Below are 129,945 nucleotides of genomic sequence, written 5' to 3'. Positions count from 1 at the left end.
TTTACAATTTTATTTTCCTTCTATTTATTGATTTTTTAAAATTATTTTGATAGATTTATCTCAAATCCTTTTCATATGTATCTTTATAAAATAAATTATTATATAAATTTACTTTGCGCATATATCAATTTTAATGACTTTTATTTAAATAGATTTAACTACAAAATTATTTTTAGATAATTTTTGTTTAATTAATAATTAGACTTATAAAACTATATAAAAATATTTTAAAAAATAAAATTTATTATAAAATTAATTTTATATCCGCAGCATCCCGCGGGTATTTCACTAGTATATATATATATATATAGGATGGATTAAAATAAATATGTTTTTGTTACAATACATTTATATTTTAACAAAATATTAGTTTAAAATTTTTCAACAAAGTCGTTGTAGTATAGTGGTGAGTATTTCCGCCTGTCACGCGGACGACCCGGGTTCGATCCCCGGCAACGGCGTTTTACAAATTTTTTTCTTAAAAAAACTCCACTTTTTTTAAAAGTTTTTAGACAAAATTTGAATTTAATTAGAATGTTTTCTCTTCTTTTTTGATTTTTTTTCTCCATTAATCAGAATGTGTTTTCTTTTTCTTTTTTTGAGCTTACTCTGTGAAATTTGAATGAATTACTTCAATTTTTTTTAAAACAAAATTTGTGTTTTTTTTATAGAATTTCTTTGTATGAAATTTGAACTTAATCTGAATATGTTTTTTCTTTTCTTCTTTTGAGGTTCGTCTATGAAATTTGAATGATGTTGGATTCAAATACGGAATCGCAATACGAATGAAACTTAGAACCGACCGGAATCGAAAACAAAATAATAAAACAACCTATTTTGATTGATTGATAAGAGGAATTGTAACCGAAATCATGCTCAAATTAAACTTTTACTATCCAAATTCGTAATCAAAATTTGACTCCAAATTTGAACTCACAATTTGAACATAAATTTATGTTTATAATTCGAATTCAAGTTCAAAGTAATTTAGAACAAAATTTTAATATCTAACTTATATTATTAGAATTTAAATTAAATTTAAAAATTAAAAATTGATTTGAATTCAAATTCAAATTTAAAATTCTGATTAATCCTAAAATTAAATATAGACTAATATTTGAATTTAAATAATTGTTAGCGAAAAAATATGTTCTTTTTTAGAATCCCCTCCCCAAGGATTCGATTCTTTCCGGAATAAAAATCGGAATTACCAGCCATTTAAGCCAAACGCAAACGACTGAAAAAGATTATTCCGACTCTCATTCCAAGCTTCAAATCTTTTTAAACTATAAGGTAGCGTTTGGTTCGGGAATAAGTAAAAATTAGCTATTACAGGGATAGGTACAAGTATGAGAATAAGAAAAATAGCGTTTGGATGAAAATTGGATTGTTCCCGAAAATAAGAAAAATAAAATTTGAATAGATAATATGGAATAAGAAAAATAGTAGTTAGTTATATATAGAAAATGGAGGTGTTGATGGGAATAGTTATACCGTACCCGAGAATTACTATTTTCGGATAAAAAATTTGCGTTTGGGTATAAAGGGGGGATAAGGGTTATCCCTCCCCTCATCCCCAATCCAAACACTGCCACCGTTTGGTTCGGGTATAAGGAAGAACTAGCTATTACAGGAATAGGTATAAGTATGGGGATAAGAAAAATAGCGTTTGGAGGAAAATTGGGTTGTTTCCGGGGATAAGAAAAATATTAGGTAGTTTTATATAGAAAATGGAGGTATTGGTAGGGATAACCGAGAACTACTATTTTCGGATAAAAAATTAGCGTTTGGGTATAAAGGGGGAATAAGGGCCTATCCCTATCCCTATCCCCTAACCAAACGCTAAATGCTCTGATTACTTTAAGAAGCGTGTTTAGTAGTCAAAAAAGCTGGAGATTTTGTTCTTCTAAGAAATTCGAACGAAAATCTGTAACCTATGCCATATTATAAGACCTATAAGCAAAAGATTTTAGTGCGAGTTTCTTATTCTACTACAAAATTTTTCTTTTTTTGATCATATTATTACTCAAATAATTTCGTGTTCGATTATTCTCGTACGAATATGAATTCGAGAAATAACATGCGATCATCAAAGTTCTTTATTCATGTAGTAGGATTCGAACGATGTGCGTGTTCTTTTGGAAGATAAGAAGCAGGAGAGATTCGAAAAGAGAACTCGAGAAGTCGATGTTGGTGAATGATTTTTTTTTTTTTTTTTTTTCATTTCTTAACTTGTAGTTATTTTATAAAGCACATGATGGACCAAAATAAATTTACTTTTAAATATAACGTTATTTTATAATTGTTCAATCAAGTCGTTGTAGTATAGTGGTAAGTATTTCCGCCTGTCACGCGGACGACCCGGGTTCGATCCCCGGCAACGGCGGCAAATTTTTTTTTAATAAAAAATTTGTCTTTTTTTTTGATAAACTTGATGGATTTTTTTTTTTTCATTTTATTCTATAAAATTTGAATGAATCTTATAGTTTGTTGGATGGATTAGTTTAATATGTGTGTTTTAAAATTTGTCTTTTTTTTTGGATAAATTTCATGGCTTTTTTTTTTCTTCTATAAAATTTGAATGAATCTTATAGTTTGGATTAGTTTAATATCTGTGTTTATTAGTATTTAGAAAATTTGTAGCTTTTGTTCCTCTATGAAATTTGAATGTAAATCTATAACATTTTTATTTCATAGTTTTTTTTTTAGTTCTTCTATGAAATTTGTACCAATTTTACAATTGGGATTGTCTTAATCAGCGATGTTTGGTTATCAGAAAATTTATATTTCTATTCTTCTATGAGATTTGAATAAAACTATGTAATTTATGTCATATGCGAAGCAAAATAATTCTGAAACCTATAAAAAAAGTTTTAAGTTAGAGTTTCTGTTTCTGTTATAAAGTGTTTTTACTTTTACTTTTATTTTGAAATTCTTTTATAAAATTTGAACCCAGAATATTTGTGAGACGCAAAAGCAAAAGTTTTGAATTGAAATTTCTGATTCTACTGCAAAAGGAATCTTCGCGCTGAGTATAATCTTTCTATTATCAAATTGTACTTTGATCATACAGCATGACACTCTAAAATATTTTAAAATTTTTACGCATTAGGCTTCGTTGGCTCATGTTTATAATTAAATTTATTTATCTAATGAATAAAACAGATAACAAGTTATCTGTTTCTCAAGAAAAAAAAAATAAACATGTCTTAGAATTCGTATAAATGATTACATATCTTAATTAATCTCATGGTGGCTTTGACTTAAATTTGCCCTAAAAATTAGCATTGTTGGTACTTTTCTACAATCTTAAAAACTCACCTAATTATTTTTAGGGAAAAGTCAAACTCACCCTTTGAAAATCGGTAACAGCGTACGAAATCAAATAGGTGAACTGCTCACAAATTCATAAAATATTTTTTTTTCTCCTTTTAATTTCCAAGAAAAATAATTTTTCTGATTTTCTTTTTATTTTTCAATATTTTATTCAAAAAAGCAAATATATGAAAAAATAAAATATTTTCAATGGAAAACTTTTTATCCGAAAATAATTTTTTATGAAAAATTATTATATTACATGTACATGAAACTCACCTTAATACCTTATCCTCCTTTCAGATTAAAAAAAATAAAAAAACCAACAAACAAATTAAAATTTGATGGAATCTTGAATGTTTATTTTTTTTGTATGAAAAATTAAAATACAGCTGATGAATTTTTGGGAACAGACCCTCTCAGTTAACAAGCATTAGTTTTTTTTTTTTTTTAGTTTTTTGCCCTTGTCGAGGCTTCTTCTGTTGTCTTATTTTTATAGCATAGTTTATTTTTTCAATGAGTGAAGCGAGTAGTGTTTTTTATTTTTAATTTAAAATAATTGCAAAAAATTTTGGTCAAAAATGTAGAATTTTTGGACTTTGCATCCTCACTAATTAATAACAAAATTTGATAAGTACACCCCCAAACCAGTCCCTTTTTTGCTTCCCCTTCAATGGCCTCCTCCTCACATCTCCTCCCCTTCCACCTCCACCCATGTCATTACAACACCAAAACCCCTAAAAACCCCACCTTTAGAGGTGTTTCCTCACCAAATCTGGGCCATGGATCATGTTATTTCCATCAAAAGAGCTCTTTTCAGAAGAACTCATCTCCCAGAATCATGGCTTCTGGGTCAGGAAGGAGACAGGTGCAGGTATGAGGCTGCACATGTTATTGTAGAACTGTGTTTCAGTTCCAAAGTTGTCTCCTTTTTTTTTTTTGTGCTTAATTTTGTTGTTGAGGTGTTTTTTTTGGGATTTTAGATAGTGTATGATCCAGATGAGAGGATAAACAGATTAGCAGATGAGGTGGATAAGAACACTGGGCTCTCCAGGCTCTCCCTCTTTTCACCTTGTAAGGTACATCATCTCAGGTGGAAGAGGAAACCAAAAAGTTCAATTTTTGGTGTATTTGTTGTGAATTTGAGATGGATTTTGCTGTTGGAATGATGCAGATTAATGTTTTCTTGAGAATAACTGGTAAAAGAGAAGATGGGTTTCATGATTTGGCTTCCTTATTCCATGTATGTTGTTTTCCTACCTTTGCTTGATCATCATCCATTCTTAGTATATAACTTGTATCAGCAATTTCAGTTTTTTATGTTTCTTTTCACCTTTTAGTGCTCAGATAATTGTGTAGAATCATCACCATATCCATTTAAATTCTCTTAATTTGCTTGATGAACCCTTCAGGTAGTTAGTTTAGGAGATACCATCAAATTCTCCTTGTCGCCCACGAAGACGAAGGATCAGTTGTCGACAAACGTGCCCGGCGTCCCACTCGATGAAAGGAATTTGGTATACAATCACGTTTTCCTACTCGTCATCTTCTTCCAAATTATAACTTTATTTCGTGGACCTGCAGATCGTCAAAGCGCTTAACCTCTACCGGAAGAAAACCGGAACAGATAACTTTTTCTGGGTACGATTTGTCGATAATGTAACTCACAAGCTATTAGAATCTTGGTTGAATCGTCGTTATCGTATTTCTTATTTCAATTTTTGTTTCTGTAGATTCATCTTGATAAAAAAGTCCCTACGGGTGCGGGTCTCGGTGGTGGAAGTAGTAACGCCGCGACTGCCCTATGGGCCGCTAACCAGTTTAGCGGCTGCCTTGCTTCGGAGAAGGAGCTTCAAGAATGGTCGGGCGAAATTGGTTCGGATATTCCCTTCTTCTTCTCGCACGGAGCGGCGTATTGTACCGGTAGGGGAGAGGTATACACACATATAAATGATCTTTATTTTCTATTTTGAAGCTCACTAATGCTAGTAAAGAATCTTATGTGACCTTTATGTAAATGATATCTTGTGTTCAGTAGGGTTCTCGTCGCTACTAGGTTAGGCTCCCTTGTCTTGGGATTACGGCGCTTCATCCTTGTTTAGAAATTGAACTGAAACTGAGTATGGCAAATTATTAGATTGCCACCAACGCCATACACAGATACGGCGGGGAATTTCGTGATACTAGTTCTTAAATTTATGCTGAAAATTTGCAATGCGGAAACAAGGAACAAGGTTTTTATTGAATTGTTTCCATTAAGCAACATTATAAACTCAATGAAAACTCTTCTCTCTCTACTCTGGTTCTGCTTGTTTATACATCTACGACTAAGAATAATGTCTCGACGATTAATTGACATTACATGCTACATTTTTAATGTGTTTTTTTTTTTGGTTGCTGAACTGCATATTACTGTTGCATGCGCGCTTGCATACCGCATATGTGTTTTCTGGTGGCTTGACTGACTGAAAACTATGGGCATCTACTTTGCCATTGGTATTGACAGATAAAGTTAATTGAAGAATGTTTTTTTTTTTAACAATAAAAGTGTGGATATTTTCCATCAAAATGTAGAGTTGCAATGTTCGACTAAAAGCTTGCATTCGTTGCTAGATTGTTGAAGATATTCCGCATGCCTTGCCTGTGGACTTACCTATGGTGCTCGTAAAGCCGCAAGAAGCATGCTCGACTGCGGAAGTTTACAAAGTAATGAAATGCTCATCCCATTGATTGCTCAATGATACACAGGTTAATATGCATTAGCTTATGATATCAGTTCCTGTTTTGCAGCGCTTTCGGCTAGACCAGGCTAGTTCAGTCGACCCGTTGAACTTGCTTAGGGAGATCACGCAAAACGGGATATCTCAGGATGTTTGTGTAAACGATCTTGGTATGCGGGAACATCTGTTAATATGCCAATTATTTCCTCCTCTCATAATAGTTTCATTTATTTACTTCTTTCGCTGTTTTTATATGATGGGGTATTGGCGTGTGTGTGTGTTTGTGTATTTCTCAGAGCCTCCTGCTTTTGAAGTCTTGCCATCTTTGAAGAAGTTGAAGAAGCGTATAATTGCTGCTGGCCGGGGAGATTATAACGCTGTTTTTATGTCGGGAAGGTAAATTTTCGCGCTTGATTTGACTGCACTGAGTGGTATTGAACCATTTTCATTTATGGCCATAACTTGTTGATCATTTCAAGTTCGTCACAGACCGCAAATTTTTTGAACATCGCATGCTATATTTCTGCTAATAAAACGGAAAACGATCATAAGATTTAGCTTTTCTAGTGCTTATCTGATTGTTTGCCTTTGTACTGACGCATCAGACCGCAAAGTTCTTTGCATTTTTAATTGCTTCAAATTAAAGAACTGGAGCTCTTGAAATTCATTTGTTGGAGTAGTTTGGGAAAAGGAAGTGATACTGCTGCTAGTATGATTGTGTCCTTTTTCTTGATGCCTCGCGATAAAAGCTTATATCTATGTAATGTTTATCTGAAATATACTTAAAGTGATGATTGGAAATTCTTTTGAACAGTGGAAGCACGATTGTCGGCGTCGGTTCGCCGGATCCCCCTTCATTCATCTACGACGACGATGAGTACAAGGATGTATTTGTATCAGGTAAATTACCCATTTAGTGCACTCACCAAGTATTGTTCCCAAAGGATTTATAGCTTTAAATTCCGCCAAAAAAGAAAAAAAGCATGAAGACCCTTAAATTTTGTTCATTTTCATATTTTAATAGCTTCCATCGTTTTAACTAGCGATTCCTAAGTTTAATGGCTTCTTTAGTGTAACGACCTAGCCTACTAGCACAAATCGAACGTTGGGTCCTAAATCACCAGTCCAAAATGTTTAAGTGTAATTTTTAGTATTAGAGTCACTGAACCTTACATTTTCAATTATAACCTTTTTCTCATCCGATGTTAGACTGTTGGAGCTTTTCCCGTTTAGACCCATAAAGTCCTCGTCAGGCCCAATTCAATCATAATCTTTTTCTCATTCGATATGGGATTTTTGGGGTCTGGCCTAATTCAATCATAGTTCTTTTCTTATTCGATATGGTACTATTGGGACGCTACGGACTCTCATGTTTAGACTCTGACATTCTCGTCATGCCCAAGCCCAATACACATAAAGACCAGAATGACTAAACAATAGGGAATTCTAGAGGTGGCTCTCCGTTTAGACCTTGACGTTCTTGTCAAGTTCAAGCCCATAGCACTTAGCTTTTACACTTTCGGTTAGTGTTCGGCTCTGATACCAATTGTAATGACCCAACCTACTAGCATATTGGGACCAAACCGCTGACCCAAATTTATCAACCCCAAATTCCTAATCCTTATACCGTCGATCACTAGGCGTTACAGTTAGCGAAAACAACTCGAATCGAAACGAGCAGAAGTTGAGTGGAGTATCAGTGCGGACGCATAAAATCTAAGCGGTATATTTTAAATCGGCCGATACTTAGGGACTCTCCATACATTTTTCTTTACCTTAACTTTTAAAGCTTTATATAAAAATTGGACTAACATATTTCATATGATTTTTTCTTTTCTTTTTTTTTTCCTGTTAATTTTGATGCAGAGGCTTGCTTTGTCACACGCCAAGAGAATGAATGGTACAAGGAGCCTGTTTCATCAAAAGCTTCTTTAATCAACGATACACCACCCGAATTAGCATCACCTGTTGAATAAATGTTCTAAGGATTCTTCTTTTTCTTTTTTTTTTTAATTTTCTTTTCCTCCTATAATTTTCATTTATAGGTCAAGTGGAAAAGAAATGTTATGAATCATTGTGTTGATGACTCAAATGAAATTGAAAGATTATCATAGAATTTTTCTAATGGTGACGACTATATAAGAGTAGGTGTTCGATGCCGTGGATAGTTTGTTAATTCTTCTTCTTCTAATATATATATTATTTTAGGCGTTCGGGTATAACACTAAATATTTAGTGTTATCAAGTTTTCTGTCGTTAAATTTATCTCTCTAATTATTTTTATTCGTTAGATCATATTATTCAGCAACCCACCCAGTTAATGCTAAAGGATTAGTATCGTTCTAACCGCACATTTTTTTATTTAGGAGCTAAAAACTTAATAACACTAATGATTTGGTGCTATTAATAGTATTCTAATATAATTCTTATTTTAGAGAGTAATTTATATTTTCTATCCATAATTTAATTAAATTCTGTATGTTTTCACCGATAATAATTGCCCTTTGCGAGCACATTTAAATTTATGAAATTAAATTAAATTTAGTTCAAAAGTAATTATTAAATTTGATAAATTTATCTGGTAATAATAAAATCAACTTTGTTAATATTAATAACATAGCTTCATTCAAAATTAAACATTACATTGCGTGTGGTGAGAAAATGCCTGCATTGCGTGTGGTGAGAAAATGCCGATGGAATATTTATAAGCCGAGAAATTTCACATTCCACTATTTTATTCCCCATAAATTAATTTCCACTATTAGTCATACATTAAAAAAAAAAAAAGGGGCCAAAAAAAAGTAAAAAAAAAAAAAAAGGGGGAAAAAGAGGGGAAATAATTAGAGATAATAATAACAACAACAACAACAATAAAAGTGGACTAAATTTGAAATTTCAGCTCAAAGTCAATTAGGTGCTCACGAGCATTTAGTATTATTATTCCTCTTTTCCTTGCGAATTTCCGATTTTGCCCTCGGCGCCGCCCCTTTCCTCTTTCCCCTCCACTCCGACCCCATCCACCGCCTCCTCCTCCTCCTCCTCCCGCGGCGGCGGCGGCGGCGGCGGCGGCGGCGGAGGCGCGGTTTCGAGGATCGGCGCGGCGGCGGAGGAGGAGTTGAAGGATCCGAACTTGGGGGTGGTCTCGATCGGGGCGAAGCTCCGCGCCTCGAAGGAGAACGAGATCGCCTCGCCCTCGTACCCTCCGCCGCCGCCGGAGACGGAGCCGTCGCCGCCGCACGCTGCGGCGGAGGGGAGGAGGGTCTCGAGCGCGGCCGGGCACGTGCGCCGCCGCTTCGGCTCGCGCGTCTCCTCCTCCGCATCATCCTCCTCCTCCTCCTCGGCCTCCGCCGCCGAGGCGCGGATCTCGGGGTCGCAGAGGGGATCGGAGGGTTCTGCGGCGCCGGCGGCGGCGACGACGGAGGGAAGCGGCGGCGGGGCTTCGTCGGCCTTCGTCGCCATCGAAGTGGACGCGACGGCGAGAGAGCGAGAGAGAGAGAGAGAGAGAGAGAGTGTTTGTTTTTGAAAGGGTTTTTTGTTTTTTGATTTTTAGCGTGCGTGGATGGGGATTTCTCTTTCTGAAAATGTGTAAGAAACCCCCTCACCTGTAAGCCTATTTTGAAATCAGTCCTCTAATAATTTTATTCGTTGCAAATCCTCTCCAAGGTTACTACTTTTTTCGCAACAAGTAAGTAATTCCGGTAGCCTAATTATTATCGTTGTTGTTATCTGAAGACCCATATTTTGGTGGCGGCCTTGTGATGGACCATTTCGCGTAATAGAAATAACACTATTTTTCGAAACCTTCAATCTAACGTTATTTCTGCTGCTCAACTCATTGGCGATTATTTCTGCTGCTCAACTCATTGGCGAGCTAGCGTAGGAGTGGGCCGCCTTTTGTAAGGCTATGAGCCGTCATCGTCTGTAATTTTCTTTTGTGTCTTATTTTTTGCAACCACTCTACCTTATTTAACCGTGTACTTTTCGACTTCCTTACTTTTTCGAGTTTCTTACCGTCTCACATTATCCGTCTCACATTATGTAGTTAAGTTTATATACCTAATGAATGAAATAGGTAGCGTGTTATTTTTCTCTAAAAAATATATATATATATTATCGTTGTTGTTATCTGAATTGCTACTTCTAAAAATTTAATTCTTACTTCTGTGTTTTCAAAACGTCTGACTCGAGTCCTCAACCTCTTAGGTGATAAGAAAATTTAAATTTTTTTTTAAAAAAGAAAAGTTGCATGGTGCCTGTTTCATTCATTATTAGATTGATAAATCTAAATACAAAAAGGCAGATAATTGGGTCTCTGCGAGAGTAAAATTTACACTTAAATGACCATAAGAAAGTATAATTACTTGTGGCTCCTTTTGGGACCAGTTTCAGGTTCTCTGTTGTAAGTATTTCTTTATGCAGAAACCCAAAAAATGCATTGGATAATAGCTGGCATGTCTGGATCACAACTTACTTTAATTTGAGACAGTAAAAAGTTAATTACATTTCTCTAATTCTAATATTAGGGTTAATTTCATACATGTCTTTGCAAATACAGTAAATAACAAATATATTTCTACAAACTTCAACTTTCATATATTGTTGCTATAAAAATTCTAATGTTTTCAAATATGTCCTTACCGTTAGAATCCGTTAGAAAATTTTAATTAACCATAGGTTAAATACTTGAAATCTAGTTAGTTTTTGACATTTTTATCACTTTATATTATACTGTTATGGTTTTTGAAAGAATATATTTATGATAGCAAAATTGAAAAAATATAAACAGTTCTCTAACGATTCTTTAAAGGTAATAAACCAGAGGGACATATTTAAAAATATCAGGATTTTTATAGAAATAATATATGAAAGTAAGACGTTTTGGAATATATTTGTCATTCACTATATTTGTAGGGATCTATATAAAATGAACCTATGATATTATGTGAAAGAATGCAAAATATTTATTTTTCTTAAAAAACTAAGCATTCAAAGAACTACGCTTCTACTATATATATTTTGTACTTAATAATATAATATAATATATTGAGAGTTGATTTTGTGTGTTCTCTATTGAGAACAACAATCATATTTGATCAATTATAATTTATTTTAACAGCAATCATAGGAGAGTAAATATTGGATCCACTTATGCTTTCTCTATCATTTTTCCACTGTAGAATAGTAAAGATAGAAGCAAGCAAATCTTACAATTTTTTTTTTTTCTCTTTTACTTTTTTATTCTTATTTATTTATTTATTTATTTATTTATTTTTTTGTTTTTCCCTCCAATGAACCTGTTTGTTTAGTGCACCAACTACTTAGCCAGTAGATCCGTTTACTTTTCCAAAAAACCGTTAAAAGGACAAGACTATGCATATATATATATATATATATATAATCAGGCTGGAATACTATTAATAGTAAAATGATCTTTTTGCTATCAAGTTTTTAACCCTTGGATGAAAAATTGTAGGGTCAGGATGATATTAGTCGGTTAGAGTTGATGGTCCCTAGGGTTAGTCGGTCCCTACTGGGTTATAGTATTTAATCCAATGGTTAGAAATAATGAAAAGTGATCCAAAGGCTAAAAACTGGTAGCAACAATGGGATTTTGCTCATAATAGTAGCCCAGTCCAACTCATATATATATATATATATATTATATATATATATATATATATATATACACACACACCCACACACACATTGAAACATATTCTCCCCTTTTATGTTTGCTAATAAAAAGATTCAAAGGAGAAGGAAAAGAAGAAGAGAATACAATCATCATGGATGCGGCTCGATGGAGGCGCTGGTCGTGTGGGCCGCCGTCATGGGGCGGAAGGCGAGGGAGCCCACAGAGGAAAAATTTTAGAACGCATTGGGTATGTTGGTGACACGTGGTGTCTCCAACCAATCAAAAAACTCTTTTTGAATTAATCCATCACAACATCATGATTATAGATAAATATTTTTATTATGCTTTTTTTTTAAAAGGAGAGATGTGATTAGCTTATTATTGCTGATGTTGTGCAAGTGTGACATAGTGACGGAGAGGGCGGTGTCCGTGACGCGTCCGAGGGGGGCCGAGAACAGCTTCGAGATGGAGGAGGTCCCGCGGTTCGCCAACGCGGCGTGCAACAAGAAGGATGTTGATCACGACCACGACCACCACCACCACCACCCTTGTAAACTCTTTTTTCTAAGATTAATTTTTATTATTTTTATTAGTTTTGAACTTTAGTTTATTAATTGTGTTCATGTGTTTCTTGTTGATCATGATTTGTTCTTAATTGCTTGTTTTGTGAATTTCTAGGGGTTATGTTTGTGTCTCCCCTGCTGCTTTAATTTCATTTACTAGCTTCATTTTTTTTCTCCAGAAATTTTCTTAATTTGTTGGTAAATTTTGCTCTTTTTTTAAAAGAGTTCTTCAAATTAAGATATTTTATCATTTTGATGTGCACATTAATTGCCTTGTAGGGTCAAATTAACTTTTTTTTCCCTTTTTTTGCTTGATTTCTTTTAAATTTTAGCTTGATACAAAGTATATATTTGAAGGAAAATAGATACATATATATATATATATAGAAGAAAAGAATTAACTTTTTCACTACATAAACTACCTTATTAAGTAAAGGTCCTTATCAGAGAGAAACTTGCAAAGAATTGGCTAATTTTCAACTTTAGAGGGCTTAATTAAAATCAAATTATAAACCATTAGACATAATAATCTATGCTCTTTAAATGGTCTACATAAAACTACATATATATATAAACTATTATCTAGGCATTTAATTACGAAAATAAAAGTTGTTATAAGGGTTTTCGTTCCGCAATACGAGAAATAAATTTCTTCAGCATTTAATTTCCCAATTTTTCCTTGTTCTTTGCTTCATCTATCTTAAGATGAATATTATAAGCATCCACATATCCTTAGCAATATACATGTTTATCCTCTATATGAGAATCAAATAAAAAACATCCTCAAATTAACTTTTGTAAAAGATCATATAAAACTCACAATATGGTGCTCTTATTCCATGTTTGGTATTATGCTTTAGCACACTCCCTAACAAGGATTTTGATTTGGAACATCAATTTTGATCACAATTGCTCTCTCGATAATTATCCTTCGAATTGTTTGATTTCGTCGATGCAGAGCACTCTTCTGGAGTTCTCACGCGTGGTGAAGGTGAGAGAACAAGTCGTCGCGGGAATGGTTTACTATCTGACAATTGAGGCTGCCGACAGCGGGCACGAACAGGCTTTCTGAGGCCGAGGTCTGGCTCATGCCCTGGATGAATTTCAAGCAGCTCACAGATTTCAAAGTAACAGCAAACTCAGGAACAGTAATTTCGCAAGGTAGTGTTAGCGATCTTCGATCTTCACTTTGCGTTTACTGCAAAGGGTGAAAATGTGTAAACTCGAATGTACGTTCAGACATCGCAGTAATTGAAACTTGAAAGATTAAGCAGTAAATCACATCTTTTTTAGTTTCAAAACGCGGAACAGTTCAGAATCAGGCAATGGTTGCCTACTTACCGTCTTCTGTGTTTAGGTGCATGAAACTTTCGAAATGTATGATCTGCTGTTAACAACATAGAAGGAACGCGAAGAGGAGAAGTTCGAAGGCAAAGGTGGTTGTAAAATATGAAATGCTGCTTCTGTATAAATCAGAAGTTATGTAGCAGCTAAAAAATCTGGAAGATGAGGAATGTTGTGAACAACCTTAGTTGGTTGGTTGTATATCTCTGATTGAAAATGTACCAACCTGTGCTTAGTTTGTATAAAATCGTAAAAGTTCTTTTCATAATTCATAAAAGTTGTCTTGTTTCATTAACATTGCAAGGATGTTCATAAACACCGTAATTTTGTACACACTGCATGCTGAAACAAGTGAAACAGAAGCTTTCGTTTAACAAAGCAAGCAAAACAATTAATAACTAATGAAGCTGTTAACTTAAATCATAAGTTTTGCGAGATCGGTAAATGTTTTCCACATTAACCTTGGTTCTTATTCAATTTCTTTGATCATTGACGAAGATACATTTACAGATCTTATAATAAGAAACCCAAAATTGATCTGGAACTGATACATTTACAGGCAAAAAGAAACTCACCAGTCGTTTCTCATATTTTTTTAACTTTTAGGTTTACAAATAATAACAACACTCAACATCACTATTGAACTAACAAGCTTGATGATAAAACAGGAAGTTTTTAAAAGATGCATTAAATTATTAAGTACCTAATGAGTACTAATTAAGGGCCACAATATTAACAGAACTAATATTATTATCTGTAACAAAATGCATTGAATCTGATCATAATATGCTGATGTGCGTATAATAAAAGCAGCCCTGTTATCATCATTGCCCATTAATTGAAGGAACAGGCGATGCCCTCCCTCACATCTCCACCGGCACGCGGCTATACAAGTGCGCCGCAGGGAGCCGCGGCTCGGCCACGGCCTGGAGCGGTGTCCGCATGAAGGTGACCATCCCGGGCGTCTCGGCCATGTCGACGTCCTCAGGCTTCACTCCCTCGGGCAGGGTCCACCGGAAGTGGTGCAGGAGGTGTCCGAGCATTGACGCAACCAGGTTGATCCCCAGCTGGGCGCCTGGGCACACCCGGCGCCCGGCCCCGAACGGCAGGACGCGGAAGTCGTGGCCCTTGATGTCGATGTCCTCCTCCTCGAACCGCTCAGGACGGAACTCGAGCGGGTTCTTCCACACATTCGGGTCGCGAGCGATGGCCCACACGTTGACCATGACGTTGGAGCCCTTGGGGATGTCGTAGCCGCCAATGCGGACATGGGTGTTGGCCTTGTGGGGGAGCATGAGCGGGGTTGGCGGGTGGAGTCGGAGTGACTCTTTGACGACACACTGCAGGTAGGGCAGGTTAGCGAAGTCGGTCTCTGCCATGATGCGGTCGCGACCCACCACACGGTCCAGCTCGGCCTGGACCTTCTCCTGTACCCTCGGGTGCCGGACAATCTCCGACATAGCCCACTCCACTGAGATCACCGTCGTGTCCATTCCGGCCGTGATCATGTCCTGCACCGAGAATAATCAGTCGCTGATCAAGAAGCATTTCATTGCACAACAAACCGTAGGAATTGAGCTACTTCTATGGCCCAAAGTGGACAAAATTTGCAATAGTCCTGTACAAGTCATGTTAATTTAGGACTTCTCCTATTTTCAAGGCTTAGAAGTACATTTCAGCCTCCCATTATAATAAAGCACTCTAACATTTTGCTTGATAAAGGATTCAGTAGGTGCTTCTCGGTATTAAGAAGCTAATCCACAAGTTAAAACATAGAAGAACTTAGCTTAAGCAAAATGCGAAAAGCCAAAATAGCTTTTTGAGTCCTAACAGTGCTTTTGCCGCTTTAAAAGGATTTTGATGGAAAAATAAAAGGTATTATAGAAACATGCTTTGTTAGGTCAAACAAGCTTTGTTAGGTCACATATTCTATTATAGGAAATTCAGTTCCAACACAGAGCAAAAAAGACGTTTTCCAACCCCGCCAACCCTAAAGATAGCAACATATAACCAAACACAATTGAAACTACCACACAATCTACACACCATTACAGATTACTTAGCAGCAACTTAATCTTATAAAAACAGCCAAGAAATGAAATAGTAGAGCAAAATAAGAGTATGTATGACTCACCCAAAGAAGACCAATTACAGTGTCGTCGCTAAGATCATACTGATCCTTGAGAGTTAGCAGCGCATCGACGAAATGTTGCTTGGCGCCGCTCGTCTTCCGGGCCTGCGTATGCTCCTCCATGATCTTCTTGGTCAGCTTATCCCTCCGCGCGTTGTGACTCTCGTAGAGCTCTTCGTCGAGGGGGAACATCCACCTCAACCACCACACGAACTCCGCGAGAGATAGAGACGCCCCGATCTTGAGCCCGTTGGCCACGATCGTCTTGAACTCGCGTCCTTGCTCGTCAATCACCCCCTCAGAGTTCATGAAGCGCTTCCCGAACGCGAGCCTCGTTATGTTGTTGAAGGCCACGCTGGAGAGGTGTTCTTTCACCACCAGGCTTTTGCCGACCTTGTCTACGAACCACAAATTGGAGCTTGGTTTAACAGAGTTTCCAATTAAAACTACATGTGAATAACAATTCAAAAAATATAATATAAAGTGGTAAATATAAGTGCATGATCAACAAGAATTTATGAAAACCGATTTCGCTACCAACACAGAGCACATACATGAAATTTTCTATTTTCTACACACCGAAACATGTTTCGATGTACAACCAAATCATATCGTATGGATGAAAAGATTTCAACTTGACGAATTAGCGAAGTTGCTTTTACAGAAACATATAAAGAGTACCACCCAGTGTTAGCATCAACACCTACTTACATCAGTTCTGTTGTTTCGTATATTTACAAGTAAACGGGAGTGCACGTAACATTACATGACATTACTCTGTCTGGGCCTGTATATTTACTATTACTACGGATTCGAATTAAATGTGTCGAATTTTAACATTAAATGTATAGAATTCAAATCCAATATATATATATACATATATATATATTCATCCATTTGTGTACATACATAATACATAACAAGGCCAAATCAAACGGGGGTGATAAGTTAAAATAAGGAAATTAAGTGTAACAAAAACCCCACCAACCCCACTATGCACAACTACAGCTTATTGTGTAGGCCAACAACCTGAACCAACTATGTACCTTTTTAATTATTTATTTAATAAACTTAACCATTAAATAATAATATTAATCTAGGCTAAATAGAAAAATAATGATGGGGTTATTATCGGGTGATCACAGATACAAGCTCAATTTATTTACATTTTTTTCTTAAATTAATTTCCCAACACATAAAATTTGGCACATTAATTGATCTGCACCATGCACCAACCAAAAATTTCTTTTTAACTTATTTAATATACTGAGTGCGGTGCATGAAATATAAAATGTACACCAGGCGCACGCAATATTATAAATTTTAATTTCTCCGCGAGATATTGTTATTGTTATGAAGGGTCAAAAGTCAACACCGCCGTGGGGCCCACCACCCACGTCACCGTGTTCATTTTATTAGTCATTATTAATCATTTAAAAAAAAAAGAAAAAAAAAAGAAAAGAAAAGAAAAGAAGAGGAGGGGAGAGAGGGGTAAGCGTACCGGGGTGGGTGCAGGCGCGGTGGATGGATTGGACCATGGCGGTGACCTCATCCTCGCGGATGGGGCGGAGGGCCTCGAGGCGCTTGGGGGAGAAGAGCTCCAAGTTGCAGACCTTGCGCACCTTCACGTAGTGGGGGCCGTAGTCGGCCCAGATGAGGTCCTTGCCGCCGCGGCTGAACCGGGCGGTGGACCGGTTCCTGGGCCGGTCCGCGAGGGCCTGGTCGTGGTCCTTGAGCACCGCCCGGGCCAGCTCCGGGGTCGACACCACCACCGTCAGCGTCGTCCCGAACCACACCGACATGATCGGCCCGTACGCGCGCGCCCACTCCGCGAAGCACCTGAACCGGACCGGCTCGATCGCCAGCAGGTTCCCCACCACCGGCCACGGCCGCGGCCCCGGCGGGAGCCGCCGCCGGAGCCGGAGGAGGAAGAGGAGCGCCGCTGCGCTGAGGACGATGACGCAAATGCCCACGCCGACGGGGCCCGGGTCCATGGCTGCGGGAGGGGCGAGCGTTTTCGGAAAAAAAAAAAAATGAATTTGATTGAGGATGATGATGATGATGATGAGGGTGTTGGTTGGGTCGGGTTTAGGGTTTCTTATATGGTGTGGTGGGTGGGGAGTGGGGTTAGGTAGGCAGGTGGGTTGGTACGGATGCAAATGGATCCGGATTGGCGGAGCTCCTGCTGCCCGGATCCGCTCTCTAAACATATAGTTCATTCTGAATTCGTCTTGATCGGCTAAAAAAATGAAGCAAATATGAGAGACTTTTTGTTTTTTTTTGTTTTTTTTTAAACTCATTTCAATCTGCTTCTGTTCCAATTCGTCCTTGAACGAAGTAATAGTGAAAATCAAAAATAAAATAAAAATTAATTCGTTCAGACTCAGTCTTGATCTGATAGAAAGTGATATCACCAGGGGAGATGGATGTGAATCTGTAGATTTTCTAAAAAAAATTATTAAATAGTGTGTGTGTTATTATGAATTAAGAGGTCAATTTTTTTTTTATATAGGATTAAATACAGTATATAAAATTAAATGCACTAGTATTGAATCCTAATATTTTCCTAATATTTTTTTTTTTCTTTTGATTTCAATTTTTTTTTTTTTTTAAATTTTTGCGCCTATGCTTTACTTTCTACCCACTTTCAATCAGTATTTTTTTATATAATTTTTATTTAAAATTATATATTTATTACTCATAGTGTAGAATTTGGGGAAAAAAGATGATAGTTGAGTGGTGTATTTGAAAGAAAAAAAAATAATTAGCATAGTATAGTACATGAAAAGATCTGTAAAATACACTCCTAATTATAGTGTAATTAAATCTATATTATTCCATAAGGAGCTGTTAGGTAAGATTATTGACTATGAGAACATAAAGATGTGGAGTTGTAATAACTAGACTTCTGCTTAAAAATGCAAATGGATCCGGTTTGGTGGAGGCCCCGCTCCGATCGGCCCCGAATAGGGCACTAATTGTGAACTAAAAATGTAGAAATAACCTATTTCGAAACCGGCTCGATCGGTCAAGTAAATGAAATGAGAGGTGAGAGACCCTTTTCTTTCTTTTATCAACACTGATCCGTCAAAAATCTATCAAAAATTTATTTCCGTCCTGATAAATCCGAAATAGAGCGATAAAGACAAAGAATAAGATAAAAATTAATCTGCTCCAAACGGTAAATGAAGCAAAAGGTGATGGACTCCACCCTGTCTAAGATCTGCCCGGTTTGCATCCCCAGTTTTGATATAACTTAGACAAAGTCTCAGCTCAAAGTGCTACCATAATTTCACCAACATCTTCTACATCATCCTTGCGAATTATGTGTCACAATTTCATTTTCTTGGACTCACCAACTCCCTGTACTTTTTTTTTTTAAGGACAAATTTGTTGGTCAAATTCTTAAATCATACTTCACTTGTAAAATATCTAGCTTTATAAAGCCCTGCAGAAAAAATATATCCCCTAAATATAGCTTTTGAATAGACAGTCCATACTGATAAATATAATTTAGAATATTTAAAGTGCTTAAAAATCGAATTTTATGATTTTCGTTTTTAATGTTATTTACTGTGTGATCACAAGGCTTCAATATTAATAATTTTCATTACCGGCGGGTGGCAAAGAGTGTTTTTTCGTTTAACAATACAAAATAACCGAATCAATTAAATTTTTTTTATTGATTATCTAGATAAAGATTAATAGTTCTAATCTTGAATCACAAACCCGATTCTCTCTTTCCAGAACGCGGTTCGATTTTAGCCGTTAATTTTATACCCGCTTCTAATTATAAGTAAACTTATGAATTGGAAACTCTCAGAAACTCTGAGCGCGCTCCGCTCCTGCTTAGCGTCTCCCGTTAGTTGTGGACCTGTTATTCTGTTTCCTATCAAGGACGTTGTTTGGCTTCTGAAAAAGTGATTTTGCTTTGAAGCAAGTGATTTTTAGTATAAAAACTGCTAGAGCGTGTTGGCGGAGTTTGACGATAAAAACCTGCATTTTATCTAAGAGTGATTTTGAAATCTATTTAGCAAATTTTTTTGATGTTTTGCATTAAATTAATATTTTTATTAATTTTTATTTAAAAATAATGTAAAATCTTAAATTTAATTTGAATTAAAATTAATATTTAAATTTAAAATTGGTACAAAATTTAAAATTGGTATTTTTATTTAAAATATTTTAAATTTCTTAAAATTTATTTTAAATTTTTAAAAATATAAATATAAAATTTAAGAATATTAATTATGAATTTTAATTTCAATATATAAATATAAATTAAAATTAAATTTCAAAACTTTAATTTAGAATTTTAAAAATTAAAATTTAAAATCTGAATTTTAAAATTTGAAATTTAAAAATTAAAAATTAAATTTAAATGGTAAAAATAAATATTAATTATGAAATTTAAAATATAAAAAATATTAATATTTAAAATATATTTAAATTTTAAATTTCAAATTTTAATTTAATTTTCAAAATTTTAAAATTTAAATAATTATAAATTTAAATATTAATTTAAATTTGAATATTAAATTTAAAATGTTAATTTTAAATTTTCAAGAAATTGTCAATTTATAATTTGAAGATTAAAAATTATAATTTAAATTTTAAATTTTAAATTTTCATTTAAATTTTAAAATCTAAAAGTCAAAATTTAAATTTTATCTTAAATTTTAATTTGTAGATTTAAATTTTAAATTTTAAAATTAAAATCTAAAATTTGATTTGAAAATTAAAAATTTAAAATTTAAAATTTAAAAACCTTTTATTAGTTTGAAATCTATTTTTAAAATTTAAATTTAAAAAAATCTGAAAATAAATTTCTGCTCTGTTCAGAATTAGATTTCAAGAGCGACTTTTTTCTTCTTCTGCTTCTGCTTCTGGGGCCTTCAAATCAAGTTTTACTGGATTCTAAAAACAGAATCAGATTTTAAAAATGAGTTGCCCAAATAGCTCTATTGAGCCGAAAAAATCACTTTCAGCCAAATGCTACTTTTTAAAAGTATAGGCCAAACACCTCCTAAGTAGTTTGTGCTAAGGTCGCCTAATTTATTTCTTTTGATTAAAATGGGTATGGTTTTGTAGCATCTTTCGGCGTCTGTTTATACGGATTGACGTCGTTTATTTTAGCTGAAACTATCAAATCATGTCCGTCAACTTAGGAATTGGTAGGGGTATTGGAGAATCAATTAATATTATCAAAATTTGTAGATATTATTAGAAGTTGAAACTTTTTGTTGGGGAAAAAAAAAAGAGGGGTTGGTTGGCCAAAACAAGTAAAGTGAGTGGTTGGTTTGGTCTAGAGGTGTTGCATTCGATCCTGTATATACACTGCAGCAATTATTCGGTAACTGAGTATTTGAAACTTTTATGACTTTTATTTAAATTTTTACCATAGCATGAGCAAGGCATTTGAAATTTAAAGGATTCTAGGTTTTGAGACAAAAGAATAATTTTATTTTTTTTATTTTTTTTCATAGCTGTTATAAGGACGACCAAATTACATAGTGCACAAAAAAAAATTTTTTGGCCAGGTAGCTTCAAGTCAATATTGACTATATATTTTTATTTTAAATTCATAGTATAGAATAACTGATGTCGAAAAAATTTTCACTGTAGGGAGGATTGGTTAGTGGGGGGAAAAAAAAAAAGAAAACTTCAGTGCGGATGCCTTGTTGGGAGGGAGTCCCGCCAAATCTACTGTCATGTATCAGATTTTTTTCATCGAAAAATCTACAATTCTTCTTTCTAAAATTTTTTTTAAAAATATTTTATATTTAATTTCAGAACTTAACGGCCACTGGAAGTTCTATCCTGGTCCAACAAGAAACTGGACTTCTCAAGTGAGGTTGGATGACAAGCAAGAAAGTTTCTGTCCAATGTTTGGTGCTACCAAACCCTATTCAAAAAAAAAAAAAAAAAAAAAAAAAAAAAAAAAAAAAAAAAAAAGGTGTGGAAGAGAAATGATACCTATAGTGACATAGAGAAAATTAGAAGCCAATGGTTTTGGGTGGACTCTGTGGGCTATTTTATAATTAATCACCTTATTAGTTTTATTATTATTTTCATTATTTCTGTGATTAAATATGTATAGACACCCGTCGACCAAACTATACGGCACCATTTTGAAATAATGCCATCAACTTTGGACTTTTTTTGATTGAGACTTCTTAACTTTTAATATTTTAAAGTTAATTTATTTTAGTCCAAAAATAAAAGAAATTTTATGAAATTTGTTGATACCTAATAAAATAATAATAATTAATGGTGAATGGCTAATAAAATCATAAATTTTTTTAAAAAAACTTCAAATACCACTCCATGTGATTTCGTACTTTTTTTTACTTTAGTATCCTGTGGTTTAAAGTGTATCAATTTAGTACTTCGTTGTTTCATTTTTTTTTTTTTGTTATTCTCTCCACTATTTTTTTTTTTTCATTAAATAAATGGTAAAGTTAAAACTAAAAAGTACTAAAGTGAATATTCTATCAAACTAGATAAAGTATCTGAAGTTTTTTATATATAATTTAACGAAATATTAACGGAGAAGCTGACGAAAAGAAAAAAAAATAAAACTACAGAATACTAAATTGATGCACTTTAAATCACATAGTATTAAAGTGAGAACATGTGAAATCACAGGAATAATATTTAAAATTTGCCCTAAATTTTACCTATTAATTTGACATGACTGGCCAAGTATAATAGCTTATAGAGTGATGTGATTATTTTTGAAAACAACATAAATTAGACAAATTCTAAGATTTGACTCTAACTTAGGAGGTGTTTGAAGTTTTCAAAACTTTCACCTTTCCATTTTCATGTACTTACATTAATTAATGAGTTATGTTTGATAAAGAACTTTTCAATTAGTAATTTTCAAAAGCAACGGTCAATATTCGGTTCAAGCTGTTTAAAGAAGCACAAATAACTTCTCGGTACATTTTAAAAACATAAAAGCTGTATGAAAAATTAAGCACAAATAATTTTTATTTTAAATAATTATACTTGCCTTTGCTTAATCCTAATTTAAAATTTCGATCATTGAATGCATCAAGTTGCCTGTGTATACATATAGGAGCTTATTAAAATTGATTAGAGGAGATTATATATTATTTAGTTAGTGAACTTACTCTTCAATTTAAATAGAAGGTTAAAGCTTGGAGAATAAAATACAATGTTGTTAACCAAAGGTAATGGTCTAATTTTGTTCCATCAATCATTGTTGATGCTCCATGGATTTGTGCTTTTTTTTTTCCTTGCACTTTTGATCCTGAAATTATGAGACATATAATATTTTTTTTCTTAAATTTTAATTTATAATTTTTTTTCAATTATTATAATTAAATTTTGCAATTTAATTTCATTAGCTGAATGCTAACTATTGGTGATACGAAAATGATGCTATATTTTAAGCATTGCTGTGATCATTAATAATAACTCCGTCGCATCACTTCTTGTTTGGCCAACAAAATTAGGTTGCGGAACTTGATTGTAATAATTTAAAAAAGCTCGAGTCAAAAATTATTACAAACTAGAATTTAAGGATTAATGCATCTGTTGAATATTGGTGCTAATTATTAATCCCAAAAGTCCGAACTATTAGAAATACGCAATTAATTTATTTAGAGCGTGCAGGCACAATATCTACAAGTCCCAATTGTGACTTGGCTTGACTAACCTCATACTACTTCGAACATAACTCAGTCTAATCCGATTTTTTATCACAGAATAAGATACTGGCCCTTCTAAGCCAATAGTATTACGCGCCTCGTAGTTTGAAGACCAAAAGCATAATTTCCCTTTTTTTTTTTTTTTAATCTTTCTTATCATAGTTTATTTTTGTATAATTCTTTGGACACCTCAGGGTGAATGGACCCCACTGGTTAAAATGGAGTTGGTAAGGGGACACAGTACTTTGACCCGCAACAAAAATTTCTTTTTTTTTTTTTTTTTTTTTTTTGTGGGTTTGGGAAAATGGAATAATGTCGAAAACAATATGGAATTATTGAAAAAAATTTAAAATCATCACGACATGAATATGTCTAATTTTAAAATAAGAGATTTGATATGATTCTCATAATAAATTTATTCTTTTCATGTATAAAATAAAATTGAAAGTGTTTAAAGTAGCATGCTACGCGCTTCGTTTATTTATTTTATAAATAAATTTAGCTGAAAATGTGAATTAATTAGAATTTAAACTTACGATCTCGGGTATCAATTACTAAACTCTTTATCACTTGCGCTAGAAACGGTCAGTTTTTGTACGCAAATTCATCGATTGTTTTTCCGGAGGACGTAAGAATGACCTCCAATCGCTTAGTTGGGCCGGGTTTGGGCCGGCCTGTTCGGTTGATCCGATGTGGCCCATTTGGCCAATTATTTGTTTTCCGAAAAAGAGGAATTTACTAAATAATTATTTGTTTGTACTTAAATAATATTTTGATAAATTAGGATAAATCTTAGGACCATATTATCGAAAATATTGAAAAATGATTCGAAAATAATATTTTTCATATACTGGAGTAAGAATTGAGTGATGTTGTGCGCATTCTCAAAAATAGTTTGAACGTTGATGAAGACATTACGGTCGCTAATATTAGTTAAAGTATGTTTATAATTAACTCCAATTCTAGAAGATAGCTGAGGATCTAATTTGGATTTTGCTTGGAATTACTGTGTCTAAAATCACCTGCTCTTAAAATTTTCTCGAAACCAGCGATATAAAATGGTAGTGCGAACCGCCAACAAAAAGATAAGCATGAAAGCAAATACTTTTAGACACCGCAACCCGAAACCGGGCTATGGTGCCTAAAGAACCAGGTTCGAACTCGGATATGCGTGTTTGTAGGAGGAGGATTTAGGGTTTAGAGGAAATAGCCCCATATTACTGGGCCGACGAAATTGGGATACTATTTTGAAATTGTAGCAGCCCGCACCCGGCCCATTTGTTGCAGAGGCAAACTCAGAAATATTTTTTTGAGAGATAGGTAGCACGCTATCCGTTTCGTTTATTTCATTTAAAAATAAACTTAGCTGGAAATGTGAATCAACTAGGATTCGAATTCTAGTTGATTCACATTTCCAGCTAAGTTTATTTTTAAATGAAATAAACGAAGCGGGTAGCATACTACCTTTCTCTCTCTCTCTCTCTCTCTCTCTCAAAAAAAAAAAAAAAAAAAAAAAAAACTAGTCTTCGTTGAGTAATGCTATCTACATACTAAATGGGTATAAATTTTACACTATTTTCATTCAGAAATCTAATTTTTTACACTAGTTTTATCATACTTTTATTTTTCTAATACTAAAAATCTAAAAGGTTACTGGCCGTTCCTAACACAAGTGGTAAAGGATTTGATGGTTGGTATCCAAATTCGAAGCTTAATAATTGCTTCATATTTTCAACTAAGCTCATTTCAAAAAAAGAAAAAAACCGCTTGCTTTTAGACATATAATAGCATTTCTCTTATTCATTTGAGCCAACACTTTTAAGTATTATTAGGTGTCGAGAGATTTGGTTATCCCATAACTCAGTTTCTTTAAGCCAGTTGTTTCTTTGTTTTTTAGAGAAAAAAATACCAAGCTATCCATTTTATTCATTAAGAAAAAATAACAAAAAAGATAGCAACAGAGCTCCTCCGACGGTCCAACGGTCCAACGGTCTCAGCGAAGCGCCTCCCAAGAGCTCAAGAGGTGGCTAATACTCTACCACAGAATTGTCGGGTTTGAGCACCTACCCCGAAAGATCACATTGTTTTGCTCGTTTCCGATCGTCCGCCATGCGGTCGAGAGGAGAACCAAATGGCACAAAAAAAGCAGGAAAAAGAAAAGGAAGTGAGATCATGGATCTCGCAATCACGCATGAAGTGTAACAATCGATCCTGGAAAACCAGCAGTGCGAAAGCAACTGATCGCAGGTGTAAGGTGCTGCACCACAAAATAGCATAACATTGACATGTCATAAACGAGAGTTCGATGAGTTTAATTAAAGAAAAAATGGAGGAAACACTGTTTGGCTAAACAGTACTAGTCTAAATTACTTTGTCTAAGTAGCGAGAGGTATAGAAAGTTGCGTGTGAATGTTTCGATTCGCCTCATCCACCTATCTCTCCACTTTTATTATCTTCTTTGCGTGGATCTTTACGTCATCTTCGGATCGAAAAAGAACCTGAAAGCGAAAACATTCGTACCATTTGTGACACTCATGACTAACTGTTGGGTACGCCCATAAGCGGATTCGATCCGACGGATATTATGTTATCTAATTGGATTAGAATTAATCTCGCTTTCAAATTGGAAAGCTCGTTAGAGATAAATTCTAGTCGTATTAGGATAACAATTAATAACCGATTTGGCCTTATCTCTAACGCTATTAGGATTTTGGAATCCCTCATAAATATGCGGGCGATCCCACATAACAAAAAGGAACAAGAAAGAACGGAAAAAGAAAAGAGAATAAGAAAACGAAAGAGAAAAATCACATCCTCCATCAACCTATTATTCTAAGAGGGACGTGAAACGGTGGATTTGTGATCGTGCTCGTTTGTAGTTCGATCCATCGCGAGTTTGGAACGTGAGAAGATTTAATTAAGAACGATCAAAGGACACGTGAATCAACCTCAACGATCCGGGCTCATCGAGTTGTTACGCGAATCGCTCCGCAAAAAGTACGAACTAATACTTCCGCTGCGTTCTACACTAACCCTTTTAACCTCTTGACTCTAATCATCGCCCAAAATATTATAGTCGGATTAAGAGGTTTAGTTGTACTATACTTTATATATAGGACTATTTCAATTTTTTCACACTCTAGCTCAAGCACACTCACAATTTCTAAACAATGTGAGACTATCTCACTAGCCTTAGTTGATCTTGTGGAAAGCCACGCACCACCCATAACGATTGTCAACTAAGGAGTCGCATTCTGCCTGCTGTATGATCTTAGCGCACCTAAAATTCATATCATTATTCCAGCTAGTGATTGGTTCTGATATCAACTGCAATGCACCACTTTTCAGGAAAAGGTCATCCTCTCTTAACCTCTTGGATCAGTCTAGCCAATGCTCAAAATATTATAATCCGATTAAGAGGCCACTATACCTTATTTATATTTATAGCATTATTCTAAATTCTAGAAGTATTATATTATTATTCTCCAAAATCTTAATATACTAGAGGACAGAATTTTTAATATTTATACTCAATATTTTTATGTTACCTAAAAAAATCAATTCGATAGAGCTACACATTTAACACTAGATACAAAAGCAACAAAATAGAAATAAAGCTTTAATCCAATAAATGAGTTGTGCTAGGGGATTATGCCTAACTTGCGTGTGTAGAAAAATTTTATAGAAAGTGCTATTACAAATTTTAAATGGAAAAAACAAATCTCTCAAAGCTCAATTGGCCAAATTGAAAATTCTACTTTTGGATGCTCTACAGAATGCTTTTTTTAGGTAAATGCCTACTGTCTTTTGCTTCTTAAATAAAGAATCTGGCCTAAAAGTTGTTCCAAATTCGATGATTTTGGATGAACTGCTCCTCTCTGAAACTGAAAAGTCTCTATGCTACTTAGTTTCGTCGCGTCCTCGACCATAAAACAACATAACTTAAACATTTCCAGCTAAGTTTATTTCTAAATGAAATAAATGAAACGGGTAGCGTGCTATCTATCTCTCTCAAAAAAAAAAAACAAAAAACAAAAAACAAAAGCCTCTCTGGCTTGCGAAAAAAATGAAGGTCTTTGCTATTAAAATAATATGATATATATATATATATATATATATAATATAAAATAAATTCTCTTATTTTTATACAATGCCCAAATGGACACTGCCACTTCATCTTGTGAATTGTCACCAAAGATGATCTCAATTGTTGCTGCTTTAACTGGAATTGTGTGTGCTTGGTCACACCCATGATTCNTTTCTTAAAAAAAAAAAAAGATCTGAGTAGGTTTTTTTTTTTCCTTTTGGTTGTTGCCAATCCAACACACTTTGCATTTAACACAAATGAATCTTGTGTTGCTTAAATTAAACATCTCTAAAAAGCTAGTGACGTTAGGTGTTGGGATCTCATTCTAAGCACCCTTCTATTTTAGTTTTGGGTTAATTTCATATGAGTCCCTACAAAAGTATCAAACATCTAATATATCCCTACAAAACTTAAGTTATCAGATTTATCCCTTCAAAAATTCTCTGGTTTGCAAATATATCCTTCCAAAAATTCTAGTTCGTTCATATACGTCCTTATTTGTCCTTACAAATTTGTTTTTGTAAAAAATTATTTTTCTTTTTTTCTCCCCTCACCTTCGCTGTGCCATTGCAGGTCTCGTCATTGCCACGGAGAACGAAGAGAGAGTGAGGAAGATGACGCGACTCAACATTGAAATACAAATTATATAAATATAAGGAGGAAAAGTTATTTTACGTTGGTTAGCTTTTTTTAACATCATGGTTATCTAACTTTTGGTAACAGAAGGATATATATACAGACTGAAGAATTTCTGGAGGGATAAATCTGATAACTTAAATTTTATAGGAATATATTTATTATTTGATATCTTTTTACGTAATGAATTATTCTTTCATTTTTTAGGCGCGCAAAAAGTTAATCTTTTATTCACTCAGTGCTCTCTGAGTAAGTAGCCCAAGAGGATACAACTTGTTATGGTGGATGTGAAAAGGCCTCTCTTATTGTGCCTTGTGTGTTGCATTATATATGGGCTGCATATATAAAAGCATCTCTTTTCTTTTATTTTATATTTTTATTTTTCTCTAGAATCATGTAATGGAGTCACTTGAGTACTCAATGTTGTCACACTTCATATGAAAGTGAAAGTGATCTCTCTCTTTCTCCTACTAAGATAAAGTTTCTGCAACTGGTAGGGGCATGTCCCATGCATTGTGCATGAACTTTGTACATGAACTTGCAGTTTATAGATGGATCGAATGCCGAATCCGATTTAAGATATGTCGAAAAGAAGCACTCGAGTTTGGCGTAAAGGCTATATGCTGCATTCATGTGAATCTGCAAAAGGAGAGATCCGAGCGAGAAAAAGATAGCAAAACAGTTTTGTTAGGAGGAACAAAAATATGCGGAGAATCGTTGTCGCATGGATCGCGCATGGCGCGCCTTTTTCGCCTTATCGGTGTGATCCATGAAAGGTTTAATAATATATGTCCTTAAGTGGCTCTGTTGCTAAGTGCTTTAGATATTCCTTTTTTTTTATGTTAAAGTACTACTCCACGTATAATGGTGTTTATAAAACTATTGAGAGTGACATGCATCATGATCAGAATTTTGGCAATTGTTTTTTGAACAAAGTATCTGAATATGCTGCTTCGGTTTTGCAGATAATCACATTGCAGAGAAAAATGGAAAAAAAAAAAAAAAAAGTCTGTGATGCGAGTATACGATCATATTAAAATGAGATACAGCAAACATTATTGTTGAGTTCCCTAATTGTTTTTTTTTTTTTTTTTTTTTTGGTGGAATTTCTCTTCTGAATTTATGAGTTCACTAACCAGAGATGATGCATGAAACAACATTTTTGCCTTACAATGTGTTTCATCAGTTTTGGTGTGCATCAATGTGACTTATGAAGTACAATACAAGGAATTAACCATAACATCTCTGAAAAATAATTCTAATAAGATGATTTTGAAGAGATCTTTTCTTTTTTAAATTTTGAAAGTCGTAAAATTTGATCTGGATTTGCCAATTTTAATAAACCAAATACTTGCAGCAGGTATATATCATGTAATTAGAATCTTGTTTTCAGATCCATAAACACCTGCTTATGAAGTGAAATTTGACAGTATATATACTGACAATGAAGATTATCAAACTCAGGGCACACATTATCTAGTTTGTGGCTCAGGAGTGTGTTTTCTTTTATTTTATCTGAAAATTATCATCATGATAAATATGCTACTTATCATTGTTGGCTAATTTATTTGAGAATTGATTTATGAAGGATACAGCAATCACCATCACCTTAATTCTCTCCAAGTCAAAACCCCCACCTTAGCTCTCAATGAAAATAATTGACCAATTGATGGAACAAATTAGCTGTGGTGAATTTTAAACATAGAGAATCACTCTCAGAAAATCAATGTGATCCCACTGGATGGACATTATAATTTGTTTAACAGTGTTTTGATATGGTATCAGGGCCGGAGGTTATGATTTCGAGTTTCGCTGGGCTCCTAATTTCAGTTAATTTAATTTTCTAACTTTTAATCAATTCTGCGTCTTGCACATACTCAGATATCTCGAGTCCAGATGCGAAGGAAGATACAAAAAAAGTGATATTATTTTCATCCAAATTGTTATCCATGGACTCCAATTGAGAAGTGGTAGCATTAATGTTCAAGAGGGATACATAACCCTGAAAATTACTTCAATTCAAACTCCCATTGCTTACATGAACACACACACACCCACAATCTCTTTCACTTCAAGCCCCAAAAAGAAAGGAGGAAAAGTAAAATTAAAAACACCTTTTCTCTTTTTCATTCTCTTTTTTCCTCATACAAAGTAAGTAGATAAATTAGTAGTCTAATACAACAACAAAAAAAATACTCTTCATTGCTCTTTAATTATCACTTGCTTCTTCATTTGTTCTCCCCTTCCTCTTACTTTGTCAGCATACATAAATCTCCTTATTAGAAAAAGCAGTGGATAAAAATACCAAAATGAGTTAGCTTTTTGGTGCAGCTTCTTGATTGAGTGGAACTTGGCCAATTTGGGCACTAGCTCCATTAATTGCTTTTCCATTGCAAGTGGAGTTCATGTCACTGGGTTTTTTGCTCTCCAACTCAGCTCCATTAATCACCTCTGTGGTAAACATTTCCAACCCACACCCCACATTACCTCCCTTTGAGGCCATGGGTAAAGCCATAGATTCATTCTCCTTTTGCTCCTTGTTCTCTCTGTATTTACCCCAGAGCACTGAGTACAGTCCCATCACAATCAACACAGCTCCAAGAACACTGCATCAAAATTTTTTAAAAAAAGAAGAAAATGTTAATCAAAGTTTTGGAAAATAAAAGTGGTTCAATTTGGGTTGTAAAAATGGTGATAGTATTTACCCTCCAAGATATATTTTCTCTGCAAGGATAAAAGATCCCATAATAGCAACTATGATCATCATCAGTGGGCTAAATGCTGAGGCAAACACTGGCCCTCTTTTCTCTATCACTAGCCCTTGGACATAGTAAGCAATGCTAGATGTCACAATGCCCTGCAAAAATATAGCAACAAATCACCATAAGTTTTCGGAGAAAAACGATTGTTTAGTGTGTCATCTCCACCCTACGCCTTACCAGTGGGATTCTAGTGGACTGGCGTGTCCTGTTTTGTAAAAAGCCATGGCCATCGGCCCAAAATACTTAAACTCGGTTATTATTACTAAGACGGTGACCTCTTATATACCAAATGACAACTCCATTCCCATTCGATGTAGGGCTATTGGGGTGTCACAAGTTTACTGTCAAAATCCACTCACGGGGAGAGGGAGTTTTGAGTAATGATTAAAACACCGTTCTCTGGTAGTTTTAAGTTTTTAGAGAGAGAGAGATATAGAGAGAGAGAGACTAACAGCATAAGCAGCAGCAAGGAGGTTCATGTCGAATCCTATGGTCCAAACGGAGGGCTTGTGCTCCACCACAAAGGTGACAACAATAGCTTGGAGAGTGCCCACAAAACATATCAATGTAGTGAGAGAGAGTTGAGCTGAGTATTGCTTCAATGTCACAGCCTACACATACACACACACACATGCACAAAACACAATTTGATCATAAAACATGATGCATTAATGGTGACTAAAACACATCACTCATTTTCAACATATACACACACATGAAGCTTACTTGAAGGATGAAGAGAGAAGCCCAAGCCAAGGTAGCTATGATGAGGAACATGGAGCCCAAAAACCAATCCCTGCTCGAGGGATCCGCGGCGGAGCTCCCGGGCGCCTCCGCCGCGCCGTGCGAATGGCCGTGCCGGGTCCAAACCATCTCCATTATTGGTCCCTTGTAAAGCGTCATCAGCATCGCGCCCACGACCGTCACCAGCGTCCCCGCCACCTTCGCCTGGCACGTCATCTTCTTCATGTCCAATTTCTCCATCCTATATGTATACGCGCATGCAATTTGTTAGGTTCAAATTAGCTCGCGACGAAAATATATATATGTACATAAATATAAATTTGCTGGGACCATTCGACCTGAATATGACGGCCATCACGAAGGTCATTGCAGGCAGGATGTTGCTCATCGCGCAGGAGAAAGTCGGGGACGTGAACTTCAATCCGGCGTAGTAAAAGTTTTGGTCTATAACAGGCCTGAAAATATATATACACAACATAATTTAGTAACAAAATTTTTCATGACGTATAATATATATGATCAGTAGTAAAATTGTATGAACATGAAGTTTATATATGTATACTAACCCAAGTAGAGCCAACACAAATATTTGCAAAAATATTTTGAGCGTCATCTTAGGCCTCACCTTCCTGCAAAATAAAGAGTGACACACTTAGTTAAGCGCAAACTTGTTGGCTTAAAAAGATCAGCGGAGGTTAGGATAGGTCGAGAAATAGAGGGAGGTTAGATTGGACTACTGATAATCGAGACTCGTGGACACTGTGTCTATATGTTTTTAAGTAAATTGGTTGGATTTTTCTAACAGTTGAGATTTTGAGATTAATGGTTACCGCACATGATCCAACAATTAAGTAGTATCATGATGTCATGGATTCGATTATCGTATGCTGCAAATTTGTTCATGTGCTATGTGACGGAAGGCCGAATTTGGTACCATCGAGATTCGTGAACGCTATGTACAAAAATGTAGTAAGTTTAGGTCCCTAATCAATACCGCTCGAGGATGAGAGCTAAGGGGGCAATGGAGAGGGTGGCGAAGGCGTGCCGGTACACGACCAGCACGTAGTGGCTCATGCCGTGGTTGAGCGAGACCTTCGTGATCACGTTCATCCCCGCATAGCCGAACTGGAGCGATACCATCGCGATGTAGGGCTTCATCTTCCGGAAGAGATCGCCGCAGCGCCTGCCGATCGCCATGATCAACTAGTATAAAAGAAATTGTACCAAAGGAGAGAGAGAAAGAGAGAGAGAGATGAAGAGCTCAAGCTACTTAAGCTTGTTGTGATCACCTGTGTAGGAAATGTGTGAGCCTGTGGAACATATTTATAGTAGGATGGTGGAGGGCATTTGTGGAAATTTACATTGTTGTATTATGAGTAAGGTGGGGCCCGATTGGTGGGTTCTGAATATTCCATTTGGGAAATATGCACGCTGAACCCTCAAACTTTTTTAAATTAATTGTACTCAAATAAATTAAGTATTTTATTAAATTTATTAATATTTCATAATAATTTTTGGTAAATAAAACTGAAAATAAATTTTAAAAACAAGAAATTAACCATATGTAATTTTTTCTAAAAAAAAAAAATAGAGGAGACAATTTCTCAATACCCATAATTTAGGGGGTCTCTATACACTTTTTACCTATCCACCTCATTCGCATATTCTTGTGGGCCCACCCGCAGAGCCATAGTGGGCGGCGATCCGAGAAGCACCGACGCTGCCCGGTCCGGTCCAGTCCTGTTCGGTTCGGTTCTGGTCTAGAACCGGTCCGAACCGGTCGGTGCGCGCTGACGCGGCGTGTGGGTGCGCGAGTTGTTGGGGCGTGGTTGGGTGCGGCCGCGTTGGGACGCGGCGACCCGTTTCCGGAAAAAGAAATCTAGAATGCACGAGCATATTACTGACGTGTCATTTTCAATTAATAAAATTATTTTTTTGAGTTGATATATCTAATCAATATAATTAATAAAAAAATATTTTTATTATACTTTTCTCTCAAATAAAAAAATATAATTAATTTATTACTGATGATGCGGTGCAAGTGTGTTGGTGCAGGCTTTTTCCCTTCCTGGGGATGCTTTTGTGTGAACCGCATGATGGGAGAGATGGACGGATGAGATTGCTCGATCAAAGGCTGGTGGAACATTTGGATAAGGATGCTCCCATTCTGAAGAATATAATATTTTATTAGATATAAAAATGTAAAAATATAAAAAGATCAAAAGTAATGATTATTTCAAATTATTTTATTGTTAGTTTTCAACCTTTAATTTTTTTAGCTAAAATTTTCTGAATTGCTACACTCAAAACCCATAATTTAGTTTAGTTGACTAGATATTGACATATCGCTGATATAAAATTAATATGATATTTTAATTATTGACGTATTATTAAACATAACACTGCTGTATTACTTTGACGTTAGTGATATATGAATATTTACTCAACTAAATTAAGTTATACAACAATCGTGGCGCTTCTTTTAACCCACAACAAATAATATTTAAGAAATAACAAATCCACGCAATCGGCCTTTCTCAAAGACCGGCTGTTGGCCGACTTGTTCGTCACCGCAAGCGAACTAATAAACTGGTGTTCTAAAATTGGGATGGAATGTGCAAGCATTAAAGTCGACTTCGAGAAAACTTTTGACAATGTCAGATGGTCTTTCCTAAAGAGTGTTCTGCATTAGCTAGGTTTTTCTGACAAATGGTGCGGCTGGATCGAACAATGTATCTGTAACGCTAAAATGGCCGTCCTAGTTAATGATACCCCGCCTAATTGGTTAAAAGCTAGGAAGGGGCTAAGACAAGGGGACCCTCTCTCTCCTTATCTATTTATACTAGTAGCAAACAGCCTGGCCAGGATAACGGAGGCTGCGAGAGGAAACAACCTCTTACGTGGAATTGGACCATCCGACGACTGCCAGACTGTACTCATTCAATACGCTGACGACACAATATTTTTCTGTGAGCCAAGGAAAAGCTGTATGCGGAATCTGCAGTTCGTTTGAAAAATCTTTGCTTGGGCCTCTGGCCTTAAAATCAACCTGGACAAATCATAATTCTACTACATCGGGTCCAACCCGCGCAAAGCCGAGAGACTAGCCAACATCATAGGCTGCAAAGTTGGAAAGCTACCCTTCCGCTACCTGGGGATGCCACTACACAACAAGCAACTCCGCAGGGAGGACTGGGCTTGGGTCATTAACCGCATAGAGGCAAGAATAGAAGGATGGAAAGCCAAATTACTCTCCCTTGGGGGACAGCTTACGCTCGTCAACTCGGTCCTCTCTAACATACCACTATTCTTCTTTTTAATCTTCAAAGCGCCACAGTGGGTCCTACATCGAATCGAAACCTTAAGACGAGTATTCTTCTAGAAAGGGTGCTCCAAAATCGCCAGTGGTGCTTGTCTTGTCAACTGGAAAGCCATCTGCAAAAGCAAGAGAGAGGGCGGATTAGGCATCAAGGACATGGAATCCATGAACACGGCCCTCTTGACTAAATGGTGGTGGCGATCCTTCAACGAGCCAAACCTGCACTGGTGCAAACTAATCAGATCTCTGTACTACGCTAGACGAAGGCCCCTACATGAGGGTAGAGCTTACTCCCCTTACTCGCAGTGGTGGAAAGGAGTGGTACGATGCCGCAAAATTTTCAAGTGCGGCGTAACCTACGACCTAGGTGATGGCCAGAATATAAGGATGTGGTCCGATATCTGGATCGGAGAAACCCCCCTTCGGACCCATTTCCCAGATATCTATACGGCTATCATAAACAAGGATGTCAGAATATCTCAGTGCTGGAAAGCAAATGGATGGAGATGGCGATGGCGATTCATCTGCGGCGGTTTCTCAACAAGCAATTCCGCTGATCGACGCACACGGCTAACGATGCTTAAAGACTTGCTACTTCACCGCTCTCCTTGTGCCGGACCAGACTTATTAAAATGGAGGTGGACAGCCAACCAAATTTTTTCCGTCAAATTCCTCTACCAGTTCCTTACTTATGCGGGACTACAAACCCCGCTGAGCAGATATATTTGGCATTTAAAAACTCCACTTAAAATCAGAGTCTTCATTTGGATACTACTTCGGAAGAGACTTCTCACTGCTGACCGACTGCTCCAAAGAGGCATACCTGTGGACCAACAATGCGTCTTCTGCGTAGTAGGAACGGAGAGCTGCGACCACCTCTTCTGTAACTGTGTATATGTCCGATACATATTTCTCAGCGTGGATGGACTGGACATACCTAACGAAGCCCTTGGCGATGTCCGTTCACTTTGGACCTATTTAGCTGCCTGCCTAGTCGATTCGTCGCGAATGCGAGGGCTAACCCTTCTTGCTGCGATCTGGTGGGTGGTATGGAGGGATAGGAACAACTCCGTTTTTCGGGCTACTCCGCCCGATGTGGAACGAGTTAACCTTCTTACGACCGACTAGACCGTGCTGACCTGAAACGACAATAAATTCACTCTTCTCCCCTCTCCTCTTCCTTCTCTCCTTCTTTGCCCCTTTTGCCTTTGCCATTTATTTTTTGCACTTCTCGGAGGCCCAAGCTGCTTCCATCTCTATACGCTCAGTTCATTTTACTTAATGAATGAAGCAGGTAGCTTGCTACCTATTTCTCAAAAAAAAAAAAGAAATAACAAATAATAATCATCATGGTGGGGATTCCTCTTGATCATTAATTAATTAAGGCAATGTACATTGCATTCCTAGCTAGGAAGCACAATATATATGCCACCAAATTAACCATGAACATGCCCACGTTATCATTGTGATTCATGTTGCATTACAGCTTAAATATTTTTAATTTTTAAATATTCCCAAAGATCCAAAAATAGTTCTAAAACTCTTCTCTCCACTCACCTCGGGGACCATTTCAATTCCCTTTTTTTTTTTTTTAATGTTTCTTCTTTATAAGGAAATATTCATTATAATATATATATTTGATAAAATATATTTTTGTTTTTTTATATAACATAAGGGCTAAATTACAATTACTAATATTATCAAAATTGATATTTTATTATGCAATTTTAAAGCAAGTTTAGTTAATTTATATTATTATAAATTAACTAACTTGTTTTTACAAACTTTTATAACTAAATTTAGCAATCATCGAAATATTTGGACTTATTTGAAATAAAGGCCAAATGTAGGAGAGTAATTGATGCGATTTTTAAAGTAGGATAAAATTAAGACAAGTGTTAAAATACAAGGGATCTTTTCTGTAAAATAAAAAGAATACTTGGTCAAGTCCTATTATTACAATATAAAATATCTGTTATAAAAAATACTTTTATTTTATCAAATAAGACTGAAGTAATGATCAACAATATATATATATATATTTTTTAGAATAAGGTAGCATGCTACCCGCTTCATTCATTGAACGGATGAATTAGGCTACAGAAGTGAGGCAACTGGGTCTTAAAAAAAAATAAAAATAAAAATAAAAAAATCTATTAACCTATTATCCTTACATTCTACAGATATTGTGCCCAATCCCCCGACAAACTTTTAACCTTACGGACAGCTCTTAGAGTTGATTCGGTCTAAAGATCGCATCGTTCCTGCTCTCCCAAATGATCCACCAACAAGCCGCTAATTCCTGAAGTCTAGTAGACGTAGAATGCGAGCTCTTCATACTCGCCCATCTCTCCCAAACCCCATGAACACCGTCTCCCGAATCCCAAACCTGACCACCCTCCACTGCCATCACAACAATGAATTTAGCAAAGACACAAGCTGAGAACAAATGGTCCACAGTCTCCTCTTCAGATCCGCATAGAACACAAGCCGTGTCACCACTCCACCCTCTTTTTAGTAGATTGTCAATTGTAAGTAGTCTCTTTTTAAGGGCGAGCCAGCAGAACACCTTAACTTTTAAGGATACTCGAAGCCTCCATAGCTTGTTTGCGCGGGCATCCCTCGTGCCTCCATCCATCAGCGTAGAGTATATCGACTTAACTGAGAAACGCCCCCCAGGGTCCCACCTCCAAAGTATCGTACATATCAGGGTTCTGATCACCTGTGCAGGTAGAGATATGATCCTTAAACTCTGACCACGAAGAGCACAAGCCCTAACTACCACCGCCATCGCCTCCTAGTATCGCATTCCAGTTCCAGCCATCACTTCCCAAACAATCCTTGACTTTAGCGGTCTTGCATTCCGCCAAATCGTATACCTCCGGGTAGGCCATCTGCAAGGCCTTCTCCCCACACCATTTATCAGACCAGAAATCAATAGTATATCCATTCCCTAATTTATATTCTAGTCCCCATTTGAAGATATCGGTATGACAAAGGGCTCCTTTCCACCATTTGAAGATGTCGGTATCGATAGTATGATCAACAATATTGATCAGCAACTAAGTAGCATCTAAGAACAGCGTCTAATAAAAAGAAAAATATAAAATCAGAGAAAGAGCTTGGCAATAAGATATTGAGCTTCGAAAGTAAGAAATTCTAGTTGATGCTTCTAATTTTGTAGCAGAATTAAAAAAGCTATTAAAAATATAATGTATAGTGACATTTCGACAGTAATCCATTCGATAACATTATATTTTGTAGCAGAGCCAAACAGATAGCAACTTAAAAACACCACGCCTTGACACCTCGTAAAGCAACTTCTTTAGAGAAAAATTTAATGGTGGCTCAAAAGCAAACACATTATTCATCTCAAAACACTAAACCCATATATAAAAGAAATTAAGGACATGGCCCACTGTGAATTAGTTTACATTACAGTGCTCACATGGCTTCTTTGAGGGGTTAAGTTAAGCGCTTTTTCCGGTAGCCGCGCACTTAAGCGTTCATGTAATAAAGCTTCAATTATGAAAGCTTTTAATGCAACAGCTGTTGCAAGTTACATGTAATGAAAAGAATAATCTAAAGCTTTTATTTCTTGTGTGATAGAAGCTTGTTGTAGCAATAAGTACAGAATATATGAGGTAGAAAGACGAAAAAGACTTTATAATACATGTGACAAAGTCATTCTACTTCAGACTTAAATCCGTTGTTACTGTTCGAATAAGATAATGTGCATTGGGTGAACGAATATACTCTCAGGATCTAATGAAGTATTAACCCTAAGTGCATTTACATACACGAAGTCAGGCGTTTGAGCGCTCACTCGATTAAGTTGTCGAAAAACACAGAATAAAATTTTTTTAAAAACAAATTATGAATAAAAACTTAAACTTATCAACAATCAACGTTATGGACTTATATAAACCACAAACGCGTGCTTCATTAAGACAATTTATGAATGAGCGTCTTGTGAAGTGACTTTTTAATTTATGACTTTTCATTTGATAATAACTTTCAATTTATTAACAGTGTCTTTTTTACTGCCTGATCAATGCATATAGGTCAAATTTAATATATGTAAAAGTTAATTTCAACAGACATATGTATGAAGGGACACACCATAAAGTCGTATTTTTTTTGTGTCCAAGCTAAAAATTACATCCTTTCACATTCACTCAATAAGAGTTACCCTTTGATTAAGATCATATCCGTTCACTACGAGTTAAATTAAGGACTAATTAAATAAATATACTACTTTAAAAAAAAAATTACAAAGCTGAAATGAACTTTCCAAAGCCAATAATAATTAGTGAGAAACTCTTTGGGAAAGGATGGTTTTGATTCAAGATAGTATTACTTTCTCTTTTTTTTTCCGAATAACTTTAGTAGTGTAACCTCGTTTTTATGAAAGATCATAATAAGGATTATATCATACATATAATTCTAAAGCATGTTTGGTTTTATACTGTATTTTATAGTATTGTTGATTGCGTACTATTTGAGTGGTATTTTGAAATAAACAAATATTAATTAACAATTTAATTATGTTGTATGTTGTAGTTTAGTGCACCTACACTTATTTTGGCTGTTGCATTTAACTACATATCGATCCATATTTATTGTTTTGTTATACTTAAAAGGCCTGTTGCTAATAATAGATTAGAAATGAAATGTAGAATTATACACTAATTAACTCATAATATGTAATGATAATTATTCAGCATAACAAAACAATAACCCNATAGAATTATGCTACTATACTATCAATAGTACCAAGCCCTTGGTACTATTGAGTTTTCAGCTGTTGGACGAAAAGATGTGCGGTTAGAATGATAGTGGTCCTCTAGGGTTGAGTGGGTGGTTGGTTTAATAGTATAATCTAACGGGTGGAAATGATCAAAGGGTAGATCTAACGGTAGAAAACTCAATAGTATCAAGGGCTTGATACTATCGATAGTATAGTAGTCGGACTAATATATATATATATATAGAGAGAGAGAGAGAGAGAGAGAGAGAGAGAGAGAGAGCAGGGTTGATATGCTCTTAAGAACACAGAGGCCTTCGCGCTCCAAAACCATTTCGATGATGGAATTTTCGAATCGACGATTGACTTCGTTAGATTGATCTAGCGTATTTAAAGTTTTTAGAAAAATATTTTTTGTGACTTTTCGATATAATTTATCTAGCAATCGAAAAGATTTAACATCAACAGCTAAAAATAAAGATTCTATAAAAAACGGTGATATAGCACTAAAATTTTCGATCAGAGATATTGATCCTATTATAGATAGTGTATAAAAAATTCTATATCAAATTTTTTTGAATAAATAAATTGTGTATGTTAAAAAAATATTTAAAAAAATCTATGAAATATGCAATTCGTATTACGTGCCAGTACATGCGACGTTTAGAACGTTAAGCAACAAAAAAAAAAAGGGTTATTTGCATACACGTCCCTACAAACATAGTGAATTGCAGAAATAAAACCTTTGAAAGGGTGAGACAAACATGAATGTATCAACAAGAAAAACATATTCCCTCTCTCTCTCTCTCTCTCTCTCTCTCTCTGTAAATGAGATAAACATGAACGTAGTAGTGGTGAATGACAAGCAAAATATGATTCGGATTCACAAAAAAGAAAAGATTAAAAAAAACCCTAAAAGAAAATCACTTTTAGTTCAACTTTTCCAAAAAAATTCTAATTACCAATAAAGAGGAATTAGTTATCTACATGTTGGTACTTTTTCTCTCATGTTGTTAGGTTTGTGTAAGATCTAATGGTCCTATATAGTTTTTTCTTAAGATACAATATCCTATAATTGCTTAGGATGAGATACACAAGAGTTAGCCCTATCAACAATGATTATCTAATTAATAGGGTTGGTGACTAGAATTTGTTCTCCTCTTTCAAATTCCTGGAAGTTTTGAGAATAATTGAAAGTAAGAATCTTTAAAAAGAGAACTTATATATAGTTAAGTAACTACAGATACTTAAAAATAAAGCGTCGAACATAAAATATTAAAATATTGATCTTAGCTCTATATGACGTAGGTTGTTTAATATGATATCAGAGCAGAAAGTTCTCTTCTTTCATATAAAGGTTCATGTTCGATTCCACCGAAAGAGCCATTTGAAACCAAATCGAGCAAATATTTGATACAAATCAAATTGGAAAAATTCTTCGAATTCATGTAGATGTGTATGTCCATTCTACTTTGTTAAGTTTTGTAATAAAAAAATAAAAGGTGAAAATTATTCGAATTTTAATTTTTTTTTTTTTATTTTTTTCTGGTGCAGTCGTAGCGAGCACAGCAGAAGAAGTAGCATGATAGTATTTCATATATAATAGAAACCGTTCGGCCCATCAGATCTTAGTTACTAACAGGCCTGGCCTAACAATGGAATCGTGAGGCCCATAAGAATATGATGGGCCGTAAAATGAGTCGAATAATAAGACAATAATTTTTTCACTTCCATTTGTTGTTGTTGTTGTTGTTGTTGTTTTGATTTAGAGTTGTTTAGCTACATATATTGGATTGAGGATTTGCTAAAATTTACTGTTTTCTGGGCATCAACTGTTAATAATAATTATCAAAATCTACAGTTCTACTAGCTGAAAATATGTAAATTTGAATGAATAATTGCTCAATTTAGCAAAATTTCTAACCCAGCTTTCGAAGTAACCTGAATTTTTTTTAAAAAAAAAGCATCAAAAGTTCATGAATGTAAATCAAAATAAAAATAGTTAACAGGTGTATTTCAAATTTCAAAACAGCATATAGTTGGGGGATCTCTCCGAATATTTTAACTCTTGGTATATACTGGTTTCTGCTAGTAGTCCAATTGTAGGTTCTTGGTAAAATCATACAAATATTTAGCCAAACATAAAATTTAATTTTACATAAAAACAACTCAAAACATTTCATCCAAAGCAAAATTGCATTAATTGCTCACATTCTCCTCCTAAGCACTGAGCGCATTCTGCTTTTAGATTCGTATCGTTTACGTGATGAACATGGATGAAATAATCTCACGTACTTTTACTCGTCCCTCTTTTGAAATCGAACCGGCAAGCCCCCCTTCATTCTGAGAGTGAAAGAAAGAATGCTCTCCGGCGAGCCGTCCTTCCCCACGACTTGGAATTGGTACCTTTCGAGCACCGAAGCGACGATCGACTTCATCTGTATGTAGGCCATCTCCTTCCCCAAGCACATTCGCGGCCCGGCGTGAAACACCGGATACTTGAACGGGCTCTCCGGCCGGAAAACCCCGTCCTCGAGCCACCGCTCCGGCCGGTACTCCTCGCAATCCGGCCCCCAGATATCCGGCAGTCTTCCCATTGCGTAAGCACTGTAACTCACCTGCCATCCTTTCCCCACGAACGTTCCGTCGGGCATGACGTCGTCCTCCCTGCACGACTGCGTGTCCATCGGCACCGGAGGGTACAGCCTCATCGACTCCGTTATCGCCGCGTGCAGGTAGTGCATCTCCCGCAGCTCGTCAAAACCGAGCATTCGGTCGACGGCAGCAGCTCGGACCGATCGCAGCTCGTCGACTATCTTCCGCTGCACGTCGGGCCGCGCCGACACGAGCCAGAAGAACCACGTGAGCGCCGACGATGTGGTCTCGCGGCCGGCGAGGAGGAAGTTGGTCACGACGTCGCGGAGGAACTCCTCTGAGCACAAGTGTGGTGGTTCAGGTGAGGAATCAAAATCGAAATAGAAATGAAAACAGGCCGGAATCGAAAACAGAATGATAGAACTATCGATTCATTTGATTCGTAAAAAAAAATCGAAATCAGAATCGAAATCATGTTCAAATTAATATTCAAAAAAATTAATTTTTGTTAAAATCTAAATTCGTTATTCAAAATTCGAATCCAAATTTAAACTTACAATGCGAACGTAAAAATTTTTAATTCAAATTTAAACTCAAAGTCAAAAATTCAAAATTTAAATTTATTAAAATTATGATTTAACCTAGTAAATTTAGATAATTCATATTTAAATTCAAATATTATTCGCAAAAAAAAAAAAAAATTCTCCGATTGAATTTCTCCAGAGTAAGAATTCAAATATCAGTCTCTCCATTCAAATACTAACAATGAAAATGATTTATTCCGAAGAACAAACCCGAGTGTGTTTCGTCGGAGGCGAACCGCGAGAGGAGGTCGCGCTTCTGCTCTGAAGAAGCGCCGGTCCCCTCCCGCCTCGCCCGGACGGCGATCTCCGCTGTGTAGCCGTGCACCGTCGCCATCAATTTTCGCAGCCTTCTCTCCGACCCGACGTCGAACAGCTTCTTGACCCTCCATGCGACTCGCAACTGCTTATTTAAAAATAATACGAAACAGCCGTTATTCTCTATAAAAAGTTCGAGCAGATAGATAGAGAACGATGTTTAAATATTTTTTATATATGTAACATCACCGGCGACATGAAGCGGCCGATCACGATGTTCTGCGCCTCCTCGAAAGCCTGCATGAATTCAAAATTTCTGCCGGCGAAGCCTTCGGCGGACAGACAGCCGGGGTCTTCGCCGAACGCGACCTTGCATATATTATCAAACGAGAACCTTTCGAGCACTTTCTGAAGGTCGACGACGTCGCCGTCCTCTTCGGCCTTCTCCAGCAGCGGCAGCAGGCGCTCCGCCAGCTCGGACTGCACGGCGTCGACGACGAACGCGCGGAGCGAGCGCCTGCTGAACTCGAAGCTGGCGGCCTTGCGCTGGCGCCGCCAGGGGTCGCCGTCGGAGTTGAAGATGCCGCCGCCGAGGAGGTCGTGCAGCATGGAGGCGGAGTGCGCGCCCTTCGGGTAGTTGTCGAAGCGGGCGCGCAGCATGTGCTCGACGTTGCGGGGGTCGGCGGTGACCACGGCGGCGGCGGAGCCGCCGAGGATGCGGAGGGAGATGGTGTGGGTGGGGCTGCGGAGGAGGGTCTCGGTGAACCAGTCCAGGATGCGGTGGCGGTTGCTGAGGAAGTGGGGGAGGTGGCCGAGGAGGGGGTGGGGTTTGAGGCCATGGATGGTGGAGGGGGTTTTGGAGGGGTTTTGGCGGAGGAGGAAGAGGGCGAGGAGGAAGAGGGCGAGAAGGAGGAGGAGGAAGAAGATGGATTGGAGAAGGGAGAGCTCCATTGGATTGGATTGGGGCTTGATTGTGTTCATCTTAGGCTTTTATTTATTGTTTGGATGTGGGTAGATATTTTTTTATTTGGCCTCGTGGATCCATTCGATTGAAGGTTTAGGAAGTCAACAACTTGGCTTTGAAATTATAGTGTGCATGAACCTTTCTTTTTCTTTTTTTCCTTTTTTTTTTTTTTTTTTTTTNGTTGATAACTTTTGTTAGTTTAGATGAGTAGTTTGAGATCTATTCTCATATTTTTCTCTTCTCCTGCATTATTAAATTTGGAGAGAGTCTCTTATTATTTCTCTATTGTTAGGTTTACTTGGAGTTTTACTTAATTTCTTTACAACTATCATTAGGGCCTACATGAAATCTCCTCCACTCTCTCCAAATTTAATAATGCAGGAGAAGAGAAAAATATGAGAATAGATCTCAAACTACTCATCTAAACTAACAAAGTTATCAACCTCACGAACATCAACACAAAAAAAAATAAAAAATGAATAAAAATATACTGTTCTTGTTAGAATAATAATTCAAACTTAATTTAAAATTTAGTTAGAGATAAAGTATATCTAAATTACACATTGATTATATTTAAAAATTCATATAATTAAACTATACCTAATTATATACAGCTATCAAATCATAACAGATGTTAAATCCAACTTTTACTTTGAATAACTACAAATTCTACTCTAATTATATAAATTTTTAAATATAATCAATGTGTAATTTAGATATACTTTATCTCTAGCTAAATTTCAGATTAAATTTGAATTACTAGTCCAACACTTATCCATAAAATTAGTTTAAAGTTTTGAGTCGGACTATAGTAATTTTAATAGCACTAAGTGCTCGTGCTATCAACTTTTTCACCATTAAATTTATCTTCTTAATTAGTTTCGCCCTTTAAATTATATTATTATGCGGTCAGCCGGCCAGAAAACCCTAGAAAATGTACATTGTGAGCTAAACCCAAGAATGTACATGGTGAGCTGCTCTTGTCATGCATTACTCTAATAATTAAATTTGAGCTTTCAGCTGACAATGTTGCAGGAATAAAAAATGGACAATAATTTTCTGAGACAAGGAGCCACATGCCATCAGATTCTTGTTGGCCAAGAAATCTCCCATTTTCTTTTTATTTTATTTGATGTGCCCAATTGCAGCAAAGTCTTCAGCTTGTTTTCATCGTCCATCAATTTGTCGTACCGTTTGGTTTGGATATAAGCATGAACTAGCTATTACAGGGATAGGTACAAGTATGAGGATAATAAAAATAGCGTTTGGATGAAAATTGGGTTGTTCCCGAGGATAAGAAAAATATTAGAAAATTTTATATAGAAAATGGAGGTGTTGGTGGGGATAACCGAGAACTACTATTCTCGGATAAAAAATTAGCGTTTGGATATAAAGGGAGGGATAAGGGCCTATCTCTATCCCTATTCCCAAACCAAACGATGCCCGTTAAAGGTATCGTTTGGTTCGAAAATAAATTTTTTTTGGTTATTTCTGGGATAGGTACAACTTCAGGATAAACAGGAATAAAATCAATTTTAGGTTTGGATGAAAAGTGGGTTATTTTTGAGAATAAGAAAAATAGTGTTTCGGTAGTTAGATAGGAATAATAGGAATAAAAGTAATTATAGTAGTTAAATAATAATATTGTATATAATTAATTAACATCAAAATATTAAGTAAATGATATTTAATAAATTAATTAACTAATTTATCATGAATATTATTAGATAATCATAAATGTTAATTTATAAATTAATTAGGAGATTAATTAATCATTAATCAATTATCCATGAGTACTGTTAATTAATAAATTATCTAACTACAAATAATTTGATAAGTTAACGAATTAAGCTAAAAAATTAATATATTAGTAAATTACTTATTTATTTATTTATTTAGTTATATTGGTCAAAATATTAATTTATTAATCAATATAGATATTAGTTATTACATAAAAACACTAATAAATAATTATTATTTTAGCTAATATTATTAAATTAGTTAATTATTAATTTAGCTAATTAATTAATAAAATAATATATAATATATTAATTAATAATATTTTATTATTAAATTAGTAGAGGTATAAAGAGGTGAAATTATTATTCCACCAAAAGGGTGGAACAACAATTCCCCTCTCTTAACGGGTTATTCAAATAACCCGTTAAGAGGGGAATTAAATAAACACATTCTCTCAAAAAGTGTTTGGATGAATTAGAGGGATAAAGTGGTCTATTCCCACTTTATCCCTTAACCAAACACTGCCTAAAAATTTTATTCACTGTAATATCTGAACTTTAATTCTTTCTTAAATTAAATCTTATTTCTTTTATAAATCTCTATTTATTGAACTTTTTAAAACCTTGTATGGTGATAATAATGCATCCTTTATGTACTTTTGTGTTCCAAATTAACGTGAGATTATTCTATTCATTTCTACGATCTTCGAAGTAAGGCTATTCTATTCATTATCAAGATTTGTGTCATTCACGTGATGAATAATAATTGATGAATAAATGATTTTACGTTAACGACCGTTCCCAGCATATTTACGTTAAAGATTTTATTCTGATCATGCATTCCACTTTTTTTATTTTGTTACTATTAGTATAATTTATCTCAAATTATGATGTAGTTAGCTTGCGGTGAGATGTGTGGTCTAAATGAAACCCAGGTTAGATTCCAAATGGGGAGATCAAACAATTCCCATCTCATCTTCGAAAAGAAACAGGATGAGCCAGATTATTCTAATTCTCAATTTCTCATTCAAAATCAAAGAAAATTTCCGAGCAAACATGCCAATTCCTAATTCGATTATATATATCCAAGAACTCGACTCCGATAAACATACAGAAATTTGCCAAAATTTGTTCTGAATGGACAAAATTGCGCCAATCTAGTGCTCTAAGAGAGGCATGGGCCCGTGAACTGGACGCCTGAGAAATTGCCATTCACATTAGAGCATGACCAACCGCGCCGACCTGCGCAAGTTAACTTTACGTCGTCGAGCTCTACGTTCTTGCACGGCACGTCTTCGCTGCACTGCAAATTGATTGCTGTTTCGGTTCTTGAAGTTCCTCTTATTCTTCTGAATCTGATGTCGCCAATCTGTATTTGCGAAGGCTGCAGGAGAGTTCAAATTCTGCGTCAGTCACTGACAACTATGCTGAAAATGTTCAGATTTCAATGCTTGTTAACAAACTTTTCGTGCCTTTTTGGTGCAGCCATGGCCCGGACAATAAAGTTGATTTATTATGATAGGATTCGATATATTGATCATGGTTATGTCCTCGAATGTGATATTAAGAACTCGAATTGCCTGCAAGCCAGGCGATCCTGGCCACGTCTTGATTCGGACTCCGTTCGTAGTGTTCTTCACCGTACAATTCCTTACGAGCAAACCGATCACGTCAGTCTCATTTCTGTACTTCCCTAAACTCCCAACACTAAAAAGAGAGAAACAAACCGAGTAAATTTCTCAATTTTCGTCAAATTTTTACGAAATAGTAGAACAAACATGGTTCGAAATCTGAGCGCGCATGTGTTTGTAGAAGTTGCACCTTATTCCATGGCCTGGTCCGCAAGTGATGTTGGACACAGTCACATTTCTCGATCCTGGACCGATGGAGATGCAGTCGTCGCCGGTGCTGATGATCGAGTTTCGAATGCTAATATGACTTGTTTGCCCGACGTGGATGCCGTCGGTGTTGAGGCTATTTCCTGGCGCGGTTATTTTAAGATCGTGGACGTCGATGTGATTGCATTGGTGAAAGTTCATGTGGAAGGCCTTGCTATTGACGAGATTAAGCCGGTGTATCGACGAATTGCTAACATCTTTAAACTTGAGTGTCTACACAAAACAATTCATTCATCATAACTTCACTGACCAAAAATGAACAAGGATGAGAAAAGTACGCAGGATATGGACTCGACACGATACAAATAAGGTGATACAACAAATCTTTGCCAACACGGATACTATATTCAGATTTGATACTATAACGAGTCTTCAGCTACTATATGTTTCAAATAACGAAATACCAAGATCGTACTGTTGGAGGTAGCTTGCTGGAACGACCGTGACCGCACTTTTTCCTCAGCCACGAGAGAGCACCCTGGCCGTCGAGTACACCGCCACCGGTGACCGTCAATTCGTTGAGGTCATTGAACTTGATCCAAAACCTATCAGGGGAGCGAATAAACCGGGGAGGAGCCCTCAAATGTCCCCTGATCTCAACAAAAGGAGACTTGTGATTCTTGCAGGGCCCTCGTAAATTGACCGGCCCGAGTGCGAAGGTTCCGGGGGGGATCAGAAGGCTCGCGGCGCCGCCGAAGTTGCATGCAGCTTTCCAAGCAGCCAAAAAAGCCTGGAAAGAGAAGATCCAGTTGAAGACTACTGAAGTTAAAAATAGTTGGCACATTGAAAGAAGTTTTACATGATGATGATATCATGCTCTGATCTTACCAAACACCAAAGAAACTTAATAAACCCATACAAATTTCTATACCTTCCATGCAACTCTTAGATCCATATTCAAAATAGAAGCTATGTAAGAGATGTCTAAATAACGCCCAACTTACACTAAGAGCTGGTTTGACCCGGTTTCTGCTTTCAGCAATACCGATAACAAAGAGAAAAATACAAATCTTTTGTCACGGCAAAATGCAAAAATGAGATTTGAGCCTCAAAGGCAGAAAGTCTAAGCTAGTGCAAAAAATTGTTGTGGGTTTTCAACATAATGCTTCTACTAACAGCACTGCGCACTTCATAAAAAAACACTATAGCAAAATCAAACATGCTCTATGACTATGTGACATTAGCTCTAGGCGGAAACAATTGAAACGAAATAACATTATACATATATTTTGTATAAGGATGAAGTATCACTTACTGCTTGGTTATCCTTTTTACCTGCACTTGCTCCATACTTGGTAACATCATAGACCTTAATGCAATTACATGAATTGGCAATGTACACAACCAAAAATATGGAGGAAAAGACCACTCCAAGCATTGTTCTTATTTTTGAAGAGAGAAAATTTTGGCAAATCCTGTAGTAGTAGAAACCAAAGAAAGAAATGTTTACGTTTTGTACAAACAACTCCTCATTCTTCAATTTAACAGCAGTTATACTTTTCATCAATAAGCATGTTCTTAACGCATTGCTTCTAAGAAATGACTCCATTAATGTCCATTGTTTGCTATAAAGACAATGAGTTTTGTCATTAATTTCAGGCTAAACTTCAAAAAGATCCTTGTGCTTTGTGTTATCTTTACATGGATGTGTTATACAATTAATACTTTCTCTCACGTTTAGGCTTGAGACCTTCTAGGGTCCAGACCTTCTGAGCCTGACTAACGATACTCAAACTTGGAATCTCATGCTTTAATATTATGTTTAACTTATTTATACCAATCATTTTTCTCTAAAAATTTAAGCTATCAGAAAATAATATTTTAATATTTTATATTGAATTATAAAGATATTCCTTTCAGCTCTTTTAATCAACTTACAGTTATTTCTCTTTCAATTTTATAGACATTGGATTGAGGAAAACAATAATCCTAAAATTAGAGCATAAATCGACGACAACGCAAAGAGTTAATGTTTAAAATTACACTATGAAGTTTGTAGATGTTTTATGAAATACAGAAATATGAAAGGAGGATAAGCAGTAACAGAATAAACACAGCTTATTGGTAACCCAAATTAATAAATCTTTCATAAGCCCATGTCTTAGGAATTTTTGGCTCCCAACATAAACTATACCCCAAAAAGAAAAACTGACAACCAATAGTTCAAACAATATACAGTTCAGCACAGACCATCCCCTGATAAAACTATGAAGTAGAATTTCCTAGCAGGAATAAAATTTAGCCATAGTAAGTTTAGACACTCTGAGAAAATAAGATTACATTGCGTCTCTCCTATGATTCGGAATGAACACTGTGACCATAAGGGTTTTGCAGCTGTCCTTGAGCTGCAACAACTAATGGGTTGTTTATACATGGCTGTTTGAATTGACCCATACTGTTCGTTCCTTTGACAAGAACCGGAAAAGTGTTGATCCAAACTCAGGAGTTCCTGTTGCACATAAAATAAAAAATTACAGCTTAAAATTTTCTTCTGAAACAGGCTATATACCTCATAAACAAATTGAATTATATCACAAAGAAGAAACAATATTATGATTTTGAAAATTTCCAATTAGAAGACTCTGATTCTCGTAAGACTATGCTCGTGAATATAGGAGAAATACACGTAAATTTCCATATTTGAGAGATACCTATATTCATGTGTACAGAAAACTGAACAGGACACCATTTCTTATTATCGTAATACGGAGTAGGACGCCGTTTCTTATTATCGTATGATGGAGCCATCCACCGTTGGAAATTGAAGAAAGATGAAGAGGAAAAAGAAGAGCAAGTTTGATATTAATGCGGCCTTAAAACGATTTACCTCTTTATTGTTTTGTTATATATTTTCTAGAAAGGGTGTCCACAGCAGCTTCCGCCATCTTATGAAATTATTAGAGAAGACATATAGAAATAAGAATGAAAAAAGGGTATCGAAAGGAGAGAAACAATTACCTCATCTCATACCAAAGATCTCTTCAGGAGGATCATAAATATGCCGCTCGGGAAACAACTCCTCGAAATCCTGCTTCACTCTATGCGGCAGAAGCCCCTTCAGTAGTATCCTGAAGGGCAGTTCTTCAGGAGGTTCGGGCGATTTTATCATGTCCTCGTAGATATTCATCGCATCTGATGGCGACCCGTATCTCAAGAATCCCCTGATAACCTCCGCATACGTCTGCGAATCAGGAAATAGCTCATCTCTTCTCATGCTCTCCCACACTTGGATCGCCTTTTCCATCTTTCTACTCCTGGCTAAAGCAACGATTAAATCCTTGTAGAGATACACGTCCGGCTTATACCAGTCTTCCTTTTGTATAATACTAAACATCTGTAAGAAATTTACGTCCATGAAATTAGACAGGTTGATAGATTCGACCCCACTCGAAACCAAAAAAAAGAAAAGAAAAAAAAAGCTACCCATGATCTTATATCAGTGGCTAGGGACCAACAACTGCCTAATTTCATAGGTTATAGTAGCTAAAGATGTCTCTCATATACCCTGCGAGTCCTCCATTCAGCGCTAATGGTTTTTCCTCATTAGAAAACACGAGAAATAACAAAAATTGAACTATTTTGAGAGCCATAAAGAGCCGAATCTACCATTCTCTAGCACAATGTCGAGAACCACAGTAAATGTAATAGGATGAAAAGGTTAAACTGAAGATACTGCAAGAGCAAACAACTGAAGATACTGCAATAACTTATTTAATCGAAAATTGAACATTTTTACTACCATGATTTCTTGCTTATAAAATGCTTCTGTTTTGTTGAGAAAGATCAAAGATAACTTAGAAAAAAAATGTAGTCCATTCACAGTATATTTCTCCACTCCAAAACTAAAAGCAATGATTTTTAAGCTTTTCTCGGTAACCAATCAAATTACAAGCAAAAATATGAAAAGGAAAAGGTGATATTTTAACCTAACTATCACTATATGCAGAGTTTTACTACCTAAATAAACCAATCAAAAATACTTTCCACAAAGTCCGCATCTCCCTCAAAACCCTAAAACCCTCAAATCCATCGAAACCCCAAGTTACCCGCATCAAAAACCCACTAGAAACACGCATTAACGCAGCGAAAATCGAACCTTGAGCGCCAAATCCACTTCCTCCTGTCGCTGGAGCTCGTTGAGCACGGCGATCTTATCCATCTTGAGCAGCCGCAGCACGTGCGACTTGACGAACTTCTCCAACCTCTCCTCGTCGCCCTTGAACCTCTTGAGCCCTTGGATCACGAAAAGCGCCTCCTTTCCGATCATCTTCTTCCCCCTCCACAGGGGGCCTCTCGGCCTCCCATCGTGGTAGAGGCGCCTCAGCTCGAAATTGAGCTCGGTTCGATGGGGCTCCGCGCTAGGGTTTCGGAGATTGGGGGGAGGAGAGGGGTGGTGTAAGGTTGATGTGAGGATTCGAAGGATTGAGGGGGCCAAATTAGGGTTTTTGGATCGTCGGAGAAGGGCTCGGGTCGCCATGGATGGGGAAGCGTAGAGAGGGTTAAAACCTCCACGAAGGGGTTAAACCCTTTTAAAGTGTTAAGTGTTAATATTGACCGTTGGATTGCGTGATTGGTCTTTGCGTACGGTAAGTATACGATCCGGGCTTTTTTTGCAAATAGCCCCCTTACAAATTTTTTTTTTAAAATTGGCCCTGTCAAAAATTTATTTGCGAAAATGACCCTGGCCCCGCCACGCAAGCGCCACGTCAGCGCCACGCGGGCGGGGCTGGGCGAGATGGTTAAGTTGAACACGGTGAACCATTCACCGTGTTCAATACAAAATTTCATGATTCACCGTGTCCAATACAAAATAGCTAAGAGCGAAATATTTGTATTGGACACGGTGAACCATTCACCGTGTCCAATTATTTTGTATTGGACACGGTGAATGGTTCACCGTATCTAATATAAATACCTCCAACTTAGCCATTGTTGGGGTATTTGTATTGGACACGGTGAACCATTCACCGTGTCCAATATAAAAATTTTGTATTGAACACGGTGAATGATTCACCGTGTTCAACTTAAACATCTGGGCCCGCCCTGCCCGCTTGGCGCTGACGTGGCGCTGGCGTGGCAGAGGCAGGGCTATTTTTGCAAATAATTTTTGGACGGGGCTATTTTTGCAAATAAAATTTGTCAGGGGGCCATTTGCAAAAAAAGCCCATACGATCCATAATTTGTACTGTAGAAATGTGCATTTTCTATATTTCTTTTGATAAGCACTTTTAAAGGTTAGAGTGTTTCTTTTTTTTTTTATTTTTTTTTTTTGGGCCGTTTATTAAAATTTAGCTCCCCAGACCCGATTTTCAATTTTGATTCTTCTGAGTTTCAATTATAGTCATTTAACTCTGAAGTTTAATTTCAATTTATAGATTTTATCCTTACTTCAGAAAGATTATTCATGAACAAATCATTTTCAACTTTCCCGGGCTCCATTTGAAATTTTAAAAAAATTATATTACGCGTGATGAAAAAAATATATACTCTATTTATTTCTGTATACATGTGATATTATATTGTGCATATTATATTATGAGTTTCAAGGATTTAAGTGTCATGGCACGGGATCGTACTGAAAACTTACTGACACGGTACAGCACGGTACATGCCGAGCCGTGCTGATGCATGCCGGTAAAAAAAATTCTTATATGCCGGCACATTATAACATGAAATATTTATTTTCTTTAACAACAAAATATTTTAATTATTTATTATATCTTTTTATCACATCTTTTAAATTTTATTGAAAAAATTACTTACTAATTTAAATAATATAGAATTTTAAGCTGTGCTATCGGTAGGGGATATGTATCATGCCAGTATTTTGTTGGCACGGTACAGCAAGATGGATACAGTCCGTGCCAACGGGTACTTAAAACCTTGATGAGTTTAAAGTCGCGAATTTATTTCGAATTTTCAAAAGAAGAAACAGTGATGTATCCCAGTTAAAAGCACCATGTCTCACTTCCATTTCCCAGTGTTCCAAGTTAGTGACCATGATCAACTCAGCAGAACAGCACTTCATCATATATCATTGGGGAACTTAAACCATTTTGTCATGGAACTTCAATTTGCAGCAATTGATTGGTGAAAAATTTGTTTTCGCAAGTGAAGATTTAACCATCAATCGAGATTCCTACTCAAACTGGAGACTTGCTCGAAGAGATGCGAATATATTAACAGGCAAACGAAACCGCAAAAAGAGTAACATCAATCTCTCCAGATTGTTCTGGTTTCGAGAACAACAGATTCAAAATGCCCTAAAACATGGATGGGCCGAACACGCTGAGCATTAACCCGGCTTGAGATCAGGCGCGTTTACCACTGCTCGGATTCGATTTTGTGCAGAGGACTTTCCTTCCCTTGGCGCGCCTCCGCTTCAGCAGGGCTCTTCCACTGGTGGTCCGCATGCGTCTTCGGAATCCATGTGTGCGAGCGAGTGATTTCCGAGATCGTGACCTTTTAGTCATGCAAAGAGCAGCCTTACCTGCCCTAACCTGGAGACCTCGGTATCGCTCTCTCACCACTTTGTTAGAGCCTAAGTCAATCCCCAGAGACAAACCTGTGATCCGAGAGCAAGACACATTAGTCATTTAAAGTTAACCTGATATGAAATGGTTTAAATTTTAGTAGAAGTTGCTGAAGAAAGAAATTAACCCTCCAAATTACACCACTAACATATGCGAGGAGGAAAAGTCAATGCAGTTAAACTTTGAGAATCTCGGAGCACAAGAATATAACAATTATTTCATGTGATATACAAGGATTGTTGTTGAGAGCTACAAAAGGAGAAATAAGATATGAGTGAGGCTACTATGCTATGGGAAGCACGGAGCCTTCCGTGCTTTCAGTTTATTTTCGATGTTGCGACTTTCGAATTGTCGATCGGCTCCGTTAAACTTGATCTAGAGTATTTGAAGTACCTAGAAAATAAATTTTATGATTTTACGATATCATTTGCCTAGTGAACGAAGGGGCTTAAAATCAACGGCTGAAAATAAAAATCTTACAAAATGTGATAATATGACATTAAAATTTTAAATCAAAAATATTGATCTTGTTTTATATAGTATAAAGAATTTTCTATCAAAATTTCACGTGATTTGGATATTTCTACACCGTTAAACTTGCAAACGGCTCACTACGGCCATTGAAATTTGTTGATTTTGAGCCCATTCGATCACTAGGCAAATGATATCGAAAAATAATAAAATTTATTTTCTAGGTACTCCAAATACTCTAGATCAAGTTTAACGGAGCCGATCGACGATTCGAAAGTCGCAACATCGAAAATGAGCTGGAAGCACGGAAGGTTCCGTGCTTCCGATAGCATAGTAGCCTCACTCATAAGATATTCAAAATTCGGGACATATTTGAAACATCAATTAAAGGTTTTCGGTGTATCATTTTTGTTTTCTTGCTTCTTTCTCCACAATCCTTCTTCACTCCTCTTCCTTCTTTCTTCACAGTTTCTCCTTTTTCTTTTTGCTGAAATAAGCCCAGTAATCAGGTTTTTTTTTTTCAAAAAAAAAATTTAGTATACTTTTCCATATCCAGATCCATATTTCTGCTAATAGAAATTTTTACGATACTAGCTCAGATCTAAAACATAGGCCATAAGAGCATAATAACATATATCCATATCTACGAAACAATAGATCAGTGTGCTCAATTTCACTTGCGTGGAAAGTGAGAAAACCAAAAAAGAAAATGACAAAAGATGCCTTGAACAAATCCAAGACAAGAGTGACAAAAATCGCGCAAAATTACTTCACCAAATTAGAACACACAAAGATACTTCGTAAACAGGAAGAACAACATAACTCTCGCAGGCTCTCAATTATTTAAGAGTGTAATAATCAATGACAGCGATCTACATTCTTGTTTAGGTTCTGTTTTTAACCTTAAAGCAATTATCCGAGCGTTTAGTTATTATTGGATATTACACTAGAACAACAAAGGTCATTTGTGAACCATCTCTCGCAGTGGAGCATTAATGCAAAAATTTTAACTAGTTATGTACGAATTCAACGACAAATTTGGAGAAATAGATGAGTAATAAGGGTTCAGAGATCCAAAAGGAAACTGTTTATAATGATTATCTGCATGAAAGCATGAAAGATACCTAAGCACGACAACAAGTTCATTATTGGTAACTATATGAGAGAAAAACACAGTTTTTGTCAAAAAAAAGTGAAATAAACTACTAAAAGCTCTGCAACTTTTGGAACATAAAGCTCCAATTTAGATTTGGTTCCTCAAATTCCAACTAACTAAAAAGAAATTACAACTCACAATTTCATATGAAAGGAAACGTTCATTTACAAACGAAAAAAAAGGTAAAAAGGCCCGATTTTTCCTGCTTGGTTCTCCCACAAAACCCACAAGAACATCAAACCACCATCAAATGCTCTTCAAATCGCCAAAAAAGGATCAACCATAACATAAAATGAGAAAAAAAAAAAAGAGGAGGGTGGAATAAGCTGAAGCCAAATTTCATCATTTGTAACAATTTGATAAAAACCAATACAAACTCTCATTTTTGGTTCTTCGAATTCCATCCAAAAGCAACTGGAACACAGTACTTTATACGGAACGAAACGTTCATAAATACCCCTACGAAAGGCGAAAACAACCCCATTTTTCCTACTAGTTTCTCGCAGAAACCTCACAACAACATCAAAACCACTACAAAACACTCAAAAAATCACCAAAGAACATTACTACAACATTAAATTAAGAAAAAATAAGGAGAAAGCTTACCGGAGAAGGAAGAGGGGAAGGAGAGGGAGGCCGAGGGGAAGGAGAGGAAGGAGGAGTGAAGCAACGAAGAAGACGAAGAAGAGGAACGCGCCATTGGAGCCCTAGAGAGGGAAAGGGGGCTCCGATTGAAGCTGCACCCGAAGCTTCTCCTCCCCGATTGGAGCGAGAGAGAGGCAACGGGGGACGAGGTGAGCATCGTCGCCATTGTTGTCATCTCCTTCCTCCTCGACCCTCCGCTCAACAGCTACGAAAAAGAGAAAAGAGAGGGTCGGGTTGGGTCGGGTCGATTGCATACCTTATCCGGTCGGGGATACGGTCGTTTATACGAGTATACGATGGTCTATACGTATTTCAATGGGTATTTACGCTGACACGTGGGCCCCACGTGTCAGTTTGTACTTGAAGTCCTTAGTTCGAAGTTTTGTTTCAAATTTTTTAAGTAAGTTTATTCGTGAAAAAAATATGAACAGAACAAATTCGAAAGCGAAAAAAGTGGAGTACAGCAAAAATTCAGGTACTAAATTGTGATTGAAGAATAGTATAGGGACTACCCGTACATTCTACCCTATTTGTTTGGATAGGAGCGGGAGCGGGAGCGGGAGCGCGCAACCGTAAACTCCCCACTCTGAACACGCTTCTCAGTTCTCTTCTCCCTCCATCAATGGCGACCTCGTCCCCTTCCCCAATTCCCACCCTCCTCTTATCCACCACAGTCCCCACCACCACCTCCTCCTCCTCCTCCTCCTCTTCGCGCTCCCCTTCTCTCCCCTCCTCAACCCCCGAACCCTTCTCCATCTCCTCAAACCCTAGAAGGCCCTTCGCCGAACCCTCTCCGCCGCCGCCGCCGCTCCTCGAGCCGATCGCCACCGCCCGGCGAAGGGATTTTGCGTGGGGGCTCGCGGTGTCCGCGTTGGTTGCGATGGAGCCCTCGGTTTCGGAGGCTCGCGAGGTCGAGGTCGGGGCGTATTTGCCCCCCTCCCCCTCGGACCCCGGCTTCGTCGTGTTCCGCGCCTCGCCGAGGGATACTCCCGCGCTTCGCGCCGGTAAATTGGTTCTGAGTCGATCGTCTTTTGCTGTTTCGTTTGATCCATTGATCAAAAGCTTGTCTTGCTGGAGAATTTTGGGCTTTGTCGGGAATGGGACTGTTTTGGATTAGGCCCGCTTTGGTTGGTGCCAAGAGCACTATTTTTATATTGGGGAGTTCAAAATTTTCAAAGGCGCATTCAATCTTCTCTTTGCTGTTACATGCATCTCTAGTGGCGGTTGCAACCGTAATTCTAAAACATTCGAAAATGAAAAATTGTAAGCGCTTTTGAATTTTTTTGGGGCTGTTTATAGTATAAAAATGGTGATTTTAGCCACCACGGTACCAAACTAGACCTTAGTGACTGTCTGGTCCTGCCGCTGCTTCTGCTTTCAGCAGTAGTGTCCTCACTAGAGCACATAGCATCTGACAAACATACAAATGTGGAGCTTCTGCTTTCACAGAAAGTAGAAATGAGATCCTAATTTGGGCCTGTTTGGTCCTGTACTTACATTAAACAAACTGTTTGGCAATTAGAAAAGTCCGGATATTCTGCTGTAACCGAAAGCGAAAAGTGTGATTTTGAAACCAGCAGAGAGAGAGCTCTTGTCAAATAGCAATTCATCGAACAGCACTACGCCTTAATCCTATAACTGGGCCAGGCCGGCCGTTAAATGAGGAGCCAACTATCTAAGTGCCCAATTCTAATGCATATGGTGTCAGCGTCGTGTTTAATGCTGTAGAGCTGATTCAAACTTATCTTAGCTACCTTAAGATTGATCTTCTACTCTCCTCATGGTGAAAACCTTTGATCAGAGTACCGTGTTCTTATAGTTTTTATATATACTTTTGGTATACATCAGAAAATTCAGTTATCTTTGTCTACTAGGGAATGTGGAACCTTATGAATTCGTACTCCCGCCTACTTGGAAGCAAACAAGAGTTGCCAACATACTATCTGGCAATTATTGTCAGCCGAAGTGCGCTGAGCCGTGGGTTGAGGTGAAATTTGAAGACGAAAATCAAGGCAAGGTTCAGGTGGTCGCTTCTCCGTTAATACGTTTAACTAACAAACCCAACGCAAAAATCGAAGACATTGGAAGCCCTGAGAAGGTTATTGCTTCGCTTGGACCGTTTGTCACTGGTAATACTCTCGACTCTGAGGAGCTTCTTGAGACTTCCATCGAGAAACGTGGTGATCAAACGGTAATTGTTCTTTCCGACTATGCTGATCTCTTTCTCTTATGATCATGCTGTTCAAACCGTTAATTTGCAAGTTTTGCTCCAGTTATTTCTATATTTTCTTCTCTTTTGGTCGTGTCCAATATATCAACTGTATGACATAACAGGCCAACTTAGAACTTACTTTAATAAAGCAAAAGATAACTAAATTTGTTATTTATGTTGGGGATTTTGTTCCTACATCTGTATTACGCTGGCTCATTATTGAACCAAACTATATGTGGACCAAAAAGCAATAAATGAGTAAATGAGTTAATGAGAACATTAGTCTATTTTAGGCAGTAGACTTCAAGTATGTCCTTTTTTCGACATACATTTTCTTGTTAACTTTAGTAATATGCAGGATTTGATTCTGAAATGTACGATATTCTTAGCATTACTGAGTACTGACTTGTCCCTTTTAATTTTGGGAAAAGAGATATGATAAAACATACCATTAGAATGAAAATGACAAAACATGTTGGATTGATTGCATATCTGCCAAAGTGGGTTGTTGAACAAGTCAGCTGATTATTATGTCTTAAAGAGTGTATTCGGCTTCTAATGTAATCCCATCGGCATTTACAGTATTACACCTATGTGCTCGAGACTCCATTTGCCTCGACGGGCTCTCATAACTTGGCAAAGGCTACTGCTAAGGGAAACACAGTTATTCTATTCGTTGCGAGTGCCAACGACAAGCAGTGGGCGTCTTCTCAGAAGACTTTGAAAGCCATTCTAGATTCATTCCAAGTGTAACTGCTTGCTTACACCTTCCAACAGCACTATAAAGGTAACAAGAGCTCATGTTTTTATATGTATAGTTTTGTATGAAGGTCGCTCGAAAATTCACCTGCTCGACTTCGAAATGTTACCATCTAGTTCATTGATTTTCTATTCACTTTCTGTGTGAAGAGCCATCTCATTTTGCTTCATTCATGATCAACCTGCTTCCGAGGACCCTGTCAATTTAGCCTCTAGATTTACTAATGGAGTAAATCGAAGTGTGAATTTTTGATACATTCAGAGTTTATTGTACACCATATGATATATTCTTAGAGTAAGGTAAACATGTTTGTAATATGAATGACATGGTATATGCGTGTGCTAAATGGCTTGCGCTTTATCTTCTCTCATGTCTTGTTTATAACTAGACCCAAGCAAAGATTGCAAGGGCCAGGTTTCGCCGAGTCCAATTGGCATTTACCAAACTTCCAGATATGCCGAATTGTAAAACCCAGGCTTGAAGAAATCAGGGTCAGAGTCTAGGCTTTCGATTCCTTGGTTGATTTGCGCTAATCTAGTCATTTTTTAACCATGCTTAGGTTTACAATAACTTTGCAAGTTCCGGGGTCTATCGTCTCCGAGCTAACCAGAGCTAACCAAATTTTACTGTGGCCAAAAACATGGCTCTGAGCTTTGCTCGGGTCCGTCTGTCGCAAGTCAAAATTGTTCTTTCTGTCTCATTTCTGGATCTCAAATCTGGTGGTCCATCATTCATAATTTCTTCTACATTCACTTACTTTTCTTATCACTGCTTGTAATTTTTCTCCTCATAAAGCCTCCTATTACCTCTTGTTAAGGTTGATAAACAATACCTACAAAAATCTTAGACAAAATTTGGTTCTTCTCAAAACAACTCAAGTGCCAAATTTGTGGGAAGCAATCCTTTAATAGAAGATTGTATAATGCTGTGTGCTTTTTTCCCTACTCAATGTAGGTTCCTATTCCCTTTTTCCTTCTCTTTTGGTTTTTCTTGGTTTCTCTGAGGCCCAGTTGCCTCGTAGCTAAGTTTATATTCCGAATGAATGAAATGTACAGCATATTATTTTTTTCTAATATATATATATATATATATAGTAGAATGACTAGACTAATCTATTTAGAAACTAAAGATAATTTACTATACACCATGTGATTTTGCCATTAATAAAAGGTGGAACTGATTGCGTGTGCCCATAATCCAACGGTCGCGATTAAGCACACCTATTTTATATGGTTAGATCATCTGATGTGTAAGAATTTTTTACCCCCAAAAATAAAAGAAAACGAATGAGGAACGTCTTATTCTCACTTCTTAGGCCTAAGATTCTTCTCACTTTTTGGGCCTTAAAAACCTTAGGGGTCGTTTAGTTAGTTATAATTACAAATGCAGTATAGTTGGAAATATAGCAGTTGCAGCTACATGCATCTTATTTAGTTGGATATAGTAGAAAATATTGTAACTATAAATAATTTGTTTTGTTGCATCTAGTTAAGAAATAGTTTTTAAAATTTTATTATTTTATATATATGAAAATTTATTTTTTGTTTAAAAAATAATTAAGGAGGTAAGCGTATCTTTTATCTTTTGTTAAAGATTACTCTTTGTGACTCTGCAGCTGAAATTACGGATAATTTGAGCGTAGTTTCAACTGCTACAGTTGAATCTCCTTCTGTAGCCGTTAGAGTTAAAAATATCAAATTAAATATTAAATTTGTATTTATATATAGTTATAATTATTGTGCAGTTACAACTACAAGAAACCAAACGGTCCCTAGTTATCCAATGTAGTCTAGGGACAGAGATTTGACTAGGATAAAATTTTAAGATTTAAGCACGGAGGAATGTAAATAATTTACCAAACTATTTAAACTAGATCTTATATTATTATTATTAATATTAATTGTCGAATTCTTCTCGAGTTGTAATTCTCTTACTTTGGTAAACTATTCTTTGACTAGAACACCACAATTAAGTCTTATTATTGCTAATAATAATAATAGTCCTCTGTAACAATTAATTCAGCACTCATCGCATCATTTAGAATTTTCTATATCAGGTATTATTAGAAGAGTAAGGCTACTATGCTATCGGAAGCACGGAGCCTTCTGTGCTTCCAACTCGTTTTCGATGTTGCGACTTTCGAATCGTCGATCGGCTCTGTTAAACTTGATCTAGAGTATTTGAAGTATCTAGAAAATAAATTATGCAATTTTTTGATATTATTTGCCTAGTGAACGAAGGGGCTCAAAATCAACGGCTGAAAATAAAAATCTTACAAAACGTGATAATATGACATTAAAATTTTAGATCAAAGATATTAATCTTGTTTTATATAGCATAAAGAATTTTCTATCAAAATTTCACGTGATTTGGATTTTTCTACACCGTTAAACTTGCAAACGGCTCACTGCGATCATTAAAATTATTGATTTTGAACCCCTTCGATCACTAAACAAATGATATCAAAAAATCATAAAATTTATTTTCTAGATACTTTAAATACTCTAGATCAAGTTTTACGGAGCCGATCGACGATTCGAAAGTCGCAACATCAAAAACGAACTAGAAGCATGGAAGACTCCATCCTTTCGATGGCAGAGTAGCCTCACACTTGTTAGAACCCCCTGATTATCGTTTATTTACCGCGTGCGCATAAACCCCGACACATCAGTTAATTAATGTTAGAAAAAAAAGGGGCTAAAAAAAAAAATTCGTCAGATGCAACTTTTCGCCCCATCCAGATGTTTCTAAATTGGGCAACTCAAAAAAGAAACTATTGCATGCACTTGGTGCACGGTGCACTCTTAGAACGGCTAAAAACCAACCAAAATTCAATAATTCATAGTTGGATAAATTGGACGTTTGGTCCTTACACTACAACGCGTGTGATAATTTGGTCCTGAAATTTTAATTTATGATAATTTTTTATTCCAACTTCAGAATTATTACAATTAAATTTTATAACTCAATTTAGTTTATTAAATATTGATATATCGATAATGTAAAAGTGATATAGTTGTGTTGTAATTAATAATGCACAAATAATTAAAATATTATATTATTTTTATATTAATGATGCATTAAAATTTAATAAACTAAATTGAATTATAGGAGTTACTTATAATAATTTTAAAAAGTTCAAATTAAAAATTATAATAAATTAAAATTTGGAAAAAAAAAAAAAAGGTGGGCCAAACATGCAATTTACCCTTCACAATAGAGGAATGCTAGGCATGCAATACATATGACCTTTCATATGGCTNCCGCTGAGCATGATCTATACCACTTGAAGTGTTTAGAAATCAAATTTCATATATTTTCAATATTGTTCTCTTATCCATCGAGTGGACACAAAAATAAATGGCTGAAAATGAATACTCTTTAAAAAATGATGATAGGAGTCTTGTAATTAAGATGAAGAGTATATTTATATATATATATATATATATATATACACACACACACACTACATCGACGCGATATTTTAATTATTGTATAATACACTATGATAATAATCCAATATTATCAGTGTCATATTAGTGTCGGTTTATATTTAAGAGGAAAAATATAGAAACCAACAATAAAACCAACAATAAAAAGCCCCTTGAATAAGCTTCTCAAAAAAGGGAGAAAAAATCGTCATAATAATATTGGGAAAAATATTCTAAACATTCAAGACAAAAAAAAATCATCTTTCTGAAACAAAAGGGAACTTTTCGAGAAATTAGAACGAATTAAAAAAAACATAAAATATGCCAAAAATAAAAAAAAAAACACCCAAAAATGCTTTCCTAAGCTCCAAGCGAACAACAAATTAAATGTGAAAAATGAAAAAAGAAACTACTGCTAGAAGTAGAGCTATAAGGAATCGAACCTTCTATTCTATTGCGCTCTCAATTCAACAGGTGGAAGGTCAATAACTCTACAAAATTTTGTTGAAGTACATGCATTCAATTGTGGTTTTATTAGAAGATGAGGAGGAAACGGTTTTGGAAGATGAGGAGTTTTGGAGTTTGGGAGATGAGAGGGAATAGTTTTGGTGCAATTATATGCATTTAATTGTGGTTTTATTGGGAGATGAGGAGGGAACGGTTTTGGAAGATGAGAGGTTTTGGAGGTTGGGAGATGAAAGGAAGGAGTTTTGAAAGAAGGAGGTAATGCCATGTCAGCAAGATATTGGGGATTCATAGATTAGTATAGATGAAAATTTATTTTTTGTTTAAAAAATAATTAAGGAGGTAAGCTTATCTTTTACCTTTTGTTAAAGATTACTTTTTCTGACTCTGCAGTTGAAATTACGGACAATTTGAGCGTAGTTTCAACTGCTGCAGTTGAATCTTCTTCTGCAGCCGTTAGAGTTAAATACATCAAATTAAATATTAAATTTGTATTTATATATAGTTATAATTATTGTGCAGTTACAACTGCAAGGAACCAAACGGTCCCTAGTTGTCCCATGTATTCTAGGGACAGAGATTTGACTAGGATAAAATTTTAAGATTTAAGCACGGGGGAATGTAGATAATTTACCAAACTATTTAAACTAGATCTTATATTATTATCATTAATATTAATTGTCAAATTCTTCTCGAGTTGTAATTCTCTTACTTTGGTAAACTATTCTTTGACTAGAACACCACAATTAAGTCTTATTATTGCTAATAATAATAGTAGTCCTCTGTAACAGTTAATTTAGCATTCATCGCATCATTTAGAATTTTCTATATCAGGTATTATTAGACCCCCTGATTATCGTTTATTTACCGCGTGCGCATAAACCCCGACACATCAGTTAATTAATGTTAGGAAAAAAGGGGCAAAAAAAAAAAAATCGTCAGATGCAACTTTTCGCCCCATCCAGATGTTTCTAAATTGGGCAACTCAAAAAAGAAATTATTGCATGCACTTGGTGCACGGTGCACTCTTAGAACGGCTAAAAACCAACCAAAATTCAATAATTCATAGTTGGATAAATTGGACGTTTGGTCCCTACACTACAACGTGTGTGATAATTTGGTCCCGAAATTTTAATTTGTGAAATTTTTTATTCGAACTTCAGAATTATTACAATTAAATTTTATAACTTAATTTAGTTTATTAAATATTGATATATCGATAATATAGAAGTGATGTAGTTGTGTTGTAATTAATAATGCACAAATAATTAAAAATATCATATTATTTTATATTAATAATGCATTAAAATTTAATAAACTAAATTGAATTATAGGAGTTACTTACAATAATTTTAAAAGTTCAAATTAGAAATTATAATAAATTAAAATTTGGAAAAAAAAAAGTGGGCCAAGCATGCAATTTACCCTTTAGAATAGAGGAATGCTAGGCATGCAATACATATGACCTTTCATATGGCTTCTCTAAATTAAGTTGTNCCAAACATGCAATTTACCCTTCACAATAGAGGAATGCTAGGCATGCAATACATATGACCTTTCATATGGCTTCTCTAAATTAAGTTGTATTTTTTATCCAACTAACTTTTTAACATTGTTGAATTTTATACTGAGATAGTAAATTTTTTGACTTTATAAATTTTTGAAAAAAAATATAGTTATTACATGTTCTAATCATTTTTATTATGCTATTTACAAAAAAAAATGTCATCGTTATTTCTTCTGGATTTATACTTATTTTACAGTATAAGTATGAAACTTACTTGCTAACAAATTATAGTTAGAAAGTAATTTAATTGACAAACAAACTTATATCATCAATAATTATTTAAATTTAATTTAATTAAATATGACATATATGGTTCGTACATTATATTCTATATTATATTATATATATGTTTGTAGAATTTTGGCCTTTAGATGAAGGATGTACGGTTAGGAGGAGCAAATGTCGATGCCGGTCCATAAACGTGTACGACGTACACGCGGTCCACGAACTGATTTCGTAGCCGGAAAACGCTTTCCCACTCAGATCCAGATCCAAATCGCAATTTAGTGCGAACTCCACTGATTTCCATCGGACGGTCGAGATCATCCCACCGAATCCTAATGAAAACAGAAAAATATTTTTTTATTATGGTTTTTTTTTATTTTTTAATCTCGATGCGTCGTCGTGTTCCTCCGCTTTAAAGATAAGGGGGACGAGTCGACTTGCTTTCTCTTCTTTTATTCGCCTCACAAAGAGATTAGAGAGAGAGGGACGACGAAGAGGAAGAGGGTCGGAGTCTTCGTCTCCCTCCTCCTCCTCCTACTACTCCTCGGCATCTTCTCTGTCGCACTCTAATGGCGGAGGGGAAGGAGATGGAGTCCCCCGCGAGTTGCTCCGCAGCGGCGGCGGCGGCGGAGGAGGAAAAGGGGAGGGAGGGGATGCCCGTCCCCGTGGATCCGTTCCTCGTCGAGGCGCTTGGAAACCCTAGGCATCGGGTCACTGGTGCGTGTGCTTTCGATTCTTTATCGTATTCGCTTGTGTGAGTTTTGTGGGGATTTCGTGGGGATTTGTGGGATCTTTTGTTTATGGTTGTGAGAATTGTGCGATTTTTGGGGGAATTCGTGTTGGTGGGCTCTCATATGGCAGTTTGGGTGGTTAATTGTAGGATTAGGGTTTCAAATTGACTCCTTTATTGCTTAACTTGGTTGTTACGCGCTTGGTTTCTAGGGTTTGTTGTATTATTACTAATTATTGGGAAATTTAGGGTATATTTGATTCTTGATTTGGTTGTTTTTAATTTTTCAACTCTACCTTCTTACGGGAATTAACACGCAGCATTCTAAAGTTGGAAAAGGGAAATAATTGCCACTTCTAGAAATGTGATATCTGCATCTGCATGGAAATCTATTTGTCTTGTATATGGTAATGAATAGTTTCAGCTATTTATTTGAGAATTGTGTTTTCTTTTGGAAAGTTGTTTACTGAATAATCATATGAATTGTGCTTGATTGGTGCTAGTTTATTTCCTTATCTCTGATTCATAGGGAATTTTGTGTGACTAGATTATAATAATTTCTTTGAATATGCATCAGTAATCAGCTATTCTTTGAAATCATCACACTTGAGATATATTTTTCTAGATAGATGCGCTTCATTGTGTCTGGTTGTTGGTGTGTGATTCACGAACAGATTCTTCTCAACTAGAGGTGATACAAATACAAATTCTCTGTCATTTGAGAAGAAATCTCTTGGCTTTGAACTTAGTAGAGCTGTATCACGGTTGGAATTTAACTGGAATAAGGTGCTTGGTGAACTTATTGTATGAATATCCAGGAAGTTCTGAATTCTCTTGACGAGCAATAATTTATTTTGTTCAAACATTGATCTGCTTTACCAAGAGGGTTGGCAAAGCATATTGGTGAAGGATGCTCAATTGGCACTCACCTCAATCCTTCTGCCTTCCCCATTTCAACTAATTAAGATTAAGTAGATGATGAGTTGAAATCAAGATAGGATTTATTGTTCAAAAATGCGACATTACTAATAGTGAATTCTATAGCATCGTAGGAAACTGTTGAAATCAGAGTCCCACAAAAATTTGTTGTTTGAAGAATTTCATACTTGTGAGAAGAAATATTAATGGCCGTAGAAGTGTTTTTGAACTGTAGCAATATTTAATATAGTTCTGTTTATTATTTGCTCCAAAGTATAATATTATGCGAGTACCTATAATCAACTCGACCTTAGACCATGTGAAGTGTTTTTTCAGAAGTGGTTGCCTTATGTATACCTATTCCTACTGCAGTACTACGGATGGAGATGGACATTCAGAGATTCATGAAGAACCCCGACCTCTACCAATTTGAATTCCCGCACTTTGCGACATCATATCTTAGGCGCTGTGCCCATCGTGTGGCTCAGCATTACGGGCTACAGACCATGTCCCTGGACAACACTACAGATGGTTCAGGGAGTAGGGTAATGGCAAGGAAGACACTTGATAGTAAGTTCCCTGCCATCTGCTTGTCAGAAGTTTCTGCCCAACAGCCCGAGAAGGAGATTGCAGAGAAAATCAAGATTGCAATTCGTCCAAGGCCAAGAAGTGCTTCCTCGCAAAATGCAGCCGAGCTTTATAATAAAAGTGGACTCCGAACTGTAGAAGAGCGGAAGGAGGAATATGATAAGGCTCGGGCACGTATCTTTAGTGGCTCTAATAGTCCTGTAGAGGAAGGGTCATCTTCACCTGTTTTAGCTGAAGGAAGAGGCCTTTTTACCAACAGAGATGAGCAGGAATGCACTAAGGTCACCGATGATATTGAAAAGTTCACTAAGGAAGGTGGGTCCAGGGTTGCAATTTTCAAAGACAGGGAAAAGGACCGGAGTGATCCAGATTATGACCGCAGCTATGATAGGTAATGTATCCCTGCGCGATTACTAACGACTTGTTTGGTTGGTGGGGTTTCTGATATGAAAAATATCCTTCAGGAGAACTATTGTTTTTGGTGTTATCCCCATTGTGTTTGTTAGGGGATAGCAGAGTTACTTGGATACTGGTCTGCTTCTGGGGATATCCAATTCCACATGGAACTTGCTGTCACCCAGGATCAGACTGCCCTGGAATTATTTTGACCTACCTAATTCTAGGTAAGGATATAAATGGTTCCCATATCCTATTGTGGAAATGTAAGGATATTTATCCCCCTACCAAACGCTTCCTAAGCGCTTTTTATTCTTATGTGTCACATGTACTAGTCCAATATCTCAGTCATGATTACAGAAAACTGCTCAAAATATTTTCAGGTATGTTAGAGGTCTCATGCACAACCAGAGTTTCAGTTTGGGGGCATGCACTATGGTTCAGCCCCCACTTCCACAGTTCGATGCGAGGATCTCTCAATTTGGACACTTGCCGAGGAACCAAACCCCCATGAGCTACAACCTTCCTCACTCAGCTATGAACCCTTATTGTGCGGCTTTTGGACAAAGTGAGAGTACATCTAAGGATCCTGTCTACTTTCAATGGCCTAACCCAGCTATGATATACGCAAACTCCTACGAGCAGTTGAGACTCGCACAGCTTCAGGTAGGTTTTGACTTTTGATGCTCCCTCACTTCATCCTGCCGGAAAAAACCTTTTCATTCCTGCTGCTTTGACTTTTAATGGGTACTGTTTTTGGCTTGTGCAGGCACCATTTTATCAGCAACTTCTGAGCTTTGGGCATCCTCAGAATTGCTAGCAGGTATTCCAGCTATTGCTACTCGTTCCGGGTTCATTGTTGTTAGGAAGAGACATTCTAGCTTGTCGAAATCAGTACCTTCTCATTCAAGTATTCTGTAGTAAGAATCTGATATATGCAGATAGACTCTGATTGGGTAACTTCTGTAGCGCGTGTATTCTATGTTTTCATGACACTATTTGATGAAAACATATTTTTGATATTTCTATTTGTGTTTGCATTGTTATAAGCAATTGAAAAGAGCCTAGTATATTGAATGAATCTACTGCTTTCGCTTCCGCTGGTTATAGATGTTGTATGCAGCCATGTTTACAACATAATTGAATAGGTGGAACCAAGAGAATGTTTGACATTAGTCTCTTTTATGTTCATCTGTTAGATGCCGTAGTATGCGTTGTTAAAAGTTAAGAACTCTAGAATAAGAGCTGATTAACCAAATTTAGATCTACAGGGAGTACTTAGGGTCACATCAATTTGAGTAATGTGTATAAAATGTTGCTTGATCACACACGCATCTTTCTCATGTAAGATAGATGCTATTGACTTGCCGATCTATCTTTTGTTTTGGGCTCTTGCATTGGGCATATTTGTCGGTCAGTTCGTGTTCGGAACGCCCGGAAAAAGAACACTTCATCTGCAGGTCCAACTGCAACATCTGCTTAGAACTACGACAAATCAAACAAAACTTTTGGATTTGTCTACTGTTTAACCTGTAATGCTGTGTATGATGAGCACTCACAAGCAACACACCTAAATGAAGTCACTTAAGTTTCGAATTCTTAATGTTGAGGAGATTTGTAAAGTCAAACAGTGTTGATACTTCCCTAAGCAATATTCTTTCTCTGTTTCTCTTGCTAGTGCATAGAAGTGTTAAGATAGAGGAGTTATTTTTTACTAGATCGATTTTTTGGGTAATACGGCAGCATCAGTGTTCCAAAGGTTCTCGAGTTCAATTTCTCTGAGGCTTGGTGCATTTAACACTCACCGTGATACATGTTGAATCGTTTCTCACTAGATCGATCTTTGGATGACAAAAAAATAATTAATACCAGTTGCATCTAGGTTGACTTATTTTGTGCCCATCCAAAATCCCTTCCAGGGAGCAAGAATACACTTTCTTGTTCAAACTTTACTGCGCTTGCAACACAACAAAGCCAAAACTGCAACAGATATAGCTTCCTCCCTCTTGGATTTCTCCAAAGTCCAAACCTACTGCTATTTTTGGAGCTTCCCATGAACAATAAATACCCAGTTTCTAGATGTTAGCATGCAGAGTTATCCTCTCCCTGGCCTGGACTTTACTCGGTTCTATTTCTTGTATAAATTTGTCCCCTTGTTCTCTCCTTCACGGTGCCTCAACCAACATGGATGTCCATATACTGAGTTCCCGCGTTTTACGCCCCAGCAATCCGAATTCCGCACCCTCGGAAGCGCCCCTCACCGTCTTCGACCGCTTCGCCTCCAACATCTACATCGCCGTCCTCTTCGCCTTCTCCCCTCCGACCCCGCCCAATGACGCACTGATCGCCGGGTTATCCAAGACCTTGTTGCTCTTCCCTACCCTCGCAGGCCGGCTCGACTACAGCCGCCGTCTCCGCCGCCCGTGCCTTATTGTCGGCGGCTGTGGTGGCGGTGCGCTGGTGGTGGAGGCTGCGGCGTCCTCAAACTTATCGGACCATTTGCCCCTCGAGGTGTCGCCGGATTTTCAGCTACTGCACCCTTCCCCCGCCAGCGCTGTCCATGTGTTTCAGGTCCAGCTCAACCGGTTCGCTTGCGGCGGGCTGATAATCGGCGCCACCGCACACCACAGGGTCGCCGACGGCCAGTCGATGAGCATCTTTTTCACCGCGTGGGCACAAACCGTGCGTGGGGCATTCGTCGACCGTCCGCCCGTCTATGACCAGTCCTGGCTCAAGCCACGCTGCCCGCCGCATTGCGAGTTCAACCACTGGGGTCTCGAGTTCACGCCACTGAACAGTTCCTCGGTAAACCAAATCGACGTCGACCCAAGTGAAATAACCAACATGTTGATCCGATACTCTGCCGATTTCATTCAAAAGCTGCGTCGAAAGGCCGAAGGAAAGTACACCACATTCGAGACTCTGATCGGCCACCTATGGCGGAAGATAACGGTCGCCCGTCGGCTCGAAGATCGGGTGCAAACTATGGTCAGGGTTTCCGTAAACGGTAGAACAAGACTAAAACCTCCGGTACCGAACGAGTTCTTCGGCAACTTGGTCCTCAATGCGTACCCGCAAGCAACCGCAAAGGACCTCATTGACGAAGGCCTACCGGGTGCGGCGATGATGATCCACGAAGCAATACGTAGAGTCGATGATCGGTACATCCAATCGTTCATCGACTTCGGGGAGCTGTACGGGGACGAGGAACTCGTGCCGGTGTACGACGTTGACGGGAACGTGCTGTCGCCGATGCTCGAAGTTGATAGCTGGCTCAGGTTTCGATTCGAAGACGTCGACTTCGGCGGCGGAGGCGCGCTGCGCGCGTTTTTGCCGACGTGGGTGCCGTTTGAAGGGCTGGTGATGGTTCTACCTGGGTTTGGTGAGGATGGGGGGATAGATGTGTTTGTTACCTTACTGGAGGAGCATGCTAAGATGTTGAGGCAAATTTCTCACTCCTTAGATTAGGTTAGATTTGCTTGGTTCTTCAATATTAGGTGCAAAATAACACTATGAATAATTCAAATAATGAAGGAAAAATAATAGTTTCGAAGCTTTTGTAGTACATGATCAAGCTAATAGATAAATTGAGGGCATATATATGCTCTAATGTTCCTCAAATTTGTAGCTGCAAATTTTGAATAAGTGATAAGCACAAAGTTACACCTGTTTGAACTACTCTTTCCTTATTTTTTGTGACAACTCTAAATCCATTTACATAGATCAAGCTGCTTAAAGCTGAAAAGAAAGAAAACTGCTTCTTATACGCGCAAAGATAGGGTGTAAATCTTATACACACTCATTTAAAAATTTTTAAAAAAAGTTTAAAACTCTGTTTATATCTTTAATATTATAACAAAAGATTAAAAAGACCAACGAAAAAATATTAGATTTACGCCCATTTTTTGGGTGTACATATAGCATTGCTTGAAAAGTAAAAAAAAAAAAAAAAAAAAAAATTTTTTTTTCTTTTTTCGATCAATGCTGCTAGCACATTCAAAAAATAGGTGCAAAATCGTACATTCAATTCATTCAAGAACCTATATCTTTATACTTTATTATTATTAATTTTTTTTAATAATGAAAATTAAAAAAGAGGGTTTAAATTTTAGAACGAGTGAATATAAAATTTACTTTATTTTTGAATGTGTAAGTAGCATTTTTTTTTCTCGCCGCCTCCAACAGTGAGGACCGATACGTTGAGCCTAAATTTGGCTCGAAAAATTTCAAGGTTCATACGTACTGCACTATGAACGACGATGGAGCTAATAAATTGAGAAATACTTCTATACACCGGCCAATTTAAATCCGACCATTCAATTTTTGAGGTTAAGATTGACTTTTACATAATGGTAACCTGCTCAACAGGTTACCAATCAATCATAAAGATAATATTTGAAACTATGCATTAGCTAATTACCAAATTTGATAATATCTAACAAATCTTTATTTCCTAATTTAATTTTGTTACTTACCAATTTAGATAATGGTTAATTTCATAAGTGATAAATCTTTATAAATTTAAATTTAAAATTTAACTTGAGTTTAAACTTTATATTTATAATTGTATAAATTAAATTTAAATTTTAGAAAGAAAAATTTATATTTAAACGAGTAAATATTTCAATTTAAATTGTCAATTCAATATTAAACATGAAAGTTCAAAAATTAATGTTACTGTCTTTAAAATTGTAATTTAAGTTATAGTGCATTTATAAATTTTTATTATTTTATTAATGGTGGAGCCAATGATGGAACATGTAAATAATACATTCCATGCACGCAATAATATCTCCTTTTTATAGGACACATTATCTTTTCAGTGGCACACTAAAAAAAAATAAAATTTGGGAAATATTCTAAATACCATTCTCATAGGTTTTTTTTATTTTTGCATCTTATAGTTTAAAGTGTATTAATTTATAATTTTATTTTTTTTAGTACTTATGGTTTAAAATATATTAATTTAGTATTCCGTAATTTTATTTATTTATTTTTCTTATCCTCTTTATTATTTTTTTTTTGTTAAATCAGTTACAAAGTTAAAACTAAAATATACTAAAGTAAATATTCGATAAGTCTAGATAGGATATCTAAAGTTTTTTTGTATATAATTTATAATTTAACGAAATGTTAACGGAGGAGCTGACGAAAAGAAAAAAATAAAATCACAGGTACTAATTAAATTGATATACTTTAAGCTATATTATAACAGTTACACTATATTATTTATGGAGGTAAACTTCAAATATCATCCATGTGGTTTCGCACTTTCTCACTTTACTATCCTATGGTTTAAAGTATATCAATTCAGTATCTTATAGTATTTTTTTTTTTTTTCGTCAGTCCCTTTGTTACCTTTTCGTTAAATCATATACAAAAAATTTCAAATATCCCACCTATAGTTTATCGAATATTCACTTTAGTACCCTTTAGTTTTAACTTTATCACTGATTTAACGAAAAAAATTAATGGAGGTGATAACAAAAAGAAAAAAAAATTAAAACCACATGCTACAAAAGTAATATATATATTTTAAATTATAAAATACTAAAGCGAGAAAATGTGAAACTATAAGGATGATATTTGAAGTTTTTTTATTTATACTCGGTTAATCACCGCTTAAAAATATTGTATCAATCATGTGACGCTCACATTTTTTTATTTTTTTATTTTTTTTTTAGAAAAAAAAAGGGAGTGCACGTCCCAATCAGTTCACTCACCCACCATTTCTTCTCCAACGCTGGTCTCCGGGGAAGTGCCCCAAGTAGTTATTTATCTTGGGATTGCATCACTCACCGTCCAAATAATCAACGGGGAGGAGATAGATAGATAGATAGATAGATAGATTGATGGATCCCCCGTCCTGCTGCCACGTGGTCGCCGTCCCGTACCCGGGGCGTGGCCACATCAACGCCATGCTCAACCTCTCCCGCCTCCTCCTCACCTCCCCCTCCTCCTCCCGCATCCTCGTCACCCTCGTCCTCACCGAGGAGTGGCGCGCCCTTCTCTTTTCCGACTCCGACTCCGCCCGACACTCTCAGCCTCAGCTCCCGGTGGGGCTTTGCATCGCCACCATCCCCAACGTCATCCCCTCCGAGCGCGGCCGCGCCGCCGACTTCGACGGCTTCATCGAGGCCGTCTACACGAAGATGGACTCCCCCGTCGCCGACCTCCTCGACCGCCTCGACCCCCCCCCAGCCGCCGTCCTCGCCGACACCTACCTCCCTTGGGCCGTCCCGCTCGCCGCCCGCCGCCGCATCCCCCTCTGCTCCCTCTTCCCCATGGCTGCCACCTTCTTCGCCCTCCTCGCCCACCTCCGCCGCCTCCCCACCCCCACAACAACAACGACGACCACAATAGGTGCGTGTCCGTGCTTGTGTGCTTGTGTGACGGGTCATCAGCAAACTATTTTATTTATAAAAAAAAAAAANGCCCACCAGCAAACTATTCTATTTGTGAAAAATAAAAAAATATATATTTAAATATTAAAATAGGATAGACTTCAGATGCCACCCTTATAGTTTCGCACTTTTTTATTTTAGTATCATGTGATTTAAAGTGTATCACGTTAGTATTCTATGGTTTCATTTTATCTTTTCCTCAAATTTTCTGTTAATATTTTATTAAATTATATATAAAAAACATCAGATACGCCACCTAGATTTATCAAATGTTCAATTTAGTACCTTTTGGTTTTAACTTTATCACTGAGTTAATGAAAAAAATTAGTAAAATTAATAATAAAAAGATTAAAAAAAAATAACAGGGTACTAAATTGATACACTTTAAATCATAGGATAGTAAAGTAAAAAATTATGAAACCATAGGGGTGGTATTTGAAATATTTTTATAAAAATATTTAAAATATTATTTTTTAACAGTTTAAGCTTTTAGATTATTTAGATTATAACAGTTATTTCACATAGAAATTCTTAGTTTGAGTCACATCAAGTTTCTAATATATTAATTTTCTCTCATTTAATTCAAAGCCTAAGCCTATTNAAAAAAAATGGCATTTTAATAAAAATGCTATGTCTACATTCTATTCTTAGACTAGACTGTAGTTTTGTGACTTCTTTAATTTAAGAATCTTTTTTTTTTTTTTTTACAAAGCTTCTACTTTTACTTTTTTTTTTACAACAACCAAAAAAATTATTAAATCTTTACAATCATTTCTTTTATAGTGTTTAATTTATAAAAAAAAAAAAGTACTTTATGAAATATTTGTTTGATTGCAAAAAAATATATATTTATTTGATGCGATGGAGAAAAAAAATAAAAGAAAAAAATTTTAGGTTGTTCAAGTTTTCATTATCGTTGAAAATAAATAAAAAACGAAAACGCTCTATTTTTTAAATATGTAAAATAATTTTTAGTATATTTTATATCTGACGGAACACATTCTAAAAGGCTAGTAATTATTTTTTGATTGCAGACTTATTATTATTATTTTTTATTAAAATGAGATATGTAGTAAAATAGAGACTTTTAATATATTTTACTTTTATCTTTTTATTAAAATTACAATCTTTAAAAGTGAGAGGCACACAAACTTCATAAATTAATTTGTTAGTGCTCCTACGATCACACGTCACAGGTCACAATATTGATTTTTTTTTTTTCAATGTTTTAGTAAAATATTAGATAAAAAAAATTTATTTTTTGAATTTTTCCGGAGAAATTTTGTTTCTTTGCCAAACTTCTCGTCGAACGAGACTAGTTTGTACTTGTTTGACCCGTAATTAGTGTTTGACTGGATGCACGTGCGAGGCACGTGCTACTGAACCTGTCACGTGAGACCCTGTCATTGCACGTGCAAGTCCGAATCCCGGGACCACGGATTGCGCACGCGGGGTTTGTCCCATCATTATGTGTGAAAACATTGCGTGCGCCTGGTGTATGCGTACACCTCATGCGTGCGCCTGGTGTATGCGTATTAAATATTTGATGATTAGGTGTGGGGCCGGCATGGCCCACATTAGTCGGGCCCGGTCCGGCCCGGATCATTATCACATCCGGACCGGGCCGTGGCCGGCCAGAGCTAACCAGTTCCCGGCCCAGCACAGCACTCTGGCCCGGAAGTCACGGGCCGTGCTCCGGGCCGACCCTTTAATTTTTTAAGAACATGTAAATTTAAAAAATAATAATAAATAAATTATTTTTTATTTAAATTAGTATTTTGATTAAAAAAATAAATTTTTTATTTTGAAAAAAAACATATAAATTTTTATTATTATTTAAAAAAAAATTAAGCTTTCGGTCCAATCGACCAAAATTTTTTGGCCTTGGGCCTTGGGATCCGGGCCGTGCTGGCCCGGCTGGCACGGCCCAAGCGAGCCGTGCCATGCCCGGCCGCCCGCCTCTCTTCGGCTTGTTCGGACCGTGCCGTGCCAGGGCGTCGTGCCTGAGACGGAACGGCCCAGCACTGCCTGAAAGCTCAGGCCGGGCCGGGCCGGCACGGCTGCTACAGCAGCTGTACCTGTTGGAGCCCGACCCGAAGCCGTGCCGTGGACCGCCCCGCCCGTTTTACACCCCTAATTAGGTGTTTGGTTACTCAAAGGAAGCGTTAAAAAATATATTTTTTTTAAATTAAAAGAAAAATCTTTTCATGAAACACAGCCTTTTTGTTTCACACCAATAAAATTTCAGAAAAACTGACCATCCCTAGCGCAAGTGGCAAAAGGGTTCGATGGTTGTTACCCGAGACCCAAGTTCGAATCCTAGTTGATTCACGTTTCCAGCTAAGTTTATTTATAAATGAAATAAACGAAGCGGGTAGCATGCTATCTTTCTCTCAAAAAAAATAAAAGATAAAATAAAATAAAATTTCAGAAAACAAAACACTACATTTTCATGAAGTTTAGCGAAAAAATTTCAGAAAACTATTTTTTTTTAAAATCAAATAATTGAAAATACTTTTCAAGCTGAAAAATTATTTAAACAATATTGTTGTGCTGGCAAATTTATGATAGAACTCTTAAAGTGCGTGTATAAACAACTTATTTATATCAGTGCTCAAAATGTGATTTTGGGTACATAGGCCTTTCAAATATTCTACAGTACACATAATGAATTAGATTTTGATTTTAAGGCCTTTGTTGTAATGTTTAAAAAAGTGGGGTGTGGTGGTGGAAGCAATAATTTCGCATGCGTTAAGACACATAAAAGTGCTTAGTGGGAAAATGTTTTGCTCACGTACGAAGTTCTCCAATATGTTACTCATGCTAATGTCGTAGTTTTTAATTACTTGTCTTGTTTGTTATAATTATTATTTGTCTTATGAACTAAACAATTCATTTCGTGAATTGTATTAAGCAATTCGATCCGATTTCGGTTCCTGAATACGTTAACTATACAATTTGTAAGTTTTCGCTGCTCTCTAATTCCAACAGCATTCATGTCAGTAAAATGTTGCAAAATGTGTAAATGGGTGTAACCTTAGTACCGTTTAGGTTTGTGGCGACTAAATTTTAGTCCCTTTTGTTCATATTTCTTGTTCTTTTTTTTTTTTTACTATCTGAAGCATAATACATACAATATGCAGCCACATGATTGATTGAATCTCTTGTTCTTTATCAATTTTTTTAAAAAATTTTCTGCAGAAATTGATGACCAATCTTTGGAGCAATACATACCTGGTCTGACATCAATGAGATTGAGTGATGTCAGACACATGTTTTCCTATGGAACACTGGAACGTGCCTTCGAGGCGATCTCGTCGTCGCGGAAAGCTCAATGTCTCCTCTTCACCTCCTTCTATGAGATTGAATCAAAGGTGATTGATCTACTAAGAGAAGAGCTCCAATATCCTATCTTCGCAATCGGTCCCTGCATTCCTTACATGTTGCTCGATCGAGAATCTAAAGATAATGCCGCATCGCAAAACGGTTGTGCTACTGCAAACTACTTCACGTGGTTGGACTCTCAACCTGAAAGCGCCATACTTTATGTATCACTCGGTAGCTTCCTCTCGGTGTCGACATCTCAACTTGATGAGCTTGCACTGGGCCTGGTTGCTAGCAAGATCAAATTCTTGTGGGTCGCGCGAGACGACTCTCCTCGGATCCAAGAAACGGTTGGAGACGCAGGTCTAGTCGTGCCCTGGTGTGAGCAGTTGAAGGTTCTGAATCATCCTTCTGTTGGCGGCTTTTTGACTCATTGTGGATGGAACTCGACCCTCGAGGCATTGTTTATGGGGGTTCCGACGATCACGCTTCCTATATCTTGGGATCAACTGCCCGACAGCCGACTTATGGTGAGTGAGTGGAAAGTAGGACTGAGTTTGACGGAGAAGACGGGGGAGGACGGTGTCATTCCGAGAGAAGAGATCGCGACGGTGGTGAGGAGGTTGATGGATTTGGATGGAAACGAAGGGAACGAACTGAGGAACAATGCTCTCAGGCTAAAGGAGGCTTCTCGGAGAGCGATTGAAGAGGGCGGTTCTTCGTTTAATAGCCTCGAGTCTTTCGTCGAAGGGCTTCTACACAAGCATGATTGGACGAAAGTGCCGGTCAGCGACGGTCTAATGGAAGAAGAACACACAGGCAATGGATGCTGAAGCCCAGGAACTGATTCTGCTAATAAGATGATAGGTGGATTGTGTTGCTCAAGTTGCCAACTTATGCAGCAGTGCCTTTTACTTTTGTTCTTCTTCACTCTACTGTTTCAATCGGCGTAACATTGTTGTTCTGTTATATTGAAATTACGCCGAAACACTTCAATTTAATAAACTTGAGATGCTCTATTTTGTAAGAACCTAACATTTTGTATGTTGGTTGGTTGCAAAAGAGTTGGATACTTTTACAATATGTAAGAACCTAAGATTTGATCTTCTTTCAAAAACACACCCAGAAGAATCCTCAATACAGTAAGAAAAATCAAAATCCTCTTAAAAGCTTAAATCTACACACTAAATTTTGGGAGAGAGAATTATACAAATAGCAATTGTATCAATAGATTCATCAGATACATGGACGCAAATCAAATCGACAATTCGATAAATTGTAAAATGTACTGGGTAGAGTGTGCACCCTCAGAAACAGAACAAATTGAACTGGGGGATACACCATACTCCTGGGAATAGAGTATGCACACCTGGGAAACAGAACAACACACACACACATCCTTAATTCCTATCATCACTGAGATGATTGATTCTCTTGTAGACTCGAAAGCATGACGAAACAAACAAAATAACGAATTATCAAAGTCTTGCGAAACCACAACAGAAGAACAGAAAACAACCCACGATCACTCGATCGATTTCTTCAACTCCTCCATCGTTTTCGTCGCCGCAGGCTGCAGAGCCACGGCTGCGAATTGCTCGTGGGAGTACTTCTTGTACACGACCTTTTGTTTGCTCTCCGTTGCGGTTGCGTGTGCGTTCACCAGGATCTTACTACAGTCCCTGCAGGCATGCACAAAACCAATGATTTTATAAATCTTAGTACATACAGTCCCTGCAGGTATGCAGCACAAAACCAATGATGAATGATTACAGCATGAATTGCAATTAGAATAAAGGAAAGATGCATACAACAACTGCTGCTCGGAGAAGCCAGTATGGCGCTTCAGCGTCTTGGTCCAGAAAGGGTCCTTCTTCAGCGTGCAGCGGGCCGCGTAGACTGCGGAAGCAGCGAACATCGATGGACAATACATGATCATTGGGTATTGCACCAAGCCCAGTTCGGCGAAGAAGAAGACCATATGCTCCATCTGCATTTGAACCATGAATTGAAAACTCAAAAGAGATTTCAAAATTGAAATCTGGAGCAAACTTTCAGGGATAAATTTTTACAGTCCTCACCTCCTTATCACTGGCAGCAGCCTTCAGAAATCTCACGAGAAACACATACGGCGTCGGAACGGTCAAGTTCCATTCCAGCTTGTTCAGAATTGTTTTCTCCATCCCCAGTATCTGCTCCCTGGTATATGCCCTATCTGATATGCAAATGAAATCATTGACCTGCATCAAATACACAAATTAATCAAATTCATCACAAATTTGAATGCATATAGATACATCGGTCCGGAAAAGACGAAGATACTATATTTGTTTCTCTACCTCGGGAGCCCATATTTCCTCGTACTTGCAAGCGATAAGCATGGCACCGACACCCACAAGCTGCAACTCCCTCCTCGGCACCATCTCCATCGAGAGATACCGATCGATAACATAAAACGTGAGGTACAGGGTCTCGGGCATGAGTTCGAACTTATGGTGCACTTCGATTATCCAGTCGGCGAGGATGGCCCTCATCTTGGCATTGATCTCTACCTGAGAGTCTATGTAGTCGTGGGGTCGGCTCTCATGCTGCATCACAAATGAGAGATTAAGATACAAGAGTATATATATAAACGTATGAAAGCAGTAATTCGCGAAAAAATTCGAACCTCAGCGAGTTTGTAGAACTTGTAGATATCCTCGACGTAATCCACAACAGCCAACTGGTCATCGGCATCAGACGCATCGATGTCTTGTACCAACTCTTTCGGTTTCCCAGTTAACCCGCAAGCATCCTTACATTAACACCGACGAAAAGATGAGTTCTTGTCACAATAAGAAACCACAATGAGAAATTCTCTAGCTGTGAAAGCTAGAATAGAGCTAGCACCTTGCTGCGCGCGGTGAGTACAGAAGTGAAAGTGTGGACTTTCTTTCGAGAAGGTTTGCCGCGAGAACCGACATTAGCTGCTACTGCTGCTGCTGCTGTTGTCGTCGTAGTCGACACCTGCTTCGTCGCCTCTTTCTTGTCATCGCTGATCTCGATAACGTTTTCGGGCTTAGGCTTAACAGTGGGAGCCTTCTTGTTGGCCGGTTTCGCGCCACCTTTTCCTACTGCTCCATCGGCGGGAACAGCTACAGGCTTCTGCACACAATGTCGATGGTTTTAGTAAAATGATTGATATCTAGAAGTGCTTCTCTGCGAAGCAGCAGATCGTCTGCACACCTTTGTGACAGCAGCGACAGCTTGCGCATGTGCCAACAGTTGAGCACCAAAGCTTCTGCAAGAAACCAATGTAACATAAGATTATCTGAATCTAAAGTAGGCATAAGATAATAGATAATCGTAAGAGATCGCGAGGAAAATGAGGACCCACCGAGTAATGGGGCGATTGATCTGCGCCTGCGGCTTCCTAAAAGAGAGAACAAGGCAAAAGATTAAGGAAGAAATGTAGTGTTGGATCTTCGCGGTTTTAGGTCCAAATTGAGATTGAGGTGACAATACTCACCCTTCAGCACCGCGGACGTTAACCAGATTACCGATGTCTTCGAGCGCTCTCCGGTTCTTCGCATCTGCCCCTGCCGCGGCCTTCTGCTTCCCTGTCGGAACCAACCCCCCTGATCGAAGAACAAGTCGGATTCGAATTAGCCTCTGGGATTGCGCACCCAAACGATCGAAAGAATAAAGCAAGAAAAAGAAAATCCAAAAGGAAAAAATGGAAAAGAGAGTACTAACAAGAAAAACTCATCGAATAGAAGTTGGTGCCGCGCGAAAATAACGAAGAGAATAAGGCAAAAGAAATAAAATTGTAAAACAAGATCTATTCGCTGCAAAAACTATCCTCAATTGTCCAAAGAAGAAGAAGAAGTTTGCAATGCTGCAAAGAGAAATCGAAAGAAAGAAACACAAAACAACATCACATTAGGACCTTAATTATAAGACACCTCAAGAAGCAAATTAAAGAAATGGGTCTTCATCCAAAAAGCAATCTTTGAACCTTTCTAATTTCTTACCCTTTTTTTTTTATTGGAAACCAATGAGAAATCCAAGATGAACCCATTAGAACGAAATCAAGAGGACAAAAACAAATCAAAAGAAAGAGCCATGAAACAAGGCACGATTAAAACCTCACAAAACCCTCAAGGAGCCAATTAAAGAAATGGGTGCTCATCAAAATCCAATCTTTCTCAATCCTTACCTGTTTTATTTTTGCTAGGAAACTATTGAGACACACGAGAGGAACCCAATAGAAGCAAACGAGCGAAATCAAGAGAACAAATACAAATCAAAAGAAAGAGCCGTGTAACCTCTCGGTTGCAGCGGAGCGACTGCGTTGTGATGCTTTGAGGCCATTCCTCCTCCTCCTCCTCTTTCTCCTCCTTTTACTTCTTGTTCCTGGCTCTGCTGCCCAAAGAAGATGCTCGAGAGCACCGACGAGAAGAAAGAATGGAGGCGCTGAGCCGCCCCCGACTCCCCTTCGCCTTCGACGCCGGGATTTGCAGCCACCGTTGTGGCTTCAGCTGTTGAGAGAAGCAGAAGCAGAAGCAGCAGCCCCTTCTCCTCTCTTTCCTCTCTCTCTCTCTCTCTCTCTCTCTCTCTCTCCTCTCTCCTGTGTGGATTCTTCGCTAGCTTTGGATTTGTGGGTCTCGTGCATAAATGGAGGGGTTTGGTTTCCTTTTGTGTTGGCGAGGGGGGCCTCCAACGGTCTAATTGGCTTTTGAAAGCTACAACGGTCGGATGGCCTGAGATCCAACGGCTAGGATCGTGCCGTGTAGAGGGGTGTTTCAAAAACTAGCCGTTGGGGGAGTTAAAAAGGGTGAGATTATTTTATTATTGAAGTGTTTGAATAAATTTAATATTAAGTGCCATTCACATTTAATTTGTCCTTTAAAGACAAAATGATTTTTTTAGGTTAATGTGTGTTTTAGGACTAAAAATGTAATTTAGCCATAACAAAAGAAATGCATTAATTCACAAAATAAAGCCAATTTCGGGTTTTATTTAAAATAAATTTTAATGATGTGCATAACCCCTTGAACATTAGCACAAATATAAATCATCATTTGAATTTTAAAAATTCAAAAAAACCTAGTAAGTATTGAAAATATGAGAATTCAGTTTAACCCAAAGCAAAATAATTGAAATTAAAGAATGGCAAATCACATAGCTCGCCGATACATTTAAGTTAAAAAATGGTCTTATTTAATTTAATTTTATTAAACACAAATTCTAGTAAAGAGTTTATAACTTTTTTTTCTTGTAAATTTTCTTTATTTGAAACAAAATAAAAAGAAAGAAATAACATCAAATACCAAACGAGGCCTATATTTATAATTTTATTTAAGAACAAGTACGAGATGTTCCCAAACTTTTCAACAAATTGCAATCTAGACCCTGACATTCACTTAAACATGCTACTTCATCTACCAACTTTCTTGCACTAAAACTACAACAAATTCCATCCACATCAGCAAATTATTGAGTTAATGAAATCACAAAAAAAATGAAAAAAAAAACATTAACTAGTATATTCGATCGATAATCATCATTTAAAATAATGCCTTAGATCAGTGCATCTGTTATTCAAGCATCTCCATGCTTTAATTCGCGCAAACAAAATGTTTGCACAGATAGAGGAAATAAAAATTGGAAGATCCCTAAAGCAGTACATATTATTTATGTTCATTATTTAGCACAAAGGAAAATCACATNCTCTCTCTCTCTCTCTCTCTCTCTTTCTCTCTCCTGTGTGGATTCTTCGCTAGCTTTGGATTTGTGGGTCTCGTGCATAAATGGAGGGGTTTGGTTTCCTTTTGTGTTGGCGAGGGGGGCCTCCAACGGTCTAATTGGCTTTTGAAAGCCCCAACGGTCGGGTGGGCTGTGATCCAACGGCTAGGATCGTGCCGTGTAGAGGGGTGTTTCAAAAACTAGCCGTTGGGGGAGTTAAAAAGGGTGAGATTATTTTATTATTGAAGTGTTTGAATAAATTTAATATTAAGTGCCATTCACATTTAATTTGTCCTTTAAAGACAAAATGATTTTTTTAGGTTAATGTGTGTTTTAGGACTAAAAATGTAATTTAGCCATAACAAAAGAAACGCATTAATTCACAAAATAAAGCCAATTTCGGGTTTTATTTAAAATAAATTTTAATGATGTGCATAACCCCTTGAACATTAGCACAAATATAAATCATCATTTGAATTTTAAAAATTCAAAAAAAACTAGTAAGTATTGAAAATATGAGAATTTAGTTTAACCCAAAGCAAAATGATTGAAATTAAAGAATGACAAATCACATAGCTCGCCGATTCATTTAAGTTAAAAAATGGTCTTATTTAATTTAATTTTGTTAAACACAAATTCTAGTAAAGAGTTTATAACTTTTTTTTCTTGTAAATTTTTTTATTTGAAACAAAATAAAAGAAAGAAATAACATCAAATACCAAACCCCAAACTTTTCAACAAATAAGAAAGAAATAACATCAAATACCAAACCCCAAACTTTTCAACAAATTGCAATCTAGACCTGACATTCACTTAAACATGCTACTTCATCTACCAACTTTCTTGCACTAAAACTACAACAAATTCCATCCACATCAGCAAATTATTGAGTTAATGAAATCACAAAAAAATGAAAAAAAAAAAAACATTAACTAGTATATTCGATCGATAATCATCATTTAAAATAATGCCTTAGATCAGTGCATCTGTTATTCAAGCATCTCCATGCTTTAATTCGCGCAAACAAAATGTTTGCATAGATAGAGGAAATAAAAATTGGAAGATCCCTAAAGCAGTACATATTATTTATGTTCATTATTTAGCACAAAGGAAAATCACATCTAGCAATATGGTAGCACTCTTAAGTTCTTTGTTGATTACACAATGGTATTAAGGAAAAGAAAATATAGTGCACAAGAAAAAGAAAATCTATATATAAGGGCTTGCGAATGAACAAACCGGTTACAACCAAATTATAAGGCAAGTAAAAAGATGCCCTGGTACTAAACACAATCAGAAAAAAAAAAAAAAAAAAAAAAAAAAAAAGATTTAAAAAAAACTCAAAACTCAAATCTGCTTTTTTTGTTTTACCTATAGCAATCAGCAAATACACAATTCAAAAGCAGCCTCAATATACAATACATTAGTATAGAAGTGCAACAGATTAGTTTATCAGGTCCCAGCTGGAGCTTGATCATCCGGCCCCAAAAGCAAAACCTGCCAAAGTTGCAGAAACAAACTTAAGAAACCGAAACACTCCAAAGCAAATGACCACTTAAACAGATTCAAAAAATCAGATGACTTGAAACATGGAAAGTGCCTGTTTTGATGTGGCTAGGTGTTCAGTAAATAGGAAGTTTAAGAGGTTTTACTACGGCGGGAAACTGCGGTAAACTTCTAGTCTCCAAAAGCAAAGCTTCCAATTTGAAGATTCTGACATATTTAAATGGAGCTAGTAGGAGGATTAAAATAAACAAGATATTGGAGCTTCCTTGAACATCTCTCCTCAAACAATGCTCCTCCAGAAATTTCCCTTACAGACTACTGCGTGACCACAGTCGCCAAACTTGGAGATAGTACTTTAAGCCAATAATAGCAAAAGCAGGGTTTTTTTTTCCACTTTTTTTCTCAAAAACCTCTAATCCCCACGCTCGAAGGAATCGCTGTAGGTTCATGTCTAGGCAGTGGGAACTTAGTAGGTGGCTCAGCTCGAGGGAATAGAAAAAAAGAGATGACTCGGTGATCAATAAAAACTGAAACTTACATTGCAATCAGAAGCGAACTTGCGAGCGAGCATAATTGCGGCATTCCTTTCTCTCTCTGTTTCAAAAGCTAAGGTGAAGAACAAGCCTTTCTTAGATTGCCAGAACACTGCCTTAGCTGCAGCATTACCACCGCCTCGGACCCCACAGAGCTAGAGATGGCCAGAAAAATAAAAAGAATCAGACACCAACACATGATATGTTTTACTAACTGAAAATCTATGTCTAGCGATTTCACTTAGCAATCACATGTTTGTAAGGCTGATTGGGCCATAATCTACCTTCTGTATCATGTATTCTAACTGCATATTGGATGATTGCATTAAGTGACAAGGATAATTTCCAAAAAATATCATACTCTTTACACTACTGATGTTCAAATATCATTGATATGCAACAATGCTCTTAATTCTAAATTTATTAGGAATGGGTACGTAAATCACAACAAAGACTAATTTGTACAGAATCATAATCTACTAATTTCCGCGCACACCCAGAGCTGTAAAAATCTCTCGCCTGCAATTAGTAGACCTAACTTCCATGTAAAAAACTTAGACAAGAACATTGGACACTTCAATTGGCTGAAGTTATTGAAAATGGATGTATAGAAATAACTACTTCCCTAAAACACATGATTGCTACCTGATTTGCCAATGTGATCTCTTTACTAACAATCAACACGTTATTGATACCCAAATGGTAACAGTAGAGAGAGAGATAGAGAAAGAGAGAGCTTATTGCTGCAAAATAAGTTGAAAAACTGCATCTTCCTCGAATGCATAAAGAATTCACGATTTAATTAGTCGAAGTAAGCACATTGTTCTCATGATTCAAAAACCAGAACAAGCTGTTACCTGCATTGATGCGGAATATGACTCTTTTGCCTTTGTAGACCTCCCTTTACGAAGCTTTATCCTAAGCTTTCCCACATGAAACACATGGACCGAATTCGATGCATAATCTCGACCATTTGCTTGGGTAACTACCACCTAAAAAGAAGCATGAAAGACATATTAGAGGTAAGTACATGCCGAAGGGCATAAAAGATGAAATTTTGAGGAAACTTCCACAATAAAGATTTCATTGAATGACATAAAATAATTAAATGCATTAACAAAACTTCAGATCCTATAATTTACTTAGAAATTAATGGCATTTAGCAAAGATAAGCTGAAAATTAGCTTAAAAGCAGCATAAGTTCATACATTGAATTCACTATCAGACTTCTTAGAGAGTGCCTCCACATAACTTTCCAATCCTGCAGCTGTAGAAAATAAATAGTTAAAAATGGCACCAGATTTTCATGAGTAGATACGACATAGACTGGCGAAAAGCAAGACAAGAATGGTAGCAGAATTCGTGAGAAGTAGATATGTTATTGACTAGATTCACCACTATTAAGACGCAGTTTACACACTATTGAAACATATCAAGCAATTTTTGGTTTGATAAAAATAATAACAATAATAATTTCACCAGTTTTCACCGACATACAATAAGCAAATTTAAAGCTATTTTGATATGGAAATAACTGATAGTTAATGATTAGCTTCACAAATAACAGAATTTACTTTGTTACTGATAAAAGTTTACTTTGTTGTTGATAAATGAAAAGTTGACAAAGCATCACTTCAAAATTGCAAAGTTTCATTAAAGCAAATGAAAGTCAGAAAAAGGAGGAGTGTCAAACCAGGATCTATTGGACTCATTGTCATCAATGTGATCCTTTGATCATTTAAATTCATCTCTGCGTGCAAAATCCTTCCGACATCAAAAGGCTCAGGAGCATAAATTTCTTTTGTTGCTCCTGCATGCAATAAATGTTGTATTTCAAGTCAAGATTAACACATGAAAACAAAAATATTTGTGCAGCAGAATGTTCTTTATTATTAATTGTAGTAATCCATACTAACTAAAGTACTTCTCCAAAGTCTACTTATGCAAGTTTACACTAAGTAGAATGATAGTAGTATTGCAGGATGTGTAGGTATTGCTGTATTACCATGTTTTACTCTAACAACATAAACAGAATCAGAGATCTCTCAAGGGCCAATATGCACGGATATGCATATCATCTGCAGAAAATTACGAATTTCTACACATTTTTTTAAGTCTAAATAATGGGATTCTACCTTTCCAATCACTGATGTCACTTGAAAGAGATAACTGCTAATCTTCCATATGCATCTTCTTATGTGGTCCAAAACTATTATCTTAGATATTTCTTATTAAATTATTCGTAAACGTCGCACATTTGTTCATTTTTACTTTATAGTGCTCTTCTTGATTCTGCATGCTTTAATCTCCAACAATCTACTTTTACTCATCTTACCCTCCTCCAAACTTGGAAAGTTGTCGCACTATCAGTTTGACATCTAAGCAAATTCAACAGCTTCCAATGATGACAAAAACAGCTATTTTATAAAGCTGCTCGAGCTTCAGGCAGGAAATTCGTGCAAAAGTACACTCAAACAATCAAAATAACCAACTAACATACAGCAACTGATAGTAGAGAACATGATACAACAAGATTAATAGCTCAATGAAAGAAACATTGAACCAATCTACCTGAGATTATTTCTTTCCTGCTTCCTTCAGCATTTACACGGTACCACTGAATTGAATAATTTAAGATTCCTGGTGCACTATCACTTCGACATACAATGCGTAAGCATGAGCCTAGACTTTCAGAACCTTCAAGCTCATAGAGATGAGGGCCTTCATCCTCAAGTTTTTTGATCATTGCAAGCTGGAGATAGGAGATCCAATTACCATAATTGAAAAATCATATATGCAGTTACAATTAACATAATTGAACTTTAGTGTAACACACCCCTGCATAGGAGTGTAAAAAGTATAATAAGCTGAGCCAAGCTCAAGATCAGCTCGTATCAGCTCAGTGATCCTCAGACATCTACTTGCCAAAGATAGCAGGAGCATGAATACTCGTAGAATAGCGATACAGGTGATCTTCTCAAACATGAAATCAGTTTAGAAGAATTGTAATTGATGCACCTGAATACATGGGCTATTATACAAGCAAAACACACAAAATGCTTTTTGAACATCCAAAAGGACATAAAGGTACAAGAGGGGATATGAGCAACTCAAAAATCTATATGAGCAACCAAGAATAGGTAGTTCTTATTCTATTGAGCTAGGAGAGTCACTTTAGCAGACAAAACTGTAAAGTCTGTAATAACAAACCTCTTTCTTTAGTTGAATACAAAGCTGAGTCTTCTCTAAAACAAGCTTCCGCAGTGCTCGAAGTTCATGCTCCATGTCCGTTACCTATAGAAATTATCTCTCATTTTAGCAGCAAATTAGAAATAGATTGAAGTTCAAAAGAGTAAAACAGAAAATTTAATACCTGAAGTTTCAAAACAGTAAAACAGAAAATTTTAATACCTTGAATTTGGAACAAAGAACCAAAAAAAGGTAATATCAAGAAAGAATATCCAGAAGAAAACAAAATAATACAATATGACAACAGAAACGTAGACACCTACCCTGCTTGGCTGGTGCAACATTTTGATTCGTCTAGCCTCTTGAATCTCTTTTCGCAATTCTTCCAATTCCTTCAAGTTTCAAAAGAAAATAACAGACTACTAAGGCATACATACAAGATTCATAACAATACACATGATTGTTTGCATGCACTCATATGTGGTCACATTTGTACATTTTTAAACATTAAATAAAGTACAGTCAGATTATAAACTAGAGACTAGAAGAGTATCTAATATGCAACAATAAACTCCGTGGCGATCAAATTAATCTTTCTCATATTTCTATTTAATATTTCTGTTAGCTAAAATGATTTGGAAATAGGAGTCATTATATTTAGACAATAACTCTGTGAAAGAAAACAGGAGTTTTGTCCTGAATGGCAACTAGAATTTAAAAAAAAAAAAAACAATGGGAGATGGGCGGTGGAAAAGTTTGTATTGAGTGAAGAGAAAATTTATCCAACTTCGTAACCGAAATTTCACCTGATTCTCAGTACTAGTGGTGCTGAGTTCATGTTCCTCCAATGCTTGCTCAACTCTTTTTATCGCTGCCTTGGCTTTTTCAATTTCAGCAAGAGCAATAGCCCTTTCTTCTTCAGCCACCTTCCTAGCATCTTCAGTAGCCTGCAAGAACCAACAGAATGAGAAGCTCACAATTAATTTGTCACTGCATGGACAATACTAAATTTTTTTTTGAGAGAAACAATACTAAATTTACTCGGGCTTATTATTGAGTAGCTGTCCAACAAGGACAACATGAGCTAATAGAATTTTATATCTCCTGGAGTGTCTGAAAATTAAGCAATCCCAACCATTTAAAATTTGAAGAAATACTGTTTTGTTGAGGAAACATTGGTGGGTTGTAATATCTTTATTAACTTGCAGAAAAGGATATATTCGAGTCCATAAGAGAACTACAAACTCAACTAAGAGTATCCTTATCAAAGTCAATAATTGCTCTACCATGAAAGAACAGGAGGCCAGAGAAGTTGTTTATCCCAAACACCTAACTACTCTTACTCCATGTGGGGTTAGCAATTGCTCCATTGGATTAAAAAAGAGATCAGGGTCGTAATTCAGCATTTTTCAACATAGATTGTACTATATAAAGTTGGAAGCAGATAAAGGGACAGGTATTGACACGTTGACTACTAACTTGGTGAGTGCAATCCATTGCTTAATTGCTTTTACCAACCTGCTTAAGAAAATTTGCTAGCTTTTTAACTTCTGCTTTTTCGTGAAGCAACTCTCCTTCTCTTTGGGTCAGTTGAACTGCTAATGCTTCCACCTGCGAAAGAACAACTAATTACACCGACGTAAAGCATAACCAATAACTGCATGAAAGATGTTGAAAATTATGAATATCATTGAAGTTGTAAAACAAACAGCATTGTAGCTAATCTTCCATACATCGCAACTAAAATTTTGTACAGTATCTGGTATAATCCACTGTGATCTTCTATCTTTGGTCATCTTCTTATTTGCTACCATGCACTAAGACACTGATGTACGCTTTGCAGTAGCCTTTGAAGCATAGAAAGAAGATTGAAGAAGAGAATCATGATAGGTTCTTACTCTTCCAAAGTTGACTTCTATATATTGTACATGAAGTTACACTCCAAAAGGATTCTAAATCTCATGATATAACTGCTATATTCGATGAAAACTAGGTGAACAAGAACAATTCATTTACTACTACATATTGAGAAAAACTTGACAAACTATAAAACACATTTATAGAGAAAATTATATGCACGAATTCTAACTATTGATAATTGATTGAAAAAAGTTATCAAAAAGGGAGGGGAGTCAGACCAGTGAGATTGCTTCTTCAGCATCATCTCTATTACGACCAGCCACTCGCCCCCTCAGAGATTCCAAAGTGTCCCTGAGCTTCTTTAAAAGGACTTGCCTATCCAAAGATGCCACTTCTCTCCACTTGGCCTGAAACACCAAGAAACAATTTAGGGCGGCCTCTCTTTTAACTAAAGATGCAAATAGCAAACACACATCACAAGTGGACCGTAAACCTCATTGGAGAGTTTGTTGGCGCCCAACAGACCCTTCTCGAACTTCTCCTTGAGGTCACGAACAGAGAGCCGCTTGTGCTGTTCGAGAAGCTGAGCCGTCTCCCTAGCGACAATCTCCTTAAGAGGGATAACCTCCGAACTCTTTTCCGGCTCAATGATCATATTGTTTGCTCCTATCTTATACTCGGGAAATTGGCCCTTTGCAAAATTAACATCCGACGAGACCATTCGAACCGCCTCCTCCTGCATGGCGTCTCCAGAATCACGGATTACCCTCATCATCGATCTAAGTAACTTAAACCCTGTTATCCATCAACCAAGGAAGCGTGAAATTTACAGAGACAGCAGTCATAGCTACTTTTTATTGATAATCTCATTAAAATTTTTCTGCACCAAAATTAAAAGATACAATTAGAACAAAAGAGGACGGAGTTTCATAGGAATGAGTCCTCCATAAGCTAACTATTGGCAAAAAAAAAAATGAGTCCCTTTTTTTAATAAAAAGGCTAATTATACTTGCTACTAAAGTTCAACACTAAAAGAAATGAAATTTCACTCGTAAAAATTAAACTAAAAAAACAGGAAAATCCTTCCTTTATTTGATTTCACAAACTTATGATCAAGTAGGCATAAAGTAAAATCCTAATATAACCCAACAGTGGTAAACAACAATTTAATCCCTAAAATCTCAAACAAAAAACTCTTTTTCTTAGAGATAATTGGAATTATGAGAATCTAACTCAAAATAGGGACAAATAGCACCAAACAGGTGGGAATATTTACTTATGAACGAATCTTCCTGAGCTACCAATCAAAAAAAGGCCTCTTTTTCATAGAATACTAATCACACCTACTACCAAAGTTCAATCCTAAAAGGCGTAAAAGCCCCAAAATTACTTCTTTTGAGTGATTTCGGAAAATTAATCAACTAGAAATCTATATATATCCCTATACTAAAAGGCAAGAACTTTATCCGCCGCGCTAAATGATAATTAGGAGAAAAGAAAAAGAACAACAAACCTCGTAAATCTCCCCCAAAATCAACATCCAAAGGGGCTTCTTCCGAGGGTTTTGATCCTAATCTCCAAACTTTCCCTTCGATTCCTATATACAGAGTGGGAAAGAGGACGGATTCTCCGAATATGTTTAGCTTTATTTGGATTTAAATTTCCTTTTTGAAGCTTCGATCGCGAGAGGACCGCGCAATCGAAAGCGAGGAGAATAAAAAGAAAATCGAAAAAAAAAAAAAAAATAGGGGGAGGAGAGAAGGGTTTAGAAGGAACTTTCGAAAGAGAGAGAGATACTTTTAAATGCGCTGGGCCCCACACAGTGGTTTTTGGACTCGTTTTAAATATTTAGAATTATCGGGGGCTATTTATTAATTGCCATTATTATTGATTATAATAATAATAGTATAATAATAATAATAATCCCCGTGCCAGTGCCGCTAAATTCCTTTTATTATTAAAAATAGAGAAAACTTTAAACACCCCCAAGTTTTGTATTTTTTTATTTTAATATACTATAATAATTTAAAGTGTATTACTTTCATACTATGTAGTTTTAATTTTCCTTTTAATTATTTCCTCCACTAATTTTTTTTCATCATATCAATAATAAAATTAAAACTAAAGGTACTAAATTTAATACTCAGTAAACTATAGATAAGACATATAAAAATTTTGTATATAATTTAACGAAAAATTAATAAAGAGGCTGATGAAAAGAGAAAAATAAAATCACATAGTACTAAATTGATACACTTTAAATCACATGATACTAAGTGCAAAACCACAAACTAGATTAAGTTCTTAAAAGACTAAAATATAAAAAAAATATAAATATTTATTTTTTTCACTTTTTTCTTCTGACTCTTAAAAATTTATATTCTGTCTTTTAAAAGTTTTAAATTGGTACCCCTAATTTATTACGTCACACTTTTGTCTATTTTATGCCAAAAATATTTTTAAAACCGAAAAAATATATTTAAAATAATTTTATAGAAAAATAAAAAATAACGTCACAAGTTTTTGACAATATTTTTAAAAATTAAAAAAATAAAAAAATTAACTGTGTATTTAAAAAAAATAAAAACTTAAAATAACACCCCTATAATTTCACACTTTTTTACTTTAGTATTATGTGGTTTAAAGTGTATCAATTTAGTATTCTGTGATTTTTTTTATTATCTATTCTATTATTTTTTTCGTAAAATCGGTAACAAAGTTAAAACTAAAGGGTATTAAAGTGAATATTCGATAACTCTAAGTAAAATATTTGAAGTTTTTTATATTTAATTTAATAAAATATTAACAGAATAGCTGACAAAAAAATATAATGAAACCACAGCATATGAATTTGATATACTTTAAATCATAAGATATTAAACTAAAAAAAAGTTTATCTTAAAAAAATCTGTATTTTAGATTAAAAGAAAATTTAGTGGCTACTGCGCACGGGTCACGATAATGACCGTAACCATCTTTCGGCGGGTATCCGGAGACGGTCGGCGCCACCCACTCTGACCGGGAAATTATTGCGTGCACCGAGTGTATTAGTAGATGTGGGTGGAAAGGGTCAAATATGGTCGAATTTAGGGATTTCGATGAATAGAAATATCCAAAATTTTATCCGAATCCGAATTCGAATCTGAACCGAGTAAATTTATTCTATGCTAAATAGATATAGGCTTCGTTTGGGATTGCGGGAATTGCGTTACGTGCGGTGAGAAAGTCTGTTTGTTTCCGTATCTAATATTGCGTTCCGCATATTCCGATGAGTCGGTTAGCAGTCCCACCGGAGAACGCAGAAGCATATCCCTATATGCTTTTTCCTCAACTTCATTTTATCTAATAGCGTTAGATAGACATCAATACCAAACTAAGCCATAGTTTCAGATATAGATATCAAGAACGAAAACACAATAAATTTGGATTTAAACATGGATTTTGATTATACTACCCAATCCGAACCCCAACCCGGCTCGAATCTGAAATTATTTTACATTGAATAGAATATATAAATATATGTTTAATGTTGTATTTGAATTTGTATTTAAAAATTTTGGATTTAATGTAATATATTTTGAAATATTATAAAGAGAAGGTTCGGATTTGGATATAGATTTTTAAAATCCGTCAGATTCGGGTTTCGAGTTTGGTAGTCGGGTTCGAGTTTAGATTTTTAAAAACCCGCCTCGAATCTAACCCGTTGATATCTCGAATTAATGACAAAATCATATTCACATCCATATATTTCTACGGATGTGAATTTGGATGTGGTTATACCGATATACATTGAATGTTAAATTTTTATTATCATATCTATTAAAAATGAATTCATTCAGATTTGAATACGACTTGAATTTGTATAAGGATATTATTTAGATAATAATATATACTAATATACATTTATAAATATGAACTATAATTAGTGCTAATAATACATAGTGCAAATTAAGGTTTATATTCGTGTTCAAACTTCGTATATTTATCTTTTATTCAATAAAATTTAATATTTAATAAATATAAATGTAATTTTAACTAGAAATTCATAATAAAATTGATGACGAGCACGATTAAAAATTACTTTATCCCACTACACTATACATTAACGTCTCGCTTATCTCCAAAGAGTGATAACAGTCCAATATGACCAGAGTTTTTAAAAACCATATTTGCATTTTTTTTTTTCAGATTACGGATCGGATAAGAATATACGTCAGATGCTAAATTTTGACATCCATATTGCTATTATGTCAAATCCAATATCTAATTTGATCAGAGTTTATTCTAGCCTCTTTCACCTCTAGACGCATAGGATTATTAAAATTCTACAAATAATACAAGTTTCAAAATTAAAATTTAACTCATTGGACGATATCTAAAATACAATGCTTATATTAAAAGTCATGCACTCTAAAAATTTATTTTTTATTTTAGATGATGTAGATTGTATCTATCGAATTTGATTCAAATTTTAAAATCTTAGTAGTTAAAATTGAGATGTGGTGCATGAGGTGTTTGGGTGCACTGGTTGCAAGCAAGATTTTTCTTTTTTTTCCTTTTGAGCAGTGCCACGTTTGGGATAAGTCCAGTTACTTCTTAACTGAGCACTTAAACTTTCTCTAACTTAAATAATAATAATAATAATTGTTCTCAAAATAATAATAATAATAATAATAATAATAATAATATAATAAAGGGTCTTTTTTTAAGACCCTTTCCAAATTTCAAACTTTTCTTGGAGCTACAACGTCCTATGGAGCTTTCACATTTCCAATGAAAATACATCTCATTCATCTTTATTGTAAATATTATTAGATTTATTTAATCTAATCAATTTTTAAATAATAATAATAATTAAATTAATAAACTATTGTGTATATTTAACTTTAAAAACTCATGCCCTGCTTGGAATTTATTTATTCAAAACATATTAGTTAACTCGTCTATCCCCTTTTATTCAATGGTAGCATCTTATCCAATTGATTAGTTTAGGCCCCCCCGCACTAGGATATAGGGCCAGCAATTCAGGTCGTTGTTCGCGAGTTGGCGCATGTTCAGCTCAAAATGAGTTCGAAATGGATCGATCGTTTAATAATTAAGTCAAACATGAGTTAAATATCTTAACTCGAAATCATAACTAGCGGAACATGAGCAAAGGGTCAACTTGTTTGTATTTGACTCAATATAGCCCGAATATATATATATATATATATACTATATATATACTATTATATATTATATATATATATATATATATATATATATATATATATAATAGAGTTGAGCTATGATACTTTTACAAGTATCACCATCATGGTGCTATTAGGTTTTAAGCCATTGGATCTACTTTTTGATTATTAATAGCCCTTGGATTAAACACTATATCCACCTACCACCACTTACCACCATCATCTCAACCTCACATCTCTCCATCCAAGGACTAAAAATACACAAGTATCACTTGGGTGATACTTTTACAAGTATTCTAGTCTACTTATATATATATATATATATATATATATATATATATATATATATTATATTATATAGTAGGATAGGTGATATAGGTGAGGGGAGTATATATATATAGTATAATAGCAAGAAACGTATTGGAGGTTTTAGCCCAGATCCGAAAGGCTAAAGTATCTTAACTATGCAAGTATTAACCTTTCAAACAAAATCTTGAGGACTTAAAAGGTTGTTGAATATGATATTTCAATATCGCTTTTGATAACTTATGTTTCTGAAAAAAAAAAGAAGATACATTACTTTATATTATTAATTAATTGGAATAGAGTATGAGATTCTAAATTCAAATTTTGTCAGACTCATTTAAAAATAACAATTAAAAATAACAATTAATTTACATTTATTTGGCTGATCTTTCAGGTTCCTAACCACCAAGATACTGGAGGTTCAGTACCAAATCCATGAACATCATACAGATCAAAAGGATGAGACATGCCACCAGAACTTAAAAATACAGATCATTCACAACTGTGCCTAAGATTTGTCAAACTGATACCAGGCACCAGCAATTAGATAAAAGAAAAGGATATATAGTGTTTTTTTTTTTTTTTTTTTTTTTTTTCTTTTCTATTTTTTGAGAGATAGGTAGCACGGTATCCGCTTCGTTTATTTCTTTTAGAAATAAACTTAGCTGAAAATGTGAATCAACTAGGATTCGAACTTGGGTCTTGGGTACCAACCATCAAACCCTTTGCCACTTGCTCTAAGAACAGTCAGTATATATAGTGTTTGTTAAAGATATTAATTATTGCTTTGGTGTCAAGTTAGGCCATATTTTATAGTTATAGAGTTACCAATCTGTCCACGAAAATTTTTATACCAACACATTAATGAAAAGTTTTAGAAGGCTAAATTACAGAAAACTTCCTTATAAATATTTATTTTTTTTGCTTTCCTTCCTAACTTTAAAAATTTATATTTTATTCCCTCAACATTTCAAGTTATTACATTTAGTCCTCCTTCGTTAAAGTTCCATCATTGTTCCATCCATTTATTTATAAATTATACNAAAATGATTAAATTACCTTTACTTCTTCTATAAAGAGAAAATAATTTTTAAATATATTTCTGTCATATTGATGAATATTTTCGGTATAATTTATATTTTATTCCCTCAACATTTCAAGTTATTACATTTAGTCCTCCTTCGTTAAAGTTCCATCATTGTTCCATCCATTTATTTATAAATTATACCGAAAATATTCATCAATATGACAGAAATATATTTAAAAATTATTTTCTCTTTATAGAAGAAGTAAAGGTAATTTAATCATTTTTGTCCTATTCATTAACATCGTGCACTCTTGAAAACATTTTTGAAATTTGAAGGGGACAAAATATAGATTTTTGTAAGTCGAGGATGGAAAGTGAAAAAATGGGTATTTATAAAGAAATTTTCTGTATTTTACCCGTTTTATAATATATCAATATATGTATAGCATGTATTTCAGACAACATTAACATTATTTATTGGCAAATATTAGCAGCTTGCACTCAGAAATTTATTGATCTGACTGTTTCATGCTATTGTTACTGGCACTTAATTAAGATTTTAGGCTGCTAATTGCAGCAACTGAAGAACTAGAAGTAAAATAAGATGAGAAATTCAATCAACATATGAGGTAAAAAAAAAAAAAAACTTTTGTGAAAAATTATGCAAGAGGAATAAACAAAAGAGGAGAAACACTCCTAACCCAGTGTGAGTTGCATTAGCATCAAAATGCATCATGTTTCATTTGTATCTTACAATGATGCAGAGATTGCAGAGAAAAAATTTGCTATGGAATGGAGAAAAGCATGTGGATTATTTTCACAAATTATTCTCACCTTATTGAAGTAAATAGAGTTGTTCCCAAAGTGTATAAAAATATTTTTTTTAATAAGATGGTATAATTTATATTTTAATCAAACCACTATAGTATACACAAAAAGAATATGGAAGATACCGTACATTTTGGTTGCAAATAACATGCCCTACTCGCAATCCCAAATAAAGCATAAACATTAAGAAGCTTTGTATAACAATAAACTGGAGCAAAAATATGCAGAGATATGTTTATGCATTTTTTTGTGACCGTAAAAAATATGTCGTGACTTATTCGTTGTGACATGCCGAACGCAATATTAATATTTTTTTTATTGTTCTTTTCACCATATACAATGTAAAGAAAAATAAAACAAAACATTAAATTTTTTTTTTTCTTTTTATGTGACCTAAGCTGCTACTACTGATTAGGCCCGTAAAAAAAAAAAAAAAAAGCATCAATATGGGCTGAATTGGGCTGAGATGGACAGGATTCCAATTGGATCGGATCCATAAATAATTTACATGCGATTAAACACTGCTAACCCGTTAACACTTAAAACTAAAATCCAAAACTAATTTCAAAATTCGCAACGGGAACTTGCGGTTGGTACAGATTGCGAGGTCCACGTGGCACGTGTTGATACGTGGACCACGGAATCTCTCACGTGCCCGGTCATAGACCGACGCCGTTACTGCTACTGAACGGACAAGCACCGACGTTACGCGTTAAAATGCAAAGACAACCCCAAACTATAGGTTATTTGGATAATGATCTATTTTGAAATAAATTTTTGTTTCATCAAATTTTTTACAAATATATGTTGTTAAATATTTACTAAAAAATGATTAAAGCTATTAAATTTAATAGAATCAAACTATAAAAAATTTAAAAATTATGAAAAGCTAAGGATCTGTTTGAAATTATGCTGTCGTTTAGAGACACGGGTATTTTCGTCATCTAATTGCTAGAAATATTTTTTAAAAACTCACCGCTCTCGATCACCGTCCGATCGTTCGATCCAACGGCATCTGATCCAAAAGCTTAAATGGAGGGAAAGCGCCTCAGCCGTCCGATTCTCCTCTCCATTCCCAACCCCCGCCCTATATAAACCTCACTTAGCCTCTTGCTAGGGCGAACAAGCTCGACCGCTCTTCTCGCTTGGTCCCCATTGCCCTCCCCGATCTCCCTCCTCGATCCCCAGTTCTCGTACGTACGAGGTCTCCGCGGATCCACTTAGATTCTTAGATCTGTAATTTTTTTTTTTGCAAATTTTTATGATTTTTTTGGGTTTTTTCTGATCGTATGATCGTTTATTGCAACAATGTTGGTGGCTAAGCTCTCGATCTGGGTTTTTTTCATGCTTAGATGTGTGGATTCTACTAGTTTGAGTTTATTTTTGGTCGTTTTTGAGGAGAAAACACTCGATCTGAGCCTATTGAACCTTTGGATTTGTGTTTTTATGAGGTCTAGTTAGATTTGTGGATCGATCTTTGTTTTTTGGTTATTTTTGTAGAGACGATACTAGATCTGAACCTTTGGAACCTTGGGATTTGGGTTTCTATGAGATTCAGATAGAAGGATGGATCGATCTATTTTATGATATACTGTTCATGCTTAGATGTGGGTTTTGATCCCCTTTTTGTTCGTTTTTGGTCATTTTCTTAGAGAAAATACTAGATCAGAGACTTTTGAGCCTTTGTATTTGAGTTTTTGTGAGATTCTCGTAGAATGCTGGATCAATCTGGCCTGTAATTTCTTATATTTTGTTTTTTTTTTCTAATTGCAAGTTAGATCTCACTTTCGGTGCTATTCTCATTTAGAATCCGAATCAACACTTTGTTTCAATCCGCACTCTTAGATCTCCTTGCACTATCTCGGACGTAAACATGCTTGAAGCATAATTCTTTATCTTGATCTCTTTGCAGGTTACAATGAGGGAGATCCTACACGTCCAGGGAGGGCAATGCGGTAACCAGATCGGCGCAAAATTCTGGGAGGTTGTGTGCGATGAGCACGGCATAGATCCGACCGGGCGGTACACAGGCTCCTCTGATCTGCAGCTTGAGCGAGTCAATGTTTACTACAATGAGGCCTCGTGCGGCCGGTTTGTGCCGCGTGCTGTGCTGATGGATCTGGAGCCTGGGACGATGGATAGTGTTCGCACGGGCCCTTATGGCCAGATCTTCCGCCCGGATAACTTCGTCTTCGGACAGTCGGGGGCCGGAAACAACTGGGCCAAGGGGCATTACACGGAGGGGGCTGAGCTCATTGATGCAGTGCTTGATGTTGTGAGGAAGGAGGCTGAGAACTGTGACTGTCTCCAAGGTAATGGGATCCGGTGATCTGTAGCTATAATCTGTTGTGGGATCATCTAGTCTCCTAATCTAATTATATCTGTTTAATGCCGTCAGAGTTGGATACTTAGTTGGCTTTATTTTGCTATATTAGGATTGCAGGATTTTGCCTCACTATTGAACTATTAGGAGCTTTAAAAATTTGGGATAGATTCTTATACTGTGATGTCCTTGCATTTTCTTACCTTTGATTCAATTGTAGCTCCTTTTATGCATTCCTTTTCTTAATTTCATTACTACTTTGTTGAAATTACCTCCTTTTAGTACGTGTTCATCTCCTTTAGTATAGAGGTGCTCGAGCACTGCTGGTTAAGGCTTGAAATCATACTTTTTACTTACTATACTTGCTTTGTGTGATTTATTGGTGATCTTTATCTCCTGCTCTTTAGTTGAGAACCTTGTTATATATATCTGCTGCAATGTCTTGTTTGATGTGTCTGGTGATTAATTGTTATAGACTTTCAAATTATTTTGGTTTTTCTGTTTCCTCAGTTGTCTTCTAGACGTCGCAACGGGAAATTTCCAATTTCATTCGCTGGTGTCACTTTGAACTTAATGCATGTTACGTTTGCCCCATCAATTTCCTGATAACTATTTGTTTACATTTCCTGATGTGTCATGATTGCCTGCTCTTAGATTATTTCTTATATCTCATTGAGGCCTTGCTAACCTCAACTGAGCATTTCTTCATAAGGTCTGTGAACATGTGCGTGCTGAATTTTAATATCTAACCAACTTTATCGTCTTATTGTTATTATTGTTTTTCATGTGACTAGGTTTCCAAGTATGCCACTCTCTTGGTGGTGGGACTGGATCTGGTATGGGAACACTGTTGATATCAAAGATCAGGGAGGAGTACCCTGACCGCATGATGCTTACATTCTCAGTTTTCCCATCCCCCAAAGTTTCTGACACAGTGGTCGAGCCTTATAATGCCACTCTTTCTGTCCATCAGTTGGTCGAGAATGCAGATGAATGCATGGTCCTTGACAATGAGGCTCTTTACGATATTTGCTTCCGGACTCTCAAGCTTACTACTCCTAGCTGTAAGTTGTGTTTACTTGCACTTTGTTTACACGATGGGCTGATAGAAGTCCTACATGATAAATGTCTAGATCTTATCACAATCAAATGACTTTCTTGTTCAGATAACTTACATCATTTAGTATATTGATGTTGAATCTTCTATTACTCCAGTAGTTTTCTTCAGGAAATTTTATATCATGTTAAAAGTTTTGGTCCAAATTCATTTATTGTTAGTCGGTTGTAACCTAACATATTTTTCATTCACCCCTTTTTTTCTTTTTCTATCATCAGTTGGAGACTTAAATCACCTGATCTCGGCCACGATGAGTGGGGTCACGTGCTGCCTGCGCTTCCCTGGCCAGCTGAACTCCGACCTCCGGAAGCTCGCTGTCAACCTGATCCCCTTCCCCCGCCTCCACTTCTTCATGGTCGGCTTCGCTCCCCTGACCTCCCGCGGGTCCCAGCAGTACCGTGCCCTCACCGTCCCCGAGCTCACTCAGCAGATGTGGGATTCCAAGAACATGATGTGTGCTGCTGACCCCCGCCATGGGCGCTACCTCACCGCCTCCGCCATGTTCCGCGGCAAGATGAGCACCAAAGAAGTCGATGAGCAGATGATCAACGTCCAGAATAAGAACTCTTCCTACTTTGTGGAATGGATTCCCAACAACGTGAAGTCCAGCGTGTGCGACATACCGCCCACAGGGCTCTCCATGTCTTCCACCTTCATCGGTAACTCGACTTCGATTCAGGAGATGTTCCGAAGGGTGAGCGAGCAGTTCACGGCAATGTTCCGCAGAAAGGCCTTCTTGCATTGGTACACCGGGGAGGGGATGGACGAGATGGAGTTCACCGAGGCAGAGAGCAACATGAACGACCTCGTCTCGGAGTACCAGCAGTACCAGGATGCCACTGCCGACGAGGAGGGCGAGTACGAGGATGAGGAGGAGACGGCGCAGGAGGAAATGTAAAGACCGCGAGGAGTAGTAGTAAAGTAGTATTTGCTCTTACCTCTGCTGGATTTGGTGCTATGCTTGTTGTTTTGTTGCTGTTCCATGCCAATCCCTCATCATGGGGATTGCCCCTGTTACTGTTTCGTATTTTCGCCTTATCTGGATGCCGTTTGAGCTCTTAATATTGTATTACCGAATGTTTGTGACATGTTGTCTCAATTAAACTCCCATTGAGTCGTCGAGCATTTCTGATAAAAGTGGTAGATGTTGTCGATGATTGTTTATCCTTGTGCTATTCATTTTGTGATCATCACATGAAAGTGGATCTTGCATCTTATTCTCAATTAACTCCCATTGAGTCGTCGAGCATTTCTGATAAAAGTGGTAGATGTTGTCGATGATTGTTTATCCTTGTGCTATTCATTTTGTGATCATCACATGAAAGTGGATCTTGCATCTTATTCACTCGAGTGTTGTTCATGTTTCATCTTTGTGGGTCCTATATTTTATGTTCTTTCTGTGATATATATTTATTATTCTTTTCCGTATTTTTAAACCTCAACTTCTGTCACTAAGTCAATGAGCTAATTATGCGATCGCAAACTGGGACTTCACTGAGTCCCGAATTCCAAACAACCAAACAACAACCCTCTTATCTTCCACAGTTTCACAATGTAAAGCTTATTAATATTCTTGATTTGAGTGAGGCGATAGTTCTTGGGCTAGTTCTCATATTTTCTCTGCTTCAAAAGTTGGATGCTTGGATAATAATGCAGAAAATCAAGAGGATTGGAGAGGTGTCTAGTTTCCAACTATTTGGAAAACAAAGTAGGAAAAAAAAAAAAAAGAAAAGGAAATTCCCATAACAAACAGCAACTTTTGTATTGAAAATTAAAAGGTTTAAAAGGTTTATTCCCCAAACTATCATTACATAAAATATATATATATATATTTTTACAGTAAGACCAAAAAGAAGAATGGAAAAACCTGACTCCCCAGGATCCGCTTTATCTATAAAATAAGCAACAGAACAAAACAAAAATATACCCAAAAACTTGGTTACAATTAGTTACACCACCATATACACATAAAAAATAAACAGTCACCTTGTACTGTATATAAATCATCCTTCAGCAAATATCAATACGACAAATAAATCTTCAGCATAGCATTGCAGATCAACTGTTGGAATGCCTCTGTGAAACTCCGGCACTCAGTTTTGTCCCAGCATAGCAAGCTATATGCACAGTGCAGCATCATCTCCTCCACCACCGATTGGTAAAACCACGGTCTCGACGAGCCATTGACTTACAAGACTTCCTGCTGTCGACAGGCTTCGGAATGTCGCGCAAATCAAGAAGCTGAATTTTCCGCCGCTGCTTCTCTGCACAATCGAATTCGCAAAGGTAAATATATATCGAGCTTTAAATATATGCTTTGAGAAGGAACTTAAATAACTACGATCGGAGAAGAGAATCAACCATGCATACCATCTTTTGCCTTATTATACCCTTCGTTGATCCGCGTCCGTGAGGCCTCCAGCTTCGCCTCAATCAGCAAATCATCAGTAGGGCACTGCTGCCTAGTCTGTACACACAGGTCAGAAACGCATTAACATTTTAAATTGGTTAAAAAAGTTATGAAAAAAAATCAAGCACCGTGAGAAATTGAGGAACTTACCATCTTTGTGACGGTGGACGGCTCATTTGCAAGCTCGCAGTTGTCTTTCTTCATCGTCTCAACATATCGTTTTAAATCCTTTCCCGACGTCTTCGAACTTGCATTGCTAGTCCTGCCTCTCTTGGTCAGTGTATTTTGAGGCTCTGATTGGCCGACAGCATCTTCGCGCTTTCTCTTTCCACTGGTACTGCCTTGCACACAATTCTCTTGCTTTCTTTCTTCTTTGCATGCCTCATCAGCTCTCTTGACGTCGTCTCCCTTAAATTTGTGAATTTTTCTAGGATCTGCACATTCTCAGAATGGAAATTCCGTCAGTCGATATTCCCTACGATACTAAAGCGATTAGCCCGAGAACTAGCAAGAGCTGCAAACTCACTTTTACTGAACAGTTCGTCGAGATCAACCGGAGGGCCATTTATCGCACGCAGCGCTCCCTCGTCCAGAGGTGGAAAGTTGGCCCATGGGTCATCCAAAGAGTTCGCTGCAGTGTCCGGAGCATCTGCATGCGTCAGTTCATTGATTAAGCATCATACAATTCCCAATTTCTTCCTCTCTTCTTAACACAATTTGAAATAGCAAACAAAAGATTCTGAATGTTACCTGCGACAGCTTCCGTAGTATTCAACGAATCACCCAGGAGTTCCGCCCAGCCGCTGCAACGAAAACAAATAATTACCGCGATCAGTTTCCCGCCAAATTTCAACTAAATCTAACGATGTGAACGGCGAGGAAGTAGAATTGCGGCAGAAACTCACCCAAGCAGGACGCGGGCGAGCTGCCGGACACGCGTCGAACCATGCCGTTCCACACCGCGCACGCTGTTTTCGATATCAGTCGCCTAATCATCAATCCAAGAAAACAAGTTTAGTAAATTCTATACCAAGTAAGAGAATTTTCGTAAAAGCTGGAGCCTGGAGAAGGTAAAATAACACATACCGTGAGGGTGGAGACAGTTAGCTCCATCAACTGCAGGCATCGCAGCGATTCGAACAGAGAACTCTCGTTCTGCAGCAAATAAGATCGAACATGCACTTCAGTCACTCACTATACTCGATCGGAAAAGAAATTAAACTTTTTTTCGACCATAATCACTATCAAGATCCCCAAGAAACATTTAAAGCTACGTAGAAATTAATTAAAGAACGACGCAAGCGATTCGAATATTAACGTACGTGCATGCATGGTTACGTGCGTGCGTACGTACGTACGTACCTCTTCGTTCTTGTTGTCGAGGATCTTCTTGAGCCGCAGGACTTCGTCGAGCAGCACGAAGGCGTCGTCGAGCGCATCCTGCAGCTCGTTGGCCTCTTCCGAGGAGCTTTTCTGGCTGCCGCCGCCGGAGGAGCAGCAGTAGCTCGTTGCGTCGACTGCCGGCTGCTCCGCTTCCTCCGGTCTGCCGTTGGCGGCAGCGGCGACAGACGGGAAGCCGTAGAGCGACTTCACGATCCCGTCCCGGCGGCGGACGAGCTCGTCCGGACGGTCGGCAGCTGCGACCGCGATCGACATCTCGATAACTTCAAAAATAGATCTCTCCGTGCCGTGAAATACATTTCTCCAGTAATCGAGAGAGCAGGTGCTCATTGTAGCAGCAGAGTACGTAACAGAGCAACAGAAGAAGAAGAAGAAGAAACAGAGACGAAATATTACAGTTTCTAATCGAACAGTTATAATCGAATGGTGATGTTATTATTATTATTATATATATTATATATATATAGTAATCGATCGGACTGCTACTTTCCTATTCGGATTAGGAAATTAGCAGTCCGAGTCCACTAACGGTTCAACCGAAAAATCTTGTTTGTTTATTTATATATATATATATATATATATATATATATATATATATTAAATGTTATAGCTAACTTAATTTAATAATGCAGAAAAAAATTTCAAATAATTTTTTGAGTTTTTAATTTTTTTCTAAATATTTTTAAGGAAAAACTTCAAAAACCCCCCTATGGTTTCACACTTTTTCATTTTAGTAAGCACCTGTGGTTTAAAGTATATCAAGTTAGTACCCTGTGGTTTTGCACTCTATCACTTTAGTACCCTGTGGTTTAAAGTGTATCAAGTTAGTACTATGTGGTTTTGCACTTTATTTCTTTAGTACCCTGTGGTGTCACACTTTATCACTTTAGTACCCTGTGATTTAAAAAACCGCAGAGTGCTAACTTAATACAAAATTAAAACCACAGGGTACTAACTTAATACACTTTAAACTACATGGTACTAAAGTGATAAAGTAAGAAACCAAAGGGTACTAACTTGATACATTTTAAACCACAAGGTATTAAAGTGAAAAAAATTGAAACCACAAGGAGGGTTTTTGAAGTTTTCCCTATTTTTAATTTTTTTCCCAAATATTTTTAAATTTTATTTTAAAATTTTTTTAAAAATATTAAATTTAAAATTTAAAAAAATTTACTTTTGTAACCATAATATCTAACTTACAGTTAAAAAAACTAAAAAATATTTCCATTTTTTAAATTTTTAAAAATAAAAATTTTATAAATCTTAATAAAAGTAAAAAATTTATCAACTCGCATGAATCCGGCACAGACACGGCACATACTGAGATATGCGCCAATTTGGCTCCTATGAATGTGGGCAGTGCTAGCCTAGCACCATACATCCCTAAAAGGGTATTTCAAAGGAATATTGATAAAATTATATATCCCTAAAAGGTTATCTATGAAATAATTCAAAAAAAAAAATCCTATTTGGAATAAAACAGTTGATCTATGCAAAGATAAAATGGTTACAGATAAATCAATGTTTGGACTTGTCACGCGGAGTTACAATACAAAAAAGTCTAGAATGTACTAGTTATATTGCTGATGCAGCTTTTCCAACTAATCAGATTCTTTTTCTTGAATTCACCCATCCCATCATAATTATCAGAAAAATATTTTTATTATATTTTGCTCCCAAATGGATAAATGTAATTAGCTCGGTATAAATGAAGTGGCGTAAATATTGCAATGTAGACTTTCTCTAATTCGACAGGCCGGTTCAGTTTGATTTTCATAATACTAATTTTATTTATTAAATATGGACTTCAAATATAATTAACTAAATTTATAATTCACCATATATTATTAGTAAAAACTTCCAAATTAAGATGGGTGTGAGGCTCTCACTTATATAAAGTTTTCAAATAAAAGTAGTAAAATTCATATTTTAATCCTCTGCCTAATTTAATACAAGATAAATCAACCCATTATCTTATTATTTACTCAAGTATTGATTGCTGTAAAAGTTTTTAACACATTTATATCTATATCTGTACTTATTAGGGGGATAAAAATGCGAGTCCCTAAACTTCAAAAATATTACATGCACCCAGCTTATAATAAACATAACATTTACCATACCTATTTTTAATTGTTAACATTTTAAAACCAAATGATAATTTAATAGATATAAGCTATACCGGATAAAAAGTCTATATACAAAATATTACAAAGTTTAATATTTCAGTGATATCGATTTATCAATGTAGGTGTATAAAAAATAAATATACACCCGGTGCATGGAATAGTTTCCCTTTTCAACCAACTCTTCAAATTAAGGTATTTAGATATTTAAATAATCACACCACACATTTCCAAATCTTAATTCTAATTTAAAATTTAGATAGTTTTTAAATGTTTCTTAAAATTAGATTATTAAATGGTTATATGGATTGTCATGGATCACTCTCTTAATAAGTGAGTTTGGTTTGTGTCTCTCTAGAGACTTAACCAATCTATCATATATGATACGCATTGTGGAGAAGCTCAAACATTTTCAAGTTTTTTAGATTTTCTAAAATATAAATACAAATAAAATCAAGTTTGGAACCATGCCAAAGATGAACAAATCATACAAAACTTGGAAAATATGAAGTCCAAATACCAAACTCTTTCAGAAATTCAGAAATTTATTAAAGAATTGAATAAATGGTTGTTATCTACAAACAACAAATGAAATTCTACAAAAAAAATGAAGAAAATTTCTAAATAAGCAACATTAACTTTTTCAAATTGAAATTAAAGGGTTTAAATCTTCATATTTTAACTGCATTAATAACAAGGGTTATCTCTTTTACAGTATGATCAAAAAGAATAGTGCAAAAAACAGAATCCCCATATCAAAAGATAAGGTACAAAAATTTGCTCTTGCACAAAATTAACAACAGCAAAACATGACAAATTAGATCCCAAAATCTGGTTATATTAACCCCAGCAACCCCACCACACAAACAAAATTAACACCTTAGACACACACATTATAAGCACTTCAACACTACAAAAGCAACAAACCACCAACAACAGGTTTCTTCTCATCAATAATGCATAAACACTCAAAATAGTATTACATTATAGCTGTTAAAATGTCATATGGGTAGCCTCTTTCGATAATTAAATGCAATTTCTTTATCCTCCCCTGCACCCCAGCTTGAATGATCTTATTATGCAATTGATCTCTCCATGATCACCTCCTGAATCTGACGCTGACGGCGCGTTCGCAGCGACTCCTGTTAGAACCCTTTCTGGTATTGTTCAGCTTCGGTATTTCGTGCAGCTCGAGAACTCGAACATTTCGCACTTTCGTTGCTGAGAGATAGAACAGCGCAGAAACTCATTAGCCGAATTCGAAAATTTGTCTGAAAGATGCATCAAAGGAAGGAAAGAAACTGATCATATATACCTGCTCGATATCCGTCGCAGAACCTCATCCTCGAAGCCTCTAACTTCTCAGCTAGAGATTTATCGTCCTGACGCTGTTGTGTTGCCTGCGTATGTACGCGAAAAACATGTTAGCAAACTAGAGATCGGTGAAAAAATGAATTGAATTCGCGCTTGCGTAATAATCAGAGACTAGGAATCAAATTGTTGCAGTACTCACCGCCTTCGCAGCGCTGGGAGGCGCGTGCGCTTTCAGAACCTCAGATCGGCCTGGGTTCTGCGAATGCTTGGGGATCGTCTCGCTGCTCGCGGGCTTCGAATCGGCTTTGGCTGGCTTGTGCTTCTTGTTCGGCACGTCGCGAGGCTCCTGGGATTCGTTCGTCGCGTCTCCACGCTTCCTTTTCGCACCCGTATCTTCGCACCTGATTGACTGCGCGGGAACTTGCTCCTCACTAGGCTTACCGGCATTCCCCTGGTCGAATTCGCCGCGAATCTCCGAATCTGCAGCGACAGAATCCCTGGCAAGATTGTCATCCGCGGCGAATCCTTCGCCGAGAAAACTCGCGCCGGGAGTGCCTGCAAGAATCGTTCCACGATCAGCCGAAACTTCGCGTCAACCAAAACACCCGATCAAGAAACCGAAACCCGGAAAGCTAGACGTAACCTGGGACTTCTGCTTCTGCGTCTGTTCCGTCGGTGAGCGTCGTCGCGGCAGTAGCTCCCGAAGACGACCCACGCTGCTCGTCGGCCGCTGGGTCGCAGTCGGAGCACCGCTGGCGCAGCCGGCACGTGTACAGCGCCTCCACGATCCGGTCCCTCCGCGCGGCGAACTCGTCCGGGCGGTCGGCGGCGGCGACGCGGATCGCGTTCTCGAGAATTTCGAAGACGCTCGTCCCGATGCAGCGGAACACGCACCTCCAGTAGTCGAGAGACATCGTCTCCTTCGTCTCCGAAGCCGCGGATCGAAACATGAGATCGAGCTTCGGAAGTGGAAGAACACAGGGGAGTATTGCTAAAAATCCATTCACCATGAACGTTAATGCCCCTGTGTAGTAATATATAATACAAATTAAAACCCGGATTAGGATTTGAAACCCTTGTAGGATTAGGATTTTGGAATGCACGTGTTTCTCTTTTAACGGAATAAACGTCTCATGGCCAAAATGCTAGTGACCGTTAACGTCGGAGTTCGAATAGGATAAGGATTCACGTCGTATTGGTCAAAAAAAAAAGTCAACGAACAGTTTTTTGTTATTCCAAATTTCCAATAGATTGAAATATTTTGGGAGAATTAAAAAATTCCAAAAATGCTTTGTCACTATTTAAATTATTTAATTTTCACACTTTTATGTATTAAAAAATTACTTCAAGTAACTTCCAGATATGCATATATATTTTTGTGAGTTTTTGAAATGTTGTTAATTATTTTGCATATGCATGACACTTGGAGCACATGAATAAATGGGCTTTTTTTGCATTTAGCTCCCCGGCAAATTTTTATTTTAAAATTAGTCCTATTAAAATTTAATTTGTAAAAATGATCCTTGGCCCGCCACGTACGCGCCACGTCAGCGCACCGGAGCCCGTGTATTAAGTTGAACACGGTAAATCATTCACCGCAAACACGGTGAATAATTCACAGTGTTTAGTACGCATTTTTATTGAAAAGAGGAATAGGAAGTAGGGATGTCAATAGTAATGGATATCCGAATCATGTTTAACTTAACTACCGCCCCCAGCCCCGCCCGTGTGGCAGGCCTAGGGCTATGTTTGTAAATTAAATTTTGACAGGGATATTTTTAAAATAAAAATTTGCCAGGGGGCTAAATGCAAAAAAAATCGTGAATAAATTGATCAAAATATTTTTATATAATTTATACTTATGCATTAATAATATAAAATGACAGCATTTAGAGTCAACCAGTAGTACTTTTTTTTTTTTTTTTCGTGTATTATAATCTATATTTAATTTTTAAGATACTAATTTTGTTGTACATAATTTTTAATGACTTGTTGCACTTAATTTTATTCGTATTATTATTAAAATTAAGTAATATATTTTGTAAATAAAAGACGTAAAACGACATTCTCTCTTGTAGTCAAATTTTTTACTCGTAAGAAATGTATAATTTTCTATAAGATCCAATAAAAATTTAACTATTTTAAAATTTTACAATAGAATATTTCATAATTTAATAAGAAATTTTGCCATTCAAAGAATTAATGAGACATCCTTTAATTAAAAAAATTATTAATTTCTTATCAAAATCTGACAAATATTTCTAAAATTTATAAATTTAAAAAATAGATAAAAACATTTCTTTACACACATTTCCAATTTTAACCTTTTATTAAAAAGCACAGTGGCCACTTCCACCTATAAATAAATATAAATATATATATATAAAGGACTTATATCTCCGCCAAACGAAAACCCATTTGCTTTCTCAATTTCCGAACCTTTCTTGTTCTCGAAGAACTCGAAAAGAGACAACAATGGCGGAGGCTTCTTCGTCTCCCTCCTCCTCCACGGCGGCGGCGGCGAAAGCGGAGGAGGAGAGGGCGGAGGTGCTCGATCGGATGCTCACGCGCCTCGCCCTCACAGACGACGACAAGCTCGAGCCCGCGCTCGCGAAGATCCTGCCCTACTCCATCGCCTCCCTCTCCTCTCCTTCCCCTTCGATCCGAAAGATGGTATCCTCGCACTCCGCTTTGCGGCGTTTCGATTGGTTTGCTACTCTGTTTGATCGAGCAAAGTTCGATTCCCAGTGTTTTTTTGGATTTGATATTTGTTGCTGTTTGCTTGTTTATGATCCGTTTGTGTACGATTTTAGCTGCTGTAGCTTGTTCACAGTTGTAGATACTTGATTTGAGTGACGATGTATGAGCGGAATCCTATGTTTCGCGGAGCTTAGGGCCTATTTGAACCTGTGTTTGATCCTGCGTCTCCTTCTGCTTTTAGCTGTAGTTGTTACAGTAGTTACTTGTAACAAAACGTGAGGTAATCAGAAAACTCTGGAGCTTCTGATGCAGTGGGAAGACAAAATGTGATTTTGGGGTCCAAAAGTAGAAGTTACTATTTGGGTTTTTGATTTTGCTCTAGGGAGAAGCTGTTTAATATAGTGCTTCTCCTAATAGCACTTCGTAGATAACACTTCACCAAAAAGTACTACACTCTATAGCAGGGCCAAACAGGCCCGGTTATCATGTTTTGCAACTTTCTTTTTGTTGATTTTGTTTATTAGATTGGTTTTGTAAGAATTGTGTAGCTCATTATCGTATATGGTAATTCGGTGAATGTACTATGTTGTAAAGATATTTGATTGTCAAAATCATAGCTTATACTTCAGTGATGTTAGGTTATGGAGATTCTGACTCATATTAACAAGCGGGTGAAACACCGCCTAGAGATCAGGCTACCCTTTTTGGAGCTGTGGAAAATTTATAATGAAGCCAGTTCCTCTCCAATGGTTAGAAACTTTTGTATTGTTTATATTGAGATGTCATTCGATCGCTTGCCTAATGAGGTCAGTTCTTTTCTTTTTTTCTATATTATATCTCCCTATGTAAAGATGTTCATGCTTAATAATTTTAACCGACCAATTGTTTGTAGGATAAGGCAAATATGGCTCCTGATCTTTTAGTCAATGTAGCAAATATTCCACCTCAACATCAGGGCATCATCTTGAGGATTGTTGCGAAGGTTAGTTCGCAATATATTGTTATTGCTGAGTATTTTTAATCTCTTCATTGATGTTTCACTTAGCTGCCTCAATCAGCCAAATAGATGCCTTTGATTATTATTGACATTTTTGTTGAATATTATCCTTTATTATGTCCTAAATAGATAAAAAAAAATCACCTAATTATCTTCTTGTGAGGTCGGTAATCAGGTTATCAGAGCAACTCATTTTTCTCCAAGTCCGAGGTAATTAATTATCCAGAAGATACTGAGAAATGATCGATCAGTTCAGGATTTTCCATGTGTTCTTTGTTTCCCTAATTTGCATTTTTTTTGTTGCTTTCCAATTTGTTTCATTATATTGGACCATACCATTGTATTAAGCACATCCTACTTCTAGTCGGCATGGGGTAGTATATACCATACTGCGTAGACATAATATCAGCATGTTAACTTTCCAATTTGTTTCATTATATTGGGCCACAACATTGTAGTAAGCATGTCCCTACTGCTTGTCGGCATGGGGTAGTATATACCATACTGCATACATGTTACATATCTGTGCTAACAAGACACCTAAGAACCTCATTTTTCCATGGCAAATTTTGGCATTGTAAGCGTTTTGTCATATCCGGGTCAATAGACAATATAAGTACATGTGCATGTTCATACCGAAATATGTGGAATATAGTATGCTACCCTAAAGAATGGTGAATAATCCGGTTGCTATCTGCCTCTTTTTATTTCTACGAGTCTTCCGAACATTCCATGACTCTTGAGCTGAGACCTCTTCCTGTCAGTCCTTCTTTCAAAGGTATAGTACGGTGAGATGCAAACAAAAACCAATATCTTCTTGCCTCCAGATGAGTTATTTAAGTCATTATTCAATATTCGTCTGTCATATCTGATCATTAGTTGGATATCAATAATAAGTATCCTTCCTCATTCAAATGAAATAAATTCCTTCTTCAAGTGAAATCAATTTGGTTGTGAGCCAAGTTGAACTCATCAGAACTTTGACACTTTCGAAGTTCGTATCTGCATTTGCTTATTGAATAGTAATAAATGTAAAAAGTGATGCACTGCAACACCTTACTGGTTTCAGATGATTGGAGATTGTCACTCAAGTCGGATTGATGAAAGTGTTGCTGCCAAGTATAGAGCCATTGGTGATTCTAAGGATGGGCAAGTATTTTCAGAGTTTTGTCTTCACACTGTCTTATATCAAACACCATCTACTGGGTACGGGATCTTCACAAATAACTAGATTTGATTGTATGCTTTCCAACATTTTTGTCCAAAATATTAATTGGCAGTGTTTTAGTGTTGGTTGCCCAGCGGGACTTTCAGTTGCTCAATCCGATCGTGTTACTGGAAAGCTGCCTTTGAAAGGTGATATGCTTACAAAGAGAAAAGTAAGTTTTTCTTTATGTTTTTCAATGTTTTTTATTTTTTTTCATGAGCATGCTTAGCTGCCTGAATTGGTTGTTTGTGTGCTTCAGCTGACGCTAAGTTCATCCTTTGGAGATCCTGATATTCTTTTCCATACAGCTTGGGATTTTGAACATCATTGAAGCCATGCAACTAGCACCTGAGCTTGTATATCCTCTTTACTTAGCTGCTGCTTCAGACAGGTACTTGTCTAATTGCATGCTTAATTTGAAGAAGTGCATTCTTTTGGCGCTATATATGAGTCATTTGTTTTGTTGCCTGATAATTTGTTCAAGTCAAGAGCCGGTTGTTAAGAGAGGAGAGGAGCTATTAAAAAGACAAGCTGCTGGCGTCAATTTGGATGATTCTGACCTGATTAACAGACTATTTATGTTGTTCAACGGTATGTTATGGCATTGTCTCATCATTTCGTCCATTTACATTTTTTGCTTAACTGTTATACAGTAAATCTAACTGTAAGAAGTGGTTTCTGTTTTCTTCCTTTTCAATTTAATACAAGTGTCCTTTTAAGTATTAAAACTTCAAACCAAGGTTTTAAGTGCCCGTCGGCACGGGCCGTATCTACCGTGCCGTACCGTGCCAACAAGATACCGGCACAATACAGACCCAGTGCCGATGGCACAGCTCAAAAACCCTCTATTCTTTAAATTAGTAAGTAATTTCCTCAATAAAGTTCAAAATATGTGATAAAAAGGCATAATAAATTGTTAGAATATTTTGTTGCTAAAGAAAATAAATATTTCATGCTATTATGTGTCGGCACACAAGAATTTTTTTGACAGGCACGCATCGGCACGGCTCGGCACGCACCGTGCCGTACCGTGCCGGCAAGTTTCCGGCACGGCCACGTGCCACGGCACATAAATCCTTGCTTCAAACATAGTATATAGTTAATCTCCCATAATTTTTTACTTGCTATTATTTGTCTCCTTACTTTTATTGAAACCATATTGAATTCATAGCAGGGACTAGTGGGGTAGATAATATAGCTGTAGAGTTGAGGGTTGCTCCCGGGAGTTCTGCATTGCGAGTGCGACTTATGTCTATTTTCAGCCGATCAATCACTGCAGCTAATGCATTTCCTTCCACACTGCAATGCATCTTTGGCTGCATATATGGTAATTACTTTTCTTGTTTAGGAGCTTATATCAAATTCATATCAAATTTGTATGAAATGTTCTGTTATTTCAGCAGTAATAAGTATGCCATACCAAATTCTATTAAAATTAGAACTCATGGATTTTCTCTTTCCCTTTGTCTCTTATGTTCTGCTTGAGGTTTATGGGTTGACAGTGGCGAAGAATCAATTTACTGAACATTTTATTCAGACTATTTCCTTACTTTTTTAATAACAATTTAGCAAACTTTTCATGAAGAATGACTTAGAGGATCTTTTGGACATTATGTTGTGGTGACAATATGTGAACAAGCCTATAGCTATAAGTATGTTTAGTAGTTAGTTGTAACTTGTCAAGTAGAATGCTGTTGCTTCTATCTTTCTTTTTTTTTTTGAAGTCTTCGTATTAGCCATCTAGTTGTAACAGTTAGCATGCCGTATATATATTGTGCTTTATTGTGCTTTTTTGAGTATGATATAATTTTCATCATTTCCGTTGTCTGTTTACAAGTTTACATGTGTCTCATTATTTGTTTGGTGAATTTACTTTGCTTTTTCAACTTCTTAATTTGGTAGGCAGTGGGACAACTTCAAGGTTGAAGCAGTTGGGGATGGAATTTACTGTCTGGGTGTTTAAACATGTATGTGCTTTGATACACTGGTTTCTACACTTCAGCTTTTATTGCCAGTTTGCTTGTTAATATGTCCTTGTTTGTCTGTCATAGTAGAATATATTATTGATGATGTATGCTGTATTTTTGAGTATGACTGCTAGGAAAACTCTTTTTTGTATGCTGAGGCTTAAGCTTAGGACCATCAAGCACTGATATTGTACCTCATGACAAATGATGGAACACATTTTCTTGTTCCTCTAACTGCTCATTATCTAAACACCTATTTCTCATTTGAATCATCCTGAATCTCTTCTTGATGATATGTCATAAGAGTTACGAGTCCATTTGGTGGGTAAATTTGTCTACCTTCTTATCTGGCTGCAATTTAGATTTTAAAGTTTCAATTCATAAAATCTATCGGCAACCTTTCAGAAATATTTTCTTGTCAATGGAATGGTCTCAATGAGGGAGAAAGATGACTTCTAATATTAAAATGCATTATGTTGGAGCTGCATTTAATGATGAATAAATGATAAATTGATATACATGCAAAAAAGAAAGAAAATCTCCAAAGAAGAACATCATATAATGCGATGAACCATGATTATTTCACACCGTGACTTCTCTTTGGTGTAGCTAAGTGGTCAATACTTCTGGTTCAAAGTTGCACATTTAACATTTTCTTGTTGTGCAGTCAATTTATCACATAAGCATGTGCTACATGGCACAAGTATGGTTTACTGCTTGTTACATCATTTTTCTGTATTTTTTCTGCTAATTGACAAATTCATAATCTTTATCACTTATGTACCAGATTATCCCACTATGAGTTTTTTTCTTAATCACATATGTTCTAGCCATATCATGTCTGCCTTCATGCAGGCAGCACCAGATCAGTTGAAACTTATGGGCCCTGTTATCTTGAGTGGAATATTACGTTCTCTTGATGGTTCTTCATCCACGGAAGCAGGTATCTGCAGTATCTTTCTGTAGATTCTTATCTCTCTCTCATTTCTCTTAATCAAGAATAAGAATCAGTGGCATGATCACCATGCTACATGCAATGGCTTATGGAAATTATTGCTAAACTGTTTATTTTCCTTCAGACTCCATAACTAGAGATGTCAAAACATTTGCATACCAAGCCATTGGTTTGCTTGCTTCTCGCTTGCCCAATTTGTTCAGGCATGTTTCTTCTCAGTTCACTTCATACTGACTTACACATTATTCTGACATTTTGTGACTTAACATTTAATATTACATGTACCAATGTTTCAGAGACAAAATTGACATGGCTGTTCGACTTTTTACTGCTTTAAAGTTGGAGGACCAGTCTCTTCGTCTAACTATTCAAGAAGCCGCCACTTCTCTTGCTGCTGCCTATAAGGTAATTAGTTATCTGTATGGAGCTAGCCATAGAGCATATGTATTGTTCTTGATCTCTAGCTCATGTAACTTAAGCTTCGTAGGAGAATATGCTTAGGATGATAGATGCTATCTTATTTGCTATAGAGAGACTATCTTGTTATTTATCAACTTCGTCAATGTAGTTAGATTTTTGGCTTAGCTTGTCAATTTTCATGATCTTAATGGTGACCTTTCAAAGATATAAAGTTTAAAAGATATTGAAGTCCTTTTCAAGCTTTGTCGTGAGCATTATGGTTAGACTTGCTCGAGGGAAATTTAACTATTTAGAAATCAAATTTTATAATTTTGTTGCTCAAGTACATATTATTTTGTTGCTCAAGGGAAATTTAACTAGTTGACCTTTGGTAGTTATCTTCCCCTGTGTGCGTGCGGTGCAATCGTCAATTAATGTTGTTCTTCCTGTAATTGAGATCCTTTTCTCTTCTTCCCTGAAACTTATGGATCTTTCGCGACATTAGGGTGCTCCAGAAGGAGTATTGAAGGATCTGGAAGCATTTCTGCTAGAAAATTGTCAAGTGGTAACTCATTTCTCTTTCTCTGTTTTATGATTTTTTTTTATTTTTTTTATTTTTTTTGTCTATTTGCTTTGAAAGCTTTAGAGTAGCTATATATTGGTATAAACTTTGGAGTGTCCCGAATGATTAAAATAGCATCCCGAATGATTAAAATACCATTCATTTGTATCATTTTACTGTGGTTTGATCAGTAATTTTATCTGCTTTTGGGTATTTTTACATGGTAAATGGCTAAATTGTTAGCCTTTTCATGAGAAAGTTCATTTCTTTTCATTTTGCGAAATGTTTAATTGGATAGCTATACAATTCTTTAGCAACTTGATGCCTTATACTGTACCGCTTGGATATTACTTAAAACTTCTTCACGATTATTTTAAGGAACAAAGTGAAGTGCGTTTTTGTGCTGTGAGGTGGGCCACAATTTTATATGATTTGCAACATTGCCCTAGCCGATATATTTGCATGCTTGGAGCTGCGGACACAAAGATGGATATAAGGTCAGTCATCAAATTTTAACTCTTCTATTATTACTCTATTTAATGCATCTTGAATATGGCTTTTTTTTTTTAAAAATTTGTCTAGTATTTTATTGCTTCGAATACCTCACACCAATTATTTTTATACACTATATGTTGCCTGCAAAAAGTTTTGGTGAAGAAGCTGCTTTTCTAATGATAGTCCAATAATGATCCGCCAATAGTTCGTCTATACCGTTTACTTTGGTATCTTTTTCTCTTCTCGGCTGAAAGTTTTTTACATGAAGTCTACTTTGGATATCCCGTATACGTTTTGCTTCATGCTTGCTGTTATTTGTAATACTTATTTCCCCTGTTTCTTTCAGAGAAATGGCTCTTGAAGGCCTCCATCTTACAAAAGATGAGGAAAAGATATCTGGGAGAAATACTGATCTCATATATCCGAATTTAAGCAAGATGGTAGATTATATATGTCGCCAGCAACCAAAACTATTAAAGCAAATGGAGGAAAAGCTGCTTTTTTCTTCGAAAACATATGTTGCAATGATCAAGTTTTTGATGAAGTGTTTTGAGACAGATTACAGGACGAACAGCTGTCAGTTCGATGTTGATCTATCGGATTCCCCAGCAGTAACAATGTGTGTGCTGCTGGAGAATGCTATGTCATCTGAAGGCTCTAGTGAACTGCATTCTACTGCTTCTAAGGCTTTAGTCGAAATTGGCTCTCATTTACCAGAGGTTCCATGCCTTATCCTTCACTGAAAATTGGGACATGCCAGTTTTTGACATTAATCTCTCTCTCTCTCTCTCTCTAACTTGCTTTAGTTCTCGCAGTTGGTTGCATCACGGTATGTGGACCGTTTACATTGGCTCAAGAGTCTAATAGGCCATATTGATCCTGATACTCGGGAAGCTGCATCCCGCTTGTTGGGGTTAGCATGTTCTGCTCTTTCAACTTCAGCGGCATCTATTCTTATATCTGAGCTTGTTTCCTCACTTGGTGGAAGCCATAAATTAAGGTTTGAAAATCATGCATGTTGTGATTGTTCCTAGTTCCTGAATTGAATATTTAGGTTCCAACGTAGCTTCTTTTCTTATTAAATGCTCCAGATTTGAAAATCATCACGGTCTTTTATGCACGATTGGATTTGTAACTGCAGAGTGTGTGAAGGACCCATCTTTTGTAAGTTTTTAGCCCCCTTATCTTCCTTTTCTTTTTTTTTTTCCTTTTCTTTGGGAACTTTCTTGTGTCAGTTATTCTTTTAGTGGTTGTACATTCTCTGCTTTATATTGTTTCTTCCATCTTGACTGCTGTATTTGAGGTTGGATTATCTCATTATCTAATGGCTTAAGGTTGATGGTGTGATAAATCCTTTAGTCAAGTGTAAATTTATTTTCTCTTATACTTAATAATGTTTATTTTCTTTTATATTTTTAAATGGGAATTTCATTTATTTTTCTTGTGGCACCTGAGTTTCCTAATTGTAGAGTTCCATGAAAGTTCTTTCTTTTACAAGCTGAGTTGACATCCTAGGTTTTGTCGCATCTAAGAAGTTTGGTGTTGTGAGCAAAGGTTAGTAGTCGTTGAATTTGAAGTTGTAGACCTTGGTTCAGATTGTTTAGGATGTGTTAAAATTGACCTATGTAGCCAGTTTTTCTTTCATTCTGATGTCTCCTACCTTTTTATTTGATTTTGTTACTTGTTTTCTGTTCTCAAGTTTGTCAATGTTATTGTACTGAGTATTACGAGTTAGGTTTAATGCTGTAAGATTGAATTCTTTTCGGGGCTTTTGTGTCGTTACTTTGCACATATTTGCACAAGTACCAACTATCAATATGGATGACATTTTCTAGATCTAGAATAAAGTTTTATAGATAAACATTGAAATGATACATATAATATGGATGAGGGCTTTTAGACTTCATCTCCACATAGAATGAATTCTGATTTTTATGCCTTAATTTGTCCCTTCATCTAAATAATTTGATTTTGGGTATTGCTACTGTTGAGGGAAGTCATATATTTGAAACAGATACTTATTCATTGCATTGGTCTGCTTTTCTTACGCAACATTTAATGATTCACTATCCTTTTCAAATTGTTGACATTAGTTACTTTCATGTAGATCTCTGGGGAACAGTTTGTGAATGTAGTTAATGTTCTTGTTAATATGGTCGAGTCTGAAAGTACAACATTGGCTGCTGCTGGAATGGAAGCTCTTGGTCATATTGGTCTTCGTTGTCCGTTGCCTGTACTTCATCACAGTTCAGTTTCAGGTACCCTTTTATTTATTTATTTATTTATTGATGTTTTATTGCAAATAAGGATCATATTCATTTCATTTTTTGGTCATTTTGATTGCGCCTATCTCTATTGCAGACGGTGTTTTAACAATCTTGCAGGAAAGGCTGAGCAAGCTGCTTTCTGGTACTGATATCAAAGCAATTCAAAAGATTGTTATATCTTTGGGGCATATATCTGTAAATGAAACTTCATTTCCACATCTCAAAGTTGCACTGGATTTGATTTTCAGTCTTTGCCGATCAAAGGTGAGTGATCTTAGCAAATTTCTGCTCACCAGAAATTTCATTGATCTTTATGCCTTAATAACTCAAAACATTCAGGTTGAGGATATACTTTTTGCTGCTGGGGAGGCTCTATCTTTCATATGGGGTGGAGTCCCTGTGACTGCAGATATGATACTGCGATCAAATTATGTTTCCCTTTCACAAAGCACCAACTATCTTACCAGTGAGATGCCCATATTCATTTCGAATGGTTTGCATAAGAGCAGCACTGATAATGAGTCATATGGAATGGCTCAGGAAGTGATTGTCAAAAAACTCTTTGATGTTCTTCTTTACAGTAGCAGAAAAGAAGAGCGCTGTGCTGGTACTGTCTGGTTGGTGTCACTGACAATGTACTGTGGCAATCATCCAAAAATTCAGCAACTTCTTCCAGAAATACAGGTTCGAGAATTCAAATCTGTTTTTATGAACATCTTAGCATGTCAAAAGTTTTTTTGGTACAAGCAATGTGAATTTTCTTCTGCTTACAGATTTGAGCAGATGTTTTATTTTTTTCTCCATGGGTCATAATAAAGTGATGTAAAATAGGAAAATGAGTTGCTAGAATTGAATATATTATTAAATGTTGTAATTTGGGAAGTATGGGTGAGACCTTCATCTCAACATTCGAAGAAAATAACATTTCAGTATTTTTGTCATATTTCATGCAACTATGTAATGACTATCAATTTATGAGATTTCCAGTTTTCCACATTACCATCAACACCTTCGATCCATGCAACATTAAGATGATTTTAGATAGTGATGCATAGGATTCAACAATTTTACATGGTTCCAACATCATGCACGTGGTATCATAGATGAGTTTTTGTTTTTTTTGAAGTTCTGTTTGAAATTTACTTGTTCTACTTTAGTTTGATCTACTTTGCAGGAATAAGGCAAATGTACTAAAATAAGTTATGCTTCGTAAACCAGGCAAAATAATTTCTGATTAATCGCCTAACAAGAATTAAAAGTGTTAGGGAAGGGGGGAAATTCAGAAAACCTGAAAAATTGTCTGCGACGATGCATGCCCACACACTGACTTCTTAGTGGTTCATAGACCAGCCCATGCCATGTATCAGCAAAAGGTTATATAGCGTGTTTGTGCAGTCCCAGATGGCATGGACGTAATATGTGGTACCTTAACTGTGGATAGTATCAGTCTTGTTTAAGACGAAATTATATCTAAGATATGTCAGTTAAGGCTTCCATTATTTCTTTTTTCTGACAACAAAATTCCTGTTGTAAGCTGCTTCTTAAATCTGTATTCACACTTCTTAAATCTCCGGTTGTAAGCTGCTTCTTAAATCTGTATTCACACTTCTTAAATCATCTGGATAGTTAAATATCAGAATGTCTTGATAATACCAAGATTCTTTGGACTGGTTAATTTGGTTCGTCATTAATGCAATAATTCCATCACTACATGATACTGTTGTTTGGTTTTTCTTTTTCCTGTTTGTTTTGATTGTCTCAAGAGTCAAGACCTTTACAAACCGTGCTGTGAGGTGTTTCCTGTGACACTTTTTTTTCACTAATATGCACATTCCATAGACAGCTGTGCTTTGTGAATGTCCTGATAATACTGAGGTTGTTTGTGTTGATTAATCTGGTTAGTAATACATGAAAAAAGTTATTTAGAAGCCTATGATTTTACTTCTACAGGAAGCCTTTTCCCACCTTCTTGGTGATCAGAATGAACTAACACAAGATTTGGCATCCCAAGGCATGAGTATTGTTTATGAACTTGGTGATCCATCAATGAAGCAAGAACTAGTTCGTGCGCTCGTAAACACATTGACTGGTTCAGGGAAGAGGAAAAGAGCTACCAAGGTACTCTATGTTCTGCACCTTTTTTGCTTGCATCTCTTTTTTCAATTGTTGTCTATTTTTCCTTAGATTTACTTCCTGCTTGCTTTGTGGCCTCTAGCTTATGGAAGATTCCGAAGTTTTCCAAGCAGGGGCTATTGGTGAAAATCTCGGTGGAGGAAAACTTAGCACATACAAGGAGCTTTGTAGCCTAGCCAATGAGATGGGGCAACCTGATTTAATATATAAATTCATGGATTTGGCTAACTATCAGGCTTCTCTGAATTCCAAGAGGGGGGCTGCCTTTGGATTTTCTAAGATAGCAAAACAAGCTGGGGACGCACTTCAACCACATCTCCGTTCTTTAATTCCTAGGCTTGTCCGCTACCAATATGACCCTGATAAAAATGTTCAGGTAATGAGCTGCACATTTTTTGAAGTTCTCCCCTCCTGATACCAAATGGTTCAAAAGTATTTGGAAGTGGCTCCAAATTTTGATTTATATGTTTAATGTTTCTCATATGTATCTGGATCTCCATGCACCCCTCATGTCCAAATATTACATTTTCTAAGGACAGCCAGTGAGTAATTTATGATGTGGCGCATTTAAATTAGCTGTTTTTGAGAAGCTATACACTAATGTCAGTGATTAAATGGTCTGTGTATCACTTAGGTTGAGGAGGTAACAATGTTGCAGGCCATATAGACCGCATTTTATTTTCAGATTTTTTTTGTCAGTAAGATTCTCAAGTAGTCTTTTTTATTAAAATTTAGCCTCTTTTTTTGGGTGATTTTCCAAGTTATTCTGTTCATCCTAGCTTGAGTTCTGTCTTGACAGAGAAGTGTTGAGATGTCTATGCTCTTTTACTGGCTTTATATGCGTAAATTCATATAGTATTTTCCGTATACTAAATCTGTATCGAGTGACCATATACATATTACTTTTTAGTTTGATCTTTTTAGAATTTTATGGATATTTACTACATTCACAACCTATGACACTATTTGTCAGTCATACTAATGGCATTTCTAATGACTCAAGCTTGTCTGCTTGAAATGGGTGAGTTATAATATTCATCACTCTTTCACTCTTATTGCGTATGGATGCAAATTTACTTCACCATATTTGTTTGATACATTTGCATGCAATCTTAATTTCCTCATGAGATATATTGTCTTTATTTAGTAACTTCTAGGCTGTGATATTAGGATGCTATGGTGCATATTTGGAAGTCAATAGTGGATGATTCAAGAAAGACGATAGATGAATATTTTGATGTCATCGTAAATGATTTGTTGACACAATCTGGATCAAGACTCTGGCGATCACGTGAAGCTTCGTGTCTTGCACTTGCAGACATCATCCAAGGGCGGAAATTTAGTCAGGTGACTCTGAATTTTTTTTAGGCTTCCTTTATTGGTTTGGCAAAGAAATATTTCTCGTGTTCCCTAATGTGATTGCCATTTTCATGCAGGTTTCAAAGCATTTGAGAAGCATATGGACAGCCGCATTTCGTGCAATGGATGACATAAAGGAAACTGTACGAAATTCTGGTGATAGTTTGTGCCGTGCAGTGAGCTCATTAACAATTAGACTTTGTGATGTTTCGCTTAGTACTGTCTCTGAAGCAAGTGAGACAATGAATATTGTTCTGCCATTCTTGCTTAGTGAAGGGATAGTAAGTAAAGTTTCCAGCATACAAAAGGCATCGATCAGCATAGTCATGAAACTTGCAAAGGTTAGATACCTTTTATTCTTTGTTAATTTTGTTATTTTGCTATATGATCCATATTAAAATAAAAAGGTACTCTCCTATGCACTCATGTTGCTCTATGGGTATGCATTCATTTATTTGGCTATTATCTTTCTAAATGTGCATGCCACTTATATTTGTAAATTAGATTATATTTATGAAAATATTGGTTACCTGAAGAAAGAAATCTGTTTACTTTTCTAAATGACTTGTAGGGTGCTGGGTTAGCACTTCGACCTCAATTGGCTGATCTTGTTTGCTGCATGCTAGAATGTTTATCAAGCCTAGAAGATCAGAGGCTGAACTATGTTGAGGTTCGACTGTGCCAAAACATTCTATTCTTTATTCTTCACATCATCTTATCAATATCGAATAACTTCTATTTTGTAAATTAGTTACATGCAGCGAATGTTGGACTCCAAACAGAAAAACTTGAAAGTTTGCGAATATCTGTTGCTAAAGACTCCCCAATGTGGGAAACCCTCGATGTTTGTCTAAAAATTGTTGATACACAGTCATTAGATGTATTAGTTCCTCGCCTTGCCCAGTTGGTTAGATCCGGAGTTGGCCTTAATACTAGGTAAGCTTTCTTTTTCAACTGTTTTGTAATTTCCTCTACAGCCTATTGCAACCATACATAAAGCATATTTATTCATTTACTCTTGTATTACATCCCTACATGCGCTCTAAAAGTCAATATTGAGATTTTTTCTAGATGTATTTCATTTTAACTGGTATCTTCTTATCAACTCTTTTCCCTACCAACATTTTCTTCTATTACTGGGTCAATCATCATCTTCTGAGCATTCGCAGTGACAACTTACTAAATTTCTAATCCAATTGTGGGGTAAATAATTTGTTGGATCTTATTCTATCACTTGGTATTTCTCCTTGTTTTTCATACAATCAGCAAAGGATCTACACATGCTTAATCACTTGCTTATTAGTTTGTCAATATTTTATTTTAGTTACTAATCTAAGTAATTGGCCTGTATATATATTCCCTTTGATTGCTACTTTTGTTGTATGAGTGTAAACTGGAGGTTTGTTTTCCTTTTTTTTTTTAATGAACTTTTTCCAATAAGCAGAAAGCACTGCAGTTTTGAAGGATATAACCAGAGTTTTGGCTGTTTGTTACTTGGCAAATGTTTTCCACTGGGCTTCAAATGAGATTACTGTGAATGAATTTGGAACTTTCTGGACTTACTAAAGTTGTCATATACTAGTGTGGCACAGAGCTCAACAATTCTCTATTTGTCTAGAACGGCTTCACTTAAAAAATATGACGAGTTCTGAAATAATATTTATTTAAGCCTTTGTCTTATTAGCATTTTCGATTGCAGGGTAGGTGTTGCCAGTTTCATCACCATGTTGATACAAAAGATAACTGCCGACATCAAACCATTCACAACCATGATGTTAAAGCTCCTATTTCAAGCTGTTGTGGAGGAAAAGAGTGCTGCAGTGAAACGGGCCCTTGCATCTGCTTGTGCTATCACTTTGAAATATGCAAGCCCACCTCAGGCTCAAAAATTGATAGAAGATACTTCTGCTCTGCATTTAGGGGAAAGAAATGCACAAATTTCTGGCGCAGTTCTTCTGAAAGCCTACTTAAATCTTGCTCCTGATGTTCTCAGTGGCTACCATGCCATAGTTGTCCCTCTTACTTTTGTTTTGAGGTTTGTTAATGATATGATTGAGTATTATTTTTCATATATGCAATTCGACATTTATATATTGTGACGATTCACAAACCAACCTAAAATTTGATTTTCTTGCTCCCTCTTCTTGGTTTGATTTTCTGTGAAATCTGAAATTATTGATGCACCTTATAACCATATTTCCAAATAATTATTATACTTTGCATGTAAACTTCAATTTATGTTGTGTTAATTGGTCATATAATAGCAGATAATGTTCTAGCATCAGATGATAAAATTGTTTTGCAGATTTGAAGATGATAAGGACATTAGTACCTTATATGAGGAGCTATGGGATGAGATATCAAGTAGTGAAAGAGTCACCCTTCAACTGTATTTGGGAGAGACCATTTCTCTTATTTGTGAGTGTATTTCATCATCATCATGGGCTAGTAAAAGAAAGGTATTGCCTATTTTACCTGCTTTTCTTTTTTTCTAGAGCTAAATTTACTTCTTGGTTATCGAGATTGCAAAAACCAAAAATAAATAAATTTTTCTGAGTATTTTTTGTATTGGCAGTCAGCCAAGGCAATAAGAAAGCTGAGTGATACTCTGGGAGAGTCTCTTTCATCGTTCCACCAGAGTCTACTTAAATGCCTTCTCAAAGAACTACCTGGTCGTTTCTGGGAGGTATGTGAAACATAAATTCTGTCATAGCACGTCATAAATAGTGCACAGTTGACACATAGCTGCAGGGGAATTGTGAAATGGCTGTAAGATTTCTACTTAGTTGTATCATTTTGAGCCTTGCGTTAAACTTAACCAAACAAATGGATTTTTCTTTAATCTGTTCCTCCATTACTTTTTACAGCTCTATGACAATATCTTGAACTTAAAACTCGGTATTTCACGGTCAATAAACTAGTGGTGGACAAAAATTAGTTCCTTATTAATGTATGACTTCCATCTCTGAGGTTAGTCCGTGGCTCTGATAAAACATCTAGCCCGAAATTAAGCTGAATGGAGAAATATGATTCACAGGGTCAAAGCCAAATAGTTGGGATCAAAGGTTTATTTCATAATATTCATCTAAATTTTCTGTAAATTTATTTTGAACTATGTTATTACATAAACAAATCGAATCTTTTTTAATCACCTCCAACCACTCATTTTGCGCATCTCTGGCACAAGATTTAAACTTTTGATGGCATTACACTTCCGGCTAAGTTTGACTATTTCCATTATCACAGATGAAGTTTACATTGTGGACAACTATGTCTGCCATGTCTTTGTATTTCCAGAAGTTGAATGGGTTGATTTACTATTTTGCTGCATTTCTCTTCTATGTGCTCTATAAATTGCAGTTCTGTATTTTGTTCTTGCATGCCAGGGAAAAGATGCTATTTTGCATGCATTAGCTTCGCTATGTTCATCTTGTCATGAAGCAATATCTGCTGAAGACCCTGCTGCTCCAAATGTTGTTATCACTGCTATTTCTGCCGCCTGCGCAAAAAAAATAAAATCCTACCGTGAGGCGGCTTTCTCATGCTTGCAGGAAGTAATGTTTCCCATCCCTCCCTTACATGTCCTATATTTCACTGCTTGATATGAGAATGAGGAATAGTGATTACCACCCTCGTATAATTGTAGATTTTTCTTTGTGAATCATTCACTTTTCATCTTATAATTGTACATTCTAATCAGGAAAAAGGAACTCCAATATGACTGCAAAATGTGAGGTGCAATTGAATGAATCAGAAATAAATATACTTAAATAGTGTAAATTGGCATTTTGTATGATGCTGAAAATGTTCTTATTTCCTTTTTGCAAGGATCAAGTGATTGTGTGGGAATTCACCATATTTTAAAGTCAAATTTGTTCCATTTTATGAGATAAAGATGAGAGTCGAGTATAGTGGATGATATTTAATGGGAGTATGTCTATAAAGAGTTAAAATGATATCTTAACTAGAAATCCCAACTTTCCGTAATATGCACTTTACTTTATTGTGTAATTTTATCCTCTCTTGAATCTCCAGGTAATAACAGCATTTAAAAATCCAGAGTTTTTTGATAGCGTGTTTCCCATGTTAATTGAGGTTTGTAAAGCAGCTAGTGCCAACAACAAGGCAGATGCAAGTCTAACAATCTCAGCCGGTGACAAAGGTATGTCAAATTAGTGCTGAAATTGTGATTTTGAGAAGTCGAAAATGTACATCTTTCTGAAGATGGAGACGTATGGCTAGTTTAGTATAGTAAGAAATGTTCTTCCGTACCCAGTTTGACATTTCTTGAAGATACCGTTACATACTTTCTTGCAATAACATGCTTTCATATCTCTATCATGAAACGACAAATTTGAATCACAAGAAGAAACAGGAACAGAATTGCCTAGATTGACAACATGCAGCTAAACCTTTATGCAACAGTTACATGTTAGTTGATGATGCACGGCAACCCTTTCCTTTTATTTTACATGTTATGCACCTAACACAAGTATGTCTGTTCTAAAACTTCTATGAAATTTGGCAAGAATTCAGCAAGCCTCCTTTCAATCTCCAACAAGTTGTGCATGTGAAAGTCTGTTATCTTCGGTTTCTTGTTATAGAAATGTTTGGCATCACTTAATCTTTGGATTTGGAAATTAAAAAAGGAAATATTTGGTATGAACTTTTCATGTTTATTTCACTACTAATGCTAAATGGAGCCTAAGAACAACAATACGAAACACTTATGTGCTTCAATCGCTGAAAAAAATGAACTTGTAGCCTTTTTTTTTTTTTTGGTCGTCGTCTTACTAGTGAAACTTCTGATTTGATTTTGTCACTGCAGGAAATGATGAAAGTGAAGATATCTCTGTTCCTCTTGATAAAGTTTTAGATTGTGTTAGATCTTGCATTCAGATAGCTCTTCTGGATGGTATCCTTAATCAGAAGCAAAGTATAATAGAAGTGTTCATAACTTCCCTTTCAGGTGGACACAATTGGCCAGGTAATGTTTCTTTTTGACACTTTCTCTAAACCAGCTTTCATATAAACATTTTCTGCGGAGAAGCATAATGATAATTCACGATAACCTAATATATGTGGATCTTTATTGCGCAGTTAAAATGGCAGCATTTTCATCAGTTAAAGCGCTATGTCTTAAGTTTCAGCCTGTTTCGCGTGATCCTTCTGCCTATTCCCAAGATGCAATTTCTTTAATTAATGAGGTAAAAATCTAAAATTATTTCTTATCTCTTCTGTTTTTGCTATCTCTTTGTGTGTGTGTGTGTGTGTGTGTGTGTGTGTGTGTGTGTGTGTGTGTGTGTTTTAACCTTCGTTTTTTTTTTTTCTTCTTTTGGTGTTTGCTACATTCAGTTGCTTCACTCGGTGGCACCAAAAATGGTTGAATGCATACAATCAATTAAGATTTCTCAGGTATTCAACTGTCTTGTGCTGAACTTCCTCTGTGCTTCATATTTTTGTTTTTGGTCACTTATCCTCCTAGATGTTAAAAGATCCAGCTAATTACCTCATTTTATACTGTCCCAATCTATTATTGCTTCCATATCAGCCAACTATTAACACCTGCCTAACACCTTTAGGTTCATACGGCCGCCTCAGAGTGCCTATTGGAGATGATCCAATTGTACAGAGATTTTCCGTTGGAGTACAGAAAGAATATAGAGTTCAAGGATGCGTTGGCTCACCTATGCGGAGTGGAAAAAAGTGAACAGGCAAAGACAGTACTAAGAAAATGCACTACCATTCTAGAAGAGCTCGAGCTAGAGATAGCTGCGCGTTAATGGATCTGGATTTTCCCGACTACCGGAGATCTACACGTGCAAAATACCATCAATCCCCATAATTCCTTTTTTTTTTTTGGGCGAAGTGTGCGTCTTAATAGCTGCTTCATATTTGGCACCCTGCACCTTGGAGCATCGAAAATTATATTCTTTGTATCCTTGTGAATTGTACCTTTCTGCCATTAGGATGTTGGATGTTTACCAGTGTAAGTTCTATACCATTATTACTCTATTAAAATAGAATAAGAATTAGAATTAAAGAACTGTTGCAATGAACGCTTTATTCTCCTTACGCTTGCTTGCGCTAAACCGGTGACTACCCAGAAGACTCACCTTGCTTCTTGTACTAAATTCGAATTAGTCCGTTTGTTCGGATGGACAGGTTTGAAATCACCAACCCAGTGGGAGTGTGAGTGTGAGGTTGAAGCCTGGGATCCTTGAAGCCTTTTATCTTATTCTTCCTGTGGTGTGGAGATAGAGATACATACTTGGGTGTCTCAGTTAATTTGGCAGCTTTAATCAGAGCATACATTTCTGGAGGTTCAAGCCAAAAAGAACTAAGCATCTGATCCTCTATATTTCAATATTTGTTAGTACTCTCTCTCTCTCTCTCTCTCTCTGTGTTGTGAAATGATTGCGATGTCCAAAATCGAGTCATCAGAGTTCTGGTTGACGTTTGGAAAGAAATAGCTTCGGTTGCGAGTTCAACAAAAAACCACG

The 129,945-nt window shown here is 36.4% G+C and overlaps 17 protein-coding genes and 2 non-coding genes across 24 annotated transcripts; 9 read left to right on the top strand and 10 right to left on the bottom strand.

The window, feature by feature from the left end:
• Positions 390-461, top strand: TRNAD-GUC. The gene has a single exon. It is a non-coding gene; the product is annotated as a tRNA-Asp (tRNA).
• TRNAD-GUC lies at positions 2,315-2,386 on the top strand. The gene has a single exon. It is a non-coding gene; the product is annotated as a tRNA-Asp (tRNA).
• Positions 3,951-8,151, top strand: LOC109727766 (4-diphosphocytidyl-2-C-methyl-D-erythritol kinase, chloroplastic). The gene is made up of 11 exons (XM_020257942.1): positions 3,951-4,189; positions 4,299-4,394; positions 4,490-4,558; positions 4,728-4,832; positions 4,900-4,956; positions 5,049-5,249; positions 5,929-6,021; positions 6,106-6,205; positions 6,332-6,431; positions 6,850-6,935; positions 7,902-8,151. Exons 1-11 carry the CDS (start codon positions 3,989-3,991, stop codon positions 8,009-8,011), a joined length of 1,218 nt encoding a protein of 405 aa, XP_020113531.1. The 5' UTR covers positions 3,951-3,988; the 3' UTR covers positions 8,012-8,151.
• LOC109728172 (transcription factor jun-D-like) lies at positions 8,737-9,677 on the bottom strand. The gene has a single exon (XM_020258521.1). The coding sequence runs from the start codon at positions 9,492-9,494 to the stop codon at positions 8,973-8,975; it is 522 nt and encodes a 173-aa protein (XP_020114110.1). The 5' UTR covers positions 9,495-9,677; the 3' UTR covers positions 8,737-8,972.
• Positions 14,025-17,793, bottom strand: LOC109728123 (cytochrome P450 98A1). Its single transcript, XM_020258451.1, has 3 exons — positions 17,210-17,793; positions 15,712-16,106; positions 14,025-15,088 (listed from the first exon to the last, which is right to left on the bottom strand). Exons 1-3 carry the CDS (start codon positions 17,700-17,702, stop codon positions 14,441-14,443), a joined length of 1,536 nt encoding a protein of 511 aa, XP_020114040.1. The 5' UTR covers positions 17,703-17,793; the 3' UTR covers positions 14,025-14,440.
• LOC109727853 (WAT1-related protein At5g07050-like) lies at positions 30,091-32,896 on the bottom strand. The gene is made up of 7 exons (XM_020258054.1): positions 32,611-32,896; positions 32,183-32,245; positions 31,955-32,071; positions 31,599-31,857; positions 31,325-31,483; positions 30,816-30,967; positions 30,091-30,716 (listed from the first exon to the last, which is right to left on the bottom strand). Exons 1-7 carry the CDS (start codon positions 32,811-32,813, stop codon positions 30,425-30,427), a joined length of 1,245 nt encoding a protein of 414 aa, XP_020113643.1. The 5' UTR covers positions 32,814-32,896; the 3' UTR covers positions 30,091-30,424.
• Positions 41,740-44,174, bottom strand: LOC109728423 (cytochrome P450 94B3-like). Its single transcript, XM_020258819.1, has 3 exons — positions 43,366-44,174; positions 43,072-43,261; positions 41,740-42,614 (listed from the first exon to the last, which is right to left on the bottom strand). The coding sequence occupies exons 1-3, from the start codon at positions 44,095-44,097 to the stop codon at positions 41,980-41,982; spliced, it is 1,557 nt and encodes a 518-aa protein (XP_020114408.1). The 5' UTR covers positions 44,098-44,174; the 3' UTR covers positions 41,740-41,979.
• On the bottom strand, positions 46,884-49,281 carry LOC109727874 (exopolygalacturonase-like). The gene is made up of 5 exons (XM_020258070.1): positions 48,973-49,281; positions 48,133-48,447; positions 47,641-47,930; positions 47,292-47,526; positions 46,884-47,203 (listed from the first exon to the last, which is right to left on the bottom strand). The coding sequence occupies exons 1-5, from the start codon at positions 49,264-49,266 to the stop codon at positions 46,985-46,987; spliced, it is 1,353 nt and encodes a 450-aa protein (XP_020113659.1). The 5' UTR covers positions 49,267-49,281; the 3' UTR covers positions 46,884-46,984.
• On the bottom strand, positions 49,817-52,225 carry LOC109727875 (pentatricopeptide repeat-containing protein At3g46870-like). The gene is made up of 3 exons (XM_020258071.1): positions 51,814-52,225; positions 50,676-51,051; positions 49,817-50,166 (listed from the first exon to the last, which is right to left on the bottom strand). Exons 1-2 carry the CDS (start codon positions 52,192-52,194, stop codon positions 50,677-50,679), a joined length of 756 nt encoding a protein of 251 aa, XP_020113660.1. The 5' UTR covers positions 52,195-52,225; the 3' UTR covers positions 49,817-50,166; position 50,676.
• Positions 53,874-56,739, bottom strand: LOC109728254 (50S ribosomal protein L34, chloroplastic-like). The gene is made up of 2 exons (XM_020258625.1): positions 56,484-56,739; positions 53,874-54,282 (listed from the first exon to the last, which is right to left on the bottom strand). The coding sequence occupies exons 1-2, from the start codon at positions 56,695-56,697 to the stop codon at positions 54,029-54,031; spliced, it is 468 nt and encodes a 155-aa protein (XP_020114214.1). The 5' UTR covers positions 56,698-56,739; the 3' UTR covers positions 53,874-54,028.
• Positions 57,105-59,811, top strand: LOC109727856 (psbP domain-containing protein 6, chloroplastic-like). Its single transcript, XM_020258056.1, has 3 exons — positions 57,105-57,526; positions 58,397-58,713; positions 59,317-59,811. The coding sequence occupies exons 1-3, from the start codon at positions 57,145-57,147 to the stop codon at positions 59,485-59,487; spliced, it is 870 nt and encodes a 289-aa protein (XP_020113645.1). The 5' UTR covers positions 57,105-57,144; the 3' UTR covers positions 59,488-59,811.
• Positions 65,628-68,921, top strand: LOC109728293. Of its 2 annotated transcripts, none has more exons than XM_020258668.1 (4): positions 65,628-65,899; positions 67,203-67,809; positions 68,198-68,480; positions 68,584-68,921. In XM_020258668.1, exons 1-4 carry the CDS (start codon positions 65,752-65,754, stop codon positions 68,632-68,634), a joined length of 1,089 nt encoding a protein of 362 aa, XP_020114257.1. In that variant the 5' UTR covers positions 65,628-65,751; the 3' UTR covers positions 68,635-68,921. The 2 variants fall into 2 exon arrangements, with proteins under 2 accessions (XP_020114257.1, XP_020114255.1); XM_020258666.1 differs by having other exon boundaries at positions 67,167-67,809.
• Positions 69,999-71,401, top strand: LOC109728454 (tryptamine hydroxycinnamoyltransferase 1-like). Its single transcript, XM_020258872.1, has one exon. It carries the CDS (start codon positions 69,999-70,001, stop codon positions 71,280-71,282), a length of 1,284 nt encoding a protein of 427 aa, XP_020114461.1. The 3' UTR covers positions 71,283-71,401.
• On the top strand, positions 73,547-78,625 carry LOC109728453 (UDP-glycosyltransferase 87A1-like). The gene is made up of 2 exons (XM_020258871.1): positions 73,547-74,177; positions 77,420-78,625. The coding sequence occupies exons 1-2, from the start codon at positions 73,667-73,669 to the stop codon at positions 78,373-78,375; spliced, it is 1,467 nt and encodes a 488-aa protein (XP_020114460.1). The 5' UTR covers positions 73,547-73,666; the 3' UTR covers positions 78,376-78,625.
• On the bottom strand, positions 78,793-83,318 carry LOC109728452 (G2/mitotic-specific cyclin S13-7-like). Its single transcript, XM_020258870.1, has 11 exons — positions 83,255-83,318; positions 81,850-82,111; positions 81,051-81,159; positions 80,919-80,954; positions 80,768-80,822; positions 80,432-80,686; positions 80,211-80,336; positions 79,882-80,130; positions 79,624-79,782; positions 79,354-79,532; positions 78,793-79,224 (listed from the first exon to the last, which is right to left on the bottom strand). The coding sequence occupies exons 2-11, from the start codon at positions 81,893-81,895 to the stop codon at positions 79,068-79,070; spliced, it is 1,371 nt and encodes a 456-aa protein (XP_020114459.1). The 5' UTR covers positions 81,896-82,111; positions 83,255-83,318; the 3' UTR covers positions 78,793-79,067.
• LOC109728280 (stomatal closure-related actin-binding protein 1-like) lies at positions 84,413-92,116 on the bottom strand. Its single transcript, XM_020258651.1, has 13 exons — positions 91,871-92,116; positions 90,851-91,152; positions 90,636-90,764; positions 90,016-90,108; positions 89,304-89,444; positions 88,821-88,889; positions 88,519-88,602; positions 87,880-88,060; positions 87,002-87,118; positions 86,517-86,575; positions 86,166-86,300; positions 85,314-85,463; positions 84,413-84,766 (listed from the first exon to the last, which is right to left on the bottom strand). Exons 2-13 carry the CDS (start codon positions 91,130-91,132, stop codon positions 84,722-84,724), a joined length of 1,485 nt encoding a protein of 494 aa, XP_020114240.1. The 5' UTR covers positions 91,133-91,152; positions 91,871-92,116; the 3' UTR covers positions 84,413-84,721.
• Positions 98,772-102,494, top strand: LOC109728137 (tubulin beta chain). Of its 2 annotated transcripts, none has more exons than XM_020258475.1 (4): positions 98,772-98,911; positions 99,620-100,019; positions 100,825-101,094; positions 101,366-102,494. In XM_020258475.1, the coding sequence occupies exons 2-4, from the start codon at positions 99,626-99,628 to the stop codon at positions 102,043-102,045; spliced, it is 1,344 nt and encodes a 447-aa protein (XP_020114064.1). In that variant the 5' UTR covers positions 98,772-98,911; positions 99,620-99,625; the 3' UTR covers positions 102,046-102,494. The 2 variants fall into 2 exon arrangements, with proteins under 2 accessions (XP_020114064.1, XP_020114065.1); XM_020258476.1 differs by having other exon boundaries at positions 98,787-98,900.
• On the bottom strand, positions 102,750-105,213 carry LOC109728360. The gene is made up of 10 exons (XM_020258749.1): positions 104,920-105,213; positions 104,644-104,712; positions 104,463-104,545; positions 104,308-104,360; positions 104,084-104,206; positions 103,708-103,991; positions 103,518-103,614; positions 103,340-103,411; positions 102,986-103,038; positions 102,750-102,839 (listed from the first exon to the last, which is right to left on the bottom strand). Exons 1-10 carry the CDS (start codon positions 105,211-105,213, stop codon positions 102,750-102,752), a joined length of 1,218 nt encoding a protein of 405 aa, XP_020114338.1.
• LOC109727921 (proteasome-associated protein ECM29 homolog) lies at positions 110,801-129,501 on the top strand. 4 transcript variants are annotated; one of them, XM_020258140.1, is made up of 35 exons: positions 110,801-111,074; positions 111,740-111,907; positions 111,994-112,083; positions 113,168-113,304; positions 113,387-113,477; positions 113,614-113,696; positions 113,790-113,896; positions 114,480-114,632; positions 115,208-115,272; positions 116,128-116,215; positions 116,352-116,430; positions 116,524-116,632; positions 117,132-117,191; positions 117,567-117,685; positions 118,030-118,402; positions 118,499-118,683; positions 118,775-118,847; positions 119,791-119,941; positions 120,045-120,214; positions 120,290-120,634; positions 121,901-122,068; positions 122,166-122,459; positions 123,254-123,430; positions 123,520-123,783; positions 124,014-124,112; positions 124,194-124,378; positions 125,142-125,477; positions 125,748-125,901; positions 126,018-126,128; positions 126,829-126,996; positions 127,478-127,604; positions 128,271-128,429; positions 128,543-128,649; positions 128,798-128,857; positions 129,025-129,501. In XM_020258140.1, the coding sequence occupies exons 1-35, from the start codon at positions 110,877-110,879 to the stop codon at positions 129,223-129,225; spliced, it is 5,454 nt and encodes a 1,817-aa protein (XP_020113729.1). In that variant the 5' UTR covers positions 110,801-110,876; the 3' UTR covers positions 129,226-129,501. The 4 variants fall into 4 exon arrangements, with proteins under 4 accessions (XP_020113729.1, XP_020113728.1, XP_020113731.1 ...); XM_020258139.1 differs by having other exon boundaries at positions 114,477-114,632; XM_020258141.1 differs by lacking the exons at positions 110,801-111,074; positions 111,740-111,907; positions 111,994-112,083; positions 113,168-113,304 and having other exon boundaries at positions 113,565-113,696; positions 114,477-114,632.

The sequence above is a fragment of the Ananas comosus genome, linkage group 23 (assembly GCF_001540865.1).
Source record: "Ananas comosus cultivar F153 linkage group 23, ASM154086v1, whole genome shotgun sequence".
Lineage (NCBI taxonomy): Eukaryota > Viridiplantae > Streptophyta > Magnoliopsida > Poales > Bromeliaceae > Ananas > Ananas comosus.
Note: the sequence above shows the minus strand (reverse complement) of the source record. Positions and strands in the feature narration are given on the sequence as shown.

Bases quoted from the DNA above. Each gene is read 5' to 3' on its own strand.
- LOC109727856 (XM_020258056.1), top strand. From the start codon at position 57,145: ATGGCGACCTCGTCCCCTTCCCCAATTCCCACCCTCCTCTTATCCACC. The intron at 57,527-58,396 runs GTAAATTGGTTC...TTTGTCTACTAG, and splicing joins TACTCCCGCGCTTCGCGCCG to GGAATGTGGAACCTTATGAA. The intron at 58,714-59,316 runs GTAATTGTTCTT...CGGCATTTACAG, and splicing joins AGAAACGTGGTGATCAAACG to TATTACACCTATGTGCTCGA.
- LOC109728172 (XM_020258521.1), bottom strand. From the start codon at position 9,494: ATGGCGACGAAGGCCGACGAAGCCCCGCCGCCGCTTCCCTCCGTCGTC.
- LOC109728452 (XM_020258870.1), bottom strand. From the start codon at position 81,895: ATGGCCTCAAAGCATCACAACGCAGTCGCTCCGCTGCAACCGAGAG. The intron at 80,955-81,050 runs GTGAGTATTGTC...TCTCTCTTTTAG, and splicing joins AACGTCCGCGGTGCTGAAGG to GAAGCCGCAGGCGCAGATCA. The intron at 79,225-79,353 runs GTATGCATCTTT...GCATGCCTGCAG, and splicing joins TTCTCCGAGCAGCAGTTGTT to GGACTGTAGTAAGATCCTGG.
- LOC109727853 (XM_020258054.1), bottom strand. From the start codon at position 32,813: ATGGCGATCGGCAGGCGCTGCGGCGATCTCTTCCGGAAGATGAAGCCC. The intron at 31,484-31,598 runs GTAAGCTTCATG...GTGTATGTGTAG, and splicing joins CTTCTCTCTTCATCCTTCAA to GCTGTGACATTGAAGCAATA. The intron at 30,968-31,324 runs GTTAGTCTCTCT...ATATTTTTGCAG, and splicing joins TCCTTGCTGCTGCTTATGCT to GGCATTGTGACATCTAGCAT.
- LOC109727874 (XM_020258070.1), bottom strand. From the start codon at position 49,266: ATGGAGTCATTTCTTAGAAGCAATGCGTTAAGAACATGCTTATTGATG. The intron at 47,931-48,132 runs GTACGATCTTGG...TGTTTTGTGTAG, and splicing joins CCAGCAAGCTACCTCCAACA to ACACTCAAGTTTAAAGATGT. The intron at 47,204-47,291 runs GCACGAAAAGTT...ACTCTCCTGCAG, and splicing joins GCCATGGCTGCACCAAAAAG to CCTTCGCAAATACAGATTGG.
- LOC109728254 (XM_020258625.1), bottom strand. From the start codon at position 56,697: ATGACAACAATGGCGACGATGCTCACCTCGTCCCCCGTTGCCTCTCTC. The intron at 54,283-56,483 runs GTAAGCTTTCTC...CTCGGATCACAG, and splicing joins CTTCCCCTCTTCCTTCTCCG to GTTTGTCTCTGGGGATTGAC.
- LOC109728293 (XM_020258666.1), top strand. From the start codon at position 65,752: ATGGCGGAGGGGAAGGAGATGGAGTCCCCCGCGAGTTGCTCCGCAGCG. The intron at 67,810-68,197 runs GTAATGTATCCC...AAATATTTTCAG, and splicing joins TATGACCGCAGCTATGATAG to GTATGTTAGAGGTCTCATGC. The intron at 68,481-68,583 runs GTAGGTTTTGAC...TGGCTTGTGCAG, and splicing joins TGAGACTCGCACAGCTTCAG to GCACCATTTTATCAGCAACT.
- LOC109727875 (XM_020258071.1), bottom strand. From the start codon at position 52,194: ATGGCGACCCGAGCCCTTCTCCGACGATCCAAAAACCCTAATTTGGCC. The intron at 51,052-51,813 runs GTTCGATTTTCG...AATTTCTTACAG, and splicing joins AAGTGGATTTGGCGCTCAAG to ATGTTTAGTATTATACAAAA.
- LOC109728454 (XM_020258872.1), top strand. From the start codon at position 69,999: ATGGATGTCCATATACTGAGTTCCCGCGTTTTACGCCCCAGCAATCCG.
- LOC109728137 (XM_020258475.1), top strand. From the start codon at position 99,626: ATGAGGGAGATCCTACACGTCCAGGGAGGGCAATGCGGTAACCAGATC. The intron at 100,020-100,824 runs GTAATGGGATCC...TCATGTGACTAG, and splicing joins GAACTGTGACTGTCTCCAAG to GTTTCCAAGTATGCCACTCT. The intron at 101,095-101,365 runs GTAAGTTGTGTT...TTCTATCATCAG, and splicing joins CAAGCTTACTACTCCTAGCT to TTGGAGACTTAAATCACCTG.
- LOC109728360 (XM_020258749.1), bottom strand. From the start codon at position 105,213: ATGTCGATCGCGGTCGCAGCTGCCGACCGTCCGGACGAGCTCGTCCGC. The intron at 104,207-104,307 runs GTAACATTCAGA...TGACGCATGCAG, and splicing joins TACTACGGAAGCTGTCGCAG to ATGCTCCGGACACTGCAGCG. The intron at 103,615-103,707 runs GTAAGTTCCTCA...CTGTGTGTACAG, and splicing joins CGTCCACCGTCACAAAGATG to ACTAGGCAGCAGTGCCCTAC.
- LOC109728423 (XM_020258819.1), bottom strand. From the start codon at position 44,097: ATGAACACAATCAAGCCCCAATCCAATCCAATGGAGCTCTCCCTTCTC. The intron at 43,262-43,365 runs GTGATGTTACAT...TTAAATAAGCAG, and splicing joins TCGGCCGCTTCATGTCGCCG to TTGCGAGTCGCATGGAGGGT. The intron at 42,615-43,071 runs GTTTGTTCTTCG...ACTTGTGCTCAG, and splicing joins CTCCGACGAAACACACTCGG to AGGAGTTCCTCCGCGACGTC.
- LOC109727766 (XM_020257942.1), top strand. From the start codon at position 3,989: ATGGCCTCCTCCTCACATCTCCTCCCCTTCCACCTCCACCCATGTCAT. The intron at 4,833-4,899 runs GTATACAATCAC...GTGGACCTGCAG, and splicing joins CACTCGATGAAAGGAATTTG to ATCGTCAAAGCGCTTAACCT. The intron at 6,022-6,105 runs GTAATGAAATGC...CCTGTTTTGCAG, and splicing joins CGACTGCGGAAGTTTACAAA to CGCTTTCGGCTAGACCAGGC.
- LOC109728280 (XM_020258651.1), bottom strand. From the start codon at position 91,132: ATGATGAGGGTAATCCGTGATTCTGGAGACGCCATGCAGGAGGAGGCG. The intron at 90,109-90,635 runs GTCTGACTCCCC...GTTCTTTCGCAG, and splicing joins CTGAAGAAGCAATCTCACTG to GTGGAAGCATTAGCAGTTCA. The intron at 84,767-85,313 runs GTAAGTTTCAGT...CAACTTTGGCAG, and splicing joins AGTTCGCTTCTGATTGCAAT to GTTTTGCTTTTGGGGCCGGA.
- LOC109728453 (XM_020258871.1), top strand. From the start codon at position 73,667: ATGGATCCCCCGTCCTGCTGCCACGTGGTCGCCGTCCCGTACCCGGGG. The intron at 74,178-77,419 runs GTGCGTGTCCGT...AATTTTCTGCAG, and splicing joins AACAACGACGACCACAATAG to AAATTGATGACCAATCTTTG.
- LOC109728123 (XM_020258451.1), bottom strand. From the start codon at position 17,702: ATGGACCCGGGCCCCGTCGGCGTGGGCATTTGCGTCATCGTCCTCAGC. The intron at 16,107-17,209 runs GTACGCTTACCC...TGTGGTTCGTAG, and splicing joins CCGCGCCTGCACCCACCCCG to ACAAGGTCGGCAAAAGCCTG. The intron at 15,089-15,711 runs GTGAGTCATACA...TTCTCGGTGCAG, and splicing joins CTGTAATTGGTCTTCTTTGG to GACATGATCACGGCCGGAAT.
- LOC109727921 (XM_020258139.1), top strand. From the start codon at position 110,877: ATGGCGGAGGCTTCTTCGTCTCCCTCCTCCTCCACGGCGGCGGCGGCG. The intron at 123,431-123,519 runs GTGACTCTGAAT...ATTTTCATGCAG, and splicing joins AAGGGCGGAAATTTAGTCAG to GTTTCAAAGCATTTGAGAAG. The intron at 125,902-126,017 runs GTATTGCCTATT...TTGTATTGGCAG, and splicing joins CATGGGCTAGTAAAAGAAAG to TCAGCCAAGGCAATAAGAAA.